The 102,500-nt window shown below is 40.2% G+C and overlaps 5 protein-coding genes across 6 annotated transcripts in view; 2 read left to right on the top strand and 3 right to left on the bottom strand.

The window, feature by feature from the left end:
• LOC308312396 (homeobox protein unc-4 homolog) overlaps positions 1-3,590 on the bottom strand; it is a gene marked incomplete at both ends in the record, with an annotated part of 5,046 nt that extends 1,456 nt beyond the window's left edge. The window contains 2 exons of the mRNA XM_080759001.1: positions 2,329-2,504; positions 3,314-3,590. Coding sequence (XP_080615127.1) covers positions 2,329-2,504; positions 3,314-3,590 — 453 coding nt within the window. The remainder of the gene's footprint in view (positions 1-2,328; positions 2,505-3,313) is intronic.
• A 27,589-nt stretch (positions 3,591-31,179) lies between these two features.
• Positions 31,180-36,125, bottom strand: LOC308312746 (intercellular adhesion molecule 1-like). The gene is made up of 7 exons (XM_080759454.1): positions 35,898-36,125; positions 34,315-34,474; positions 34,103-34,199; positions 32,874-33,003; positions 32,387-32,719; positions 31,918-32,148; positions 31,180-31,612 (listed from the first exon to the last, which is right to left on the bottom strand). The coding sequence occupies exons 1-7, from the start codon at positions 35,950-35,952 to the stop codon at positions 31,548-31,550; spliced, it is 1,071 nt and encodes a 356-aa protein (XP_080615580.1). The 5' UTR covers positions 35,953-36,125; the 3' UTR covers positions 31,180-31,547.
• A 2,722-nt stretch (positions 36,126-38,847) lies between these two features.
• Positions 38,848-47,039, top strand: scoca (short coiled-coil protein a). Of its 2 annotated transcripts, none has more exons than XM_080759149.1 (4): positions 38,848-39,037; positions 41,568-41,639; positions 41,803-41,883; positions 44,562-47,039. In XM_080759149.1, the coding sequence occupies exons 1-4, from the start codon at positions 38,974-38,976 to the stop codon at positions 44,702-44,704; spliced, it is 360 nt and encodes a 119-aa protein (XP_080615275.1). In that variant the 5' UTR covers positions 38,848-38,973; the 3' UTR covers positions 44,705-47,039. The 2 variants fall into 2 exon arrangements, with proteins under 2 accessions (XP_080615275.1, XP_080615276.1); XM_080759150.1 differs by lacking the exon at positions 38,848-39,037 and adding an exon at positions 40,405-40,560.
• A 5,642-nt stretch (positions 47,040-52,681) lies between these two features.
• On the bottom strand, positions 52,682-67,022 carry clgn (calmegin). The gene is made up of 15 exons (XM_080755767.1): positions 66,859-67,022; positions 63,904-64,194; positions 63,004-63,077; positions 61,748-61,806; positions 60,761-60,902; positions 60,534-60,615; positions 59,816-60,008; positions 59,418-59,607; positions 59,032-59,145; positions 58,773-58,929; positions 58,345-58,560; positions 56,985-57,101; positions 55,533-55,677; positions 55,019-55,236; positions 52,682-53,787 (listed from the first exon to the last, which is right to left on the bottom strand). Exons 2-15 carry the CDS (start codon positions 64,192-64,194, stop codon positions 53,713-53,715), a joined length of 2,073 nt encoding a protein of 690 aa, XP_080611893.1. The 5' UTR covers positions 66,859-67,022; the 3' UTR covers positions 52,682-53,712.
• Positions 67,023-67,681: 659 nt separating this feature from the next.
• On the top strand, positions 67,682-76,731 carry exosc9 (exosome component 9). Its single transcript, XM_080759288.1, has 12 exons — positions 67,682-67,863; positions 68,245-68,339; positions 70,075-70,194; positions 70,353-70,455; positions 71,165-71,302; positions 71,527-71,609; positions 72,045-72,177; positions 73,823-73,911; positions 74,053-74,199; positions 74,782-74,939; positions 75,451-75,520; positions 75,896-76,731. The coding sequence occupies exons 1-12, from the start codon at positions 67,798-67,800 to the stop codon at positions 75,954-75,956; spliced, it is 1,263 nt and encodes a 420-aa protein (XP_080615414.1). The 5' UTR covers positions 67,682-67,797; the 3' UTR covers positions 75,957-76,731.
• Positions 76,732-102,500: the final 25,769 nt, after the last annotated feature.

Here is a 102,500-nt window from a genome sequence, read left to right as displayed (position 1 = left end):
ACCTATCAAATCATCACAAATGTCACGCCGGCAAATCACAATTAGCGTCTTCACTTTTCTGTCCTCACTTTATAGCTTCAGTGATTGTGTTTACACAGACACCAAAAGCTGGGCATAGGAGCAGGGCTAGCGCTCCTCAAAAATGGCATTCAGGTGAATCTGGTTTGAGACTGGAGTATTTAACAATAATTTATAGCACACTGTCTCTGTTATATTGAAATAATGAGAAACACGTGCTCTTGCTGCTGGGTGCAGCACCATGATCATTCATGCTGTATGCAAATCAAGCCCCCTTCATAACGTATATTAACTTGATGTTACCTTATGAGTAGAATATAGGCTAAACAGATCTCCAACATGACATAATGGATATGGCTATAGTGTTTTTATACATCACACAGCACCATGCCAAACACTAACCATGACAATACAGCTGACATATACAATTTTAAAGTGACATGGCCATATTGCATCCACACACACCCACAGGAGACTTGCTGCTACCCCCCCCCCCCCCCCCCCCCCCCCCACACACACACACACACACACACATGCACGCACACACACGTATAGGAAATGGGAAAAATCTGTTCTCATTTCTCTTTCTCTCTGCCGCTGTCTAATTGCATCTTTAAACACCTCGAAAGCAAACACCGGGCTAATACGTCACAACTATATGGCCAAACAGATGCACAGATGCGCTGGTTTTAATTGCCAATTTAGTTTGTGTAATAGGTAATTCTCCCAATTACGTTTAATTCTACCGTGGCTAAATCGGGCATAACAGCTCTCAATTTATTCTTTCTCAACCAGCCTCCTGTTCACACAGACTAAACACTTGCACGGCAATTTTCAGCTCTCCTCCTCCCTCATGCACCGAGCCAAGCGAGAGAGGTTCCCCCGCCTGAGTGGCCTATAGTCGCCCGTTCTCTAGGCGCGCACCAGACCGCATGTTCCGCACTGATAACAGCGCGACTTTAGCATGCAGAAGGATGCGGCGAACCTCGCATTAATAACGATGGGACACCCGCATCATGCGTGGATTGCGTGCGACAATGGTGCTTCTTATGAATTGTTAATGTTGTGTATATCTTTCCTTCTCAAAACCTGGCGATAAAGAAGCGCTAAGCAGCTTGAGGGAACAATAATCTGAGGTTTAGGCGCAAAATCCCCAAACAAGATATACAGGAACCGCAAGCTTTTTCTCTTCCCCCTTCACTCATTCCAGCCATGCAGGCATGTGACTTTTATGTACGATAGTTAAAACAAGACAAAAAACAAAAGTGCGTGTGGGTGTGAGCAACAATATAATATCAACACAATAGCACCATTTTGCATAATAAAGAAAAATGAATGAATAGCTTTAAAGCTAGATACTGTAAGCAAATTGACAAATAGGAAATGTAGCAAAATTATAGGCCTACAGTGATTATTATTAGTAATAATAATAATAATAATAATTATTATTATTATTAGTAGTATAGTATTATTATTATTATTATTGTAAGTAATAGAAGCTATTGCAGTTCAATACATTTAGACAAATGTATATATTTATCTCCTATAAAAGTCTGTCCTGTGACCAAAGCTTCCCTGCAAAGTGATGATGAGGATTCATATCATTATCGTTTGTAACACATTATTATTGCAGTAATGTAATTTTATATTGAATGTAACTTTGTTTTATTGTGTTTCTCAACTATAGAGTAACAACATTATGACAACAACATTATTATTATTAATAATAATAATAATAATTATTATTATTATTAATAATAATAATGACAAAATATAATAAAACTAAATTATCCACATAAATTATATATAGACAGTGCCGAGTATTGTTATATACATCAATACTATAAGCACTGCATGCTAGTTTAATTTTCAAGCAGGCATATGCTAAATTCTCAACTAATTTAATTTGACATTAAACCAAAATGAGTGTTGTGGCACCATGAAATTGGAAGGAAAAAAAACGGATGCAGGTGGAAAGAAGTCTTTTGCCATTTCACCGAGTTTGTTTAGCCTAAATAGCCCTGTTTTTATTAACCCATAAATCAATAGGTCGCCTTCATGCATAATTCAAAGAAGACCCTTTATTGACGCTTTGATAATTGACAATCTCTCTCTGTATGGTGCAGGCCTTCACGAACCATAGCAAAACAAACGCCCCTTTGTAGACAATTAAATGGAATATTCTGTACATTTGGTGGATTCAAATGTTAATAATATAGGCCTATATACCTTATCAGGCCAACCATAAAACTCGTGCATTTAACTCGTTATCGAAGTCCTTGTGATATTTTAGTCTTGTATTTTATTTACCTGAACCCTGGACTCCACGAGGTCCAGTCTGAGCGCCAGCGCCTCTCTCATGAACACGTCCGGGTAGTGACTCTCGTTGAACGCTTTCTCCAGCTCCTCGAGCTGCCAGCCGGTGAAATTGGTTCGCGTGCGTCTTCGTTTACAACCAGGGCTATCCTTATCCGGGTCTCCAGAATCTATACACAGCGAACAGGCCCCGGCAGGCAGTCAGAGGTTTGTTTGTTGTGTGTGTGTGTGTGTGTGTGTGTGTGTGTGTGTGTGTGTGTGTGTGTGTGTGTGTGTGTGTGTGAGCGCGCGCGCGTGCGTGCGTGTTGGGGGGATGAGAAAGAGAGAGCTGTCAATGACATGTGTGCGGATGATTCATTGTCGAACATGGTCAGGGGCCAGGAATAGAAAATAATTTAAGCTACTTATTATAGCTCACATTGATTAAGGCGCAATTAGTGCATGCCCCTAGTCAAAATATATAAATATATAATGTATCAATTTAGCGGTCGAACACGCAAGGAGTCTATAGGCCTATAGTCTATTTAGATTTGTGTGTACGCTCTACCAGTGACACCCAATAATGAAACATCAAATTATAAATGTTCAATCTTTCTGCCCCAGAATGAAGGCACGAAAACGTCCGATTTAGCTTATAGCTTTTAACGTTGGAGCAAGATGAGTTGCCCTAACTTAAAAATCACATCACTCCATGTAAACTTTTTGAATTCAACCAAAACAAAGTTGCATGTCTCTCTGAGTCTCCACCAGAAAAGGTAGCCTAATGATAGGCTGCACGTTGGGTCTAAACAGGGGGGCATATATCATGCACCCATATAATTATAACGTTGCATTTCCAATCCAAATAAGACCACTTAATGAGGAGTTCCGGATGCTAAACACAGGGTACCCATGAGTCAGTGAGTCTCTCTCTCTCACACACACACACACACACACACACACACACACACACACACACACACACAGTAGGCAGGCCTACCTGAGAGTTTGTACTGTGGACTGTCTCCATTCAAGCCGCAGCCGGACGAGAGCAGCGAGTTGGAGCTGACCACCGAGGCCGAGCAAGAGCCGTTTAGTAATCCGTCTATCGAGAAGGGCACGGCGCCCGCGGACTGCAACTGATGGCCGCCGGCGGCGAGCTCGTAGACGTGGTGATGGTGGTGGTGGTGGCCGAGGGAGTACGGGAAGCCGACCAGCCCGCCCAGGGAGCCTCCGAACTGGGCGTGATGAGGATGCTCGAGTACCCGACTGTCCATGCTCGCCCGAGCTGAGGATGCAGAAGGAAGGAGGGAGCGGTGTGGCTGAACATGCAGTCAAAAAGTAACGGAGAGGAGGACGGGAGGAAGAGAAGCCGAACGAGGAGGAAAAGATGGAGGAGGAGAGGATGGGGGGAGAGGAGACAGACCCCGAATAACCGTCTTGCAGCGGTCTGTCTGTTGAAGAGCAGTGGACATGCACGAGACTCCTCCGCGGCTTTTTACGTGCTCTGTCCTCCTACTGCCCGAGAGATGTCAACCCTGCTCGTTCTCTCTCTGCTGCGAGGAGGCAGCTCATTAGGACTTCTGTGCCTGCTCGCGGGACCAATAAGAAGCGTTAATCGTCCGGTGACGTCAGAGGCGCGGTTATTGCACGGAGAAAAGAGAGAGAGAGAGAGAGAGAGAGAGAGAGCGTGTCCCCCCTCCCCCAGATCGATTGCTAATTACACCTGGCGTCGCCCTTTAATTCAGCCCTGTCAAAACAACAGGACGAGGCTAAGTTGGGATGCGTGGAAATAGCCGAGTGATTGATATAGGCCTCTGTTAAATTCCTGGGAACATGTAGGCCTATATGTTTCACTTTCTTATGAGAAAACACATTTCGTCTAACTTAAAAATCCCATCTTCCCCGACTCTCTCTCTCTCTCTCTCTCTCTCTCTCTCTCTCTCTCTCTCTCTCTGTGTGTATAGCAGTGTCTTCATCAACCCCCTTTCCTAAGCTGTCACATCGTATTTTTAACTACAAGTCTCCATCTCCCAGACACAAGCCCCCCTCGCCCCAACGCCCCTTCTTATTCCTCATTCAAGCGACGTGCATACTGGTTGTCTCGTCTGACATGCCAAATGTCCGCGCATCATTGTTATATCCCCATCTCTATAGTGTCGAATTGCACGTGCACGACGTTGCAAAGTGCCATAGAGATATGATAGCATATAGGTTAAAAGTTAACTTAAAACAAAAAATAATACTATAGGCTACGCTCACTTTGTTGCTTTTGCAAGGCACTTTATGGCCTATATCTGCATTTAAATATAGGCTATATCGTTTATATTGTGGGGTTTTCGTTTGATCCTATAAAGTGAACTTGAAGCTACTCAAGATAGTGGCCTGTTGGGTTTCTTCTCTGGATGTGAAACTAGAAAAAAAACAAGAAAGTGCAAATAATTGTTTGGTCGGTGTCTCTATTCCAGAAATATCTCATCTTGCATATTAAGCTTTATATAGCCTATATCACAAAATAGGAAAAAAAGGCAAATATTTATGTTGCACAAGTCCAAAATGATACAATTTAGGAATCTATTTGTGTGGGATTCCAGTTTTAAACATGGAACAAGTCTGTGGTCAGCTCAGGAAGTCATGATTATGTCCTGGTATTCCTCAAGGAAACTTTATCACACAGAATGCAGTGATGGAAGGCTACTCCAATTGTATTAAAATCTTTAAGTAAAAGCCGCAACAAAAGGCCTATACTCTCTTATACAAGTAAAAGTCTTGTATTCAACATTAAGTATTGGCATCAAAATATACATAGGCCTACTGTACCAAACATTATACAGAACTGCCGTTCACAATAATAGTATTGGATTGTAATTAGAAAGATACTTTAATGTTGCTGTAAAGGTGGTTTGGATTACTTTTGTGATGCTATGGTATAGCTAACCTAATGATAATAATGTATCAGTTAATGCTCTGTAATAAACATCTAAGTAATACGGTAATTGAAGCTGTCAAATAATTCATTTGTAGAGTAATGAAGTACAATATTTTCCTCTGAGATGTTCTGAGTTGACGTATAAAGTATCCAAAAATGTAAATACTCAAGTCAAATAAAAGTACCTCAAAATCAGATCTGAAGTAAATGTAGGAGCCAAAACTAACTGTACTTTCAGTAGTTACTTTCCATCAATGCTGGAGTGACAGCAATGGACACATTCATTCATTCACTTCATGTTTTCAATAAACAAATCCGTTTACCCACTTGGAATTATGTAGTGTGACACGATCACGGTTCAAAATGCAGAAATTAGTCAATGTAACAGAGGGTGAACTGGGGTTAAGTGATTACCATTTCACAGTCGTTGATGTGAATATTTCAGGAAAGCCCCCCCCCCCATCGAAAAAACAAAAAAGGCATGAAATGGGGTCATGTCTGAGCTCTTTTGTTTTTGCAATGTATTAATTGGTTGAAAATCATATAAGAACCACATCAAAAAGGGCCCTTTGCAAACCTTTATTCCATGATGGATATGGATGTATAGGCCTAATCTCAGTTTTACAATCTCAGCACTGCTAAAAAGAGCAAAGTGTTCCATTCTACAGAAGTACAAAATAAAAGAGAGACAGAGGCTGCAATGGAATGATAAAAAAGGCTCTCTCACAATGTGGTGGGATGGAGAAGATGTTAGCTTGGGAAGGGTAGAGCCTCTAGCTTTAATTTATTGTCTAATTATAAATCTGAGCTGTCATGGTGTGGATTTTGACCAATTAATCATCAAAAAGCCATGTTAATAAAAAACAAACGGTACAATGCATTGCAAATGAACCACTACTCTCAATACACTATTTAGATTTTGGCTATCTAATCATGTATTTAACAGAACAGAAGAAATTCACCATTGAACTCCGGCGCTGTCGCTTCCTTGCCAGGCGGATGCATAGGATCTTTTATTTTGAAAACCCCCAAATTCACCACAAATGAACCGGAAGCAAAATCGCTCAAAGCTATATGGGCGAACGTAACTATAAAAGTCATCAGAAGCATTAACGCTTTTTTTGCCCGCTAGGTGCTAGCATAAGCATATAGCTAAGCTGTGTTATCAGGGAGGAGAGGGTTGTTGTGAGGATTCATCATTAGCATTAGCGCACAGCCTTTACCTCTCGCCGAATATGTTCGTAGATGGCAGAAAAATAATGAACAACAATTTTTGAATGAGCCCCTAACATCGATGTTCTGTTCAATCACCTCTATCTTGGGCCTCAATTCCAAGAAAAATGCATACCAACGCTGTAGCGCGCTCGGTGGTGTCTCTCGTAGCTCTAGTTTGCTTGAGACGGCGCCCCTCTGTCGCGGTCTAAAACGGTCCTACTACTAGTAGGAGGGGGCGTGACCATTTACTCAAATGCGAAGAAGATTCCATGCTTGCAGAAGCGAGCATTGCCTATAGCGTCGGGGAAGCTACTATACAGTAGATATAAGAGAGGCTATTCTGAATCAATAAAAAAACCCAAAACCATCAAACTGTCAAAGACGTATTTGGCAGGAATCGACATTGGGAAAAAAGATGACCCTGTATATACTTACGTCTTCATAGCCCTGAAACATGACTGCCATGATGATTATCATGACAGTCATGATGTAACTTCACCCTATTTTTGGCACTCGCTGCATTTACAAGTTTTCCGTATATATAAACATTCAGATTTCAAATATAAAGTACTCACATTTTGTCCCACGGGTGTTAGCTAGTAGCAGCCCAAACGCTAGCACTGCTGCATCCCGCGTTCTTTAATAAAAAGCATTTTTGTCCGAGCGCCCCGGCTACTTTTTTCAAACGGGGTTCGTTTGGGAAATCCACAGTTGCACACCGGGAGCGCACTCGCCTATTAGTCTGTATTGGCAGGGCGGTCAGAGTACCTATATCGAACACACCGAGTGCCACCCTCCTCCCGACCGATAGGGGCGCGTAGTTGAAAGCCAATGGGAAAATAACAGCTCGGATAAAAATGCTTTTTATTAAACAACGCGGGATGCAGAAATTCTAATCGCTGGATCTGCTACTAACTAACACCCGTGAGACAAAATGTGAGTACTTTATATTTGAAATCTGAATGTTTATATATACGGAAAACTTGTAAATGAAGCAAGTGCCAAAAATAGGGTGAAGTTTCGTCATGACTCTCGTATGAATACGAGAGTCATGAATCATGGCTAACGTCTTCACAGACATCCTCGCTGGGAAACAATCAAGAAGGTTTTATTTGTCACTCATACAGGTAAGAAGTTAAATGATAATACAAAAAGACAAACTAAGATAGTTTATAAGAATAAATAAACCATCCCCACGTCATAAATGAGCTATGAGCCATACACATGTGCAATAAGGCATAGACATTTAGCTGTGGAAGAGTGTGTGTGTGTGTGTGTGTGTGTGTGTCTCAACAAGTATTCACAGTAGTCACATCAACATGAAAAATGTGCATCTATCTGCAATAACAACAGTTTCCCTGTATTCTTTATACTACAGCAGCAGCAGTATAACATTTAACAGTACTATGCTACTGTAGGTATACCTGCATGGCTTGCAGAATGATTACACGTCAAACGTCATGGAGGGCATTGGAGGCCCACATGTATTGATTACCTGCTTTTCCATGGTTGCCACAGAAGCAAAGCATTCACATTTTAAATGTCTGTTCTGCTTTTCTATTTCTACTATATGATAACTCATTCAAACTTGACCAAATTGTGTGTGGGTTTATGAGCTTTTGACATATACCTGTATAGCACCCATGCCTCTTAGATCCCATTTCAATGATTGAATATAGAAATATTTAGAAGATTCCTCTTCATACCACTAGAGGGTGTCATGCGTACCTAGTACCATATAGTTGGAGAACCAGTGCACTATAGACTAGATCATGTAGTTATTTTATTTTAGTTAAGGTTAGGGTTGGCGGTTTGGGTTAGTTTCATGTCGGAGTTAGAGTTGGGGTTAATGCCGGCCAGGTTGAGTCCATGGTTTGCATTCACAAAAAATCAAGAAGAAGTGTCAAAAATTATAACTCAAGTCTCAAATTTATAATTAAAAAGGTCTGTATAATTCTGATTGGGCAGGATTACAGCCCTGTCTGACTGCAGTAATTTCACTTGGGGCATTGGCACTTGTGTCCCTCGGTACCATATGCTGCCTCTATGGGGGGGTGGGGGGTCTATACTATACAGTCATTTAGTTGTTGTTCAAGTGCATTTAACACTACCCTTTCCCCCTTCCACTTCTTACTGAACAGATGCTATTGTGGTCTGTCTTGGCACAACAATGGGAGGCTAAGCAGCAAATTGTGTTTTGTTTTTACAATTCTGTTGGCTGACTGCATCCCAAAGCGCTGCGTAGCATTGGGCATTCTGAGATTCCTGTGTGAGAGCAGATGTGTCTCATATGCTGTGTTCACCTTGTGTATTATAATTTGGCTTGTTATGTTATAATAGACCATTTATGCCAGTCAAATAGTAGTGATAGAAAAAAACCCCATAAAGAGGTCAAAATGTTATCATATTCATATAAGACGCAGAGTGCATATCTCTGCCAGACCAGGTAGCCTATAGCAGGGATACTCAAATAGATTTACCTGTGGGCCACCTGTGGGCCCCTTGCCATACAAAAATGGCAAGGGGCCAAAAAGGGGCGGAAATTGCAAATTGCGGAAATCGGAAATTGGAAATTGCGGAAATTACGGAAATTGCAGAAAGCGGAAAGCGGAAATTGCGGAAAGCGGAAATTGGAAATTGCGGAAATTGCGGAAATTGGAAATTGCGGAAAAGGGAAATTCCGGAAATTGGAAATTGCGGAAATTGAAAATTGCGGAAATTGCGGAAATTGGAAATTGCTGAAAGCGGAAATTGCGGAAATTGCGGAAAGCGGAAATTGCGGAAATTGGATATTGCGGAAATTGCAGAAAAATTGCGGAAAATACAACACATTGAGCAGGGCACTGCAGGGAGTTGAACCCCGTTCCGGTAAACCAGAAGTACCAGTACCAGTGCCTTAGCTTTTGTGTATTCAACTATTTGGGTAACATGTGAGCTTTATCCTCTAGTCTAATTCATGGACCTGGATTTTTTTTCTCCAAAAATTCAAAAACCGATGGGCTATACGATGGGCTATAACCCTGTACGATATGGGCTATAGCCCATGGTCCAAAATTATGAGAAACGAGGATAACTTTTTTTTCCAAAATTAAAAAAAACATGGGCTATAACCCATCGTTTTTGTCATTTTGTCATTTTTTTCAAATCCTCAAAAATGATGAAAAACGGCGCGCTATAGTATGCCGTACGGGCTGTGTTCGTCATCAGTTGTACTATAGCGACAAAACAGCAGTAATACAAAGTTTCTGCTCTTTATCACATATACTGCTGTTTTGACGCTAATAAATACTTTTGGAGCATTCAAAAGTTAATTAGCCACTCCTATATTCAGCTATAGTGTAGATTTTTGTCCTAACACAAACATTAAATGCCATTTACAATGAATGGAGAATTTATCATATGTTTATTATATGTATTATTATTATTATCAATCATATGTAGACGAGCAAATCGTTATTTTTGTTCAATTTTATTGACAATGAATGGATAATTTACGTCATATATGTCTGAGAAAATCGTTATGTTACGTCGATGACGTACGATGATAAGAGCGCCCGGCTTCACACAGGTGTTATTTCTTTCAGTTTGGCTCAGCACCAATAACCGAGGATGTGCTCGGTGTGTGTTATATTTTTCTCCAAAGATCATGGGTTCATGATAAGATCATCACTCCTCAGGACCGAGGATGGTGTGGGGGTAAATAGCGTTTCTACGACATACAGTTAAACTTTTCACATTTGTGGTGCCAAGTGAAAACACCTTCGGAGGTGTGCTTTATAGACGCTACTCAACATATATATATTGAGTTACAACTTATATGTATTTTTGTAATCCATTTTTTCACCCAGTGTCAATGCCTAAACTAATCCTGGGTGCTACTCTCCCTCTGCCAACCTGGGGAGAGCCCCGAACATGCTTCCTTCAATGCATGAGGAGTGAGTAGGCCGCTTCTTATCATCTGACAGGGGAGAGTTTCCCTGGTAGTAGCGCGTGTGGAAAGAACACGTTATTCCACCTCCATCAGGATTGACCAGGATTACTGCATGTTTATTTGTGAGGGTACATACCGTCCTAGGGGACAAGGGAGAACATGCAAACTCCACATAGAAAGGCCCTTTCGCCAACCCCACCTTGGGACGCTGATGACAAGGAGGAGAGAACACATTAAAAAAAAAATAGTGTTAAACTGTTGCAGAATCTTGTGATTTGTTGTTCTATCTCTTTATCCCGTTGGTGGGTTATTGTCCCTTCGACCTAATGAACAAAACGCTATAGCGGAGAGGTTAATCTTTGGTATTCAAATTATGCAATATGATGGTTTCTGCTAACCAACTCTGGTTTATAGACGTAATCTTTTCTGTAATATCCAAGTAAAAAATGAATGGAAACCAGTAGTACCACGTTCTACCGTTTTCAATTATTATTTTATGGATTTGGTGAAGACTGTAGAGGAAAAGGGAATGTACCAAGTGGACCCCAGTCAATAAAATGTAATATGAATTTAAGTGGTTAAGAATACCTTGTGCAAGTAAACCCGAATCTGTGTGAAGCCTGACATCTTTAGGTGCAAAGCGGGGTACTGCACTGGCCATCTGCTGATGTCATATAGAGTACAACAGATAGTAGACATGGCAAGTGATACTAGTCTGTCACACAAGTTTATCAGATTAAATAAATAAACCACCATGTGACCTCATTCATGATGAGTCATGACCATTATTACCATGCATGTATTGTACATCATAGGCCTGTACATAATTTGTGCTGTTCTGATCAAGGTGAAGATATACACAACAATATGTAAATCTCTTTACATATACCTACAGGTTTAAGGTCTTCAAAGATTAACAGTAAAGAGTCTGTAACAGTTAATATAGATATATTCTATGCCAGTACACTTTCAGTATTTTCAGTTAGAGTGGGGTATATACAGCCACAAGAATAAAGGTAATTAAAGTTTTTACTTAGAAAAGTGTCAGTTTTAATGGAACTTGTTAACTATTATACATTTTCTACTTTCAATATTATCAAAATAGGTTTATTCTCTCCTATTAAATATGTCACCTAGTGTAAAAGTGTAAAAAAAATGTGGCTTGCTAGCCTAGGATTATTTATTATCTTTCTTAATTAAATTAAGGGGTACGTGTTGTTGCAAGCTTGACCTTTTTGCAGGCCCCTGGTTTCAATATGAGCTACACAAACAAGCCTTTGTTGGGAAAATAAAAGGCACAACAATGTTTTCAAAAGATTTCTGCCATCATGGTTGGAGACAACCTAATAAAATGTAGTTTTTGCAGTAGGCTACAGTTTTAACAACAACAGATTGATTTTTGTCTATGTCTATGAAAACTAAGATTATGACATGGATGGACCAGAAGCATCTGGGTGTCCAGGTGGACATGTTTGAGAAGGAAGGAAGGGAGGTAGAGAGAGCGGTGAGGGGGGAGATTATACATATAAATTGTAAACGGTGTCGGAGGGGCCAAATCTCGCCTGAGGCGATGACTGCTTCATTTTGTGTTAAATTTCTTGACAGAAAGCCACCCGCGTGCTGGTGAATACTGAATGGTAATCAGAGCTGGTTGAATAAGTGCCGCCCCCCCCCCCCTCTCACACACACACACACCCCCCCACCCTCTCTACTCTCTCCACCATTACTGTGAATTAATTCGACTTTATTTATCCAATTTCTGGAGCTGACAGAATGTTAATTTGAGTTGAGATTTCTCTCTGCTGTTCGGCGTGTGACCCCGTAGCACTGGGATTGGCGTGTTGTAATAACCTGAATCTTTCACCAGAAGCTCAGATAATTGTTACCTTATTAGCATGTAAATTGTTTAATTAATATTATTATGAAGAACTATATAATCCCCCCATTACTTGACCTCAAGTCCACACGCGAGCAGGCGTTCTGCATTTCAATGTCTAGTTTTTAAATCGACCCTTTTATGTTGCTTGCTTGCTGGGCTGTTTTAAAGCCCCTGTCCCCAATCTTACTGCAACTTTGAACGGCTCAAGAGGCGCTTTTGATGTTACCCCATTTCCTTTTCTTCCCCTCTCTCTCTCTCTCTCTCACTCTCACTTGCTCTACTCCTACCGTATTTTACTTCTTAACCACCCCCCACTCTCTAATGTCTATTTATTTGCCTTCCACAATTTTTGAACATCAAATCCAACGGGTTCTTCTCATTTGCTTATAAAAGCGTTTTTTTTAAAGCCCCCCTCCTCCACTTTCCCTGCCACTGCACGAGCCAAACACACGCAGTGCTCGATGAAAAGCAGCTCTTGACATGTGGTCCTGAGAGACGCAGCATTTAAATTCGTTTTTCTTCCTTCCTCCTCCCTTTTTGCCGGGCACGAGTGACATTGTCAGATGCTAGCTTTAATTAACTTGATAATAAGATGTACGCGACTCGCATACAGGCCATGGTGCGGCTTGCCTTACCCCTGTGCCCCCACTACACCAACACACTCTCACACTCACACTCTCACACTCACACACACACACACACACACACACACACACACACACACACACACACACACACACACACACACACACAAAGCTAAAAGATATTAAAATTGTAATCAATAAATAAAATGTCCACAACTAAGGTCCTGTTTTCACCTGACTGTCATGAAACAAATAATTTTCTGTGCAGCAGAGCGGTGGTACAATGGTGGAAATGAGGGCCAAATTTGAATAATGACAACATATTGACCTTAGAATATTGACATTATAGTGGAGTAAAAACTGTTCTTATCTGGGTCTGGTGTGGATCATGCATTTATGAGCATGAAACAAAGCTGGGTTCAAAACATCAATGAAATGGCTCGGGCAGTCGGGCTGGTACGTCATTGTGTCTTACAACCCATACATCAGCCAACAGTATTTTAGTTACTTTAGCAATAAGATGATCTTATTATTGTATACACAGTAAAACCAAAATGCGTTCAATACATCTAACACTTATCTTCCATAAAATACGGAGAAATTCAAAACAAAACAATCTCAAACATGACCTGCCTATTCACTTGGATAACAGGGACGTTTATGACCCAAGTGATATTGTTTCTCTAATTCATCACCGTAGGATCCCTCTCCCCTGTCAGTATCTCCTTCCATTAAGGACAATAGCCTATAGAACAGAGAGTGCGAGTCTCTCATGAACTCAATGGATCTTCAGTCAATATGCTTGCCAGGGCTTTCAGCCTACTGAACAATGACTGTCCGGTTAGCAATGGGTCAACCGACAGGAGGTGTTTCAACCTCTCCCAATAAAGTCTTTTGAACAGTTAACTGTCACTAATTTAATTAAATGTATTTGCCAACAGCAGTTTCTGTCTGCTAATATACTATAGTAGTATTGTGAGCCTGCATGACACGAAGACTATCAACATTATGCTGCAATGTAGAGGCGCTAACATGTGCTTAGGCCTATACGCCACGTTCATATCCACGTCCATGCATTATTTATTCGGCATTTAAGCCACAGACAACCATTTAATCAGATTTTAGTCTCACAGACCCCAAACCATGCTGTATTGGTACCATAGGAGAGACAACAGGCAAACATTGATCAAAATAAGTAAATAAATAACTTATTCTGCATTTCTCTAATTGTGTAGACGTGCAGATGTTTAACAATAATTTAACTCTGGAGACCCTTGACCCTTACGGGTCCATTTCGTTTCATTTTATGCTCCCAAGAGTTAAAGATCTAATAAGGGTCCATTTGATTACCAACTCTCCATCATTTAGCTGGGGACCCCCTGGCCCCTAAAGGACCACTGGTTAAAAAACTGTTATTTGGGTCATGCAGGAATCAGAGTGGTGAAATTAAGGCACCGGTCCTTTTTCCGGTCTCATTTCTTCACCGAAAATTGCTGATCTGAAGTTCATAAGGCATTGTATTGTTGTGATACGTTCTGAGCCTGTGAATCTGCTATTGCTGGGCAGTCGCCACCAGTGTTTGATATTGCCATTATATTATGACATGCCCAGAATAGGGATGCTATAGATAGGGTTCAGAGTTCATGCTTTATTTATCATTAACCAGGAAGAGTCATTATAGGCGCTAAAGCGTATAGCAACTGTGACTCGTTAAATAGTTCCCCCATTGCTCTGTCAGTAATGATGAGTTTTGAGGGCATGTTTCCCTAAAAAGACAGCATTCTCTGTTATGGAAAACATTTGACAGAAAAGTATTTGTTTTTAGCCATGAAATAATACATGCACAGCCTATTATTCTAATGAAATATTTGTGAACAATGGGTGGCTGAGATAATGATTATTAAATTAAGTCACATACACTGTGACTGTATTATTCAATTCAGTGGGCCGCATTCACTGTCAACCGCACGCATGCATGCACGCACGCACACACACACACACACACACACACACACACACACACACACACACACACACACACACACACACACACACATGCACACGCACACACACACACAAATGGGAAGAGAGAGAGAATTGTAAATTTCATCAGGACCAGGTCTTCAAACTTCAGAAGCATAACAAAATAAAAAATAAAGATCAGAGCCGTTTTCAAGTACAGAACACTCAACCTTCCTCTTGAGGCAGGGAATCAAGCTGCATTCATTTTTAATTAGCAAACTAAGGTGAGGCAGTTAATGGTTAATTACTCAATTAATGCCAGCAAGTAAATTTTTAACTATCTAAATTAAGTCACACATTATTTAGTCGATTGGTTGATAATTAAGAGCTGGGTAATCTAAATTAATTGTTAGAACTTAGAAGGCCATTTTTGATCCCATGTGCTTTGTGCAGTCTAAAACACGACAACTAGATGAGATTCCAATTAAGGGTATAGGGACTTTGTGTATTGATGTTTTCGCTTTTCCACAAATCTTTCTTCCCTGATACACAATGAAAGCTTTGATATAGAGGAGGAAACAACCAATTTCCCTCTGATCCTGCAAGTGCGGTTGCTCCTTCCCTAATCCAGTGCAATTAGAAACTTTTCTTCCATCTAATTATCTGCCTAATTGTGCCACTGAACAGAATCGGGGAGAGATAAATTGTGATTGATTTGGAGTTGTCCTCCATCTATTCAACTCGCTTTCTGATAGAATATGGAACCGTAATTATATTCACACTATTTTAGTAAATCCTTACAATCTAATGCCCCTTGAAACTGTTCCTCTTACACACTCACTCTCTCTCTCTCTCTCTCTCTCTCTCTCTCTCTGCATTTATGTGAAGAGAAATATAAAATGAGAATGGGTCTTAATAAGAGCCAAACTTCCATTAGGGCAATAATTTCATTTCAATTAAAAGTGACTTATCACCTTTTGCTAGAACGTGCTTAATATGCCAAAAATTATCAATGCTTGAATGAGCCCAAACTGCCAGTTTAATTGTTATCAGGAAATCAGCCGGACTCTCTCTCTCTCTCTCTCTCTCTCTCTCTCTCTCTCTCTCTCTCTCTCTCTCTCTCTCTCTCTCTCTCCTCATCCTTCAGTGCTCCTTCAGTGCTGCCTGGCACAAGCCACACGGAAATAGACCTAATTTACTCAACCCCCCCGGGAAATCCGCTATGCAGATTAACATTTTCAAAATATAGTAATGATATAATTTGAGAAATGGTGACGCCAATTTGTGCGCAGTCTTTGTGCTTGAGTCATTTGCATATAATTCTACCGGTTCAATCCATATTCTTCTCTGCCGCTGATCACCTCGAGCACGAGGGAGTGCGTCGTACTACAGTATGTGTATATGTGTGTGATGCGCGTGTGTGTGTGTGTGAGTATACATACAGTACATGAGGGGTTGGGGTTCAGTTGTGGTGAGAGGAGGCATGGATCAGCCTATAGGCCGACGTGGCCCTGGTACTCAAGCCCAACAAATCATCTGCTGGTCGTGAGACAGTAGACTAGAGGGATGGGAAGAGGCAAGAATGAGCTCCCTTGAGGCCTGCTTAAACCCACTCTGTAAACGAGGAGATGTTTTAATTAGGAACCAAGTTAACGCACATCTTATTAAAATCACTTTAATGAATAGCTTAGCGGTCTATATGAGTCTGAGATGAAAGTGCTGTTGCTATACGGGCCTAGTATACCCTCACCGCGAACCATCTCAAGCACTGTACAGATAGATACACAGTACTTGACTCTTGGAATTCAAAGCACCCATTTGATGCTGGTGTTAGTTTTTCTTTCCGTCTCATCGGATTAATCTGTTTCCATTTGACCATTATGCCAGGCGTTTAGGAGTGACTGGTGCTGACACCTCTTACAGGCTCTAGTCTAGTCTATAGCGTCAGTGAATATGACTTCAACAGAGTATGCCACAGAGTGTGCATGGCCCACTGGTATGAATCTATGGATGTTGTAGTTGCAGGGAAGGGAAGCTGCCTGCTGACGTCACACCTACAATCCCTGTTATGCCATGGAGACCCCGGATGTCATCAATTTTAAGCCCATATATGGGAATGTCGTGAGTCACTCCTTGTGACATCACACCTCGTGACACGCTCTATATATGGAGACACGCTATATATGGCCATGAACCCTGGCCAAAGCTGTTGATCCCATGCCAAAGCGACAGCACTTGCCAATCCCTTTTATGCCCTATATACGGAGAGCCCTGATGGGAATGTCAATATATGGCCATATAGTCTCATGATAACCAGTGTGGTTGCCGCGACGTGAGTCACACTCGCAATTTACCAAGTGGTTACATCATGTTACTGTATGTGGAGCTGACTATCATCACCTGGATCTCCATGAAGATCACAACACTGATCTCATTAAACCCTGCATGGATAGCCACATGGTTTGACATACTATAGATCTGCAACTCTACATCTGACCTCACTGACACCAGATTAAGTTTAACTCCTGCTTCTCAACTGTGCCTTAAGAAGCTCTATTGTTTCAGCTGCTCACCTTCAGAGCATCTTACTGCATCTTACAAGCCTTCCTTTCAGATATTTATATAATCCTAAAACAAACCTTCCGCATTCTCGGTGGATTTTGAAGGACTAAATGCTTATTTCCTGTCCGTAGTGGGTAATTTGTACATGCACAAGCCTCGGTGCTTGGAGATATCTTTGACTCATCTTTTGATTCATACAACCCTTGTATTACATATATACTAATATATTGGGCAATACAATAGTACCGTACGGGTGCACCAGCTGGGTTTTGCAAATGTACAGGCTACATTCGAATTGTGTACATCTACAGTAGACACAGTAAACTCCATAGCGTTGATTTAAGGCTTTATTTTCAGCGTACATGTATTTTATGGAATTATGTTTTCCTATTTGCTTTAGGCTGGAGATACATTTGGTGTTACATTTGTCATGAATGCACATCTGCACCTGATGACAAGGGGGAAAAAACATTTCAATATTAGGCCTATGAAGGCCTATACCAATTGTCATGTCCATACACGTGTCAACTTCAGTGAGTGACACCATGTCCCATCTATTCTGCAGGACATTCTGTTAATGAATCTGCTCTTATTACAAAAATGCTGCATATTAATATTTAATGTCAAATATTCTATATTATTTTTTATATTTTTCTTCTACATGAGTTAGTGAATATAGTCAGCCTCTGGTAATAGCTTCCTGAAGGACTTAATTGATAATGTATTAAGCTCATAAAAAAGATTATGACACATTATGTTAAAAATATGTTAGACCAAAAATGAAATATATTAGTGACTAATTAAGGCAACTCTCGTGTACTAAATGTGTGAAAAATGTGATTCAAACAAAAAAATAATTGCATGTAAAACTGACAGGTAGACCATTTTCAATTACACAATTCATTACACTAAGTAAGAATCTTTAAATTGATCCATACCTGAGAAACCATGTGTGTGAACAAAAACACTCCAAACAATATAACAACTTTATAGTCGTCATTGTCTTTTGCACAGGACAACAATACAAAAGATGCACAAGCCAGTAAAAGTAAACAATTTCATAGAAGTTTAACGGTCCACAGAGCTTAGCCTGGTATTCTCTTGAATATCCCATCTCAATATACATGCCTAATTGTTTTCCACTCCTTGTTTACATAAATACAAATTGCTGTAGGGAGGGAAGGGAGAGCCGGATGGTCTAGACTGAGAGCACACTAAGACGGAGCTTGAGAATTAATAACATTTTGTGGCAGATAATTACTTATCAATTAAAGCTGTTATCCTGCCTAATTAGGCAACGTTCATTAAATTCAGCTAATTTAAACCTTAATCAAAGTTAGCAGGGCCTGACACCATGGATAAGTGGCAGAGCGCCACCCAGTGGCATCGTAGGTCATTTGTGAACAACTAATTGCTCATACTGTATAGGGTAGGCTGAACTGAATTATTTTATGGCATTTATTCTCAAATATTTTCATTTCAAGGATCCCCAAATTGATTGATACATGCTATAGGCCACGGCCACGGACCCCCATTTGAACAGATTTTGTGCTAGACCCTCAGAGAGAGAGAGAGAGAGAGAGAGAGAGAGAGAGAGAGAGAGAGAGAGAGAGAGAGAGAGAGAGAGAGAAAGAAAGAAAGAAAGAAATTAAGGCATCTAATAGTTAGGCTGTGTTTCAGACAGTATACAGTCTATCAATTTAACAGAGGCCAACAGGCAACAACCCCTTAGTAGGCTACAATGCAACATTGTTCTAGATCTAACGTAGGTTAGCCTATGGCCTTTTCACCATAATTCTAGAACCCAATTCAAAACGTGTTGTGTGCAATTGAAAACAAAGCACTCGCTTCTAGGGGCGCCTCTCACTTGGAATGACTTAATTAATATTGGCTCTTGTTTAGTCTAGTTAATGAATGAGTGAATTATGCACCTCGGGGACACCGCCTCCCCAATCGGTTTAAATTATTCCCCCCGACATTGTCCTCCAATTTCCCCACTCTGATCCTGCGCTGATGGGGTTCCTGTCACGAACCAGACCGCCCTCGACACACACACACACACACACACACACACACACACACACACACACACACACACACACACACACAGCGCGCGCGGTCTGTCCCGCTGTCTCCATCTGTCTGCCTTTGTCCTGCCTGGTGTATTTTAGCTCATTGTCTCCTGCACGTTTATTGACTCCTTTTTAATTCGGCGCTTCTGTTGGACCTCGCGCCGTCCGCGCAGGGTGGCAATATCTTCCATCCCATTAACTCGTTTGAGAGGCGAAGCTGGTTAAACAAAGGCGCCCCCCCCCCCCCCCCCCCCCCCCCCCTCTCTCTCTCTCTCTCTCTCTCTCTCTCTCTCTCTCTCTCTCTCTCTCTCTCTCTCTCTCTCTTCCCCCTCACGTAGGCCAGGAGTCCTGTGGGCCAGGAGGGATCCGTATTTGCATTAAAAGCCCACACCGTGAAATTTAGCTATAATTGCAAAATGGGGGTGCCGTGTATGTAAAATAGGAACATGTGTGGAGTGTGAATCACGTTAGACTTCGTTTGTGATATGCTAACGCGGAATGTATGGTGACAGATTGCAATTATCCCGTTATTGTAATTGTCAAAGTCAATTCGGCGGAATGAATGCAATCCGGGTGCAGCAGCCTACCCCATTGCAGAGCCATGCAGGGCAGGGTGGCCTGCTGATTTTTCGATTTTCTAGACATGACATTCGAGATTAATTTGACAAGACAAGACAAAATAAGTTGTTAATTTAAACTGATGGTAGTATAGGCTATTAATAAGTGAGTAGGCCTATGCCCATTTCCTATCATCAATTGAACAGTAGGCCCTATAGGCCTATAGACAATTATGCTAATTGGTTTGGAATTGGTATAGGGACGCAGAGTCAACTTTCAATTTCTGCAGGAAGTCATTGATGTCGCTTTGTTCACGCCGACTGACTTGTGCACTGCACTGCTGCACTTTTTGGTTAGAACAAATAAAAGGCCCATGCACTCCCAGTCCCAGATGACCTGCTTCACACATTATGTTTTGTTATTGTTAATAGAGTATCTTCAGTAGATGATTGCACTTGAAATGTAAACACTTGACCAACCTTGGCAACCTTGGCTAATTTATGTTTAGGCCATGTTTATGTTCCATCCATCCATCCATCCATCCATACATACATACATTCATATAATAGAATAACATGTTCAAAATATAAAGCTGCAATATTGTCTGTAGCCTATAAAATGTTGGTAATGTAGGACTATATAGGCCCCACTTTGTTATGGTATACAGGCTATAGTATAGGCTATGGCCTCTAGATCTAGATCATAGGCTAATGGATAAAACCTGTAGCCAATCACCCCACCCCAGTCGGGTATCATTTGGATGGGTATTTCAATTATGTCCCTCCAAGAGAAACAAGTGAAGCCACGTTTCGGCAAACTTGAGCTGTAGCCAGGTAGGTAATGGAGCTCTGCCGCCCCATATTGGTGAATTGAATTCAGTGCAGACGCACGCACGCACGCGCGCGCACGCACACGCACACACACACACACACACACACACACACACATGCACACCTATTTATTTATTATAGGCCTATATATATTTAGCCTACACATTCTTTATGATTTACAGATAGAGTAGCCTATCAAGTTTCAGTTTGTTACTTTCAGTTTGTTGTTAATTCAATTAAGCTCCTCGCCTCACCTGTTATCAATGTCGTACGGTCCACGGCCAGTAGGTTACGGAACACTCAGTCAGACAGTCACTCACCGCAGGTGCGACGAGTTGATGCGCACCTGTGCATCTCTGGAGCACATCAACTGTTCACCTCACAAACAGCACAGGTCGCCAGGGCGTAAAACGCCGGCTGTGATTTTCTGACGATGGCTGAAGCACGGAGGGTGACGATCACCACGTTGTCCTGCAATGCTGTTTTTGTTCCAAATCCATTCACTGCTGCTCCCGAGAAGCCAACTTCCCCCACCAAAGGAAACCCAAGTTCAGAAAAGTCCGATGAAAGTGAACCGGCCATTCGATGCGTCATCTCGTTATTGGACACGGATGGACGCGAGTTTCCTGAGTTCAACTACGCCGAACTCATTGAAAAAAAGGTAGGCCTGCCGATTATTAGTCCAGGCATTTTATGCAAACATGTGATGCCATGGGGTCCGATCACATAACCAGAGTAGGCGGTAACTGGATAACTCACCTCTTTTCCATCTCTGAGTCAAAAGTGCGGACATCCCACCCCGAATGTCCGGATAACTCACTGGCCATGTGTCGCCCGTAAGTCCGGACATGTTTTTCGGGATGAGTTATCCACTAGTCTAGTCCCCCAAAACTGTGTGTGACTGAGAGAGTGCAAGAGGGGGAATTAAGTCTTTCCATTTTATCCTCATTCAGGATGTATTTAAGACACAATCAGTTGAGTTTGTTTGTGTTGCAATTAGCCGTGCGTGAGCCTGAGGTCAAGTGACATTATACTGGACTAATATATCCTCACTGCAAGGGTCTGAACTTGAAGCCGATATAGATCTATTTAGGCTATTGTACATTTCATTTGACTCAGGACTGAACTGCATAATACAATGATTGCGTATCTGCTAATGTTGACCTTGTAAACTGCACTAATTGCATATACCTCAGCATTTTATGCTCAGGACTTATTTGTAGTAGCCTACATGTGCTTGTGCCCCCAGGCCCTGGAACAATTTGCCCCTACACAAGAGCTGACCATTCTAGTGCCGGTTCTAGGCCTTTTGTGGCCCCAAGCGACATATTTTTATGAGGCCCCCCTCCTGCTTGGCCACGCCGGGGGGGGGGGGGGGGGGCACTAGCCACCCTGGGGTCCAGAAAAAATTGTAAATTTGCCATGAAAATGCTTCAATCTGGTGCACACATAAAATAAAATAAAATCTTCTCCCTGTGACCAGACCCCCTCAGTGGTTGAGGCCCCAAGCGACCGCTTGGTTCGCCTATGCCTAGAACCGGCCCTATATATAGTCATATATATATATATATATATATATATATATATATAATTCCATCTCCTTGGCCTTTAGTGACAGCTGACTGAATGTTTTTCCCTTACTGCTGGTAATGTTTTGATTTTGCTTTTTCATTGTTATTTTGTCTTGATAGATAGATGGTCATGTTAAATGTGCTCTACAAATGTAAACATTGGCACATGCTTAACCATACAGAATTGGCCTGCATGTTTCTAATTATATCTACTTTATTTTAGAGTGGGCCTATTTTGGAACAAGCCAAAATCCAACCAAACATATGGGAAGAAGTCGGAGACCAAGATGACATGGTTGCTATTGCAAAGAAGTTTGAGGAAAAATATGTAAGTTGTAGGCCCTACTGTAGGTATGTGCAATCCACAGTTTACATTTAGTCAGATATAAGACTTTTGGGATATTGATTTGAAGTTGTAGTTTACAGTTTCAGGGACATGAGGAGAGAGACCATGGTTCTCTCCATTCTGGGGGCCCTTTGTGGCCCTCAGTGGCCTCTGCTGTTTCTGGGACTTTGATTCATTGTTAAACTTAATCAGTAAGGCTACAAATGGTTTGCAGTGTCATATGTGTGTAATATAATTTGTCATTGCAGGGCGGCACAAATAAATCAAAAAATGACTTTAGGACACGTGCTCAGGACCTGATTGACATTGGATATGGCTACGATGAAGAAGACTCCTTCATAGACAACGCTGAGGCAGTGAGTTCAGAATTCTGGAGTAGAGAAATCATAGATTTTGAACCATGGTAGATAAATGTAATCTCTGACATCTCCAAAATGGATGATGATTACATGTTAACATTTCTGAGCGGTGGGCACACCATCTCCAACATGTAGCTTTGTGTCCCTCTGTCTGTATGTTTAGAGTACCAACAGGTGAGAAAGTGGAGCTGTTGAGCTTCACAGTTCACACTGTGCACAGGTGCATGATGGGAAGTTGGGTTTTTAGTGTAACCAGCCAGTGTCTGTCTGGTTAACCTACACTTAATACAATGAAATGGTACCTTTTATAGTTCTACTGGCAGCCATGGGGATTATGTAATAAGTCGTGGAATTGTATAGTGGATGTATTGCCATCAAATTGACTGTACCTCCAAGAGGAATACATTGATTTGGGTCACTACGTGAGCTTTCTAGTGCTGTGGTTACCACCCTGCTCCTGTAGGCTAGATGTACGCATCTGAATCAGTTTCACATGAAACGTGGATCACGTGTCTATCATTTAGACTTCTGCTTCCCCTTGCTTTTCTCCCACCTGTAGCATTCTGTTTTTCTATTTGACGGTCCACCAGTAGCCCATAAACCTATCCTAATTAGTATAGGGCTTTTCAATTACACTAAAAACCTGTTTTGTTTGATATCTAACCCATTCCTGCTGGCCTCTACAGTATGATGAATTCGTTCCAGCCTCGCTCACAACCAAATATGGGGGCTTCTACGTCAACTCGGGTCTACTACAGTTCCGGCAGGCCTCTGAAACAGAATCTGATGACTTCACAGATGAAGCGAGAAAACTCAGTATTGCTCATGTATGCCACTTAAGACAATATCTTAAAAGAATGTGGTAGTTTGTCAGTCTTAAGTACTTAATTTTGAGTAGATCACAACATTGTACTCTACTCGAGGTATAACAAAAATAAATTTACATTTCTAGAAACGTAAACTAAATGGAGGGCCAGATAAGGTCAAGAAGAAGCAACGAAAAGAAATTGGTCAGATGATAACCACAGATGGGGTACAGGGGTAAGATTAACAATATAGACTATAATCAATTTTTAATTTTACAATATCTTTTTTTTTTGGCGTGACAGAAATATATGAATGATTTAATATCATTAAATAACCAATCTTTTTGTCTATTTTAATCTCATAGTCCACTTGAAATTGGAGTCAAGGGACAGGTAAAGAAGAAAAAGGCTGCAGCCCCCCTGAGTGTCACAAACGTACTGAAGAAGATTCAAAGAGAGAAAGAGAGGGAAATGCTGAGAGCGAAAGAGGCGGAAATACTGAACAAATCACAAGAGAACCAAGAGACCATACCCGTCACCAGCAAACCTCTGTGCCCTGCAGAAACAGGTGGGGGCTCAGGACTGTCCGATCCTCTCCTTAGCCTAATTGGATCGACCAATGACAATGCACTCATCCAAGCAGCCAATACCTTTGATTTGGACATGGATATTGATCTGGACTCGTTGTTGGATGCCACTGAAGATAATTTACAGCCCGTATCTCTGCTTCAGCCTGCCATGGAGGTGTCACTCATCTGTCCTTCACAAATTGAGACCGAGGTCCAGATCCAGTCTGCCGTTTTACCTCAGCCCCAATCCCCATCTAAGTCTCAGTCCGAACAAACGCTACTCCTGCCAGAGGTCAAGGCCAACTCCATACACCAGTCTGTTCCTCTGCCAGAGGGGCTTTCTCCACAACTGGAAACCACAATTGGAGAATTTACTGAGGTGAGACGATGCCTTTGGACTGGAGGTTGTCTTAGTTGGTAGAACTAGAAGTGTGTAATTTATTTGCTGAAGGGCCGCACATCCTGCTTGTGAAAAGGCAGTTTGAGGGGCACTAGCCCCTCCTATGTCCAGCTTTCAGTGTGTCTACACAAACCTTGTCCTACACAAACATAAATTCCCATTGACAATGAATGGACAATTTTACATTATAGTGTACATGCAAACATTGCGTAACACAAACATTGATGACGAAGGTGAGAACGCAAATTGTGATTGGCCGGAATGAGATGATATATGATCGAAGCTGCCCCTCAATTCACACGGGTGTGATTTTTAATATAAATTGCAAATTGTGATTGGCTGGTTTTATTGGGTGGGAGATTGGTTGTACTGACATGATATATGATGACATAAGAGTGCCCCTCACTTCACACGGGTGAATTTTTACTTGCGCAAGCAGAGCGTGTGCTGTCTTCCTATCGCGCTCCATACTGCGATCAGCTGGGTATGTATGTCGGTGTTGTCCACCGGCCAATAAGGGACCACCATTCTTGTTGACGTACTTAAGGTACGTTTGGTGATTGGCTGGGTATATGTATGTGTGTCGGGGTAAGAATGGTGGCCCCTTATTGGCTGTTGATGGTGACGTAACTAAGATACGTTTCAAGGTTGGTATATGGTATAAGGTCAATAACGGGTCTAAAGGCTTTAGAACAGCAGTTGTAATAGACATTAGTATAGTCCGGCCACCGACAGGCTTATTTTATTTAAAGTGGGACATTTGGTAGCAGCTATAGCCATTTGCCCAAATGTGCTGACCTCATCACATTTGTCATGACGTCTATGGCCGTTTTAGTCCAAGGAGTATATTTTGTGCAAAACTAATGTTTGCAATGCATTCAGAATCATGAAAACACCCTAGTTTGACATGTCACATTCTACTTAAAGCAAAAGGAAAGTTTGACATTTTTTACATTTTGCCTGACATAGGAGAAACCCCTATAAAAGAAATTGTCCAATAGGGACAGCCGGTCGGCAAGTGGATTTATGAATATATATAGACAATATTATAGGCCAATAAAAAAAAGACCATACTAAATTTCCCACCCATCCACCTCGACTGCCGGACTAATAGCAGTACTTGCGTGCTCTGCTTGTGCACAATTGTGTGCAAGGCGCAAGTTGGCACCTCGACAGAGTGCATGTCTAGTTTTGTTAAACTCAGGATTTTACTCTGTACTGATTTCTTCATAAACTTTTTTTTCCCCCAAGGCGGCCAAAGAAAGAGGGGGTGAGTCTAAACTCAAGTTCTTCACTCCTGGAATCGACACCATTCTCCTGGAGTAAGTAACGGGGCCAGCATAATGCTATTTTCTAGACTACTTTGTGAATATAGCTAGCACATGAGTACATATTTCAGGTTGCTGACTGGCTGTGTTTTGACCCAGTGTTGAGTTGCAGTGTCGTGAGCTGGGTGGTCCGGTGCGCTCCCAGGTATACACACACCTGTCCTTTCTAGTGCCCTGCGGTAAAGACACACTCCTCCAACGTGTCAAAAAACTATTGCACGCACATACGGTTAGTGTGTCTTTAAGATCAGGTTGTATTTGAACATTCTATTAATGACTACTGACCATATGGTACGTGTCATGGTTGAGTTAATTATGGAAGTCAAATTCCTAGTACTGTATGCAAATGTGTCTGACAATAAAGGTGTTTGTATGATTTGTTTTTAGGAGGATCCCATGCTGCAATTGAGTCATGCCATTGGCAGAGATTTGCCGAAGCAGATTGCACGTTTCAATGACAATTACCATAGATGGTCTTCAAAGTCTTCAAAGTATGTTCAACAAAACTTCTCTCGTCATAACTTGACGAGGAATAACTTGTTTGCTGTTTTTGTAAGTGAGGCCCCATTTTCGCCTATTGGGCTTTCATGCCAACTACAATATAGTGCTATTAATTTATAATATCGACCACATCACATGAACGCAGTCTTACCATCTGAGGATACAGTATGGATGAAATCTAGTTGTGTCCATTACTCAATTTCCAATTCAGTGGAGGATGTTGGTCCTGAGGACAGAATCCCCTCGGTAATCAATAAAGTATTATCTAATTAAAAGCATAATCAATATTCTCAATCGATAAATAAAAGCAGAAGGGGAGCTCAAGGGAACCTCTGCTCTAGCTGATAAGTCTGTGTAATGTCAAAGTCTGTATAATGTCTGCACTTCCACTTAGGTCTGGGTTTGATACATCACCAACATCTTTCACTGCTTGCAGGGCAATGGAGGAGGGGAAGGAGAAAGAAGGGAGTGGGAAAGTTGGCTCAGAGGATGAGGGAGAGGAGAGAAGTGAGAAGAGGTACCCTCGGAAAATATTCAGATGGACAGAGGACGTCAGGTCAGTCATCGGTTTGAGCATTATATGAGCTGATAAAATGTCTAAAAGACAATCATTATTAGACCCTCTTATTATATCTAGATTATAATTTATACATGTGTTGACTTGAAAATATATATAATATATATTGTTTGAGCAACCCATGAAAAAGTGTAAATTAGACATCCGTGCATGGATAGGAAATGTCTATGCCAAGTGGTGACAGCGAAGATGGAGAGATACGAAAAGGAAAGGCTCGAGTGCCAAGACATGGACGAGTACCTCAAGACCTTCCTTGACAATGAGGTCAAACCCCTTTGGCCTAAAGGATGGATGCCGCCCAAGTATGTGATACAAAAATACTATTTTCACTGATTGACATAATAGTGGTCTATATCACCAACTTTACATGTATGCATTCCTGCTTGTTCAAATACTCGGATGAATGCTTCATTTTCTTAGAACGCTGCTGAAAGAAAGCAAGAAAATTTTGCTTTCGCTGACTTTACCGTGAGTACAAATACAAATTAGTTTTCACTGTCCCCAGCTCCACTGAAGGCTGAAGCACACTCCAAAACATTCCTGGGATTCCTTAGAGATTGTGACATTTGTTATCAGTGTTGGTTTCAAGCAACTGAAAACACTTTTCCCCTTCTGTGATTTCAGATCTTAATTCATTTCACTTCTAAATGTCAGAGTAAAATCTTTTTTGTTGGCATATCACAAAACCTTACATTTAATATTTTCTTTTTCTAATGCAGTATGAAGAAGACCAAGTCGGAGAGAAAGTCATTAGTCAGTGATTCTTGTGCTCTAATGGGAGCTCCAGCACCAAAGGAACTCTCCCTGGAAGAGGACGGCCTCATGTTCATTGATGCAGAGGGCAAGGAGTCCGGTCACATGAAAATGGTGGATGTTAAAAGGGAAGAAAGGAGGGGAGTGGAGGTTGGCTGTCCATCACATGTGGAGACAGAAAAGACACCTTGTGTTGGCATATCTACACCTGATTCTGAGTCTCCTTCGTCCTTGGATTTGCTCGCTGAACAAGCACTGGCCAGGCAACAACTTACCAGAGACTCCCAGGAACTTTTATCAGCGGCCATTTCATCGGAAACATGTAGTCAATCAGTCCAGCAGTGGCCCCATGATGTGGCCTATACAAGTTCCCCTCTACTTCCTTCGTCTGCCCAGTGCAATCCAGTAGGACCCAAAGCAGACCTTCATCGCAAGCCTGCCAAGCAGAAATCTCAAAGAATCTCTGGACATGGAAAGGCAAGAAAATCGCAGTCTGCATCTGATGATATCGCTACATTGGATGTTATCCACAAGTGACCTGCCTGCACTTCGTTGGATGCGGTCAATGTATTAAAGCCCCAGGTACTCTCTGGTTTTAATAACCACTCGCCTCATATTTATAATACATTTATCCCAATTATCAGCCTCAGTTTGATAGTGTTCCAGTTAAAAAAGTGTCTGCTTTCTTTGTCTTTGTTTCATAAATTCCAATTTCACTTTATCTATTAGTTCTCCCTCCTAATGGATAACATTGGTATTCCAAACCTGAACATGCATTTTCTCTTGACAAAATAATAATCTAGTTTGCCCATCCTATAAGCTCATTCATGTTAACCATGTTGGACCCACTGAAAACGCATTCCTGCTTCTGGCGGTCTCATGCATTAGAATTATATTATATTGGTCAGCAGAATCAGGAACATGTGTTCACTGATTCTTAACATGAAACGTGAAAGGGCTTATATAGGAGGGGGTGTGTCTGTGTGTGCTCTATTGAATATAAAATATCTAATTATTGAATCGAGCAACTAAAACATTTTACATGCATATAAAAGCCAGAGTAGACTTTGAAATTACCCATCTTGTTTTAAAGTGAAATGAAGCAAAACATAATTTCAAAACCTAAATGTTGTAGCACTAAATGTCTACCCACTAGCGGCAGAACTTTAAACTTGGAGGTAATTGGGAACCTCGGGCAACAGGTGTTGTAAAAGAGACATCTAGTGGTTGAATGTTGTATATTGCTTGGTGATGCTGAGAATACTGTGTGGATGGAACTGTATGCCAAGCTCATTAGTAATAATTGTTCAGTGTGGGTTAATTTTCAGTAACTATAAAATTAACCACATATTGTATTGGTCTCTTAGATTTGACTGTAATGCTGTCAGAGTTCTTGGAAGCACAATGAGATGTTTTTTAATCAATTGGTGCCTTGATAAGTCATATATTTGGAAACAGAACTGGGATTTGGCTGTGTATTTTGTTATGGCTCTTAGTATTATTCTGGCAAAGAGGAACAGGATATTTGAGAAACATGTATGCTGAAAAACGTAAAATAATTTAAATAAAGATATTGCAATAATCATGCTTCCTTTGTTTTTAGTTTGGGAGAATGAACAGCAAGGTGCGTCATTGAGAAATAAACCTGGACAAAAGTATTTTATAATGCTCAGTGACCACCTCACAGCTAATTATCCAAATTATTAATTTGACAATGTATAACAAATGTTCTTAATTTATTTAAAGAGGCTTGCTTCCACTAAATTGTCCATTCGATTCTACAGTTGCTACAGGTCTTGTTGTGAGCTCATTGATCTGCTATTGAGTACATCGACAGTCTTAAGAAACCACAGACTGCAACAGAATGCAGTGACCAATCACAATTGTGCATTCAACCACGCTGTGTAGTAAGATGTTGGTAATTTAAAGAACTGGCCATTTTAGCAGTGTACTTTGCCTCAGCAATGTGTAGTAATTGACCCCTCAACTGACATTTTGATGGGTAAATAGCAATGCAACTTTAATTGTGGTTGTTTCATTAACACTTTAGGTGTTACTGTAGGCTGTGACGGCATCAACTGCTCAATACTGGCTCCCAGAAGCTTAAAACACCCACAAGGTCTCTGGACCTTAGTTTAGCACTCTGTGCATTGGGCCACGTGCAATAAGGGCTACGTGCAATATGGACCGATCGTTTTTTCTTCTTCCTCTCATATAATTTATTTATTTAAATGACTACTGCTCAGCCCATTCTACTGTACTACTATAAATAATGCATCCTCCTTACTGACATGTTTGCACCATTGGTGAGATGTGAAAATACTTTTCGCTGTGCTGTACTTGTACTGTACATTGACAATAAATTGAATCTCGTCTCATCTCATTAGCATAAAGATATTGTCTTAATGTGCGTTTAGTTTAACCCTGCATACAATGTAGCCTATGTCTCCCTATGCATTATGATCAGGACAGATGTTGACTTGATTTGGTATTCTGTACTGTATATTGCATACTGCCAAAATAGATAATCAGGAGATTTTCTTCAGGGGGTATACAACCCTTTGACCACATATAATAGAGTAAAATAAGTAGGCTAGATGTAATTTATTGTATTCTGGTGCATTTTAACAGTTTGATTGCTCAAAAATCAGGGGGAATTTCAAATCAGTGTTGGCAGGTAATGGTATTATTGTACTGTTGAAGGCAAAATGAACATTTGCCAATGTTGTGCAGAAAATGTTTGTTTATACAATATAATTGGGGGGAAAAAGAAAATGGTGCTTTGTATGATTCCATTTCCATTAATACAACTGTCAAACTAAATATTGGATACAGTTGTGTACAGTGAGGTGCATGACATTGAACAGTTTCCTGAATGTTACTGATATAGAAGAAATATATATTTTAGAAAATGCATATTAAAATTGGCCACCTTGACTGGGACCAATTTGTCAAATTCCAAAATGCAGCCTGTAGCTGTTAGACTTCAGATGCTCTGAATGGTTAAAGTAACAAATGGATGAATTGACATAATTTGCTAAATGAGTAACATAATTTAGGCATATTAAAATGGGCATAAAGCAGGTCTTTCTTGATGTCCTAAAAAACAATTCAGGAGAGAACCCATACCTGTGTTGAAAACGTTATTGAAACTTTCTCTTTATTTTTCTTTAAAAAAATACATGTGGGAAATATATCCAATGTCAAAGATGGTGTTATGTTAGGCGTTATTAGTGAACATTTTCAGCGAAACCCCCCTTAATTCCTCTCTTAGTAAATAATGGTAATAATTAAATGCAATGCACAAAAGTATCGGGGAGGGGGAGAGACATTTATGGGAGTGAGGAAGCTGACTAGGATACAGGAGAGATTGTATATCATAGAACATAATGATGAATCTATGACAAAAGGTTCTTGGATCAAGGATCCCAATTCGCAACAGCAGGAGTTATCCAAACACCAAGTCCAGTCACAGCTTACATTTAGTAGGCTAACTGTAGTCTCACAGCCAATATATTAACTGAATAAGGACAGCCACAAGGAAAATCCCACAATAATTTGAAGTACCTACAGAGAGACAGTGGGAGGGAGGGAGAGAGAGAGATACTTAATTCAATTAAAAACAATATACTGTTCATTACACTTGCTTACACTTTAGTTACCTTTGGAGTTTTTCATCACTATATTCATGTTGAATTCAGAAAGTAACCACTTAACCACATTGTATTTTACTTTTTTTTTTAATCTACAAGCTTGCAACATGTCATGTGTCGTCTAGTTTACATAATGAATTATACCTTATTGCTGCTCTTCAATGCTTCAGATTATTGAGGTTCATTCTCATTCTCACTACAGTATGTTCAACCACTGACCTTTGGCAGTGAGGACCTCCACGTCCAATGTGAAGTCAAACTTCCCAAGAGCTCCCTGTGCTGAGACTGTGTACTTCCCAGCATGCTCTCCGTTTGAATGTGTGGGCGGGACAACCACCTGTCCATCCCTGTGCCAGGTGACTGATGGGTTGGGGTTTCCTCTCACCTCACAGGTGAGTCCATCTCCTTCTCTAACCTGGAGTTTTGCTGGGCATAGGAACTGGGGACCAACTTCAGGAAGTGGTGGAATCGGATGGGGGGAGAAATAAATGCAACAAGTTCATACAGAAACAATATACAGTATACACATTTCAAGAAAGTGCAATTAAATTGAAGGGAGAACCCCCAAGGTGGAGGGAGAAAGAGGTGAACAATGTAATAGAAAGTCCATTCAATATCAGTTACATATCAATATCAAGTCTACAACAAGCTAGTATCCAAGAGAGCTTAATGTTACGGTCAGACTCACAGTAGACGGTGGCTGTGAGGTGGTTTGATTTCACCACAGGAGGAGGCTGGGGTCCGTCTGGTCCAAGGTCCAGCTTGGCTTCACACCAGTACATGGCCCCATCGTCTTCTATACTGGAGGTGAGGTTCAGAAAGAAGGTCTCACTCACTGGTGTCTTCTGAACTCTGTTACTGGACTGTGGAGGAGCCAGTGCTTTCTGTCCTCTGTAGAAGGTCACAGTGAGGTTCTCAACAGGAGCGACATCCTGGACCTGACACTGCAGGCTGTACTGCTGAGCCTCAAGCTCTGGTCCAATGTGGTTTACATAACTGATGGACACACTGTCTGGAGGCTCTGGGACGCATGCACACACACACACACACACACACACACACACACACACACACACACACACATACAAACAAACACAGTGGGGTGTTAGTACAGACTAGAGACAAAATATTGTAATTGACTTCAACACGTCAGTAAAATCAAAGCATTGACTCACTGTAGACAGTTAGATCTAGTTGAGTGACACACTGTCCCGAATGGTCATTGAGTCTAAAGCATGTGGGACGCACGCTCCACTCGTTCATAGTTTTCACCGTCCACACCAGAAATGGGACCATCATATCCCCCTACAGTGGATGTACAAAGGCCACAAATCAGGAAGAAACAAAACACCTAAAAGACAGGTACACATTTACAAGTATTATAAGATCAGCTCACAGATTCATAATGAGACTAGTAAGAATGATAATTCTCATATTGTTTGTCTTCTTTAATGGTCTCTCGGTTTTACAAACACAGGATATGATGTTATTATCCAAATTGCCTTGGACTGATGGACTCATGGCTTGTTTGTCTTCTTTAACTATATATGTTTGACTTACAGTTTTGAATTTCAACTAGGGTACATCTGACACTGTTGGTTTTGTGACTGGTAGATTTTAGCAATGGGATGGGGATGGGCATTTTGAGGAGGAGTAACTTGCTAAAAATAGCAAGTTAAATATACAAGGGGCTCGATCAGTTCATTAAAACCTTGAAACAGGACAATACCTGAGTATGACATAACATGTTTATTCTGCATCACCCAGGGCTCAAAGTCACAACCTTAATCACAAAGGGAAAACCTTCTGAGCTACTGCTACCCAAATCTGAATGTGAGTAAGATATAGTAAGTCCATGTAATCAAGCAACTTAATATTGGAGAGTTGGGCAGCTCAGTTTTTCTGACTACAACTTTTGTGGAGGACAGCCTGACAATGCAGTGTACTGATATAGCATTAAATGTGGGAGAACATAGGTTTAATTAGTGTTTAATTCCTGCTCACCTAGGCCTACGTTTTGGTTGAAAGTTGCAACGTGAGTGGGTAGTTGCATGTACGTACGCATGGTTTGTTACAAATTTCCAAAGAAGTTTGAAACTTTATAAATACCAGAAGATGAAGAATAAAAAATGCAAATGCCAAATCAGAGTTAGCTACAGGTATTGTTGTAATGTACATACAGCATTAGTTATTACTCATATATATTAGATATAGACGTTTGTAGCATGACCTATTGACCCCTGCAGATCATTGGGGTCAATCACAGTGAGCAGTCAAACACACACACACACACACACACACACACACACAGAGCACCGCTCAGTTCACACGTTGGTGTGATTTTTTCTGTCAATACCACAATTTGTTTGAATAGTGTCATATACCGGTACATCTTTTCACTTACCTCAATAGACGCATCTATTAACTCTGGTACTTCCCAGCCTATATAAATAAAATCCGTCCCCATTATGGAGCAGTTAGCTGACACTGGATCACCATACCTAAAAAATAAAAAGAATACGTCTTTTAATGTTTTTACTGTATGCTCATTCTAAAATACTGATAATTTCCCTGAAATTGAGATTGTATGACTGTTGAAGTATTTTTTCACCATACCTGACCACCAAACTGGGAGGTGTGATGCTGAGAGGGCATTGCTCGTCTTGGGTACTAATGAGAGGAGCGGTGGGGGACGGGGTAGTGAAGGAGGGGGAGGCTAGAGATGTGTGTATGGTTGGGTTGGGGGAAGGAAGCAGTGAGTGAGGGGATGTGGTCACTGAGGAATATGATGTCAGGGAGGAGGAAACAGTAGAAAGAGACATTTAATACCATAAGGAAGCACATTCAATCAAGCCTTAATGGATGACTTGTACTGTTTTCTTTTTTTACATAATATAGTTGTGCAAGAATTTGTATTTAGAAACATTGACATGCAAAGTCTTTTGGGTCAAAAACCATCCACCTTCTACGTATCTTACGATTTGCAGATATATGTGTGTTCATGCAGTGACCAGATACCAACATACATCAACTGGACCACTTTAGACTGGAGAGAACAAATGATACTTAAAACCATGAATCTTAGCATCCCTATTCTGGGGAAATCATTCAGAACTGTGTGACTCGGAGTCCCTCAGAGCTCTATACTAGTGTATGTTCTGTTATTGTGGGGAAAGCTTTCGCAGAAAATAGCCAATTGACAGGCTCACAACGAGACCCAAGGTGTCAGAGAAAGCTTTCCCATGTTCCACATGTTGATGCTGGGTTTAAGTGGTTAAATTTGATACATCTTGTCCTCACGGGACATGAGCGATAGTGCACAGATGGGTGTGCGCTTTGAAAGGGCGTTCGCGTCTTAGGCTATCATGTGCTTGTTTATCCTGGAGCTTGCACTGTATGCTGATCTGTGATTTCTGTGTTTGTCTTTTTAGATCATGGGGTGAGAGGTCAATGATGGTTTTCCAGGTCATAGAATAACACTGCATTTAGCTGATCTATTATGAACCATTGTGTCCCAGGCCGGCGCACTGAATACACCCAGTGCGTTCCTCTCAGGAAGGAAGGACACCCTGCCCAACTCGACTCGCTCTTCTTTTCTATGACCATTGTTCCACGGAATACCGAGGTTGTTCCCTTGGCTATCGGATGATCTCACTGATGTTAGTTCATAATTGGTGTACGTGTGCACTGTGCACATGTGTTGCTCAGCTAGACGATCTACATGCTCACAACGCGACACTGTCATACGATGAAGTATAGATAAGGCTCCAGTGTGTGTGTGTGTGTGTCATTGTCATGTCACTATCATGGTCAGTATCATATCAGTATCATCATGGGCTGTATCATGTCAGTATCATAACTCAAATCTGTAATTTCTGAATACTATCTTGTAAAAATTACACTTATAAATGGTTCATTGTTATAATTGCAGGATAGATCACATTCTTCCAATATGCGATATCACTGATTTGTTTTTTCTTTTTTAAAGGCTAAGAGAGAACAAGATAAATAACTAATAGTTTAGAATCTGAACTCTAGTACACATGTGATCACAACAACACACACACACACACACACACACACACACACACACACACACACACACACACACACACACACACACACACACACACACACACACACACACACATTCATTCATTCATTCATTTCAACGGCATACTCGACTGTCATTCACTCACCTGGTTTAAGGAAGGGGAAAAGAAATAGAAGTCTCGTCCATTCAGATACACTCATCCTTTATTTGCTGTCCTACTAGAGGTTGACCCTCTCTAGTCTGTCTTTCCCAAAAAATGAATTAACGACTGGGACTGACTGACTGTGAGTCTGTGACTGCCTACTACTTCTGACAAATCTGGGCAACTAAGGTCTGAAGTGTGCAAGTCTCAGTGTGTGTGTGTGTGTGTGTGTGTGTGTGTGTGTGTGGGGGGGGGTGTGTGTATTGTATATGTGTGTCTTTAGTTGATTTCAGGCTGTTCTGGCCTCTGAAATCCACCCTGGGCGTTCTCTATTGGTATATCAAGACGGGAAGGAAGGGAGGGTCAAGAATACGGCACTTGAGCACTGTAGGCAGGCAGGGAGGCAGGCACACGCACCCTCCTCCCACACACACACACACACACACACACACACACACACACACACACACACACACACACACACACACACACACACACACACACACACACACACACACAGAAAACACAGATGGGTCACGGTGGAACTGGCTTACTGTTAAAGGGAAGGGAGTATTGGTCCAGACCAGGACATGAGACTTAGGAAAGATTATGTCATTATGGAAAACCTGTCATTTGTCTAAACGCTCCATTTGACAGTGATGAACGTTCACATTTCTGAATCCAATAATGTCCAAGATAAGATAAGCATAATTGACTTACAACTGAAAGAGTTCATCAGAAATCACCAGGAATAATCCTTGAGCCGGTGCTGTGAATATAATTTGTATATTTGAGCATGTTTGGAATAAATGGCATCCCCTGCATTGCATGCTTTTTCACCATACTGATCTTGAAATGGTCCGGGGGGAGCACACATCCCACAAACTTCCTAGCAAACCAATTGATGTTTGAATAAATAAAGCTTGTTGAGACAATAGAATGGTGGGTCTCAAAGCTAGTCCCACAGTCGGCGATCTTCCACTTTTCTGTCAAGGAAGCTCTGTTGCTTTGTTTTTCTTTTCGTTTTCTTCAGTGAACTTTGGTAACCCCAACGTTTGGAAAGAACGCTGATGGGTAGACAGTTTGGCACCATTCGTTCATCATTCATCTCAATGGATTTCCTTATTGATATCCAGGTTGAATGTGCCTTTACACATGGACATACACTGGACAAAACTGTGACAAAAATTTACAGTAAAACCCATTCTGAAGCATATATATTTGTTTGTACAAAAAAAAGAACACTGAGGCTTTTATTGCGTAGTAAAATGTCAAATTAAGCACAAAATACAGAGATTATGCTTTTATTATACTGCAATCATTATAAAATGTGCATATCACGCATTAAATGGAGAATTATCAAGATGTACAACTGCTGCCGATAATAAAACTTAAGTAAAAGTGAGAGCAATCTATCACTGATTGATTCATATAGTTCCTATTTCTACACATTTCATACAGGAAAGCAGTTCTAAATGCTTTTTGCATAAAATAAATAATGGATAAAAGGAATAGCATAGAATTAGAATGGGGCATTGCAATTGCACTTTGCATTAGGCTATGGAATTCAGCCCAGACTTTGAATTGATTATGTTTTTTTCCTTTTCATTATTTTTAACTCTAGAATAGTAAGCAGGAAGCAGCATTGTCTTACTTGTCAGTACACCCATAAAACTTTTCCTCATACCATAATAGTGTAGTACCTTTGGAGCCAAAAAGTAATTGTCAACATTGGTTGTTATTCATGTAAATCCTTAAACACTATATACTTGACCGGGGTTTCTCACTCCTTGGCGCCCTTATTTTTTCCCTTTACTCCAAATCTCTTGGTCGAAAATACCGGTAGCTGATCTACAAGCTTGTAGATCACTTACTGATTTGTTCACTTATCATGACATGCCCAAAATACAAATAGTGATGAAAGGGTTTACGTGGTGAATAGTGGCCAACTGCTTTATAGAGAGTAGAGTAGTACCAGTCTTTGACAAAGTACTCAACTCCAGTACTTTGGGTCAAATTATTGATACTCCTGGTCCAATATTACTCAACTGCAAGTGAAAGTTGCTCTGTCAAATTTGTACTTGAGTTAAAGTACTGGAGTACTTGCTTTTAAAAACACCACGAGGATTCAAAAGTAGGCTTATGTGCTTCATAAGATACATAAATAGCCTATTGAAAAGTTACAAATTACAAATACATTTTCTGTTTAGCATCAATGCATTGCTGTATTGCAGACGTCTTCCAAAAATATTCAAATATTTTCCAGAAATTGCAGGTCACAATCACAGGCTATTTTCACTATTTAAATAGGGCTTAACTGGTTCATTCAAAGGTCAAAGTACAATAAACATGAATACTGCTGCAGACTTGGTGAGCTTGGCTCGTTCAGGGTTATGTTGTATTTTCAAAACTATAGTGGCTAGGTGCAGTACGTGGATAGGTACAAAACAGACAAAAGAAAAGAGAGTTTCTGAGCCAGTCTGTATAAACAACTATACATACTTTCACTTAGTGGTTAATGTGTTACTATTCAAATTTTGTGTGTGTGTGTGTGTGTGTGTGTGTGTGTGCGCGCGCGCGCGTGCGTGCCGTGTACACTGAATGATGTCTTTATGGCCCCTTATTGTTCCTGTTTTTGTTGGAGGTTGAACTTTGAACCATATGTTGCCTTTAAAGCCCAGCTATGAAAACTCTGTCATCCGAGCCACCGATCAGGTAGTGCATGTAACCGTGGTGACGTGAATTATTCGTGGGGAGGTGGAGCCACCGGTCAGGTAGTGCATTTAACCGTCGTGACGTGAATTATTCGTGGGGAGGTGGAGCCACCTTACCGGAACAGGTGTCTGTGTAGGGGAAAGTACAGAGTGAGAGATACAAAAAGAAAGAAAGAGACAGAGAGAGAGATGGAGGGAGGGAGGGAGGGAGGGAGGGAGGGAGGAACTGAAATACATACATAGGACTGTATGAGGAAGATATGTATTAAAAGCAACCAAACAACAAAGTAAATGCATGGGTTTAAGAACAGCTGCCAGCAAAAGGGCGAGTTAAACTAAGTGAACATTCTAGAGAAAGCAGAGATATGGAGAACGAGCTGGATGAAGATGATGGGACCTTCACCAATATCTCTCTGGCAGACGATGCAGGTACATTCATTTCAGAAAATATGTGTCTGACACAACTGTTCTCTAAAATGTTATTATTCAAGAACATGGTATGTTGATTGTACGTACCTGAGCTATGATGCATGGACTGGTTCTGACATGGTTACTTACCACTAGTCACATCAAGAGAACTGTATAAAGTCAGTTGAAGATGTATAACCACTAACTTGTTGACTAATTAAGTTGTTGGAGAGAATAGGCATACTATCTGTATCTAGTGCCATTCACACTGAGCACAATAACTATAAAGATAACTATAATTATATTGTTACAACACATACACAGAAGTCATAATCTCATACACATGTACACAGAAGGCATATTTCATTTCATGGTGGGGATTTCTATATGCAGGTAGGTACTAGGAGTGATCTATGCCTTTAGGTATACGGTATACGTTTAGGTATACAAAGCTTAAGTTGTGACAGGCAGGCAGGTAGTTCAGCAAATGACTTGCACAAGAAATGCAAGTGAACGGCCTATATGATATGGCACAGAACAGAAGCCTCAATCAACTACAAACTTGTAAATCAGGTGTGGTCGTTGTGTGAGCATTTCTATTGTGACAAGGCTGAAGAGGCTCCTTCAAAAGGTGTGTGGCTTTTATAAGCACACGCACGCACACACACACACACACACACACACACACACACACACACACACACACACACACACACACACACACACACATGCCTTTTACTTTACGATTCCTTTGTGATTGTGTACGCTACATGTGAATTGTTACAAGAAGAATAACTTTATTTTACCATCTATTGTGTTGGGGTGATGGTAGGTGTGGTAGGGGGGGGGGGGGGGGGGTCTGTACAGTCTACAAGCTACTGTTGGGCATGCATTAACCACTTAACATTAGTGGGCTTTTCTGTCTACAAGCCAAGGACAGTGGCGTCTGGGTTAAAGTAGATTACTGTGCTTATAGGTACTGAGCAGTGAGTGGGGGGCCTTGGCTTGCATGTCCAGCGGGGTGCATCTCTTGGATACAGGGTAGGTGGGCACTACTAGGGACATCTGGGCACCTCAATGTAAAATTGGCTATTTTGTCTGAAATGTTGAAATATTTGAAATGTAAAGTATTAATAATAGACCTGATATGAACATGCACGGTACGTCATTATCAGACTTAATTTTATCCTTCAAATTATTGTTTATGCCCCAAAATGCCATTTTACATTGAGGTGCCCATATATCCTGGCTGTTAGCCTGTTACCCATCTCTCCAACTGAGGAGGTCTCTCGGTATCCATGAAAATACATTGGCTTAGTTCTGTCTCCCTCTGGCGGTACACCTTGGTAAATACAGTGTGGTCGGTCACTCGTGTCGTGTGTTGTTGGATGATGATGATGTGGTGTCTGACTGTGTGTGAGTGAGTGAGTGAGGTTGTTTTAGTGTAGTGTTGTCTCATCACCAGAAGCAAAACGGCAGTGTCTTGTTTAGGCTACAAGGTCACCCGAGCGAAAGCCAAACGGACCTTTCTTGTCTCACCGAAGGTAAACCTTAACATCGACATAAAGAGTCGTTATTCGCAGTGGACCAGACGATCCGCTGCTTTGCAAACCGACAATGGCGTTGATTGGTGACACAAGCTAACTGGCTAGCCTAGCAGCATGCTAGTACGTTACATCAGTGTTTATGTTTCAGCATTTCTGTTTAGCTACCGTTTAATTTCATGCTGTTCCGGCTAAGTGGGCAAGATAACGGCTGCTAATGCTTGTCTAATGGACTAGAGCTGGTGATTTGACTCTAAAATGTTATTCAGGGCCCAAAGTACGTCTTGTGATATTTACACGTTTTCTCTCATTCTCGTCGTGCCTCGTATCTTCCATCATGTATTGTGTATCAAACGCAGCGTTAAATAGCGGATTTTCTGTATTATTTTATTTCCCAATAACGTCAAGTGCACAGTTACGAGTGTATGATTTGATTTCCCACTAGCCGTGGATCAAGACTATCGTAGATCGAGTCTCTGACTTTTACTTTAGTATCAGATATGCAAACGTAAAAATCGATGATAGTCTTGATCCAAGGCTAATTTCCCACAGTTTTCACGGAAATGTTTCATATTGGAGAATTTCAAATAACCCAGTCTGTGTAGCATTGCGGTAGCTAGCTACTGCTACAGTACCAGCTAATTGGATCTGTGTTGATGTGTTTACGTAGCTCTGTTGGACGTGGGGCTCCGTCAGGGCTCCTCCATATCGCCCTGCCTGGGCGTGCCTCATTTATACTCCGTCCTACGACGGTGTCGCGTGTCAAAAAGAGCCGATCTTCAAAAGCGTTCATTTACCGAATTGATCTAGATTTTAATGCATTTCCTTTGTATCTCTCAACCCATCTTGTGCTACCCTCTCTTTGCAATGATAGCGAATCAGTGTACAAGACAGCAGTATGCTGCTATGCATGTACTTGCTGCTAGATAACAGTATTATTATTATACAGTCAGTCAGTCACTGATGGAAGTTTCCTCCCTCCCTTTCTCCTCTGTCGTGTCTTCCAGCGGACAGTCGAACTGCAGCCCTGTATACCAAACAGGACACAGAGCTCTTCACCATGAACTGTGATATAGATGGTATGGACAGTGACACTTTTGTGTATGGTTGTCTTGTGGTGTGAGGAAAAATTAAGTACAATGCATGAGAGAGAGAGAGTGAGAGATCTTGTAATTTGCAGTGTGCATGTTGTATCTACTTATGGACATGATGGAACAAATGGAACTTGTGTGTATGCTTCAGGAGACATGGAGAACCAAGTGGAGGTGGAAGAGAAGACCAGGCTCATAAATCAGGTTCTGGAACTTCAGCACACGCTGGAAGGTATGCCTTTCTTTCTCTCTTCTTGCCCTCCCTACACTTCTTTCCTTGCTCTCTAAACATGCAGCATCCACTTAAAGGTTGTTGCACACATCTGTTATTTACTAGTCAACTATGACACTCTTTCTTACTAACACCACCTCATATCTCAATCAATGCACATCCATCTCATACTGCTCTGCAAGATGTATTGAGCATTGAACTAACATTTTGTAACATGCTCATCTCCTTTTATTTCCATCTTGGTAGCCCTTGATCTCCTTTTCTCCTGAGTCATTCTTATGGCCCCTACACACTGTAGGAGTTTTAAAGTTGTCGGCGAGTCATCAGATCGTTATGTACTACTACAGGAGTCTTTTTTTTTTTTTTTTTTAATCATTCAGTCATTATATCGTTGTGGCTTTCACACTAAACGATTGGTCGCTGACTAGGCATCACACAATGCAAGAGTTCACCAAGATGCGATCCAGACCCGATATAGGCTACATCATTTTTATTTATTTCAATTCATTGTGACATCTCACGCACGTGCAGGATGCCGTGACACAAGCGCGAGACCGACACAGGACGCCTTTCTCTCTCTCTCTCTCTCTCTCCGTGCATGCCACACACAGGAATAGCCAGGCTACACAGGCCGAAATGTTTGTGATAGTGTGTAGCCTACGTGGGCTGCAGCGACTGCGAGGAGCCAAATATCAAACGTGCTTGATATTCAGAAACGGTTGGGAAGGCGTCGGCAAGCACTTTTATCGGCGCTATATCTTCTTGCAGAGCCTTTCACACACAGCAAGCAAAACCTTGGCGATCAAAGCCCGATCTTGCGTCAGATTGGGAGTTTTCCGGTGAGTGCAAATATCGTGCAGTGTGTACGAGCCATTACTCACCTCTCCAGTCCCCCCCACACACCCTTTCTGTTGTATATTCACATCACCTGATTTAGCATTATCTGGTACTTTCTGGGTGTTAACACATGAAATGATATTGTGCGGGTCTGTCTGTATCTATGTCTATATAGCATAGATTGTACAAGTCTATGGAATTCCACTGGAGGGAAGGAAGGAAATTAAGATATGTCTTCATTTGGTGTTTTGATGATAGTGGTGGAGAGCACTGTGTTAAAGGCGTAGTGAAATGAAAAATACGTTTTTCACACTTTTAGACCATATCCGTGGTCATCATATGGGCATACCTAACAATGGATGCCAAAAAAATGGGCATTCTTTTTTCTGTGTATTTTTATATCAAAAGTATAAAAATCGAAATTGTATTACTTCCTGAAAACGAAAACGTACTGCGTGATGACGTGTCGAGGCCCACATCGATAAAAGCCAATAAAAATTAAGCTCACCCGTTCACCATATGTGCGCATCCGTGCAGCACAGCTGCTACTGATTACAGAAATCCTCCGTTTTATTCCCATTCAAGATAACATCCAGACAGTGTATTACTCTGTTTCAACTTAATCATCACGCTAAAATATGTATCTGAAAACATTATAGGGTAGAAATAAGCCACATATCAGTAAACTGGTACAGCTGGCCGACCATCTGACTTGTAAACACACATCATGCGTACTGTGTGTAGCACCGTCCCATCGCCTGAAGGGATGCGACGCTCTGATTAGTTCAGAAACTTTAAAGTGTTGTTTCAACTTGAAACCGTCTGAAATGTCAAAATAAAATGTCCACCATTTCCGTTTCACTACGCCTTTAACATATCGGACCAAAATATTGTAGTTTAATTGGGTTAAGATCTGGTGACTGAAGGCCATAACATAATGATTGACATCATGTATCATAAAACATTCACGTGACCACTCATCAGATAGGAATGTTTCATTATATTCAGAATAAATTGGTATTGATTTGCAGTGACCCTCTCCTCCAAGGGGAAAACTGGGCCCAAACTATGTCAAGAGAATGTCCTGCACAAGTGCACAGAGCCACTACCACAGGATGCCTCACTGAACGGGTCAAGCATTCAGACCTGTGCTGATTAGGTTTATGTGCTGCAACTCTACTATTACTTGTATAACTGTAGTAGTCAACAGACCGGTCTTGCTGACAGTCTAATTTACATTTTCAGTTACCAGTTCAGTTAAGAGTTTTCTCTTTGGTTTTTCCTTATTTCACATGAATACATAATGTGCAGTTGTGCACCTTTGCCATGGATTCTGACACTATTCACTGATGTATTTCACATAGATGGGATTGAGGGTTGATGTCACGTTAGTCACTGTTCCTATTGAATCAAGAGCCCAGCAGGCTCCTGCCATCAGTGCCCCAATAACGAATCATCTTTCATAGTCGGATTCTTTTCTCTTACCATCTTGACCTAAAGTTATATCCAGGGGCTGTACTTGTACAATATACTGTATATAATGCAGTCCTAATGGACAACTGCACACAGCGCTCATTCTACACCAGAGCCTGTAGCTTTCAAACAGATTGTTGTGTATGGATATGGATCATGGATTCCGATTCTAGCACACCTGTGTGCGTCATTTAAGAGCACCCGTGCACAGAATGGAGCCACGCAGAATATGATATGACATTCTAATCTATGATTACCAAAGGTTGGTGAAAAACACCCTGAATCATGGCAGTCAATTGGATTGGAAAATGGATGTTTTATTCTGTTTTGGAATAATCTTTGTTGACTTTCCCCATTTTATGTTGCAGACCTGTCGGCACGAGTGGATGCGGTCAAGGAGGAGAACCTTAAGCTCAAGTCAGAGAACCAGGTTCTCGGTCAATACATTGAAAACCTGATGTCTGCCTCCAGTGTGTTCCAGACTACCGACACCAAGGGCAAACGGAAGTAAGGAAGCCCTGGATAATCACAAACACCAGGGAAGAGTAAACCCACCACAGAGACATAGAGATGAAGTTGTTTCCTTAACAGACTTGGGTCTTTACTAAAGTCAAATGAGTCTAATCAAATTTACTTGAATCAAAAATGCAAACTAACAGTTAAAAAGGGAGAACTTTGATATTCAACTTGAAAGATGATATTCAACGTGAATTCTATTGTGATGACATGAAAATCTGAAGAAGAAAACAAAACACTTGCCAATGCATTGTGTCTCTGCCAGCCTACGTAAAACATGTATTTCAAGTGCTCTGTTACGATCTTTACACAATAGAATACAGTGATAGGATTCATGTTCAATATCAACAATGTTCCCCATAAATCCTAATGACCTCACTATGTTAAGACATGGACATAACGGACTGATTTAACGACAGTATTGGCCAGCTCTATTTTGTAGCAGCTTTCTCTCCTTCCTAGAGACTAAAGGTCATCCTTGGATCACTAGTACAACAGTGGAAAAAAAAAGAAAAACTAAATTTGTATACAGAACAACTGGCAAGACAAGTGGTCACGGGGTATTTGTACATAGGGTTCATTCTCACACGGTCAGATTTGGAGTAAATAGTATTTGCAAATACATTTTCCTTTTTTCTTTTAATATGCACGCTGTCCATCCACGTTACATTTAAAATTCAGATGGAGAAACGTTGAGTTTGCTAAAGTTGCTACATTTTCTCTTAAATATGTAACTTGGCACAGCATAGTATTGTCCAATGTGGCAAAACTTTAATCCGTCACATAAGAAGGCGCAAACCTAAAATTCCTTCTAAACACTGATTTGTTTGTTTGTTTATTTATATACTGTATTTCTATGTAAGCCGGATCTGCATTTTTGGTTGGATCTTGGATGTCCTAATGATGCCATGATTTCATTTCTGTACTTCAAAACTTGTTTAATCTGGATTGAACTGGACTGTATTAATGATGAATCAAATATGAATCGCATGGTCATGTAATTCATTCATGTGTGAGTAACAGACGCCTTGAACACTGTTGTTCTTTTCTTTTTGTCTAAGTGTATGTCTTATGAAATATGGTTGAATCAAATAACTTGATAGCAGAATGGGTAAAGCGACTATACAGTTTTGTATGCACAGGGAATTGGTATCCGGTTTGTTTGATTGCCACTACGGCATGCTTGGAAAGCGGAAGCACAGGGAAACTGAAGTGGTCAGAAATGTACATAGATTCACCTTTTATTGCTGTTTTGTTATAAAACTAAATCCTTTGACAATACGATATTGTATTTAAACAAAAACATTGGTGACCCGTTAAATTTACCCGTTTGTTGTCCCAAAAAGCGAGTCCTTGTTGGGGTCCAAACAAATGTTAGAATTTAACTTTCTAATAAAACAACCGTACAACCGTGACAAAGATGTGATGTCAAGGTTTAATTGAAAATAAGGTACTTCCTATCCTTGTAGTTGCAGGAGAAAGGACAGTGCAAATCAGTGCAAATCATATTAAGTATTAGTGAGGCAACGGCAGAATGAGACGTGGAGGAACTGAAGCGAAAGACAGTTAATGGAAGAGTAGACAAAAGGGGCAGGCCAGCTTCCCCCTCTAACTGTAAAAGGAAGAAGGAAACTAGAGGCCTTGAGTGCTATTGATCCACTCACCCAGGCTGAAGAACACTGCCTGGAAGAATATTTACCAGGAACATCAAATGTGATGTGCTGATCCCATATTAGATACAGTATATGGTTGATCACAATTCTGCAAGTGTAAATGGGAGCGTGGAGCCTCAAAGGCCCACACTGCCTTGGTCTAATGCCTGATTCATACTTAGGTAATAGCAAATGTACAATCTCACAATGCATGTGATGCATTGAGCTTGTACATCTGCTAATTCCAGTGCATGGTGCCCGTGCGCTACTGAGTAGAACTCTGGTTTAAGGAAATTGGAGGAACAAGGCAATGATATGGAATGTAATCTCAACATTGAACTTTCGGCTTGAATCGGGCAGATTTGTTCATTTGGACTTGAGAAAGTTGGAATTTATTAAATACCGGTACTTGCATATCAAGAATGACTTATTTCTGGTGCTATTGTAAAAGTATGGAAACATAACATTTTCAGATGGGCACACTGCACACTTCATGAATCCTGTTATAATTATATTTGAGCAGTTACAGTATATGCTTATATTTATTCAGTTTCCCTTTGGCATGCTATGCCCTCCCTACAGAACACACCTCCCTAGAAGGCCTGTGTGTAGATGCCATGTAAATGTTAACTCAATTGCCTTCTGATGTTTGTTTTAATAAAGATAAAATATAATTTATTTCTCTGGGGATTTTATTGCTTACTTAATCTACCGGTATGTGTGTAATAGTTACTTGATAGAAAATGCTATTACCAAAAAGGTACAGGTGGTATAATTTTGTGGTGTTTTATAAACTTTAGAAGAATCATACTTTAGAATCCAAAGTATGTTTGCATTTTTATTTCTTAGTGTTGGAAAGTAACATTACTTTAAGTAATATTCCTTTTTTCCAGTAACGATAAAGTAACTAGTTACTTTCACATTTTGAGTACTATTACATTGACTTTCTTTTCAAAAGTAACTAGTTATTTTCATGTGCTTTATACTGTGGGCTTGAGTGTTTATTTATAATGGTAGACTGGGTTGGGATCGAGTTTCTTACGTGTGAAGTATCGGATGCGGAAGGGCGGGCCTTAAACTGTCCGGAACGCAGAACAAACTGGGTAGTTTGAGAGTGGAGTCAGACTGAGAGACGAACTAAACATGGAGGAGACACCGGCACCACTAGTCGGGGGCCCCGGGGATATTTTGGTTCAGATTCTCGCAAATTCGCCAAATTTGGCACAGATGTTGTCCACACCGTACTTAATCATTTTAAGATGGGTGCCAAGATTGGCGCCCCATGGTACTGCCATATTGCGCAATCCAATATGGCTGCCACCCGAAAAAAACGGAAAGTCATAGAATCATAAATGATACCACTTTTTAGGGGGTTTCTGGGTCGTAGAATCTGATTCTGGTGTTGTTTTAATGATTTGAGGTCAAGATTACCCCTCAAGGTCAAGTTTACTCATCAAAGTTAGTATATAAAGGTAATATTGGGGTAAAATCCAATATTTCTGGTGCGCCATGCCAGATTCTACCCCCAAAACGTTTTTTTTTCCCATTATAAGTTGTAGTTGTACATATGTATCAATGTTTCACAACTCAAAACAGTAGATTGTTTATTATAAACAACAAACTAATACAAGTCCAACTTCAACAACAGTAAACAACAGTAGGGGACAATGTAATCAAAATAGTTACTCCGTAAAACTTGCTAAAATCAAAATGTTAGATCACAATGTTGTCTTTCACATTCTTTGTGTCTCCATCCCTTGCAAGGTGTGGAGTTACTGGCTGTCATCTTCATTATTAAGGCACCCACCTTCGCATTTGCAGAGGATTGTGCATCGGACACCGATACGGTGGCATTTGCACCTTCCCATGCATCCCTAGAGGCAGCCACAGCGCACAAGAAGGTCACATGCTGCTGATGCATCACTAAGAGTGGTCCACAGTGGTTGCCATGTGCCATCTTTGTGCCAGCCCCACTCACTGAAGTCAGGAATTTCCTGCTGGACCGAGGTTGCCTGATTCCAGTAGAAACTTGCCTGCAGTAGCGCTCGCTTGACATGCTGGAACAGTGCAGCTTGGGTAGGTGGGAGGTTTTCCAGTGATCTACTTCCAGTGGTGAAGAGGCAATGTCTGGCCTCATTGACACCAGCTGCACCACACCCCTTGCTGTACATGAGCACGACAAATCGTTCAATGTTCTGCATATGCACAGACTCAAGACTGAAGAGGTCAGGGGTGTTGGTGAGGTCTGGTATGCTTCTCCAGGCTGCCCAAGCTGTCTTCTTGCCACATCCAAGAAACTGGGAAGTTGTGTCACACCCTGTTAAGCTGTGGAAGAGGGGTAGTGCCAATGACTTTGATGGATCGAGATCAGAGTAGATGGTATGGACTGGTATGTCACGATATTTTCGACCAGTACCGAAACCCACCCAGAGCTCGGTTAGGCCAAGGGTCTCGAAAAACCGGATTGCCAAAATGACAACATTGCTGTCTACGGTGCGAACAAAGGCTGTTGTATGACCCTGCTCTGCTGCATGTGCCAGATGCAGGAGGATCCTGGTGTCTGCCTCAGAATGGTTGCACTTCTGTAGTTTTGTGACATCACAAGGCATGTTGGAGAGCACAGTCTCAAAGCGGGTAGTCAGAAGGAGCTTTCCACGCATGTCATTATTTGAGATCTGTGTGCTGATGAATGAGAAGAGCTCCTTTTTGTTGTCCTCGTTTTTTAGGAAGCCACTCCATTCATGCTTAGGGATTGGAGTGCTACCATCACCGACTTTTGTCCGTGAACCATTCCCACGCCGTTTCTGTGTAAGATATTTTAGGTTATTTTCCTCTGGGTAGTTGTCCCATACAGCATCAATGCGTTGGGTACTAGTTGTCATTTGGGCCTCCAGAAATGGTGTAATGTTGAGCAAGACATACTCGCTGAATGTCTTTGCTGTTGTGGGGCGCACCATGTGGATGACTGCTGCCATATCCAACACCACAACGGTAGCTTGTTTGGCAGAAGCTGCATGACCTGTGCTAGCATTGAGGCATTGAAGAATGTCAGACTTTGTCCCAGATCGCAGAGACCCTCTGTCCGCCAGGCTCGGTGGCTCTCTCTGATTTTCGAATTGAAAGAAGTCTGTCATGTCAGCATTGGGACGTGACTGGAGTGAAAGGAACAGTTGTGTGATTAAAACCATGTTCTGCTTCTGTATGCCACTGTCCTTTGTACCTTTTTTCCAGTTCGGTTGGCGAATGTTAGCATGTTTTTCCGCTTGACGGTATCAGATACTGGTACTGAAGCCATTTCCAATCTTTCCTTGACATAATATGTCAAGGAAATCTCAAATCCATGAAGCCGGCCAGACCATTCACGCAGCATATTATGCTGCGTGAATGGTCTGGCCGGCTTCATGGATTTGAGATAAAGAAGCAACAACTGCCGGCTCCATGACATTCTGTGTATCGAGTGCAATAAGCTCCTGGCTTGTAGCAAGCCTAGCTGCTGTACCACATCGATGAACGAGAGTACATCCTTGCGAAACTTTACTTGCAAGTTATGTCCTTCCTCATGATGAGCAGTGGATGACGTTGGTGGGTCATTGATGGCCTCAAACTCCTCAACTATCCGTGTGCAATCAGGTCCAGCCAGCATAAACAATGTAAGGGCTTCAGGATTCTCATAGAGTCCAACGGCTCCGCCATGCGCCTGGAGGCTTTTGTTGGACTGCTCATGTGCTTGGTCCTTGGCCATGAGGCTGAACTTTCTAGCTGATTTCTGCACAACAAAGTTGCCCTTCATGAATTCAGCATGTACTTGAGGGTGTTTATCAGCTATCTGAACCATGTCACGGACATGGACTGGCAGCCAACGTGCGTAGTTTGTGTGGTCCAGTGCGTGAAACCAGCCGCAGAGTTCGTCACATGCTTGCACATATAGTGGAAAGTCCCCTTTCATGCACTTTTGCTAACATTACAACTTACCTGTCTTTTGTATGTGCACCATGAATCACCAGTACAGCCTCATTAGGCTACCTTCACCTGTTTTAACTGGCAGGCTGATTCAGCAAACACAGCACATGTTGTTACTGTTTGACTCCTGCCTTGTCTCTCAGACAAGTTTGAAAATAGGTTAAATGGCAAAACATTATTTCCGATAAATAATGATACCATTTTATTTTTTTATGACACAAAATGACACTTTATGTTAACTTAGAGGGGTAAACTTGACCTCATATCATTGAGATGAAACCAGAATCTGATTGTTTTGAATTGTGAAACATTGATACATACAAGTATAGCTTATAATGAGAAAAGAAAATGGGGGTAGAATCTGGCATGTTGCACCAGAAACAACATCTGTGCCAAATTTGGCGAATTTGCGAGAATCTGAACCAAACGGTCCTTTTTTTCCCCCGGGGCCCCCAACTACACACCGTGTGATGTTCACTACTTGGAAGTATGGGTATGACTATGAATTATGAATTCATACACAGTAAAAGTTTGTGTTCATTTAATTTTAGAGTAACTTTTCCAACTGCTTACAGTATATCTTGAAACCAAGGAAGTAAAAACCACACTTTTTGTATTAAATATTGTTTTACTTCCAAGAGCATGTGTACAATTAGCAAACATGTAAACAGGAAAATCTGCCATCACTCGGCAAGAACAAGAACCTACAAAAGCTTGAGACAGTAATAGAAAATAAATTTGCATAAACCTGTTTTCTCACGTAAGCATTCCAGAATTAATATTTCAGGTAGTCCAGATATTTTGGAACAGCACTGTCTACCAACTGAAAAGATTCATGACTGATTTCATGGTTGCAGCAGAGGCCAACACCTTATACATCTACCGTATTCTAGTTCTGTTGTTCAAATGATTGACCATTCACTGTGTTGGATATGCACTGCAGGCTTCTCAGTGTTTTATATCATAAAACAAGTTAAAAGTACAGCATTTCAAAACAGGCCTAGGCTCAAACAATGCAATTCAGTGGCAAAACAAAGACCCAAAGATGGTAAATGGATTAAAGGGATAGTTCAGATTTGTTGAACTAAGTTGTATGAAATACTTGCTATTAATATAGTGGTTGCATCTGTATTAATTGATTGCCCGAGTCCCGTGGTGGGAGTTCTGCTCTGGTTTTAGTGAATATTAAGTAGTTCCGGTCATTTTGTGGGGGGCACTGGGGCCACACAGTAAAAGTAAATTAATCCACAAAACGAACGTAATTTGTATTGTTGACCTATTTCTAAAATATTAGAGCGACTTTTGTTGAACTTTGACCCCTCTATCACATGGAACTATTTTTTCGGTGTAGTGATATGGACACAAAAAACATAGTTCCGTGTGATAGAGGGGTAAACAATGAACGAAAGTTGCACTAATATTTTAGACATAGGTCAACAATACAAATTACGTTAGTTTTGTGGATTAATTTATTTTTACTGCGTGGCCCCCAGCACCCCCCACAAAATGACCGGAACTACTTGATATTTCACCAAAATCAGAGCAGAACTCCCACCACAGGACTAGGGCAATCAATTAATACAGTTGCAACCACTATATTACTGGCAAGTATTTCATACAACTTAAGTTCAAAAAATCTGAACTATCCCTTTAAGAAATGTCATTTTCTGGAGAAAAACGAATGCATTTCATAAAATAAAAGTCCAGCAAGAACCGGACAAGACTGGTCCAGTTTAAAGTTTTAAATAAAATCAACTTGACTCCTTCAAAGTTATTCAGAGCTAAACTGATGAACTGAGTCCAGAGTGCTGGAGATGTAATGATAATGATGGCACTCTGTCACATCTCCTGTGGTCCTGCCCAAAAGTACATTTTGGTTGATCACCTACCACTGTACGATCTCCCATAGGCCAGAGGCAGATTGGACTAGTACAACGCGTGCTGGGTAGGAGTCGGACAGTCCTGGTTCATGCTGCCAGTGGACATATACCTGTAGTTCTGTCAACTGGGGACTGTAGCAGCATATGAGAAATTGCCTTCCCATCTTATTAATCAGGTCGAGAAATATGCTCAGAATGGGAGAATTAAGACATTGTATTGTGGTCAGCAATAGAGGTAAGAATAAACTCGATCCAGATGTTTGGTAATCTGTTACCTGATTGTGTGATTTATTTGGATGTACAGTGTGCTGTATCTAGTATCTACTGCTAGTATTATGTTTCCTTTTATATTATTATATCTTTTTATTCACCTTTTATTTAGGATTATACAATCTTGTGTACTTCCTGTTTATTGTACGGCTTGTATTGAAAACAATAAACAGTTGGTCATAAAAAAGAAAGACCTAAAGACACCCAAAATTGGCATTGTCAATATTTTTTAATTCTCAAACTGGCAGAAAACGAACAATAGTTTTAAAACATGAATAAACAGTTTTAAAACATGAATAAATAGTATAATCAGTGCTGATCCTTTTGATCTTCAGTTTTCTATAACTTAGTAAAAAAACAAAACAAAAGAAAAAACCGACACTCCCCCGACTCCCTTTACAAGTGAATTTAAATCAGCATGATTTTCTTGAAGAGGTAACATTTTGTCATTATGGTCACATCTCAAAAGCAATTTGCCTCAGCTCGAGGCTTAAAACTAATTTAACTAAGGAAAAAACAAAGTTAACTACCTGCATCCTCAGATATGCTTCACCAAAGAGTGGCTGCAGAAAACCAAAGAATGTCACTCGTGAGATGGCGCCTGTGTGCTCTGTAATGAGCGGTATTATACAACTAGTTTACAGAGGCACAGAGGCTGTCCGCGGTCTCGGCCCTCTCAGAGCAGTCAGATCGCACGATCATAAAAAGCCAACAGTAAAAACTCCAATGAACTATGTTCAGAAAGGAAGACTGGAAAGCTTAAATGGGGCTTAAGGGAGAAAGATGGAGGGCACAGGCTAATGAGTGCACGTGTGTGTGTGTGTGTGTGTGTGTGTGCGTGCACGCACGCACGCTTTGGAGGATAAAGGAAATGGATGGAAGCTAAAGAAGCAAGATTTCCAAAAAGGCAGTTATTGGGGGCCATTCATTCAATGGCTGTGGATGAGGGAATGGAAAACTGGAGGGAGGGGAGATGACGCACTGTCACTCAGAGGAAACATGGAGACCTTAGAATAGTGTAGCTGAGGGACAGAGGCTGAGAGGAGGTGGATGCCATGGAGAAGAGAGATGCAGCAGATATGGTATTGTAGTTGGTGGATGGTTGCAGACTACCGGTTGGCTGGAGGAAACGCATGCTGTTCAGCGTGGAGGAGGCAAGGCTCGGCAGCCCTTCCACCTCAGTCATCAGGGCATGCTGGAAGGAGAGGAAGAGAAAGGTGGAAAGAGCGTGGTTCGCATCCTCAGTCCTTCCGTACCCTCCTCTTTCTCACGGCCTGTTTGTGGCTGTCTCCGATGGCGTCGCTGCTGTCCTTTGGCTGGATGACACAGCAAGACAGACAAAGAGAGAGTAAAGAGATGTAGTGTTATCCCACGTGATGTGTTTTGCAAACCAAACTGTATTCCTGCAAACCTCATTTGTCTGCTGAATAAATCTGAACAAACATCGTCCATTGGGAATATAAGCCTGAGAATTTAAATGGAATATGCGTGCAAGCATTATTTCAAATAATCTTTGACTTTCAATTTGTTACAATAACTCTGAAGCATTTTATTGCTGGTCCATAAGATGTAGGCCATACAGGAATTTGTTCTGTATGTTCAAATATAAATAACAATTAGGCTTATTTAGCATTTTGTGATTCAGCCTGGTTCTGGTGTGTTAGTGTGAGTGAGACTTAAAGCTGGGCGAGAAAACGATCTCGACAGCGAATTGTGATATTATTAATGTCTATAACGATGATAAACGTTTGTTTCATACGTTTTTAGATTTATCCATATCAAGTATTGAGGCCAAAGTTGTTGACAAAAGGTTACACAACGTCCTTATTATATGGAAATGGTGTGGATGTCCCAAAAGTGGCACAGCACCCACTCTGCAAACATGCTTTCACTTCTTGCGTTGGTCAGTGAAAGCAAGTCGGAAAACAGCAAATGTTTTCTAATTGTTTGACAGTAGCCTGGTAAACAAATGCACCCTTTTGGTCAGCCTCTCGGCATTAAAATAATACTGATAATTCTATAGAATGTAGATTGGGGTCCCCAGAGATGTCTGCAGAGATGAACATTGTATCAACTGAGGGTGATGCTCTGGGCATTCTTGTCTTGAAATTAATACATTTTAAAATCACTAGGGAAGCACAGAATGGGAAATTCTTGGCCGAAACAGAATAACGAACATAGGAAAAAAAAATACAGAATATGATTATATTATATTATATTATATATAAATTATATATATATATATTTTTTTTACAAGTTTTTGTACCAATGCTGTCATGGCCATAACTTTGTTGTAGAGCTACATGATAATGGCAACTTAAAATTACATTTTGATCACGTCATCATAACAAAACAGTAGATTACAAATACCGCCGAATATGCTTTTTTTTGCCACTATTCGGCTGAATTCGGTGCAACCCTAAGAATCACTGTGTGATCAAATAGCAGGGGTTCCTACAGTATACAGTGTGTATAGGAAGGAACCCCAGCCATTTGTTCATACAGTCAGTCAGTATAGGGCCATCAGTAAGAAGGATGAACACTGACCTCATCTTCTGATTTTCTCTCATGGGGTTTGCTCTCTTCCCCTTCCTCCTCCTCCTCCTCCTCCTCATCTTCCTCCTCATCTTCTTCCTCATCCACCACCTCCTCCTCGTCGTCGTCGTCGTCGTCCTCCTCGTTGTCTTCTTCACCTTCATCTCCCTCTAGATCATCCCCACCCTCCTCTGTGATGTTCTCCGCCTCCTGTTTTTTCTCCTTTGCTTCTACAAGAGGGTGATAGAAAGAGAGGGGATCGGAAGGGACGGCATAATGAGCATGGCTCTTTCATAACGTCCATTCTGAAATCACTCAACGTTACCATAACTCCCATTTGTAGGAGCTACTATTCATCTTATTAGTATTACGCTTCTGACAGAAGTTAAACAACACTGAATATACTGTAGATTACCTTGCTGGCAAAAAAAGATTATTTGCCGATATGGTACCAAATAATCGAACAAACTCAATACCAACGAGAGTTGACATGCATGTACTTTGTGTGTGGTGCTATTTGTCTAACCTGCTGCATTCTCTGTAACTGGGACATCAGCCACTTTTTCTTCCTCCTCTACCCCTTCCTCCTCTTCCTCATCGTCTTCTTCATCCTCCTCTAAAGGTGCTTGAGGGAGATCTACCCTCTTGTACTCATATTCATCGTCGGATTTCTGTGAAGGAGAGCAAGAGGACATTTAGATTAATTTGATTTTGATTTGATTTATTTGATATATTCATGATACAATTCATAGGAGAGCAGTACAGAATTATCAGGATTGCACAAAAAGTCAGAGGACTTGGCAAGGTAACAGGCGGCATGTGGTGGACCAGACAGAACCTTCCTGTGGGCGTTAACATCTACCCCGCCAAATTATTTGAAATAATTTAAAATATCAGACCGACAGGCCCTCATAGAGTACCGAAGTCCTGACGTCACTCACTCATCCCCTGGGTTGTGGAAGTAATTTTTCTATGAAGAATTTAACATAGGGTCATCGTAGAATCGTCTGGTATAAGAATTGGGGTCCAAAGATAAACAAACTGTCTCTGCGATAGTCGGGGAGGTGGCTCTGTATGGTTTACGATGGTCAGTCACTCTATTTAATAGTATGTTTCTGGCAAAGATTTTACTAATTCAGTAGCAGTAACATTAGTGTTTTCTCGCCGCCAGTTGATTGACTTGATTCTTAATATCCATATGATTGAAACCGATCATTCTTTTATAACACAGTTATTTGACATATATAAAATAAAATAAAAAGTCTATAGGAATTCAGAATGGGGGATAAAATGCGACCCAGGTAGGATGTGTATATTACATCAGACTTTGGTTCTCTATTGGTAGGATATGGACAGCAATGGCTTTACATTGATGAAGCCGGGTAGGGTGTAAGCATTACATTCTTTGAATATAATGTTTTCACTGTCAACTTTCTTCTTTAGACCTTTCAATGAAAATCCTCTCTCACATTAAAAAAACAAACCAAAACCATGTTTTACAATATATATTGTTCCTCTCTGTTCTAAGAAGAGAGAGGAACCTTAAAATGAGTATGACTGTGTCCAGATAATCTGCCAACTGAAAGGATTCATGACTGATTTCATGGTTGCAGCAGAGGCCAACACCTTATACATCTACCATATTCTAGTTCTGTTGTTCAAATGATTGACCATTCACTGTGTTGGATATGCACTGCAGGCCCAAAAAAGGATGGGCCTCTCTGCTGCCTAATTACACAAGCATTCATTTTTGTACCGGTAAAATTGTGTTTTGCGCTTCCATCAGTAGTTATAACGCACACATCTTTATGTATTCACTTATTGTATATAAAGTGCTGTCCGTCTAATGGCTTAGATTTTTTTTTCCAAAGCCAAACTTACTTGCGGACCTGCATTTAGATTGAGTCTGTCTTAATAATCCAATACAAAGCGAAATGTAAAAATTACTCAGTCTCCTCAATGTCCTTGGTTTGTGTACCTTTGGCCAGCAGAAGAGTACAAGCAGTCCTATAGGCAGACCCACTGTCAGTATGTAAATCACCCAGAGCCATGGTCTCTCCTCAGCAGCCATCATCAGCTGGGCAAACACCCCCGGCTGGTGGGAGGGAGGGACAAAGAGAGACAAAGAGTCAGCATGAACCATTTCTTCACCTTCTCTTCTAATAATAATAATATCTCAAACTTATATAGCGCTTTTCTGAGTACCCAAAGACGCTTTACATGGGGGGGCTTTACAGAGGTAACAACAAATTAAAAACAACTTTAATAGAAAAAGGAAAAATAACACAGAACATTAAAAGACAGTGAAAAGGGTTAGCTAGGGAAGGCAATTTTGAAGAGGTGGGTTTTGAGGGTGGATTTGAAGGTTTGAAGGGTGGGGGCATCTCTGAGTGCCTTAGGGAGGGCATTCCACAGGGTTGGGGCAGCAAAGGCGAAAGCTCTGTCTCTGCTATATTGATCAAGTGTCTGTCTGTATACTTGTTAAAGGGTATGCAAAAGTCCATGTATCCATTCCAAAGTTTATAAGTTAGTGGGTTTAGTCAACAAGTCTCAAGGAAGCCTTATATAATTAGTTGTGTAAACATGGAATTCATGGCCACACCCCCTACTTCCGCTCTGGCGTCTTTTCTCGGAGCGTAACTGTCATAGTGATTCTCGTTCTATGGATTCTCGTACTTGATCAGATGTGTTTGTTTTACTTTGTAACTGATTAATAATGCAACAACCAGTTTGAGCACAGGTAGAGAGCATATTATGAGTTTGGGGATGTTGAAAGTAATGTTATTTCATCAGCTTGACACCCAAGCCAGCCCAGCTGCCATACAGCGTTTTATATCTTTGAGGTTTGAGGCTAAGCTAGGCTAACAACACATAACTACACAGATGCGCATCATTATCTACAGTATCTGCTATTAATTTACTAAGGAGAGAACATGTTTGCCTGATTACTTAAAGCTAAATTAATAATAGTCTAAAATAAAGACGTCAGACTACAGCCTGACCCACAGCAGGTTAATTACTACATCTCAAACTTAGCTGGAAATGAGTACAATTTAACGTCTGAACCCTGCAGTGACAGCACAATGCCATACCAATTTATCCACAGAAACAGATGGTTTTGTGCCAATATACAAATGCAACAGCTTTATGTATTTGAAGTATGATTTGAAGGCAAGTGTTGAACCGAAATGTAATGTCCCACGGGTCCTGATGCGAGATTGACAGCGCAGCCCAGCCCAGCCCCCCCCAAACGCCGAACAGGACCGTACAAGGTTTAGTGTAGCGTAAACAAGGTTTAGCGTAGTGTATGTGAGGTTGTATGCATTCTCATAGAGTACCTCGTTGGCACTGGCTACCAGCTTCTTCAGCCCCCAGCTATCAGAGGCCCAGCGGTCAGCCACCTCCTTGTGCGACGTGACGATGAAGTTGTCAAAGTAGATGTCGGAGGTCATGGACCACAGTTCCAGGCCGACAGCATTGAATGGCACCATCTTGAACGGTGTTAGGTCCTCAAAGTAGTCTGGGTTGTCAATTTTACGGGGGCTCCAAACTCCCTGGGTGGTGGAGGGAATTCATGTTTGTATCAATAATAAAAGTTCCTTACAAACCAGGAGCATTTAATTCATGTGACTAATTTGCATCAATTTAAGAGATAAAAGCATCATAGAAGAGAAAGCTCTACCAGCTCTACCTGGTTAATGATCTAGCTCTGTGTGGCAAGGATTATACGTTTAATTTGGTAGAATAATCAGAAGTTCCCCGTTACCTGATAGCTGGGGTTGTCCACCAGTGTGGCCTTCCACTTGCCCTTATACTTGGGGTTGTTGACCATGGGTGGCTTCCACTCTCCACAGCCCGGGGCAGTCTCACAGGCTGGATTAGGAATTTGAGGGGCCTCCCATTCTCCATCCATTTCCTCATCCCTATGGGCAGAGTGAGAAATAAAGAAGAGAGCAGTGAGGTGAGATAATTGAGACGGATGGGTAACACAGTGTTTCAATTTGACATTTATTTTCCATCCCTACCAGTCATCAGGTTTATCAGCACTAGGGTCAGAGACAAATTCTGCTTCATCATCCAGCCAGCCCTCTGGCTTCAGAGCATCAGGGTCCTCCATTTTTGCTGGCTCCTCCTCATCCCTAGAACACAGCTACAGTTAGCTACCGTTCAAAAACTATGACATGTGAACACTGTAAAGATAATATGTGTAACTTGAATCTCTAGATATACACATAAACACAAGCTGTCACAAAACGGTCACAGCAGCCTATTCTCTTTATACAAGTTACCCCGGCCCCCGGTATAACATTATGGATATATATAAGAAAGTCTGAATGAAATTAAAAAGTAAAATGCTTGGTTTTGAACAGAGTTCATTCCAGTCAAAATACATTCTGGGAGATCCGCTTACCAGTCCTCGGGTTTGATGGCCTCTGGGTCAGGAACCTTTGCTCTCTCATCCCAGTCGTCTGGCTTTGAGTCATTGGGGTCATCTATCTCTTTGGTTGGGTTAACGGGAGGCACAACGTCATGAAGCAGGCTGCCGCGGCTCACACTGGACTGGTCAATGAACATCTCATAACTGTTGTCTGGGTTCAGGACTGAACGGAATTAGAGAAACACACATGCAGCAATTTAGATGTGCACAGGTTCACGTTAAGAGAATGGACAGGTTGAAAGGAGACATTGTTCATTATACATACATGCTCATCTGAACAGTAAACACACACTTTACTGCTCTTGTGCTTTATTTTTAATTTGTTGGAGAAATCTGGGTTGCAAGATAACCCTTTAGTTTAGACCACTTACCCAGAGTGTAGAGGTGGGTCTTCTTGTCTGTGTAGAACTTCTTGAGATCGACGTCAGCCCTCTTGGCATGCTTTTCCTCCAGATCTTTGTTCTGAGGGTTCTGATGGCGGAAGATGAAATGTAGCTTGTAGTCCTCCCCACACTTATCAGGTCCAAACATGATGGTGTAGGGCGTACGGTCGTTGAACTGCTCCTATGGTTCCACACAACCAAAATGTAGATATTAATTCAAGTATTTATTTAGTACAGAAGAGCCTTGTATTTCACCAGGACCACTTGTAGCTACAGTACATGGATCATGCATGTCAACACTGCTATGGTTACAGTATATATTCATCATAAATAGTCTTAACTCTAGCTGTAGTTATAGAACTCCAGCTAAATCAACACAGTAAAACTCTCTGCAGTTTGACATTTCCAAATAGAATGAATGGCTTTCTGATTGAGGGAATCTACATTCAAACAGTAAATTATTATATTTTGAACGATATATTCTGAATAATAAAGTTTAATAAAGTTTTAGGTTTATTTATTGATGTATATTTTTATGAAAGTACAGTATGGCTTAGTCTAGAGATGCATAAAATGTTTTTTGTGACTATGAAGCCAAGGATGCTTACAGTAAATGTATTGCACAGAAGGCGATATACCAACAATGCCAATTGGATTTGAAGTTTTGAAATCATGTATAAACTGTCCTCATATAATGTATACAAACCAGATTCACGCTGCCAGAGTCAGAGAGGAGTTTGATGTATGCTCCACCACAGTCAATGCCATCCTGGAAATTCACTTCATACCTAGGACACAAACATACTTTTTGGTCTGTTCATCAGATGAGTTACAGTACATAGATTACAGAAATTATGGATTTAATATGAAAACCATGCGAATCCAAAGGGTGCCCTGGCTGATGGATAACGTAGTACGACAGTGTGAACTCACTGTACAACCAAGGAGTCATCTTCGAAGACAAAGGTTTTGTCCAGCAGGGCGGCGATGGCATGGTGTTTTGCCCGGGACTTGAGCACCAGGCCTTGGTCTCCAGGAACCTTGTTCTCTTTCAGCTGCTCCACGGCCCACTTGCCTGCAGACCACCAGAGGGGTGAGGGAAGACAGTCAGCAGACCACCAGAAGGGTGAGGGAAGACAGTCAGCAGACCACCAGAAGGGTGAGGGAAGACAGTCAGCAGACCACCAGAAGGGTGAGGGAAGACAGTCAGCAGACCACCAGAGGGGTGAGGGAAGACAGTCAGCAGACCACCAGAGGGGTGAGGGAAGACAGTCAGCAGACCACCAGAAGGGTGAGGGAAGACAGTCAGCAGATCACCAGAGGGGTGAGGGAAGACAGTCAGCAGATCACCAGAAGGGTGAGGGAAGACAGTCAGCAGATCACCAGAGGGGTGAGGGAGGACAGTCAGCAGATCACCAGAGGGGTGAGGGAGGACAGTCAGCAGATCACCAGAGGGGTGAGGGAAGACAGTCAGCAGATCAGCACAAATGTCACAATTATACATTTAAGTCGACGATTAATTACCACATAAATAATTTAATTGTGCGTTTCTTTTTGCATTGAACATTGGAACGTTACAATTTGTATTTCTCTTTGCCTTTTGATTCGTAATCATAAATTGCACAGGGCAGATATGACAAATAACTTAAACATACAAAGATATTACTGACACATTTAATAATAGTTTCTTTCCAAGACATTTACAAAATAGCAGAATAGTTGATCTACAAGCTTACATGTGCTATTTCTGCTATTTTTGAAAAATGTTTGAAAATGTATGAACATTTCTCAACATGGAAATAAAAAAAGCCAATGTCTCGATTGTGATGAGAAAAAACCTTTTCACTTTTCACGTATTACTGTACAAGCATTGTGCATGGTTCCACATTAAAGGGGGTAGGGGACAAAAAAGGAACAAACCATCATATTTGGCAATATCATCATCAGCATCGTCCTTCACCGTCTTTGACACCTGCCACCTGTGGAGATCAACAAAAGGTAGCGTCCAATGAAATAATCCTGACATTCTATTACAAAGATTATTTTGTTAAAGGTGATATAGGCAAGTTTTCAGTGTTTGTACACAGAATTGATCGAGTGTTTCCAAACAAATTAAAATCTAGCTCCACCCCCCTCCCCCCGTCATTCTATTGGCTGAGCCAGGTCACTTCAGGCTATGGGGTTGTTGTTGCTGCTGGGAGGGACGCTATGGATATTGCGCTCGTATGGCTAAATATGACATTAAAAAATTATGAATTTCTATCGATATCATAGTTACAACAATGACATTGAGTTGACATGTTTTTTTAAGGGTAACTGTAGCGTAATCACAATATCACAAGACTGACACGACGAGTCCCGCAAATGAGGAAGTAGGAAGTAGTGGAGCAGACTCACTGGCTCTCAATTCAATTATCTTTCATTTGTAATCGTGCATATAAAACATATTGCCCCTCAAATGCCCCAGCCACTACAGCATCGTTCATGTGAACTACTTTGTCCACGGTTATTCATCGCTATGATGATCAGCGACGGCTTGTCACCGTTGGCGAGCACGGGTTGAATGCAAGCTTCAAGCCGGCCGGACCACCAAACCATGCGCTATACATAGCGATTCTCATAATTTCAACAGGCTTACATATTACATCATAAACATACTATTTCACATGAACAATGGTGAAACTAAGATATGGGGATAATATTATACTTGCAAATTGCAAGTATAATATTATCCCCATATCTTAGTTTCACCAATGCGATTTCATTGCAAGTTGCAATGAAATCGCATTGCGTTTTCATTATAATACTGCTGGGTCGAACACACAGTCACAGCCTCGCGCTGCAATTGGCTAAGACTCCGCGTCACCCCCCACACAGACCCTCCTCCCAACACGACGCTTCCGTCCCGCGACATAAACAACAGTGGATATAAACAGATACAAACACATAGAGGGAGACAAAGGGAGAGTGTATGTCTACAGGGCAGCAGCTCAGCATCAAAATATAGGGGAAGATAGAGGGAATAAGGCCACAAATATAGATAGATAAATATGTTGATTTTTGGCTGAAAACTTGCCTATATCACCTTTAAGTTTATCCAGTGCAATCACCCAAAGCTACACGAGACAGCAGACAGGAATGGAATGTTTCACTGTCTTTTGAGTGTAAATTAATACCTGTCCAATGATCCGTCATCAAAGGTCTCAGCAAAGTGGACCTCTCCAGTGGGAACTGGGGTCTTGTATGTTACCTGTGGAGAGGCAAAGTTAATGGCAAAGAATTAAGAAACTTAAAAGCTGGGAGGTTTCAATTGAAGGCGAATATATTATGTATACAGTTTAGTATGCTAGAGGGGTCGGCAACCTTTTTGGCATGAAGTGCTGTGTTTTCATTTTCTTTCACACCAGGATGTATGATCATTACACAGATCTCTCAGACTCCCTCCCCAGTCAGCCTGTCAAAAGGCTCATGGAGAGGCTCATCAATCCAATCAAGCCTGATTGAATGGCAGGTTGTTCCCTGGCCACGCACAGGTGTGGGAGGCCATATAAGTGGCCTAGCTGCACTCATTTCCTGAAGCCCAGATCACCAAACCACTGCTGCCTGTCTCCCAAACTAAACCTCCACCTTTCTGCCACCTTCTGCAACCCTCCAACCTGTGTGCGTCCAAGAGCAAACGTAAGTCAGAAACGCTGTGGAACATCAACTGTTTGTTCTTCACCTCATCATGGACTCACTGCACTGCCCATGTGCTTTGTGTCAACTGTTTGTTCCAGTTTACTATGGGATGACCAGCACTCCAGCTTTGTCAAAACCTTTGGTTTATGGAAACTGGAATGTGGACTAATCAGACCTATCATGTTTGGCCTGCCTAATTGGGCATCATGTGTATATATATATATATATAGTGCCAGTGATCACCCTCCCCTGTGCCAATGTTGGCACCCGTGCCTAAGGTTGCCTACCACTGTGCTAGATCATTCGAATACCAACCTATGTGGATGCATAACATTGCCCTACTGTGACGAGTAAATGTCCTAGTCGTACCCCATTCTTTGACCCCATTCATTCCTGACCTGGAAAGAGATGTTGGTGTCGGCCGCGTCTTTTCCCGCCTCTTCGTCTTTGTTCTCTCCATCCTCGCTTCCTAGCGTGAAGGAGTCTTCCTCCTCCTCATCTTCCTCTTCCTCCTCTACCAACGCATCCTCCTCCATCATGGTCATGATGTCCTCCTCCAGGTCCACATGGGTGTCCAGGTCTAAGCTCTCAGCCTGGGACTGCTGTTCCCGTTCCTGGCCTGCCACTGCTGTCACAGCCAGGGAGGAGAGGAGCAGCAAACACCACGTCCAGCCCCCAACCACCTTCATCTGGAAAGAGACATGACAACAGGAGTGAGGGGGTGGGGTGTAGCAAGCACCACGTCCAGCCCCCAACCACCTTCATCTGGAAAGAGACATGACAACAGGAGTGAGGGGGTGGGACCACGTCCAGCTCCCAACCACCTTCATCTGCAAAGAGACATGACAACAGGAGTGAGGGGGTGGGGAGAGGAGCAGCAAGCACCACGTCCAGCCCCCAACCACCATCTGGAACCGGGGGAGGAAAGAGACATGACAACAGGAGTGAGGGGGTGGGGTGTAATGAGGAATAGGAGCGGGGGTGGTGGTGACAGGAAGGTGCCGTTGTGATGATGATCAGGAGGGAGCGGAGGTGAGGAGGAAGGGAGAGGGACAGAAAGAGGACAGACCCAGCATATAAATAGGAAAAGGGAGCAAGTGTACACAGGAAGTGAGGTTATGTGAGAAAAGGGTTCAGAGATTTTATTTGTCCTGTGCAGTGAAATCAACTTCTGACAGAATGATTACCGGTAGATAACAGGCCTATGTCTCCCTCTGATCAGATGCAGTATAGGCCCACAGACAGTGGCCTTGTGGTTAGTGTCCGCCCTGAAATTGGGAGGTTCGATCACCGGCCGGGTCATATACCAAAGACTGTAAAAATGGGACCCAAATACCTCCCTGCTTGGCACTCCGCATCAATGGGTTGGATTGGGGGTCCAAAAAGATGGGTCAAATGCGGAGAACAAATTTCACTGTGGTAACGTGTGTAACTAATCATATGATTAGTATCTTCAGCTTATCTGATGATTTGTGTGTGACTGTTTTAGTAAATTAATGCATTAAAAGCATAAGCTTAGTAGGCTTAAACTATACACAAACAAAAATAAGATTGTGATTCCCAATGACTGTAATGAACAGTAGCTCAATTATAGTCAGTGGGGCTGGGCAATTAACCGAAAATATATCAAAACCGATATTTAGAACCGATAAAATGTATCTTGCTCATGTGGGTTAGATTAATTGAAAAGCAGTTTTTTTTAATACATTTGTCTAATTTGTAAATAAACAAATCAACACTAAACATGTTTAATAGATTTTTCATAATGAATTAAATAAGTCTCATTAAACCGATTAAATACTTAACAATAAATGTGAAAATAGCTTGTCAATGTATCGTGTTTTTGACTGTTATTATAATCATTAATCATAATTGAGGCAAGTTTGAAATAATTGTGATATTGATTTATCATATCGCTCAGCCCAATACCAATATTCAGCTATCCGTCTTTGTACCTTTAACTACCACAGCTGTCACACCATGTCACAAAGAAGAAACCAGGAATACAGACTGGAAAGCATCAAGCATTGCACAGTACTTTTATTAGTTGATCATGATGATGATCCTCTTATTGATAATAATCCCCTCACAGGATTATCAGAATAGAACGGTGTGTGTGTGTTGTGTGTAGTACTGTATTGGGTCAAGTAGAATGTGGATCAAAAGGATGAAAATGAGTGGTGGTGTTACTGTACTTCACTGCTTGGGGATCAATAGCAATGATTATTGGGGCTGCGTTTTTCCCCCCAATGGCAATTATAGAGTTGGTTATAAGCTTCTTAGCTTTGAGGATATCTGACAGTGAGAAAATGAGAAAAAAGTAAACATTCTAAAACGATTAGTTTGTATAGATGGGTAATTTGCTCGACAAGACAATCTGCACAGGAAATAATTACAAGTATCATGACATTATTGATAAACAGATAGACTATATCAACTTCTCTATCTGAATGTCTGCCTGCCGCCACCGCCGAGCTACAGTAGCCTACACTTTTTTTGGGACGTCCTTTCAACATACATACAGCCATAGCAACGCGTTTAACACTGCAGCAAACAGCAATGGTCTTAATCAAGTATAACCATAGTAGCCTATTCTGTGTGCCAGTCACAACATTTAAACACCACATAGAATCGCCAGTTGTTAATTCGACGGCACTAAAAGGCCATGCCATGGTACATTATTGGCCAAACTCTTACTGGCCCTGAGAAGCGGACACCTGCTCCGCTGGCCTGATGGATGGTTGCATTGCATGGCGCGCACACAGATAGCACTTATTAGCTAGCCATCGTTAGCAATTTAGCGAATAGCGATTAGAACCACTATAGGATGGCATAATGACGTGACTGACAAGTGGAAGTGTGTGTGGTGTGTATCCTGCAGTTTCCTCAATATGTTATAGGTCGGACGTTACAGTAGTACACGCTACCCTTTCGAAAGTACCAGTTCGGCAGAAATTACGCGTTTTGAGTTGGATATTTGCAACATAACTTGCTGTTCAAGGGCCCCATGAAGACCGAATCGCCAACGCTAGCTTGCCCCTTCTTTGTTACATCACTAACGAATCCTTATAGTATCTTATTCCAATTCATGCTGAAATAAATAACGGGCTTTAGCAAATAGGGGACACAAACTTCATAATTAAACGGGCCTCAAACGATAACATTTAATGAACCATGTCCATTAAGCAAAAATAACTTGTTAAATCTCTAAAAAGCGAATAACCATGCAGAAAACAAATATGAACAGCCAGCACACATTTAGCTTAACACTGCTAATGTGTGATGTTGTGTTATGACATGATAATGAACGATAGAGTGAATGAAATGAATGAATGAAATGCATGCACACAAACCTCGAGTGTTGCGTTATGTGGGGAGATCAATGCGATATCGATGTGTGATCCTCTGCCTTGCAAAATATTTTTCGCTTTTTCGGCGTTGATACTGTCCCACTTTTGAGTCGCGGGGTACCGAGGCGAGGCCTGATGAATAAATATAACAGCCCCCCCCCCCAACGGCCGTGGATGACAGCTAGTGGACAACTGAACTGACTGCTTGTGGCGGTTGTTGCCAGTGTTGGCAACCCGGGTCTGTGAAAACAAGCCCAACGTACAGTAAAAAAAATAATTAATCTTGGAACAACATCAGATGGTGGTCAGTGGATATAAATTGGGGGTACTTGACCTTATAGGCTTGACATGAACACGACTGGACAACATTTAGGTTAGGCTACAACCTCAAATAAAGCCCTAAAAAACCCCGCGGAAAAACAATTAAGCCCAGACATGGCAACACTATGGGGGCAAGCGGTTGACTGAACCGCGCACGCGCATAGAGAAAACAGCCACTGCGTCGTACGAGGGGGCCGCGCGCTAAAAATAGCAGATAAACAAGCCCACAACACGTGGCGTTCGAGACGCGCTGTGAACTTGTAGATCTCACGTTTTTGCTACTTCCCTGAGTACCCACCACCACCCTTCAAAATAAGAGCTATATTCTTGTTACGTTCAATAACTTACAAGTGGTTGAAGTCTACATAGCAATGTTATACTTCAGATAAAGATGAGAATAAATGTTTACATGCAGTATATACATACGGGCCAGCTTGAGGCGTTTCTTTGTTATCATAACATTTACTTTGGTACAATCCATCCATGCTCTTCCGGGCTGGAGTTCATCACGACGGTGCACGCATGTTATTTATTTTTTCAACGAGTTCCACTATAGTAGTAGTAACGTTAGGTTAAACAATTAATTATAGAATATTACAATATTATGATATAATTTACAGAATGAAAGACACTCCGTTATCCAACTGTGAGCGCGACTTCTTGCTTAAAGCAATTGAAGAGAAAAAGGTAAGGAGGAGGCATGTTGCATCCTGTGTCGTTGTGGGACCATAGACATGGGGCCACAGACAATATCTAGCTCTGGTCCATCGCTCCATGCCTTCATCATTAGACAATATCTATGGGTGGGAGCCTTTACCCTTATAATAAAATGGGGGGGCATTTATCGTGATAAGATATGACATTTACAGGGAGGGACCGGTCACAAAGAGTGGTTTTTAATAAGTGTAAGGACTGGAGTTACACCCTTTTTATTTTGGTGGCATCGCAAATAGCAGTAGAACAAATTTAACCCCTTGTTTGAGCTCAACCTGGGTTGAACGATATATATATATATATATATTGAGAGTATAGAGAAGATCTGAATCAGTTTACATCCTTTTCCTACAGCGTCTAGATGGCCGGCAGACGTATGACTACAGAAGCATAAAGATCTCATTTGGGAGCAACCATGGATGCTGCTTTGTTGATCTGGGAAAAACCAGGTCAGTGTTTGCACACACATTTTGGATACCCTTTGTACCTTGTATAATTGGTAATCTATTTGAATGGAGTGTGCAAGTTCTTAATTTACATTTTAGCTTATTGTCTTACGTGCATTGTTAATAACAACCCAAATGAGTTAAGAGGTAAAGTAAAAGTATATTAAAAACAAGAAAAAAAGACTACTACAGTATCAAAGCATTTACAATTTAGGCAGACGCTCTTAATCTAGAGCGATTTACAGTAAGCAAGAACAACACATGGTAATACATCAACAGTGATGCAAATGGCCTGCATCCATGACGCAATTATGTCACCCTCCGGGGGTCCTGGGATGCAATACTGTACTCAGTACTGTACTCTGTAGGACTCTGTAGGTCACTGGGACCCATCTAAAAGACCCACCCCTGGGTCCTGGGACCCATTACATTGAAAACCTATTTACATCACTGCATCAAATTCATAAAAACAAATGGTCAATCATTAATCAAGCTAAGAACCTAACATCCGTCTAACAGTGGAATGTATCGATACAATGAAACTCTGCGTATACTTTAGAGCAGGTGTTCCCAAACTTTTTTGGACCAGGTACCCCTTTTGGGGTAGATATTTTTCCAGGTACCCCCTCATCCTCGCAACACGGATAACCATATATTTACAACCACAAGCAGTGTTTCCTGCAGGAAACACTGAAAAAAGGGACACTGGGCAGGCACTGAGGAGACACTGGGGAGGCACTCAGGGGCACACTGGGGAGGCACTGGGAAGGCACTCGGGGGGCACACTGGGGAGGCATTGGGGAGGCACTCAGGGGGACACTGGGGAGGCACTCAGGGGGACACTGTCTAAATGTATACGTCTAAATGTAGACGTCTAAATGTATACGTTTAAATGTAGACGTCTAAATGTATACGTCTAAATGTAGACGTCTAAATGTATACGTCTAAATGTGTACGTCTAAATGTAGACGTCTAAATGTGTACGTCTTCTCTTATGGGGGTCCCTGGCATATCTTTTCAAATGGGGGTCCACGGGCTAAGTAGTGTCAATTTGGGGGTCCTTGACATGAAAAAGTTTGGGAACCACTGCTTTAAACACTTTAGCACTTTATGAACATGAACAAAATAGATGGGTCCCCCCTGGAACTCCCTCAGGTACCCCTGGGGGTCCCCGGACCCCACTTTGGGAACCACTGCTTTAGAGTGCTATGTCCAGTGGCGGAAGGTTCCTATAACGACAGTGGGTGCCCACCTTAGAGTAGCCTATATATTTTAAGGTGCCCAACCGCCCTGCAACTTATTATTATTGGCTTATTATTTGCCAGTGGGTGCTTCTGCTCCTGAGCACCCACGGAGTTGACGCCACTGGCTATGTCTACATAAAATTATATCTAAATTCTAAATTACATAAATTGAGCCCTTGCATACGCCTGTAATGTCGTCAAGCCTAGGGCAAGTGCTATGGGCTAAGATGGAGTTGAGTTTACAGACTATGATGGAAAATTGGGAGTGAGTCTGCGATTCTGATTGCAATGGGAAGTGCATTCCATAGTTTTGGAGCCAGTTTGGGACATGTGGAGCATTGTCTACGTAATTGGTTGCATGTCATTTTAGAGGGATTTTCACTAAGTAGGCAATGATGCATGGCAAAATGCCAATACTGTTTGTTAACTCAATTTCTGTATTCAGTATCATGCCACTATTGTTGATGTCAATGTCCTTTCATTCAACTGTACAGAGTCATGGCCCAGGTGTCCTGTGAGTTGGTTGTTCCCAAAGAGAATCGGCCAAATGAAGGAATCATGTTCTTCAACATCGAATTGTCACCCATGGCCTCACCAGCATTTGAAGTGGGAAGGTAGGAAAGCTAGCAGACAATCCTGCATTTTGACTTTAATTACTGCCACTGATTATTGTCTTTGGCTTTTACAAAATTGAATAGTCATAACACATGTACTTGTATGTTTCATTTGTCGAATAGAGACTACAATAGGATTATTTGTGTTGTCTCTACAGGCAGTCCGACCTGCTAGTGAAGCTAAACAGACAACTGGAGAGATGCTTGAGGAACTCAAAGTGCATTGACACAGAGTCTCTGTGTGTGGTATCTGGAGAAAAGGTAATACTTGCACATTATGAAACCGTACATTTTACATGATCCCCCATTAAATCAACATGCATTGTTAGTTGTACTGCATGGTCTTCAATGTTGCTAAATATTTGTGTCTCACCCTTCTGCACTCTCTTGACTGGCTTCTGGTTGCAGAATGAAACCCCCACACCTTCAAGACATAATATCCCCTCACACCCCTTCCTGCTTACTTAGATCAGCTAACACAGGACATCTGTCCCCCCCCTTCCCTATGTGACGTCACCCTGGCGTCATGACAAATATCATCCTCCCCGCCCTGCTTCCCTCCCCCGAACGTGGTCCAATTGTGTTCGTAATAGAGTAGACGCTCAACAAAGCCGGATGCACCGCATGTCATGATACCTGTAAGGTGACACTTTGTGTTCAAACTCACATGCTGTGATAATGCAGGCATTCTTTCTAGGTAGGATGATGTGATATATTGGCAGTACGACACATGTACTCTGGAATTCAAAATCAGCTCACGTTAATAAAATATACCAGTAAATTGCAGGCATTTCAAGCAATTCATTGGGAACTGGGTTCTAGAAACTTCACCAGTCTGGCTCCCATGCTGTGGAATGACAGCAGATACAAACTGCAGACTCAGTCTAAGTCCTCATCCTCTGAAAACATACTCACTCACTCCTAGCTCACTCCTATCTGCTAAATGCTTAGATTGTGTATGTGTGAACAGGTATGGCAAATCAGAGTGGATGTTCATACGTTGAATCATGATGGTAACCTGATGGATGCTGCCAGTATAGCTGCTATCACTGCTCTTTGCCACTTCAAACGGCCTGACATAGGAATCCAAGGAGACGAAGTTACTGTGGTGAGTAGACTGTGATCCCATTTCTCCTGTTTGTAATTTAAATCTTGTGATCATGTTATATTTGAAACTTATAAGAGATTTACAAAGGCAGCCTAATTGATAAACACCAGTTAATTTGAATGCGTTGAATGTAATTTAATTGTCCCAAGAGAAAATGTATCCACATGTTAGTCTATAAGAAATTCTGATTATAAAACAAGTGCTACACCCCTGTGTTCTGTCAGTATGGTCCTGAGGAGAGAGACCCTATTCCTCTGAGCATCTACCACATGCCAATCTGTGTCAGCTTCGCCTTCTTCCAACAGGGGTAAGGACAATACATGGCCATAAATATACAGGGATTTACCTTTTGGGTACTACTGGTCCAGAGGCTTGTTTAGCAATGTATGTATTATTGGTCAGCTACACCCACAACGTCTTCCAACAATCAATTTTAGTGATCAAATCCTGTTTTCCTGTTCAAATAGAGAACAGAAAAGCAAAAAACATAAAGCAACATCAAAAGGATGTAATAATAGCATATGACAAAAACATAAAAAGGCAGTGAAATAGGCAAAACGGTAAGTACAATAGAAAAAGCAAAACTCAGCAATAAGGGGGTGGAAAAGTAGGTCTTGAGCTGAGTCTCTTCAAATATGATGTATTTAACTAAACGTACTATATCTGTCTCCAAATATGAATTTCCTCTCACCCCATCTTCTGCACATGTGTCTGTCCTCCTCACTTCTTTACACCGGTCCAGTACCTACCTGCTTGTAGACCCATGTGAGCGCGAGGAGCGTGTGATGGACGGCCTGTTGATGATCGCCATGAACAAACACAGAGAGATCTGCTCCGTCCAATCCAGTGGGGGCATCATGTTGCTCAAAGAACAGGTAATAATAATGCCAAAATTTTGGAATCCCTCATAAATTCACAGCTCAAATCATTCCTCACACGTTTGTCAATCTTAAATATAAATCAATCTGGCTTCAGAACCAACCATAGCACTATAACTGCTGTCACCTTAGTTACAAATAACATTTTAATTGCTTTGGACAACAAATTGCATTGTGCCGCCCTCTTTGTGGATTTGTCGAAAGCGTTCGACACAGTACATCACACTATTCTCTTAAAAAATTACACAACATTGGTTTTAGTAATACTTCTTCAGAATGGTTTTATAGTTATTTACATGGCAGACATCAATCAGTGAAGTCCGGGAGCTCCCAATCTGAGTTTCGTCCAGTCTCCATGGGGGTCCCCCAGGGCTCAATCTTAGGTCCTGTGCTCTTCACATTATATATTAACAACATTATCTCTTCCTTAAATGACAACACAGTCTTATATTGTGTTGCTGACACAGCCCAGCTTGCCACCAGTAAGCTGCAGCTGGCATTTAATACTCTCCAAGATGCCCTGTTTGAGCTCAGGCTTGTTCTAAATACAAGCAAAACTAAGTTCATGCTTTTCACCAGGGCTCGAACCACTAGACCAGAAAACGTTTTTTTTACTATCTTCCAATGGCTCTTCAATTGACAGAGTATCTGAATACAAGTACCTTGGCATCTGGCTGGATGAGAAATTGTCTTTTAAATTCCACATTGAAAATCTGGTCACCAAACTGAGACAAAAAATTGGTTTTTTCTATAGGAACAAAGCATGCTTTCCGACATCCTGTAAAAAAACAATCATTGAAGCCACATTTCTCTCGGTTCTTGATTATGGAGATATTATTTATAGGATTGCTGCACCATCCACTTTAAAGCACCTTGATACGGTTTATCATTCTGCCCTAAGGTGGGTCACTGGTGACAGCTATGGTACCCATCACTGTACACTCTATAGGAACGCAGGCTTGTCCTCTTTGTCCAAAAGGCGGGACATGCACTGGTATATTTTCATTTTCAAAGCCATCTCAGGAATGGTCCCCTCTTACATTTGTTCTATGTTGGATCAGAACCCAAGTCCGTATCAGACCCGCTCGGGTGACTTCCTGACCCTCAAGGTTCCTTTTGCAAAAACTGAACATGGCAAAGCAGCTTTTTCTGTCAGTGCTCCTTTTGATTGGAACAAACTCCAAAAATCCTTAAAAATCAGATCACTGCCTTCCCTAGGTCAATTCAGGGAAATTATTTCTAGCACTTTTACTCAGCAATGTAACTGTTTTAATTGAGTCTCATCTATTTATTATATTTATTCTAGCTTTGGACACTTTCTGTTTTACATTTCATATTTTGATATTGCTGTATTGTAGAGTGTATGTTGAGTTTGTTTTTTGTATTTTATGCTTTGTATTTCGGCTACATTGAAAATGAGGGCTTGCCCCTCAATTGTACTCGGAGTTTAAATAAAGGTTATGATGATGATGAATAACCTTACTAAAATACTAATACCATGGCAGCCAGCAGGCTAATATTATAGAATATTTGATTCATTCTTTTGGTGAATAAAATAGTGTACAGAAGGCAGCAATGCCACTGCAGTATGGTACAAGGGATACTTTTTGACTCGATGCAATGTTTTCTATGTTTTTTTTAGGTTCTGAGATGTAGTAAGATTGCCAGCGTCAAAGTGTCTGAGATCACAGAGCTTATCATTAAAGCCCTGGAGAATGATAAGAAAGCCAGGTAATTAGTTGCATCATACTTATATGTGGGCCTGCCCTGTGGTAGCTGAGATGTTTGTCCCTAGAGTGTAGACCCAAATGATCCCTCGGGTATCATTGTTATTATCATTATGTTTTATTTCTTATGATTTCATCTCACCAGGAAGGAAGGGGGAAGGTGCGGCTTTGCGGAGTCTATGCCCAGGGAACGAATCACTGCACTGAAAGCGGACGAGACTCCAATGGAGATGGAAGAGGTCACAGAAAGAGCCAATGATATTGTACAGCGAGCTGAAGCCCCGCCTGAAACGTATCTTTGACTGTTAATTTGAAGGGAATTTATTTTCCTGAACCTGCATTAACAAATCTTAAGAAAAAAATCACCCGGTACTTATGTCATACCACCCGTCAACATGCACTGCTGCAATTCATGTTTAGCACTACACAAAAGTCTTGTCAATTGACAAGTCTAGGGCTGTCTTACACATTTAAGTTGACAATTTATTGTCATACAAATAATTGCGATTAATGATTTAATTGTGTTTTTGGCATTGGAAATTGTTATTTTATGAATAGTAATTTAGTTATTTATAGCTGACAACAGGCTCCATCTCTTCACTCAGATGGTGTCTGGAGCAGGAAGAAGAGGTTTCTGATTTTGTCTTTGATACATTGAATGATCGAAGGAATTCATTTTTGCACAAGTTAAAAAAAGAAGAAGAAAATAATCCAAGGCCATGACTTGATTTATCATAATGAGTCATCTGTCAAAACTGGCTCTGATAGTCATCTGTGTAGACTCAGAATATAGAAGAGTGGTGGTTCTTAGGAACAGGAATAACAATAGACTTTCCATATTGTATGTGGACGGGACCTTAATCCTGCATGTCAGGGTGCCATCTCCTGTGCTTCCTGCGCCAGGCATGGGCCAGGTGGGCCAGGTTCTGAAGAATAATTGGGGACTGGAAGAGGATGAGGAGGACGAGGAGGAGCAGGAGGAGGAGTTAACGATAGAAGAGGACCAACATGAGAGGGAGGACACAGGGAGAGGTAAATTAAACATTTCGTAAAGGGACATTTATGATGTACACAACTGATGAGTAAAACTTATTTTTGTTTGAAGTAAAACTTCAGACAATGTAGTGGCATAGGTAATTATAATGGTAAAGGAAGAAAAAAAATGTAGTTTTATACAAATAGGATAATAAAATTAGATCAGCGTATGTGCAACTTATATGTATGACATATACAGTAACAGTACACCATCAGAATGTATCAGTAGCTGCCACAGTACCTGGTTATGGTTATCATAGTCCATAGAAACAACAATGATACAATCCATATGGACACAAAACGCTTAGTATGTTTTGACCTTTCTGTGGTCCTACAAGTTCCATGTAATGATGCATTTTGCAGGTATGCATCACCAGGTGCCACTGCCTACTGCCTAGCATGCCCATGTGATGTCTGGTCACCATTACATCAGCCGGACTCATATTTTCTGATCATCACCATTTTGCCATAAACAAGAATAAACTAAGCTTGTTGTTTGGCTTTGAAGGAGATGTGGTAGTTATATCGGACAGTGAGGAGGAAGAAGTGATCATACTCAACCCAGAGACATCTACCAAGTAAGCACCTTCACAATACTATCTTGAACATGGTTTGTGTCACTAACACACTAATATATTATCATTTGTTTTAATTCAAAATAATAATGTAATGGTATGTTGTTAACCATCAGATCTGCATGTGTAAAAACATGAATAACCCATTTTGGGCGGGAACCCCTTTTGGTGTTAGCATTATGTTATGCTTTAGCTATTGAAAAATAGTAGATCTACAAGCTCGTAGGTCTGCTTGTAGGTCTGCTATTTTTGAAAAATCGAAGAACGACTGACATAGAAACATAGCTTTTTCAGAAAACTGTCAGGATGTAGAAGACATTTTTAGAATCTAATCTCAGGTCAAAATGGGATAAATGAATGCTTCTTTCTTTCTGTTAGGAATGCAGGATCAAAATCTTGCCACCAGGGGGCAGCAAAGACCAAGAAGAAGATGAATTAGCACAGCATAAAGCAGTCACAGCCCTCTGTGAGCTGTAGCTACTGTTAGGAGTTGAGTAAAGATCACAGGACGGTTAAATGCAGAGGAGGGCAAATTACACATAATGTGCCATATGTACTGTAGCAAATATCCCAACAACTGAAGGGTACACATACTACACAATTATATTTTTTATGATAAAACATGATTGTAAAAAGCTCTTGCAAATCTGTATGTGTGTAGTATGTTTTCAATCTATCGACACATAAGTAATGTCATGACGTGTAACTCCAAATTTGGGCATGGCTTCAGCTGGATCAAAGCACCTTTTACTTTGAATGAAAGTTCAACATTTTAAAAGGTGTAACAACATGGATGTATTTCTGTTGCTTACTGGCAGTGTGCATACACAAATTACACACACAATTTGGCATTGATATGGTCCAGAGTCTCAGACACTTACAATAGACCCACCCATAGACGGCTATCCTCCTTTTGATTATTTGGAATTCATGTTTGAACTATGATTTAGCTTTTTTCTGGGTTCATTTATTTGGAGAGAATAAGACTCTAGTGAGAGTGTTTAAACAATGTTAGTCCTCTTATAAGAAGCACCTGACGGGTGAGCAAACGTTCAATGTAAATAAAATGTCTGACTGATGGTATAAAATATTGTCTTCATTTGCACTGAAATGGACCTGGCGCAAACAATCACTACACATTCTCAGACATCCCATTGTTCATTCCAAGATCCAAGCAACGTGGTAAAGCAAAAGGCTTTACCACGATCTTAATCCCTCTTTAGCAGATGATGTATTTGGCTGGTAAACTTGAAAATGGTCAAAATGTAATTTGCATAAGAAGTACAGGATCTTGGAGAACCTTATGGGTGCGTTCGGAAATGCGCACCGGGAATGCGGTCAGTTTGTTGAGTGTGGTGGGCGTTGACGTCACAGAGTGCGTTCAGTGTGCCTTATTTACGAACGACCACAGCTGTGACGCATTCACACCGGACAACCCCAGCTTCACTCGGCTCACCCGGTGCACAGCACACTGGATTTTAGAACGACAACGCACCGAGTGCACTGAATAAACCAACGACAAGAGAGCACACCAGTGCGTTCAGGGCGCATTTCCGAATGCACCCTATGTATCCTGCACCTCTTATTCTGAAATTGGGTCATCTTTGCATATCCATCCCAAATGCACGTACGAGTAGCTTATACTTCAAAGGCGAGCACAGCTAGGTCTGATTACATAATCACCTAATCAACAATTATCAAGTAAAATGTCATGATGAAGACTACAGTCTGGGTAACATTACAATACCCAACAATTACCATTTAGGCAAAATGATGTATGCAAGCTATTTGAAGGACAGGTGCATGTGTTGTGTATTGTATCTCTTTTTATAGTGCCTGTGCCTTATAGTATTGCCTACTTTTGCAATGCCAGGGAGTGAATATGATTGACATTGTGCTGTATATGCACAGCAACCAGAACCTCAGTTTAGCCTCTACAGCAGTTTCAGCAATAGCTAAGTTAAATAAAATATCATAAAATAAAATATGATATATCCTGTAATGACGTATCTGTGATAGTTCAGATGCACCGACGGTACAGCAACACCACCCTGCCCTCCTGCTCTTTCAAAATAGCAGCCAGGAGTTCAGGTAGTGTCTGGAAGCTGCCTGCAAATTCTGCTTTGGCAAACTTCCAAACAAACTTCATGACTCCTAGCAATCCATCACAGATAAAGTCATAGAGGAGTGTGCCATGTCCCTGGTGGGCCTCTGCAGTGGCGTGCACAGATAGACACTAGGGGGTGCTAGAGCACCCCCTGCCCTTTTGGCAATGTGCCCTTTTGAAAAAAAACACACTAGTGTACAGTATGTGGACCATGGTGACATTGATCAATTCTTGATAAAAAGCTTCTAATATATTATTTAGGCCCCAAAATCTATGACTCTCACACTATTAAGGCCACCGGCCGGTTCCACACACTGCCCTTTTTTCACTTGAGCACCTTCCCCTCTAAATTTATGTCTGTGCACGCCACTGGGCCTCTGGAAGGCACAGCCAAAGAACAAGGCATTGGTGGGGCCATTACAGAGCAAAATGGGCAGCGGGCCACAGTAGCACCCCGGCAATCCGTACTCTGAGCTCAGCAGAGGTCTGAAGGCATGGCCTGTGTTCTAATAAGAGACTGTGGTGGTGTCCTGGAGAATGCTCTGCACACACTAAAAGTAACTTCTGTTGGGAAACAAAGGTTTTAGTTTCATGAATTATCCTCAATTTCATCATTTGATAATACTGTCAATCTATCTAACCTGCAAGGACAACAGCCACGCCACACTACGTGTCAGCAATTCCGATGCTCCTGTGGGGTGATGCTGCAGAGGTGAGAAGTCCTCATATCTGTAAAAAAACAAAAAAACAATCAGCTGTGCATCGGTACAGTGTCAGTATGTTATGTGACCTGACAGTACAGTATGTGACTTGTCTTGCACTGAACAAAAATAAAATTTGTATTAAATTACTTACATATTACATAAGAGAAGAGCAAGAGGAATTGTCCTCAGGCTATGAGCAAAAAGGGTGTGACCAACAGCTGCAGTCAAGCGAGGCACAGCACTACACTTAATTGACATTCATCCATCTACCCATGCCCCACACGCCTACTCATCCATCCAGCAAACATATTCTCATTCTTTACTGAAGTAAACGTATGAATCAGTGACGTAGACTGTGGGGGCGGCGGGGCTCGAGCCCCCATGAGGAATTAGACCTAGTATGTATGTATAGGACTAGTAGCGTGCCGAAGTTTGTGCTATTGCCATTGGCAAAATATATGCATTGGGCGTTTAAGTTAAAATGCTCAAAAACTACAAATCATTTCAAAGTAAAAGGTGACAATTTATTCAAATAATTATGAATGAATAAATAAAATAAAAATGCATTAAACATAAAATTGCTATAAAGAACAATCACATGTATCATTAATTTGCTGTATGTCCAAACCATTCTAGATCTGTCTGTCTGTCTGTCTGTCCGTCCGTCCGTCCGTCCGTCCGTCTGTCTGTCTGTCTGTCTGTCTGTCTGTCTGTCTGTCTGTCTGTCTATTTATCTATTCATGTATACTTCCTATACTTGTTTTACTTCCTATACTTTACAACAGAGTAGGCTATGTTTATATATCTCTTCTTTCAGGGTTCTTTAATCAATAAACCGTTTATAATTTATATTCATTGTCGTGTATTGGTTACTGAAGTCACATGACCAGGAAGCAAGCAGGTAACGACAGGTAACATAAATGTATAGGGACACCAAAGGTGATGTAACAGGATGTTATGATTGAGACCGGCAAGTCGACAGGAGCGGTCATGATAATAAAGAAACCAGAAAGACAATCTTATGTATATGATTCAATTCAGTAAGGATATAAGAACACAACATTCATGATGTTAATTTAATTTAATATAACATGTTTGTGAGTGCATGCAGGCTGCCTACTTCCACTCGCCGGTGCGTGTGTGTGTGTGTGTGTGTGTGTGTGTGTGTGTGTGTGTGCGTGTGCGTGCTGCTTGTAAATCCACACACAGCTGCAGCGGATGAGATGAGTCCATTCACTCTGATGGAACCAACCAACCAATGACCGATGGACTTTCCAATGACGTGTTTCAACAGATCCGGATACTCTAGGTTTAAAATGGACGCATGCGGTGCAGTGGCAGTGTGTTTGGGGCGTAGCTGCAGCAAGGTAAGGTTTTTATCCACCATTAACTCTATTGTGTAAACATTAGAGTTGTTAGAAGGACTGTTGGTTGTTTATTGTGACACTAAATGGACAACATTATGAGGAATTAGTTGGTCCTTTTTGAGAAGCAAACAAGCTAAACTAAACCAGTGGGAAGTTAATCACTACATTTTATTGAAGTTGGGCTACTGTGGAAAATATGTTGTAGGCTACTTTTATACTACACTACAATTATTTGGAAACTTTTAATTGCTAGTTACTTTGTCGATTTGGATTATTACAATAAACAGCCTAGCTACATTGCAGTTATTTACCACTATGGCTACAACCACATTTTGAAATTTGAAAGTAGCTTATCTACAAGCTCACAATGCATTGTGATGCAATGCATTGTGAGATTGTAGATCTGCTATTTTCAGATTTGTTTTCTTTCAAACATTTGAAATGGGACATATCTGCATAATGAGCTACATTTGGCATTTTGTTAGTGCATTTTGATGCCATACCCTTTTACTTTAGTACATCATGGTAACACAAGTTGTAACTGTGGCTCAGACACATTCATAAGATTAAACTAAATGTCTCTGCTGGATGGAAAACTCAAATGTACAAACGTACACATGCATACAAAAGTAGCAGATCTACATGCCAATTTCTACCATACAGAGCAACTTTAAAGGGCCACTTCACCCCTTTTGCAGCCAGATTTTTGAGACAAACACTTTCCTGGGGTTTTTATGTGTTTTTAGTTATTTTAGTATTTCAAAGTGTCTATGGACTCCATGATGTCATGGACACCTGGCTCACTTCCTTCCTGAACTACAATTCCCACAATGCTTTGGTCCACTGCTCCTCCTTGTGGATAGGGGAGGGCTGTCTTGCTGAGACAACAGTCCAGGAAGGAAGTGAGCCCAGTGTCCATGACATCATGGACTCTTTGAAATACTAAAATATCTAAACGCATAAAAACCCCAGGAAAATGTTTTTTGTCTCCCAAACATCATTAAAATAAGATCTGGTTGCAAAAGAAAAATGCAAGAATTTCCTAAAGACGTATTTTCTACAATGTATAAAATCTGGATAAAGAGTAATGTTGGTGTATGTTTGTGTCTTACAGGTTGATCATGTGACCTTGGTGTCATGCGGTGACCTTGGCTGCAGTCATCAGGAGATGGCTGGTATTGGTAATAGAGTGTCTACTCGGCTGGGCTGAAACGAATAACGGTGTCAACGAACGCTCCCTGAGATTACGAGGCGTACGGTGCTCGGGACGTATTGTGCCATACAACCTACGCGGCTCTATTAATACCGGCCATCTTCAACCGAGCGACGGAAGGCCCCACATGGTATGTACCTGGATTACATGTGGCTGTAGTAGAAACTAGGGCTGTCTTCATAAAATAAATGGTTGCACAAGGCAGATTATAGCTCTGGACTGTGTGTAATAAAGGTGACACAGCCCTGTCAGTGACTTTTATGACTTCCAAAATGTCATCCTGTAGGCCGACAACTAATTTTCTTTCCCCCTGCCATTTCAGAAAGTGAAGCTGACTGGAGGTGTGAACTCTATGCTGTTGCCACTGCTGGGTGAACTCTATGCTGTTGCCACTGCTGGCTGCTGTTAGCAGTGAAGGTTAGTTAACCGTCTGATTCCTGCTGCTTGTTTAAGTGGGCTACATGCTACCATACCGTAGGTTGTCTTTCGCGCCATGTATAGTTTCACTTAATTTGTGTGTATAATGCCAGTCCACATCACCGTTATGTGATGTTTGTTGAGGCATGTGATTTATTTATCGTTTAACATAATTAACAGGTAAAGTCTGTCCACATCCACATCACATATGTATGTTCTCTTGTGTCTCCTTTCTCTTCTCTATTCTTTGGATTTAATAAAGTTATTTATTTTTTGTTGTCATAGTTTTTAATCGCATTTTGCTTTATTTAGGTTATTTATTTCTTCTTGCCTATCTATTGCCCTAGTTCTTCACTAGTGTTTTATGTGTGTACAAATGTGATGTGGAGGTATGTTATTTATGTCTTGCGTCATTATGGTAGCATGTAGCCCCTTAACACTGTGTTTACAGCTTACTATGCTGTAGGTCTGTGCAAACTAACAAGAGGAAGCAAATGATGGCCGCTGTGTCATTTGTTTCCTTGGTTGGTGTGTTTTGTTTAGTGCTGATATTGAAGGTAAGTGAGCGTAGTTTATTATCCTTGACTGTTGGGCAGAAACCTTGTATCGCCATAGTTCAATCTTTAGTAAATAAATTTCCTTACTTGGTCATGCTACAGTGTCGCACACAAGTAGCAAATGGCCAATCTCACGAGGCAAATGCATTATTGAATATTTAACATTATGTAGTATTCTGTTTTTCTAATATATTGAACCAGTGAAGTATCGGCAAGAGCTTGTGACTAAATAATAACATTGGAACACAGATTATTATATTAATAATATTGGATCACAGTAGTTTTTTAGTCCAGAAAAGTAACTGTTTTGGATGTACAAGGTTTCTACCCAACCTTCATCTTTTCTCTCTTCTATTCTTTGCTTTAATAAAGTTATTTTTTTGTGGTCAGTTTTTAATCGCATTTTGCTTTATTGTATTGTAATTTCTAATTTCTTTCTTTCCTATCTATGACACTAGTTCTTCACTAGTGTATGTGTGACTCGGGTCATGTCTCGTGTACAGTTTCTCACTTGAAGCTGTTTCATGTAATTTACCAGTAAAGCGTCAACACGTCAGTTCACATCAGATATTAACACAGGCCGATATGTGATGTGCATTCATGTGTTTTTTAAAGGTGATATTTCACAGCAATTGCGGATAGCTTGTTATTCTCCTCTGTTGGCATTGCGCCATACGAATTGTGTTTATTGCTGTTGTATGTTGTGTACTAATGTTCGTAGTATTGCTGACAAATACTGGGGCGCAAAGAATGCTGCTACCTCGTATCATTTATGTCAATCGTCCACAAATGGCATAAATTGTACATTTTGCCCCATGTTTCCTACATGGGACAACTAGATAGACAAACTTGTGCCACGGAAACTTAAGGCCAACTGCTTGGGCAGAGACCAAGAAAATCTATTTTGTTCATGTTCATAAAGTGCTCAAAGTTCTTAAAGTGAAAAGTGCAGCAGCAAACATCTAGGTCATAAGACCATTGTTGGTGCTATATTATCAGATCTAATTTGTGAGTAAAGCTTCATTATGTAAGCCCACATCACCTATGAACACAGGCCCGGTATGTGATGTGTGTTTATGTCTTGTCTCATTTCACATTTGTGAGTAAGGCTTCATCATGTCCTCCTACATCACATAATGTACATAGGGTAGGGTTAGGGCTAGGTATGTGATGTTGGTTGATGTGATGTATGTCTTTTATAATGTGCGAGTGAAGCTTCATCGCGTCAGTTAACATCACATTATGTGGTGTGTATTGATGTGATTTATTTATGCTTCCATTTGCACAGCTAAAACTTCATCATCCATGCCGGTCAGTAGGCGAGGCATCGACGATGGGCCTATGACCCAAACGTTTTCTGCTGCACTTTTCACTTGTAGCACTTTGCAGCACTTTATGAGCATGACAAAATAAATGTCTTAGTTTATGTCTGAGGAGTTTTCCTTAATGTGTTTGTGGTGTGAGTCTTCTTTCAATTGTATAAAGACATAATCATGGCTATCATTCAAATTGAGTGTTTAGGCTATCTTTTTATTATCTTGCCGCAGGAGGTCGGCAAGAGTAAGTTAAACATATTTAGCAAAATTTAAACTAATGACTGATTTTGGACCTGTAAATTATAAAACAAAAAACTATGGCACTGGTGTGGTACTCCTGGTTTACCAGAATGGGGTTCAACTCCCTGCGGTGCCCTCAATTTGTTGTATTTACATGGTTCATTTTCTGCTCATTGTGCGCGCTATAGTATGCCGTACGATATGGGCTATAGCCCACAGTCCAAAATGATGAGAAACGAGGCTAACTTTTTTTTTCAAAATTTCAAAAAACATGGGCTATAACCCATCGTTTTTGTCATTTTGTCATTTTTTTCAAATCCTCAAAAATGATGAAAAACGGCGCGCTATAGTATGCCGTACGATATGGGCTATAGCCCATGGTCCAAAATGATGAGAAACGAGGCTAACTTTTTTTTTCAAAAAACATGGGCTATAACCCATCGTTTTTGTCATTTTTTTCAAATCCTCAAAAATGATGAAAAACGGCGCGCTATAGTATGCCGTACGATATGGGCTATAGCCCATGGTCCAAAATGATGAGAAACGAGGCTAACTTTTTTTTTCAAAATTTCAAAAAACATGGGCTATAACCCATCGTTTTTGTCATTTTGTCATTTTTTTCAAATCCTCAAAAATGATGAAAAACGGCGCGCTATAGTATGCCGTACGATATGGGCTATAGCCCATGGTCCAAAATGATGAGAAACGAGGCTAACTTTTTTTTTCAAAATTTCAAAAAACATGGGCTATAACCCATCGTTTTTGTCATTGTCATTTTTTTCAAATCCTCAAAAATGATGAAAAACGGCGCGCTATAGTATGCCGTACGATATGGGCTATAGCCCATGGTCCAAAATGATGAGAAACGAGGCTAACTTTTTTTTTCAAAATTTCAAAAAACATGGGCTATAACCCGTCGTTTTTGTCATTTTGTCATTTTTTTCAAATCCTCAAAAATGATGAAAAACGGCGCGCTATAGTATGCCGTACGATATGGGCTATAGCCCATGGTCCAAAATGATGAGAAACGAGGCTAACTTTTTTTTCAAAATTTCAAAAAACATGGGCTATAACCCATCGTTTTTGTCATTTTGTCATTTTTTTCAAATCCTCAAAAATGATGAAAAACGGCGCGCTATAGTATGCCGTACGATATGGGCTATAGCCCATGGTCCAAAATGATGAGAAACGAGGCTAACTTTTTTTTCAAAATTTCAAAAAACATGGGCTATAACCCATCGTTTTTGTCATTTTGTCATTTTTTTCAAATCCTCAAAAATTATGAAAAACGGCGCGCTATAGTATGCCGTTCGATATGGGCTATAGCCCATGGTCCAAAATGATGAGAAACGAGGCTAACTTTTTTTTTCAAAATTTCAAAAAACATGGGCTATAACCCATCGTTTTTGTCATTTTTTTCAAATCCTCAAAAATGATTAAAAACGGCGCGCTATAGTATGCCGTACGATATGGGCTATAGCCCATGGTCCAAAATGATGAGAAACGAGGCTAACTTTTTTTTCAAAATTTCAAAAAACATGGGCTATAACCCATCGTTTTTGTAATTTTGTCATTTTTTTCAAATCCTCAAAAATGATGAAAAACGGCGCGCTATAGTATGCCGTACGATATGGGCTATAGCCCATGGTCCAAAATGATGAGAAACGAGGCTAACTTTTTTTTTCAAAATTTCAAAAAACATGGGCTATAACCCATCGTTTTTGTCATTTTGTCATTTTTTTCAAATCCTCAAAAATGATGAAAAACGGCGCGCTATAGTATGCCGTACGATATGGGCTATAGCCCATGGTCCAAAATGATGAGAAACTAGGCTAACTTTTTTTTTCAAAATTTCAAAAAACATGGGCTATAACCCATCGTTTTTGTCATTTTGTCATTTGTTTCAAATCCTCAAAAATGATGAAAAACGGCGCGCTATAGTATGCCGTACGATATGGGCTATAGCCCATGGTCCAAAATGATGAGAAACGAGGCTAATTTTTTTTTCAAAATTTCAAAAAACATGGGCTATAACCCATCGTTTTTGTCATTTTGTCATTTTTTTCAAATCCTCAAAAATGATGAAAAACGGCGCGCTATAGTATGCCGTACGATATGGGCTATAGCCCATGGTCCAAAATGATGAGAAACGAGGCTAACTTTTTTTTTCAAAATTTCAAAAAACATGGGCTATAACCCATCGTTTTTGTCATTTTGTCATTTTTTTCAAATCCTCAAAAATGATGAAAAACGGCGCGCTATAGTATGCCGTACGATATGGGCTATAGCCCATGGTCCAAAATGATGAGAAACGAGGCTAACTTTTTTTTTCAAAATTTCAAAAAACATGGGCTATAACCCATCGTTTTTGTCATTTTGTCATTTTTTTCAAATCCTCAAAAATGATGAAAAACGGCGCGCTATAGTATGCCGTACGATATGGGCTATAGCCCATGGTCCAAAATGATGAGAAACGAGGCTAACTTTTTTTTTCAAAATTTCAAAAAACATGGGCTATAACCCATCGTTTTTGTCATTTTGTCATTTTTTTCAAATCCTCAAAAATGATGAAAAACGGCGCGCTATAGTATGCCGTACGATATGGGCTATAGCCCATGGTCCAAAATGATGAGAAACGAGGCTAACTTTTTTTTTCAAAATTTCAAAAAACATGGGCTATAACCCATCGTTTTTGTCATTTTGTCATTTTTTTCAAATCCTCAAAAATGATGAAAAACGGCGCGCTATAGTATGCCGTACGATATGGGCTATAGCCCATGGTCCAAAATGATGAGAAACGAGGCTAACTTTTTTTTTCAAAATTTCAAAAAACATGGGCTATAACCCATCGTTTTTGTCATTTTGTCATTTTTTTCAAATCCTCAAAAATGATGAAAAACGGCGCGCTATAGTATGCCGTACGATATGGGCTATAGCCCATGGTCCAAAATGATGAGAAACGAGGCTAACTTTTTTTTCAAAATTTCAAAAAACATGGGCTATAACCCATCGTTTTTGTCATTTTGTCATTTTTTTCAAATCCTCAAAAATGATGAAAAACGGCGCGCTATAGTATGCCGTACGATATGGGCTATAGCCCATGGTCCAAAATGATGAGAAACGAGGCTAACTTTTTTTTTCAAAATTTCAAAAAACATGGGCTATAACCCATCGTTTTTGTCATTTTGTCATTTTTTTCAAATCCTCAAAAATGATGAAAAACGGCGCGCTATAGTATGCCGTACGATATGGGCTATAGCCCATGGTCCAAAATGATGAGAAACGAGGCTAACTTTTTTTTTCAAAATTTCAAAAAACATGGGCTATAACCCATCGTTTTTGTCATTTTGTCATTTTTTTCAAATCCTCAAAAATGATGAAAAACGGCGCGCTATAGTATGCCGTATGATATGGGCTATAGGCCATGGTCCAAAATGATGAGAAACGAGGCTAACTTTTTTTTTCAAAATTTCAAAAAACATGGGCTATAACCCATCGTTTTTGTCATTTTGTCATTTTTTTCAAATCCTCAAAAATGATGAAAAACGGCACGCTATAGTATGCCGTACGATATGGGCTATAGCCCATGGTCCAAAATGATGAGAAACAAGGCTAACTTTTTTTTTCAAAATTTCAAAAAACATGGGCTATAACCCATCGTTTTTGTCATTTTGTCATTTTTTTCAAATCCTCAAAAATGATGAAAAACGGCGCGCTATAGTATGCCGTACGATATGGGCTATAGCCCATGGTCCAAAATGATGAGAAACGAGGCTAACTTTTTTTTCAAAATTTCAAAAAACATGGGCTATAACCCATCGTTTTTGTAATTTTGTCATTTTTTTCAAATCCTCAAAAATGATGAAAAACGGCGCGCTATAGTATGCCGTACGATATGGGCTATAGCCCATGGTCCAAAATGATGAGAAACGAGGCTAACTTTTTTTTTCAAAATTTCAAAAAACATGGGCTATAACCCATCGTTTTTGTCATTTTGTCATTTTTTTCAAATCCTCAAAAATGATGAAAAACGGCGCGCTATAGTATGCCGTACGATATGGGCTATAGCCCATGGTCCAAAATGATGAGAAACGAGGCTAACTTTTTTTTTCAAAATTTCAAAAAACATGGGCTATAACCCATCGTTTTTGTCATTTTGTCATTTTTTTCAAATCCTCAAAAATGATGAAAAACGGCGCGCTATAGTATGCCGTATGATATGGGCTATAGGCCATGGTCCAAAATGATGAGAAACGAGGCTAACTTTTTTTTTCAAAATTTCAAAAAACATGGGCTATAACCCATCGTTTTTGTCATTTTGTCATTTTTTTCAAATCCTCAAAAATGATGAAAAACGGCACGCTATAGTATGCCGTACGATATGGGCTATAGCCCATGGTCCAAAATGATGAGAAACAAGGCTAACTTTTTTTTTCAAAATTTCAAAAAACATGGGCTATAACCCATCGTTTTTGTCATTTTGTCATTTTTTTCAAATCCTCAAAAATGATGAAAAACGGCGCGCTATAGTATGCCGTACGATATGGGCTATAGCCCATGGTCCAAAATGATGAGAAACGAGGCTAACTTTTTTTTCAAAATTTCAAAAAACATGGGCTATAACCCATCGTTTTTGTAATTTTGTCATTTTTTTCAAATCCTCAAAAATGATGAAAAACGGCGCGCTATAGTATGCCGTACGATATGGGCTATAGCCCATGGTCCAAAATGATGAGAAACGAGGCTAACTTTTTTTTTCAAAATTTCAAAAAACATGGGCTATAACCCATCGTTTTTGTCATTTTGTCATTTTTTTCAAATCCTCAAAAATGATGAAAAACGGCGCGCTATAGTATGCCGTACGATATGGGCTATAGCCCATGGTCCAAAATGATGAGAAACGAGGCTAACTTTTTTTTTCAAAATTTCAAAAAACATGGGCTATAACCCATCGTTTTTGTCATTTTGTCATTTTTTTCAAATCCTCAAAAATTATGAAAAACGGCGCGCTATAGTATGCCGTACGATATGGGCTATAGCCCATGGTCCAAAATGATGAGAAACGAGGCTAACTTTTTTTTTCAAAATTTCAAAAAACATGGGCTATAACCCATCGTTTTTGTCATTTTGTCATTTTTTTCAAATCCTCAAAAATGATGAAAAACGGCGCGCTATAGTATGCCGTACGATATGGGCTATAGCCCATGGTCCAAAATGATGAGAAACGAGGCTAACTTTTTTTTTCAAAATTTCAAAAAACATGGGCTATAACCCATCGTTTTTGTCATTTTGTCATTTTTTTCAAATCCTCAAAAATGATGAAAAACGGCGCGCTATAGTATGCCGTATGATATGGGCTATAGGCCATGGTCCAAAATGATGAGAAACGAGGCTAACTTTTTTTTTCAAAATTTCAAAAAACATGGGCTATAACCCATCGTTTTTGTCATTTTGTCATTTTTTTCAAATCCTCAAAAATGATGAAAAACGGCACGCTATAGTATGCCGTACGATATGGGCTATAGCCCATGGTCCAAAATGATGAGAAACAAGGCTAACTTTTTTTTTCAAAATTTCAAAAAACATGGGCTATAACCCATCGTTTTTGTCATTTTGTCATTTTTTTCAAATCCTCAAAAATGATGAAAAACGGCGCGCTATAGTATGCCGTACGATATGGGCTATAGCCCATGGTCCAAAATGATGAGAAACGAGGCTAACTTTTTTTTCAAAATTTCAAAAAACATGGGCTATAACCCATCGTTTTTGTAATTTTGTCATTTTTTTCAAATCCTCAAAAATGATGAAAAACGGCGCGCTATAGTATGCCGTACGATATGGGCTATAGCCCATGGTCCAAAATGATGAGAAACGAGGCTAACTTTTTTTTTCAAAATTTCAAAAAACATGGGCTATAACCCATCGTTTTTGTCATTTTGTCATTTTTTTCAAATCCTCAAAAATGATGAAAAACGGCGCGCTATAGTATGCCGTACGATATGGGCTATAGCCCATGGTCCAAAATGATGAGAAACGAGGCTAACTTTTTTTTTCAAAATTTCAAAAAACATGGGCTATAACCCATCGTTTTTGTCATTTTGTCATTTTTTTTAAATCCTCAAAAATGATGAAAAACGGCGCGCTATAGTATGCCGTACGATATGGGCTATAGCCCATGGTCCAAAATGATGAGAAACGAGGCTAACTTTTTTTTTCAAAATTTCAAAAAACATGGGATATAACCCATCGTTTTTGTCATTTTGTCATTTTTTTCAAATCCTCAAAAATGATGAAAAACGGCGCGCTATAGTATGCCGTACGATATGGGCTATAGCCCATGGTCCAAAATGATGAGAAACGAGGCTAACTTTTTTTTTCAAAATTTCAAAAAACATGGGCTATAACCCATCGTTTTTGTCATTTTGTCATTTTTTTCAAATCCTCAAAAATGATTAAAAACGGCGCGCTATAGTATGCCGTACGATATGGGCTATAGCCCATGGTCCAAAATGATGAGAAACGAGGCTAACTTTTTTTTTCAAAATTTCAAAAAACATGGGCTATAACCCATCGTTTTTGTCATTTTGTCATTTTTTTTAAATCCTCAAAAATTATGAAAAACGGCGCGCTATAGTATGCCGTACGATATGGGCTATAGCCCATGGTCCAAAATGATGAGAAACGAGGCTAACTTTTTTTTTCAAAATTTCAAAAAACATGGGCTATAACCCATCGTTTTTGTCATTTTGTCATTTTTTTCAAATCCTCAAAAATGATTAAAAACGGCGCGCTATAGTATGCCGTACGATATGGGCTATAGCCCATGGTCCAAAATGATGAGAAACGAGGCTAACTTTTTTTTTCAAAATTTCAAAAAACATGGGCTATAACCCATCGTTTTTGTCATTTTGTCATTTTTTTCAAATCCTCAAAAATGATGAAAAACGGCGCGCTATAGTATGCCGTATGATATGGGCTATAGCCCATGGTCCAAAATGATGAGAAACGAGGCTAACTTTTTTTTTCAAAATTTCAAAAAACATGGGCTATAACCCATCGTTTTTGTCATTTTGTCATTTTTTTCAAATCCTCAAAAATGATGAAAAACGGCGCGCTATAGTATGCCGTACGATATGGGCTATAGCCCATGGTCCAAAATGATGAGAAACGAGGCTAACTTTTTTTTTCAAAATTTCAAAAAACATGGGCTATAACCCATCGTTTTTGTCATTTTGTCATTTTTTTCAAATCCTCAAAAATGATGAAAAACGGCGCGCTATAGTATGCCGTACGATATGGGCTATAGCCCATGGTCCAAAATGATGAGAAACGAGGCTAACTTTTTTTTCAAAATTTAAAAAAACATGGGCTATAACCCATCGTTTTTGTCATTTTGTCATTTTTTTCAAATCCTCAAAAATGATGAAAAACGGCGCGCTATAGTATGCCGTACGATATGGGCTATAGCCCATGGTCCAAAATGATGAGAAACGAGGCTAACTTTTTTTTTCAAAATTTCAAAAAACATGGGCTATAACCCATCGTTTTTGTCATTTTGTCATTTTTTTCAAATCCTCAAAAATGATGAAAAACGGCGCGCTATAGTATGCCGTACGATATGGGCTATAGCCCATGGTCCAAAATGATGAGAAACGAGGCAAACTTTTTTTTCAAAATTTCAAAAAACATGGGCTATAACCCATCGTTTTTGTAATTTTGTCATTTTTTTCAAATCCTCAAAAATGATGAAAAACGGCGCGCTATAGTATGCCGTACGATATGGGCTATAGCCCATGGTCCAAAATGATGAGAAACGAGGCTAACTTTTTTTTTCAAAATTTCAAAAAACATGGGCTATAACCCATCGTTTTTGTCATTTTGTCATTTTTTTCAAATCCTCAAAAATGATGAAAAACGGCGCGCTATAGTATGCCGTACGATATGGGCTATAGCCCATGGTCCAAAATGATGAGAAACGAGGCTAACTTTTTTTTTCAAAATTTCAAAAAACATGGGCTATAACCCATCGTTTTTTGTCATTTTGTCATTTTTTTCAAATCCTCAAAAATGATGAAATACGGCGCGCTATAGTATGCCGTACGATATGGGCTATAGCCCATGGTCCAAAATGATGAGAAACGAGGCTAACTCTTTTTTTTCAAAATTTCAAAAAACATGGCCTATAACCCATCGTTTTTGTCATTTTGTCATTTTTTTCAAATCCTCAAAAATGATGAAAAACGGCGCGCTATAGTATGCCGTACGATATGGGCTATAGCCCATGGTCCAAAATGATGAGAAACGAGGCTAACTTTTTTTTTCAAAATTTCAAAAAACATGGGCTATAACCCATCGTTTTTGTCATTTTGTCATTTTTTTCAAATCCTCAAAAATGATGAAAAACGGCGCGCTATAGTATGCCGTACGATATGGGCTATAGCCCATGGTCCAAAATGATGAGAAACGAGGCTAACTTTTTTTTTCAAAATTTCAAAAAACATGGGCTATAACCCATCGTTTTTGTCATTTTGTCATTTTTTTTAAATCCTCAAAAATGATTAAAAACGGCGCGCTATAGTATGCCGTACGATATGGGCTATAGCCCATGGTCCAAAATGATGAGAAACGAGGCTAACTTTTTTTTTCAAAATTTCAAAAAACATGGGATATAACCCATCGTTTTTGTCATTTTGTCATTTTTTTCAAATCCTCAAAAATGATGAAAAACGGCGCGCTATAGTATGCCGTACGATATGGGCTATAGCCCATGGTCCAAAATGATGAGAAACGAGGCTAACTTTTTTTTTCAAAATTTCAAAAAACATGGGCTATAACCCATCGTTTTTGTCATTTTGTCATTTTTTTCAAATCCTCAAAAATGATTAAAAACGGCGCGCTATAGTATGCCGTACGATATGGGCTATAGCCCATGGTCCAAAATGATGAGAAACGAGGCTAACTTTTTTTTTCAAAATTTCAAAAAACATGGGCTATAACCCATCGTTTTTGTCATTTTGTCATTTTTTTCAAATCCTCAAAAATTATGAAAAACGGCGCGCTATAGTATGCCGTACGATATGGGCTATAGCCCATGGTCCAAAATGATGAGAAACGAGGCTAACTTTTTTTTTCAAAATTTCAAAAAACATGGGCTATAACCCATCGTTTTTGTCATTTTGTCATTTTTTTCAAATCCTCAAAAATGATGAAAAACGGCGCGCTATAGTATGCCATACGATATGGGCTATAGCCCATGGTCCAAAATGATGAGAAACGAGGCTAACTTTTTTTTCAAAATTTAAAAAAACATGGGCTATAACCCATCGTTTTTGTCATTTTGTCATTTTTTTCAAATCCTCAAAAATGATGAAAAACGGCGCGCTATAGTATGCCGTACGATATGGGCTATAGCCCATGGTCCAAAATGATGAGAAACGAGGCTAACTTTTTTTTTCAAAATTTCAAAAAACATGGGCTATAACCCATCGTTTTTGTCATTTTGTCATTTTTTTCAAATCCTCAAAAATGATGAAAAACGGCGCGCTATAGTATGCCGTACGATATGGGCTATAGCCCATGGTCCAAAATGATGAGAAACGAGGCTAACTTTGTTTTTCAAAATTTCAAAAAACATGGGCTATAACCCATCGTTTTTGTCATTTTGTCATTTTTTTCAAATCCTCAAAAATGATGAAAAACGGCGCGCTATAGTATGCCGTACGATATGGGCTATAGCCCATGGTCCAAAATGATGAGAAACGAGGCTAACTTTTTTTTTCAAAATTTCAAAAAACATGGGCTATAACCCATCGTTTTTGTCATTTTGTCATTTTTTTAAATCCTCAAAAATGATGAAAAACGGCGCGCTATAGTATGCCGTACGATATGGGCTATAGCCCATGGTCCAAAATGATGAGAAACGAGGCTAACTTTTTTTTTTCAAAATTTCAAAAAACATGGGATATAACCCATCGTTTTTGTCATTTTGTCATTTTTTTCAAATCCTCAAAAATGATGAAAAACGGCGCGCTATAGTATGCCGTACGATATGGGCTATAGCCCATGGTCCAAAATGATGAGAAACGAGGCTAACTTTTTTTTTCAAAATTTCAAAAAACATGGGCTATAACCCATCGTTTTTGTCATTTTGTCATTTTTTTCAAATCCTCAAAAATGATTAAAAACGGCGCGCTATAGTATGCCGTACGATATGGGCTATAGCCCATGGTCCAAAATGATGAGAAACGAGGCTAACTTTTTTTTCCAAAATTTCAAAAAACATGGGCTATAACCCATCGTTTTTGTCATTTTGTCATTTTTTTCAAATCCTCAAAAATGATGAAAAACGGCGCGCTATAGTATGCCGTACGATATGGGCTATAGCCCATGGTCCAAAATGATGAGAAACGAGGCTAACTTTTTTTTTCAAAATTTCAAAAAACATGGGCTATAACCCATCGTTTTTGTCATTTTGTCATTTTTTTCAAATCCTCAAAAATGATGAAAAACGGCGCGCTATAGTATGCCGTACGATATGGGCTATAGCCCATGGTCCAAAATGATGAGAAACGAGGCTAACTTTTTTTTTCAAAATTTCAAAAAACATGGGCTATAAGTATAACCCATCGTTTTTGTCATTTTGTCATTTTTTTCAAATCCTCAAAAATGATGAAAAACGGCGCGCTATAGTATGCCGTATGATATGGGCTATAGCCCATGGTCCAAAATGATGAGAAACGAGGCTAACTTTTTTTTTCAAAATTTCAAAAAACATGGGCTATAACCCATCGTTTTTGTCATTTTGTCATTTTTTTCAAATCCTCAAAAATGATGAAAAACGGCGCGCTATAGTATGCCGTACGATATGGGCTATAGCCCATGGTCCAAAATGATGAGAAACGAGGCTAACTTTTTTTTTCAAAATTTCAAAAAACATGGGCTATAACCCATCGTTTTTGTCATTTTGTCATTTTTTTCAAATCCTCAAAAATGATGAAAAACGGCGCGCTATAGTATGCCGTACGATATGGGCTATAGCCCATGGTCCAAAATGATGAGAAACGAGGCTAACTTTTTTTTCAAAATTTAAAAAAACATGGGCTATAACCCATCGTTTTTGTCATTTTGTCATTTTTTTCAAATCCTCAAAAATGATGAAAAACGGCGCGCTATAGTATGCCGTACGATATGGGCTATAGCCCATGGTCCAAAATGATGAGAAACGAGGCTAACTTTTTTTTTCAAAATTTCAAAAAACATGGGCTATAACCCATCGTTTTTGTCATTTTGTCATTTTTTTCAAATCCTCAAAAATGATGAAAAACGGCGCGCTATAGTATGCCGTACGATATGGGCTATAGCCCATGGTCCAAAATGATGAGAAACGAGGCTAACTTTTTTTTTCAAAATTTCAAAAAACATGGGCTATAACCCATCGTTTTTGTCATTTTGTCATTTTTTTCAAATCCTCAAAAATTATGAAAAACGGCGCGCTATAGTATGCCGTACGATATGGGCTATAGCCCATGGTCCAAAATGATGAGAAACGAGGCTAACTTTTTTTTTCAAAATTTCAAAAAACATGGGCTATAACCCATCGTTTTTGTCATTTTGTCATTTTTTTCAAATCCTCAAAAATGATGAAAAACGGCGCGCTATAGTATGCCGTACGATATGGGCTATAGCCCATGGTCCAAAATGATGAGAAACGAGGCTAACTTTTTTTTTCAAAATTTCAAAAAACATGGGCTATAACCCATCGTTTTTGTCATTTTGTCATTTTTTTCAAATCCTCAAAAATGATGAAAAACGGCGCGCTATAGTATGCCGTATGATATGGGCTATAGGCCATGGTCCAAAATGATGAGAAACGAGGCTAACTTTTTTTTTCAAAATTTCAAAAAACATGGGCTATAACCCATCGTTTTTGTCATTTTGTCATTTTTTTCAAATCCTCAAAAATGATGAAAAACGGCACGCTATAGTATGCCGTACGATATGGGCTATAGCCCATGGTCCAAAATGATGAGAAACAAGGCTAACTTTTTTTTCAAAATTTCAAAAAACATGGGCTATAACCCATCGTTTTTGTCATTTTGTCATTTTTTTCAAATCCTCAAAAATGATGAAAAACGGCGCGCTATAGTATGCCGTACGATATGGGCTATAGCCCATGGTCCAAAATGATGAGAAACGAGGCTAACTTTTTTTTCAAAATTTCAAAAAACATGGGCTATAACCCATCGTTTTTGTAATTTTGTCATTTTTTTCAAATCCTCAAAAATGATGAAAAACGGCGCGCTATAGTATGCCGTACGATATGGGCTATAGCCCATGGTCCAAAATGATGAGAAACGAGGCTAACTTTTTTTTTCAAAATTTCAAAAAACATGGGCTATAACCCATCGTTTTTGTCATTTTGTCATTTTTTTCAAATCCTCAAAAATGATGAAAAACGGCGCGCTATAGTATGCCGTACGATATGGGCTATAGCCCATGGTCCAAAATGATGAGAAACGAGGCTAACTTTTTTTTTCAAAATTTCAAAAAACATGGGCTATAACCCATCGTTTTTGTCATTTTGTCATTTTTTTCAAATCCTCAAAAATGATGAAAAACGGCGCGCTATAGTATGCCGTATGATATGGGCTATAGGCCATGGTCCAAAATGATGAGAAACGAGGCTAACTTTTTTTTTCAAAATTTCAAAAAACATGGGCTATAACCCATCGTTTTTGTCATTTTGTCATTTTTTTCAAATCCTCAAAAATGATGAAAAACGGCACGCTATAGTATGCCGTACGATATGGGCTATAGCCCATGGTCCAAAATGATGAGAAACAAGGCTAACTTTTTTTTTCAAAATTTCAAAAAACATGGGCTATAACCCATCGTTTTTGTCATTTTGTCATTTTTTTCAAATCCTCAAAAATGATGAAAAACGGCGCGCTATAGTATGCCGTACGATATGGGCTATAGCCCATGGTCCAAAATGATGAGAAACGAGGCTAACTTTTTTTTCAAAATTTCAAAAAACATGGGCTATAACCCATCGTTTTTGTAATTTTGTCATTTTTTTCAAATCCTCAAAAATGATGAAAAACGGCGCGCTATAGTATGCCGTACGATATGGGCTATAGCCCATGGTCCAAAATGATGAGAAACGAGGCTAACTTTTTTTTTCAAAATTTCAAAAAACATGGGCTATAACCCATCGTTTTTGTCATTTTGTCATTTTTTTCAAATCCTCAAAAATGATGAAAAACGGCGCGCTATAGTATGCCGTACGATATGGGCTATAGCCCATGGTCCAAAATGATGAGAAACGAGGCTAACTTTTTTTTTCAAAATTTCAAAAAACATGGGCTATAACCCATCGTTTTTGTCATTTTGTCATTTTTTTCAAATCCTCAAAAATGATGAAAAACGGCGCGCTATAGTATGCCGTATGATATGGGCTATAGGCCATGGTCCAAAATGATGAGAAACGAGGCTAACTTTTTTTTTCAAAATTTCAAAAAACATGGGCTATAACCCATCGTTTTTGTCATTTTGTCATTTTTTTCAAATCCTCAAAAATGATGAAAAACGGCACGCTATAGTATGCCGTACGATATGGGCTATAGCCCATGGTCCAAAATGATGAGAAACAAGGCTAACTTTTTTTTTCAAAATTTCAAAAAACATGGGCTATAACCCATCGTTTTTGTCATTTTGTCATTTTTTTCAAATCCTCAAAAATGATGAAAAACGGCGCGCTATAGTATGCCGTACGATATGGGCTATAGCCCATGGTCCAAAATGATGAGAAACGAGGCTAACTTTTTTTTCAAAATTTCAAAAAACATGGGCTATAACCCATCGTTTTTGTAATTTTGTCATTTTTTTCAAATCCTCAAAAATGATGAAAAACGGCGCGCTATAGTATGCCGTACGATATGGGCTATAGCCCATGGTCCAAAATGATGAGAAACGAGGCTAACTTTTTTTTTCAAAATTTCAAAAAACATGGGCTATAACCCATCGTTTTTGTCATTTTGTCATTTTTTTCAAATCCTCAAAAATGATGAAAAACGGCGCGCTATAGTATGCCGTACGATATGGGCTATAGCCCATGGTCCAAAATGATGAGAAACGAGGCTAACTTTTTTTTTCAAAATTTCAAAAAACATGGGCTATAACCCATCGTTTTTGTCATTTTGTCATTTTTTTCAAATCCTCAAAAATTATGAAAAACGGCGCGCTATAGTATGCCGTACGATATGGGCTATAGCCCATGGTCCAAAATGATGAGAAACGAGGCTAACTTTTTTTTTCAAAATTTCAAAAAACATGGGCTATAACCCATCGTTTTTGTCATTTTGTCATTTTTTTCAAATCCTCAAAAATGATGAAAAACGGCGCGCTATAGTATGCCGTACGATATGGGCTATAGCCCATGGTCCAAAATGATGAGAAACGAGGCTAACTTTTTTTTTCAAAATTTCAAAAAACATGGGCTATAACCCATCGTTTTTGTCATTTTGTCATTTTTTTCAAATCCTCAAAAATGATGAAAAACGGCGCGCTATAGTATGCCGTATGATATGGGCTATAGGCCATGGTCCAAAATGATGAGAAACGAGGCTAACTTTTTTTTTCAAAATTTCAAAAAACATGGGCTATAACCCATCGTTTTTGTCATTTTGTCATTTTTTTCAAATCCTCAAAAATGATGAAAAACGGCACGCTATAGTATGCCGTACGATATGGGCTATAGCCCATGGTCCAAAATGATGAGAAACAAGGCTAACTTTTTTTTTCAAAATTTCAAAAAACATGGGCTATAACCCATCGTTTTTGTCATTTTGTCATTTTTTTCAAATCCTCAAAAATGATGAAAAACGGCGCGCTATAGTATGCCGTACGATATGGGCTATAGCCCATGGTCCAAAATGATGAGAAACGAGGCTAACTTTTTTTCAAAATTTCAAAAAACATGGGCTATAACCCATCGTTTTTGTAATTTTGTCATTTTTTTCAAATCCTCAAAAATGATGAAAAACGGCGCGCTATAGTATGCCGTACGATATGGGCTATAGCCCATGGTCCAAAATGATGAGAAACGAGGCTAACTTTTTTTTTCAAAATTTCAAAAAACATGGGCTATAACCCATCGTTTTTGTCATTTTGTCATTTTTTTCAAATCCTCAAAAATGATGAAAAACGGCGCGCTATAGTATGCCGTACGATATGGGCTATAGCCCATGGTCCAAAATGATGAGAAACGAGGCTAACTTTTTTTTTCAAAATTTCAAAAAACATGGGCTATAACCCATCGTTTTTGTCATTTTGTCATTTTTTTAAATCCTCAAAAATGATGAAAAACGGCGCGCTATAGTATGCCGTACGATATGGGCTATAGCCCATGGTCCAAAATGATGAGAAACGAGGCTAACTTTTTTTTTCAAAATTTCAAAAAACATGGGATATAACCCATCGTTTTTGTCATTTTGTCATTTTTTTCAAATCCTCAAAAATGATGAAAAACGGCGCGCTATAGTATGCCGTACGATATGGGCTATAGCCATGGTCCAAAATGATGAGAAACGAGGCTAACTTTTTTTTTCAAAATTTCAAAAAACATGGGCTATAACCCATCGTTTTTGTCATTTTTGTCATTTTTTTCAAATCCTCAAAAAATGATTAAGAAAACGGCGCGCTATAGTATGCCGTACGATATGGGCTATAGCCCATGGTCCAAAATGATGAGAAACGAGGCTAACTTTTTTTTTCAAAATTTCAAAAAACATGGGCTATAACCCATCGTTTTTGTCATTTTGTCATTTTTTTCAAATCCTCAAAAATGATGAAAAACGGCGCGCTATAGTATGCGTACGATATGGGCTATAGCCCATGGTCCAAAATGATGAGAAACGAGGCTAACTTTTTTTTCAAAATTTCAAAAAACATGGGCTATAACCCATCGTTTTTGTCATTTTGTCATTTTTTTTCAAATCCTCAAAAATGATGAAAAACGGCGCGCTATAGTATGCCGTACGATATGGGCTATAGCCCATGGTCCAAAATGATGAGAAACGAGGCTAACTTTTTTTTCAAAATTTCAAAAAACATGGGCTATAACCCATCGTTTTTGTCATTTTGTCATTTTTTTCAAATCCTCAAAAATGATGAAAAACGGCGCGCTATAGTATGCCGTACGATATGGGCTATAGCCCATGGTCCAAAATGATGAGAAACGAGGCTAACTTTTTTTTCAAAATTTCAAAAAACATGGGCTATAACCCATCGTTTTTGTCATTTTGTCATTTTTTTCAAATCCTCAAAAATGATGAAAAACGGCGCGCTATAGTATGCCGTACGATATGGGCTATAGCCCATGGTCCAAAATGATGAGAAACGAGGCTAACTTTTTTTTCAAAATTTCAAAAAACATGGGCTATAACCCATCGTTTTTGTCATTTTGTCATTTTTTTCAAATCCTCAAAAATGATGAAAAACGGCGCGCTATAGTATGCCGTACGATATGGGCTATAGCCATGGTCCAAAATGATGAGAAACGAGGCTAACTTTTTTTTCAAAATTTCAAAAAACATGGGCTATAACCCATCGTTTTTGTCATTTTGTCATTTTTTTCAATCCTCAAAAATGATGAAAAACGGCGCGCTATAGTATGCCGTACGATATGGGCTATAGCCCATGGTCCAAAATGATGAGAAACGAGGCTAACTTTTTTTTTCAAAATTTCAAAAAACATGGGCTATAACCCATCGTTTTTGTCATTTTGTCATTTTTTTCAAATCCTCAAAAATGATGAAAAACGCGCGCTATAGTATGCCGTACGATATGGGCTATAGCCCATGGTCCAAAATGATGAGAAACGAGGCTAACTTTTTTTTCAAAATTTCAAAAAACATGGGCTATAACCCATCGTTTTTGTAATTTTGTCATTTTTTTCAAATCCTCAAAAATGATGAAAAACGGCGCGCTATAGTATGCCGTACGATATGGGCTATAGCCCATGGTCCAAAATGATGAGAAACGAGGCTAACTTTTTTTTTCAAAATTTCAAAAAACATGGGCTATAACCCATCGTTTTTGTCATTTTGTCATTTTTTCAAATCCTCAAAAATGATGAAAAACGGCGCGCTATAGTATGCCGTACGATATGGCTATAGCCCATGGTCCAAAATGATGAGAAACGAGGCTAACTTTTTTTTTCAAAATTTCAAAAAACATGGGCTATAACCCATCGTTTTTTGTCATTTTGTCATTTTTTTCAAATCCTCAAAAATGATGAAATACGGCGCGCTATAGTATGCCGTACGATATGGGCTATAGCCCATGGTCCAAAATGATGAGAAACGAGGCTAACTCTTTTTTTTCAAAATTTCAAAAAACATGGCCTATAACCATCGTTTTTGTCATTTTGTCATTTTTTTCAAATCCTCAAAATGATGAAAAACGGCGCGCTATAGTATGCCGTACGATATGGGCTATAGCCCATGGTCCAAAATGATGAGAAACGAGGCTAACTTTTTTTTTCAAAATTTCCAAAAACATGGGCTATAACCCATCGTTTTTGTCATTTGTCATTTTTTTTCAAATCCTCAAAAATGATGAAAACGGCGCGCTATAGTATGCCGTACGATATGGGCTATAGCCCATGGTCCAAAATGATGAGAAACGAGGCTAACTTTTTTTTCAAAATTTCAAAAAACATGGGCTATAACCCATCGTTTTTGTCATTTTGTCATTTTTTTTAAATCCTCAAAAATGATGAAAAACGGCGCGCTATAGTATGCCGTACGATATGGGCTATAGCCCATGGTCCAAATGATGAGAAACGAGGCTAACTTTTTTTTTCAAAATTTCAAAAAACATGGGATATAACCCATCGTTTTTGTCATTTTGTCATTTTTTTCAAATCCTCAAAATGATGAAAAACGGCGCGCTATAGTATGCCGTACGATATGGGCTATAGCCCATGGTCCAAAATGATGAGAAACGAGGCTAACTTTTTTTTTCAAAATTTCAAAAAACATGGGCTATAACCCATCGTTTTTGTCATTTTGTCATTTTTTTCAAATCCTCAAAAATGATTAAAAACGGCGCGCTATAGTATGCCGTACGATATGGGCTATAGCCCATGGTCCAAAATGATGAGAAACGAGGCTAACTTTTTTTTTCAAATTTCAAAAAACATGGGCTATAACCCATCGTTTTTGTCATTTTGTCATTTTTTTTCAAATCCTCAAAAATTATGAAAAACGGCGCGCTATAGTATGCCGTACGATATGGGCTATAGCCCATGGTCCAAAATGATGAGAAACGAGGCTAACTTTTTTTTCAAATTTCAAAAAACATGGGCTATAACCCATCGTTTTTGTCATTTTGTCATTTTTTTCAAATCCTCAAAAATGATGAAAAACGGCGCGCTATAGTATGCCATACGATATGGGCTATAGCCCATGGTCCAAAATGATGAGAAACGAGGCTAACTTTTTTTTCAAAATTTAAAAAAACATGGGCTATAACCCATCGTTTTTGTCATTTTGTCATTTTTTTCAAATCCTCAAAAATGATGAAAAACGGCGCGCTATAGTATGCCGTACGATATGGGCTATAGCCCATGGTCCAAAATGATGAGAAACGAGGCTAACTTTTTTTTCAAAATTTCAAAAAACATGGGCTATAACCCATCGTTTTTGTCATTTTGTCATTTTTTTCAAATCCTCAAAAATGATGAAAAACGGCGCGCTATAGTATGCCGTACGATATGGGCTATAGCCCATGGTCCAAAATGATGAGAAACGAGGCAAACTTTTTTTTCAAAATTTCAAAAAACATGGGCTATAACCCATCGTTTTTGTAATTTTGTCATTTTTTTCAAATCCTCAAAAATGATGAAAAAACGGCGCGCTATAGTATGCCGTACGATATGGGCTATAGCCCATGGTCCAAAATGATGAGAAACGAGGCTAACTTTGTTTTTCAAAATTTCAAAAACATGGGCTATAACCCATCGTTTTTGTCATTTTGTCATTTTTTTCAAATCCTCAA

This window comes from Protomyctophum bolini, assembly GCF_963924005.1.
Source record: "Protomyctophum bolini genome assembly, chromosome: 3".
In the NCBI taxonomy this organism is placed as follows: Eukaryota; Metazoa; Chordata; class Actinopteri; order Myctophiformes; family Myctophidae; genus Protomyctophum; species Protomyctophum bolini.
This window is presented reverse-complemented; position numbering and strand designations above follow the sequence as displayed.

Excerpts from the sequence above, each read along its gene's own strand:
- scoca (XM_080759149.1), top strand. The coding sequence starts at position 38,974 with ATGGAGAACGAGCTGGATGAAGATGATGGGACCTTCACCAATATCTCT. Across the intron at positions 41,640-41,802 it reads CATGAACTGTGATATAGATG|GAGACATGGAGAACCAAGTG; the intron begins GTATGGACAGTG and ends TGTATGCTTCAG. Across the intron at positions 41,884-44,561 it reads ACTTCAGCACACGCTGGAAG|ACCTGTCGGCACGAGTGGAT; the intron begins GTATGCCTTTCT and ends TTTATGTTGCAG.
- clgn (XM_080755767.1), bottom strand. The coding sequence starts at position 64,194 with ATGAAGGTGGTTGGGGGCTGGACGTGGTGTTTGCTGCTCCTCTCCTCC. Across the intron at positions 61,807-63,003 it reads GATGACGGATCATTGGACAG|GTGGCAGGTGTCAAAGACGG; the intron begins GTATTAATTTAC and ends TGATCTCCACAG. Across the intron at positions 53,788-55,018 it reads AGAGAAAATCAGAAGATGAG|CCAAAGGACAGCAGCGACGC; the intron begins GTCAGTGTTCAT and ends TGTGTCATCCAG.
- exosc9 (XM_080759288.1), top strand. The coding sequence starts at position 67,798 with ATGAAAGACACTCCGTTATCCAACTGTGAGCGCGACTTCTTGCTTAAA. Across the intron at positions 70,195-70,352 it reads CCAGCATTTGAAGTGGGAAG|GCAGTCCGACCTGCTAGTGA; the intron begins GTAGGAAAGCTA and ends TTGTCTCTACAG. Across the intron at positions 71,610-72,044 it reads TTCGCCTTCTTCCAACAGGG|TACCTACCTGCTTGTAGACC; the intron begins GTAAGGACAATA and ends ACACCGGTCCAG.
- LOC308312746 (XM_080759454.1), bottom strand. The coding sequence starts at position 35,952 with ATGAGTGTATCTGAATGGACGAGACTTCTATTTCTTTTCCCCTTCCTT. Across the intron at positions 34,475-35,897 it reads TTTCCCCTTCCTTAAACCAG|TGACCACATCCCCTCACTCA; the intron begins GTGAGTGAATGA and ends CATATTCCTCAG. Across the intron at positions 34,200-34,314 it reads CCTCCCAGTTTGGTGGTCAG|GTATGGTGATCCAGTGTCAG; the intron begins GTATGGTGAAAA and ends TTTATTTTTTAG.